General features: G+C 44.1%; 2 protein-coding genes across 2 annotated transcripts; both read right to left on the bottom strand.

The window, feature by feature from the left end:
* Positions 1-63,484: 63,484 nt before the first annotated feature.
* Efnb2 (ephrin B2) lies at positions 63,485-109,166 on the bottom strand. The gene is made up of 5 exons (XM_090341897.1): positions 108,379-109,166; positions 87,050-87,333; positions 69,195-69,287; positions 68,397-68,510; positions 63,485-67,100 (listed from the first exon to the last, which is right to left on the bottom strand). Exons 1-5 carry the CDS (start codon positions 108,498-108,500, stop codon positions 66,700-66,702), a joined length of 1,014 nt encoding a protein of 337 aa, XP_090198023.1. The 5' UTR covers positions 108,501-109,166; the 3' UTR covers positions 63,485-66,699.
* A 5,827-nt stretch (positions 109,167-114,993) lies between these two features.
* On the bottom strand, positions 114,994-129,204 carry Arglu1 (arginine and glutamate rich 1). Its single transcript, XM_090341896.1, has 4 exons — positions 128,809-129,204; positions 122,469-122,694; positions 120,068-120,151; positions 114,994-115,849 (listed from the first exon to the last, which is right to left on the bottom strand). The coding sequence occupies exons 1-4, from the start codon at positions 129,165-129,167 to the stop codon at positions 115,685-115,687; spliced, it is 834 nt and encodes a 277-aa protein (XP_090198022.1). The 5' UTR covers positions 129,168-129,204; the 3' UTR covers positions 114,994-115,684.
* Between the last annotated feature and the right edge of the window lie 14,975 nt (positions 129,205-144,179).

The following is a 144,179-nucleotide window of genomic DNA, read 5'->3' as shown; positions in this document are numbered from 1 at the left end:
TATGCTAGTGTCGTTTTGTTCTCTGCTTTCCTTACCCTGAACAAGTAAATCTTGACTGTCCATTCAGAAGAGTTTGCAATTTTATTTTTGAAGTGTCAAGGCACAGAACTGATGTTATATCCTATCAGGTAACAGCACCTGACATGCACCAAGCCTATGTGAAATCCCCATAAATGTGTTTACTACTGCAGATGAACAAGCTTGAGCTCTTGCTGTCTTGAAACGACTGAACTATATTTTTGTGATTACGGAATGTATTTAATTTACACAAACACACATTTTGTCGATGTGATAGAGGACTTTTATCTTCTCAAAGAGGTCAAGTGTTAAGTCAGAAACATCTTTCAAAGGAAATGTGATAAAAGTCATGTCAGACTCAAGCAAGTGATCTACTCCAGAACAAAGTATCCTATTTTCTCTCTTCAAAGCTTTCTCACAAGTAGGTATTAAACTGCATCTTAATGTTTAACACACAAATTTATTTTTCAAACCACTACTTTGAGAGCAAAGGCTGTGAATTCTGCAACATCCTTGTGTTCCTTTTATGATTTCACTCTACATAAAAACGACAGTGGCAGAGACGCCCAGTAGGATTTCCTCTGGGCAAGAGGCAAAACTAAACGCTTGAAGCTGTCCCACTGTGCACTAATCTCCAGGCTAATTTGTCAAATCTGCGGTTCGTTTATTTTCCTTTCTTTCCTTTGTAGAAGTTTATTGATAAGCCATTTTTGTGATTTTCCCAGGAATTAGATGCAGATCAATCTTGTTTACAATCCCCAACTTTTTTAGTAATTAGTCAGCCAGTGGGTTGTCTAGAGGAAGGAAAAATACTGGGACAAATTCTACTGAGCACCTCATTGTACACGGTTTGCTTCTGCTTGGGTTCCTGCATTGCTATGCTTTCAATGCCTATATATTCTTTTAATCTTAAGAATCTGGTGGACTTCAGAGTATCATATAAAGTGATGCCAACCTTTAATTTAGTTCACTTCTGTTGATTGTGTTCAGGGCCACTGATTCTAAAAGACATAAAACATCTGGGCCTGAAAGAGTCTTTTCATGAAGGTGGTGTTGACAGCACAGGAGGAAATCCCGACTCCACCACTCTCCTCTGAGAAATCAAAGTCAAAGCTGTCTTTGAAGGTCAAGGAGCCTGGGCTGAAAGGCTCTCAGCTTCGAACTATTCCCCGCCACTTGCTTTGACATGGCACGCGCTCCTGCGCTGGCAGCCAATGGGCCTTTTAAGGACCACTGTACCTTCTTTAAAAAGATGGGGGTACCATCCTTCTGGAGTGTTCTATGGATCTCACAGCCAACAAGCACTCTATCCATACTCTGTGGCAAAGCTCAGCTTTTTCACATGGAGTCAAGTTTAACTTCTAGGTCCAGTGGACAAGAGACTGCACCAAGACTGTTCCACTGGCACACTGCTTCTGTGACCCATCTACACTGAGCCAGGCGATCTGGTTCCAAAGTGTGTGTGTGTGTGTGTGTGTGTGTGTGTGTGTGTGTGTGTGTGTGTGTGTGTGTGTGTGTGTGTTTATACCCATATGCAAATTGTCTTACAAATCCAGAAAATCTATCCTAGGTATCACCTCAGCTGACCTCACTTTAGGAATGCTTCTGACACATCCCTGGTAGGAACCAGAGACAGCTACTGTAACAGGTTCTGAAGTTGCTTTGGCTAAAATCCACTGACTCCAAACTTGAGCCTATGAATTAAGTAAACAATAGAGGAGGAACATGAAACAACAAAAATGCATAGTTTCTCTGCCTCAGTTTCGTATCTGCCTTTCTAGTTGGCCATTCTCCATGGATCCCCTTTGCAATCACTTTGGAATTCAGGAATCCAGCACCTTTACAAACAGGGACAGAGAAAAGTCCTCAGGACAAGAGCATCTTCCATCCAGAAGGCCTCGTTTATCCTCACCAAGAAATAGCAGCCTCTCCGGGGTTCTAGGTATGTGCCACCATATCCAGCTATGGCTATACTGTAAACATTGAACTGCTAAAACATCTGTTCACAAAACAATCAAGTTTGGATTGTCCAATGGGTATTTTGGCTTATCTGTTTATATATATCACACTGGTAACACATCAGTATTACATTGCTAAAACTGTCAAAATAAAATATCTCGACCAACACCGATGAAACGAGAAATGCATTTTCTCACAGTTTGGGTGGCTGGATGTCAAGATCCAGGTATCTGAGGGATTGGGGGCTGCAAAGGCCTCTTCCCTTAGCCTGTGGTGGCTACCTCCTGGTCACCTCTGCTCTGGTCTTTTCTCTGTGTGACTACATCTTTTCCTCGTGTAAAAGTCGTATTGGATTAGTGCCCACACTAATAACTTCATTTTAATTTAATTACCTCTTTACATAATTGCGTGTTTCCAGATAGGGTTACACTCGAGGGCACCCAGTTTGAGACTTTCATAGGAAATTATGGGAACACAGTTCAGCACAGAGTGCCCAGGTAGATAGTCCTTTAGCTTTAAAATGGAGAAGTACAATCTGACTGTATTCATGGGTGTTCCCTGGGTCTTTTAAGAGTTTTCTCTCCTATATCTAACTCAACAGTAGTTTTTCACTATTGAGCTTTGGCAATTTTCCAAAGCCATCCCCTTGATTTCTCAGAAACAACAACTCCCTCCTCTCACTGCTGTGCTGGACATTCCATGAAGTCATGTCCTTACAACAGCAAGTAAAACTAGCTTACAACTCTGCTTCCTGGAAAGCTAAGGATGCTGGAAAGGCAAAAACCAAGTAACTTTCCAGTATCTCCACGTAGGGGATGGAGGCCATCTGTTTCTAGAGCAGATTTAGAGAGCTTTTCCAGTAGCAGAATCTGAGGCCTGGGCCTTTGAGATTCAGTGGGGACACATCACTGCCACACTTATCCTTCAGCGGAAGTTCTATGTTGAGACCCTAAGGTTCTCTTTCTTTCACCAATATGAAGATGTGTGGGAATCCCGCGCAGTGGCATGTGCTATCTTCTGGCCTCTGGCTGAGGGATTCTAGGCTCCAGAGGTAACCAGATATTCCTATCGGCAACAAGTCCCTGCTGCTTCAGAGATCTTCTCTGCCTGCTAGGAAGTCCAACCCTTTTTGTCCCCAGGAATCTTTGTCTCTCTTCTAAGTACAAAATTCAGTCTTTGAACATCTTGAGAAGTTTCTCCCTCTTCTCTGCCATTCCCATTTTTCCCAAATCACTCTTGCTGGGGTGAAACCAGACTATCTCATGCTGCTAACATTAGTGGTGAATGCATTGTCTTCATCAAGTTGTCATTCGCACGTCGGATGAAAATAAGCAAGCTGACAGAACTTTCTTCTCATGCTTTCTGCTGACTAAGATAACAAAAAATCACATTGCTCAAACAGAATGCCTAGATTCTTTTTCCAGTCAAGACTGAAAATGAGTTGGTTCTAGGTTTGTACTGCACAGAGACCAATGATGAGAATCACTTGAACATTTGTGTTTCCAAGAGTCTCGTATGGTTATGGTAAGGCCACTGGAAGACTAGTGAATGAACTTCGTGACTGAAGCACACATAGGTGTGCAACTCATGTGGAAGTCCAAAATCACAGTCATCCACTTCCAACTTCTGTCACGCTTGTTGTACCTCAGTCACAGCACTGCCTATGAAATGGATCCATTTTGAAAATTTGCAATCATTTCAATCTAAGACCCTGGACAACTGATATACCTATCTCAGTTGTGTGTTTCTTTGTTTTCCACCATGTAAGGATGGAACTCAGGGCTTTCTACAAGTCTGCCAAGCTCACTTATCACTGGGCTACTTTCAGCTATATATCTCAAATTTAACATAAACTGTGGATCCTCTCCAAATGTCTCTCTTGAATCAGCTTTTCCTTCTCTATGGTTATGCCATCCTTCCAGTAGGTTAGGTAAAATCAAAAGACATTGAAATCACGCATGAGTAACATACCTACTATCAATAAATCCAATTATTTCTTTTCTGTGCCACCCCCTCCTGGAAGTAAAACCTCACACACGCAGATCTCAGTTTATAACAGAGACATCTCCAGCCTTAGCCCTGTGCCTGCAAACATGCATGTCCCTGCTTCTCACCATGCAATCACATCAGTGGCTTCAATACTACCAAGAACTGAGTAGACCAGGACCCCACATGCTCCAGATTCTGCCTTCATAAGTCAGGAATTCAGGACAAGTCACTCCACTTTTCTGCCCCCTCTGCTTTGCTCAAGGTAAAGAGAGTTCTTTGGAAAACAGTCCAGGAGAGTATCCAATTCTGTGCTATGCAAAAATCTCATTTTTATTATGCCATGGACCTGAAGATAAATTTTTGTTTAGCACTGTGCTTTCCTGATAGATAAATGACTGGTGCATGGCTACTGACTGGGGCACAGTGCTAGTGGCAGAAGAAATAATTCACCAGATACAAGGATATGATTTCTCTGTTCCACAGAAACTCTCCAGAACCTCTTTAATTCTGCAGCTACCTCATCACAATACCTTGCAATTTTTATGTATTGTTCAACAACACAGTAACTCTTTTCAAAGAGTAAAGAAATTTGAGTTAAAACTTTTCCTTGCCTTAGAATATCCCCAAAAGCCAACAGGAGGCTTTAGCTGGAGACCAGGTATAAAGAAGTATGAAATAAATATAAGGTATAAGAATCTTTATGGGATATATAGTAATACAAACCCTTAGCCTAATTTTGATTATGTTCTAAAAACTAAGTGCCAATGATTGTATATAAAGATTCCCTTCTTGAACACTCATTTGTTAAACATGTCATTTGAAATATGATGTAAAAATCTATGTTAATAAATTCTTTAATAAAAAAATCTTTATGGGAGTCTTTTCAAACTCATGATAGCTCTAAAAATAAATTAAAACAGCACACCAAAGAATAAAAAGGAACAAAAATCACGGTTAATTAGTTATGTTCCCCCAAAAAACGAATTTGGACATTCTAACTACTGGGAAGTGTAAGCAGATGAAGCCTCACCCAAGCCCACGCTTATCTCTGTCACTATAGGAGGAGGATTTACTGTAACTTACAGCTGCACATTCTTGGCTCTACGGCCATATGTTTTATTATTCAACCAGATGTCGGCCATAAAACTGTTTTATCTATTCTGTGGTTTGCTTAGTACTAATAAAATAAACTTCAAATACCTAACTTAGTGGTTTGCACTTGAGCAAGCGTAGTTCTGCTGCCTGAAAAAGTTCTAAACTCAAAGTGCATTTGGAAAGACATAGCCCCGTGCCTAGAGATGTCACAAAGTCCCCTTGCAGTCTGAATGAATTGTGCTGTGCACTGACTTGGTTTCCTATTGATTTTTAAACTGATGGACCATCGCTTTCATTGACAGCTACTTTTGGCTTCCTCCAGACTGAAAAGGAAACAGCACTGTCTGTTCTCCGCTTGGAACCTGCATTATTGATATTCTTTAATCATTATGTGGGAGCATAAAGCATCTGTAATGTTACAATTATTATGGGTCCTTACTAGAATGTAGTTAGAAAAACAAAAATAGGCTAGGCAACACAGCAGGGCTGCCTGCAGCTCCATGATACCCAGTACAAAACACAAAAGGGAGGACGCACCCCAGGAGTGCTGGCTTGTTGGCTGTGGTTACACAAAAGGAATCTTTCTAAAGTTCTCCAAAGTGGAAATGTCATCTCTAGTGTTTTAACCCAATAGGAGCTAAGCAGCAGAGTCCGTGTTCGAAGAAGGACTTGTTCATTCTGACTCTTCTCGGCGGGCGCTTTACATCAAGTTCATACCAGTTTGAAGAAATCGAACAAGATGTCAAATGTCTTTTTAGGAAAAAAAAAAAAAAAAAGCTAACAAGATGCTGCCAGGCGTCTCAACTCTTCTGAGTACACGAATTTCAGAACTTTGATTTTTATTATTTATTTATATTTTTACAGAACAGCTGTGAGTTTTCATTTCCTCCACCTACAGACTGCTGGTCAGGGAAACAGATTAGGGGACCCAGGGTTAAGGGTTGGCTTCTCCCTAGGGGGCGAAAGAGGAGCAGGTGTGGTGGAGATGAAAAAGTTGAAGGGTTCTTTGCTGTCTGTCACTTCTGCCCCCACATCACCCAATGCTTAGCTGTGCACCGGCTCCTGGTTACGGCCACAGGCTCACTCAGATTTCACTTACCCAAAACAACATGGCAGGGCTAAGGGAAGTGAACTTGATCATTTGAATCCCCAGAAAACCCTAAGTGACACCCAACTTCTTCGCATTTCTGGAACCCCAAAGCATCTTGGGAGCCTTCACACAGCAGCTTTTGGCTGGTATGGTTTTCGCTCCACTGACAGATTTTCTTTCTGTCCATGGCAAATGTGAAAAAAGCAAACTTTTTCCTCTCAAAATAACAATATTGAGAACATCTGGTTTGTCATTCGTGGCGTTCGTTCTGCCATGCCATTAAGCTTAAACATCTGTCATTAAATCAAGTGATTGACAAAATGCTCTACGCGGAATTGCAATGCAGGATACTACATCATTACATATCTTTTTTTGGAAACAAATTGAAAACGAGTTAATTGTCTCTTCTTGAAGACAGTGTCTCCTAATCACCCAAGGTGTCTGTTTTCTTCTCCAAATGGGAATATGTAGTCAAATTATTCCAGTAATTTTCCATTTTTCTGTCCCACTGACTACTATATTTAATTACTCTAAATCATTCTCCACATAAAGACAATGATGTGCTTCTGAGAGCCATTCCAAGGATGCTGTTTAGTAAATGCATTTGTCTACTTAAAAGGCATTGAAAGCGCTCAGCAGATGTGCCTCCTCTGAGCTCACTCCAGGCCCCAGTGGAGACATGACTGTGAACCTTCTGATGGGGAGGACCAGTGTCCAGTGACCTGCCGTTCAGCTCCATGCCCCGTCCTCACATTTTCCAGGACAGGAGACCCAAGAAAACAGTGCCCACTGTACCTAGCTGTTTAAGCTGCACAGGAGACTCACTAAGCCCCCAAGACCTTTTAACAAACTTTCAGGAGATGTCAGGCTTGGCCTGCACAGAGGCTAACACCCCTGGCAACACCTACCCATGACCACACCTTACTTGTAGCCACCCCCAGCAGGGGAATCAGGTGGTGTGTAATGAACTGAATGTGGTCTGACAGCATCGAAGCTCTGCCTTGACATCTTCACCCAGAGATGATGTAAAGCGTTGTGCCCCGACAGCAAAGCAAGATTCCAATGTGCTCCTCCTGTCTGCCCCTACATGTAGGATTCTTTCTGCTATGATTTAAATAAAGGGAAGAATATCTATTATGTTTTAAGTCATAATTTTTAGTCTTTCTCTTTCTTTAAAAAAAAAAAAGAATATACTTCTTAGGAAATCTATTACATAAACCACGGGACGATTGCGGACTGAGGCTGTTCTAGGCAAAAACCCAAATCCCACCTGAAAAATGACTATGGGGAACAAAGCTAGGGATACGGCTCAACTATTAAGCACTGGTCTCGTAGTCTTGCCTTTAAACCCTCCTCCTGGCCCCTTCCCCCTCCAAAGAGAGAAATCTAGTACCTAGAAGGCAACCTCTTAGGCTTGTCTGAGACTGGAGCCCTCACACCCAGGCACTCCCTGGGGGTCGAGGCCTCATTCTTTAGCCAGTAAAGATTTCTGAACAACTCATTTTACCTTTAGGTCTTTACTCTCCACTCTCCCAATACTGGCCATAAACCATGTCTCACAGAGTTGTTGTGGAAATTGAATTCAATAATGCAGATAAGCAACATGGCAGGCAAGTATGCAATAAAAGGTAGCTGTTCCTGCGTTTGTGAACATCACTCTTCTAGGACTGGAGTCTTATTTTGTTTTCCATTCCAGTGGTTTAATGAAGTAGAGAATGGAGGGACCCTCCAGATAAAAGAGTGACAAACCAGGTCCTATGAATATGAACAGGTGTGACAGTAAAAGTACCTCAGCTAGTCCACTCAAAATTTGCATCAAAATACAGCTTGGTTAGGTAAGTGCTTTCATGTGAATAGCAGCCAGCCTGAGGGCATGCAACTGTAAAATATCAGCTCCTGGAGCAGAGGCGGGACAACTGCCCAGGGGAAGATCTCAAAAATAAAATAAAATAAGCAACAGAACTACATTTGAAACATTCACAATACAAATAAAACTTTTTGAGGATGAATTAGTGTTTTATAAAATACAAGCCTTGGGCACTGCTTTCTTCCAAGTAAGTTGTCAGGCCATATGGGTCCTAAAATGAGAATCCACACAGCCACTCCCTGCCCTCCATTTTCACCCATACCTCAACTGTTCCACACACTCCATCTTTCGGTAGTACGGTCTGTACTTGATGATAATATCCATAACATGATTGGAAATGAACCTCAGCCCAATAATGAAGAACATTAAAACATTTTACATTTTTTTTTACCAAGATTTACCTCTAATCCTAAATTGGGAGAATACTATTTAAGCATCTATAATGCCAAATTGTAAGAAAAGAAAAAGATTCCAATAATTACATTTAGATTTTCACACACACACACAATTAAATGGCTTTGTCGCTTGTAGTAAATACTGTGCTTCTAAAAGTTTTTTTAAGCCATAACATGCACAGAATCCTAAATATATAATTCATGTGTTATATTTGTATTCAATTCCTTCAGGTCCTCAGCTTAGATATAATGAGCCTAAATGTTCATGTATTACCCAATTAAACACTGACAGAAAAGTAACTTTTGGATTTTAAATTAAGCACTTCTGACTCGAAATTGTGTATTTCCCTAAGATAGGGATAGGAAAAATCTTATAAACCTTCTGAAATTGATGCTTTCAGTTTCAAATGATTCCAGTCCTCTGCTTTGTTTGTATTTCAGGATGAGGATCTTAGAAGCCCTGTGGGTTGGGCCCTGTGTGTTTGCCTTTGCTTGCAAAGAAAAGGCGCATGAAAGGAATTTTGTTTTCCCTAATAACTTCACACTATGCATAAACAGTTTAGTCAGGTGTTTGGTATTGCTTTTCAAGTCTCCCCTGTCTCAGTGAATGAGACACATAGTTTCCCACCTACTCTTCAGATTCTTGCGGAAGCTTAGTTTACAACCTATCATTTCTGATGTGAACCAGAAATGAAGAAGAAATTATGATACCAAAGTATATCATAGGATGGGTATCTGGAGCCATGCTCTGCTTTCAAATTCGCTGACAATTTTGAAGATACACACCTAAAGATCAAAAGAGTAAGTAGTTGCTGCTAGCTTCTGTTTAATTTAATAGATGTACAAACAGAGATGTTTATACCAGCAAATAAAATTTGTCCTGGGCATTATCCAATGTATATGGTAAAAATTAATAGCTTTTTTTCCCCTTTATTGTAATGTTTTCTGAATTCTCTAAAAGTATTCACTGGGAAAAGATTGCATAAGGTGGGTATCCAATACCTGATATGAAAGCAAATTGAGATTAGACTTGATGAGAAAAACCTACTTGCTGCAAGACTAGAGAAAGAGGAGAACCCAGTAAGGTCAGTAGTGTTATTTGGGCAGTGATTGATGAAAAGTGTGTTTTGGTTTTGGTTTCTGTGTTTTGGCCCTGATGTCCTTTATGTGTTTGTATTTTGGAGCAGGATTATAAATATATGTACATAGAATGTGAATTACCTTCACCCACGGGTCCATTATTCAAAGGTAGATGACAAAAGACACTTCAACATCCACATGTTACAGGAAAGAGTTAAGATAAAGGCATTATCCAGGCCACTTCTGACACTGGGTGGTAAGGAATGGGGGTGCTGGGTGACTGTTTTCTCTGTTTACTCCACAAGTAGACTGGCGGTTGACAGAGAGTTAGTTTCCAAGTCTCATGTCTCAGCAGGACCTCAAGCTCACACCTCCGGGCTTGTCCCCTCACACCATGGCACCGTCTTTGAGGGATGCAGAGCTATAGAATCCTTCTGTTCCACCACTCAGACTCAACCTCACAAAAGGACAGCTGAGTTCCCATGATCCTTCCACAGCCGACACCTCCATGACACCTATGTACCCTCTGCTCGACAAGGACGGTGGCCTCCTCTCCTCCCCCCCCCCCAACCACCCTATGTCCTCCCTCACAAAGCCAAAGTCTCCCTACCCTTCTCCTTAGGAAGTCTAGCAGCTGGACATGGCTGTCCATGCACTCCCTGGACTCTTCTAGAGGAGGGCAGGCTGCTCTCTGCCCTCCATACACACCCTGTGCCTCATTTTGTGCCCGCATGCCATTTCAACTTTTCCACTCTCTGCCATGCTCTCTTTCCACGTCACGGCTGCCCATGCTCACACAGCCAGAGTAAGAGCACTTGCTCCTCCTTTGCTCTGACTACCGGAGTCCTCCCGTGACATCCCTACCCATACTGTCCTTTCATCTGGCTCCAAACACAGAATGCAAGATGGGCAGGGACGCAAATGGCCCCTGCATTCCTGGGTTGAATTTAAATTTGGGGCTGTTGTGATAATAAGTGATAAACTACTCCATGTTTAGCTCTCAGAGAGATGCCTGGCACACAGGAAGGAAGATTTCAGTTCTTGGTCCTATCTGTGGTTATTTAATGTTTAAACCAGAGAAGTGACTAGTAATAAAGAGGAGAACAAACACAGGTCTGGAAAACTGAGGACAGTCCCCCACCCCCAATCAGGAAAACACCCTGACCAACTAAATACACAAGTCCTGAACGTCTCCAGGCAAAAGAAGACCAGCTGAAGCTACTTAGTTGGAGAATGGGCTCTGGGGGCCCGTTCTTCACCTTGGGAATCACCCCCAGGGCACAGGAATCACAGAGAGAGTATTTTTATGGAGGGGCTGCAAGGGCTTGCCCCCAGGGAACTGGAGCTCTCCTTTCTTCAAAGTGCATAAACAGGAAATTCAAGATGGGAAGTGGGGCGAAGGAACCTTAGTGGTCAGACCTCTCCTTCAGACTCTCTTTGCACTTCTGTAAGAGCACCACCTAAGGGGAGGCACTGCCGACACCCCACACCCAACACCCCACACCCACCCCTGACCACCTGCCTGCCACACCAGCTCTCACATGCCATCTCTTGTCTCTCTAAGCAGCATGCCAGCACACAGCCCGCAGGCCCAGCTGTTCGCAGACTCCAGAGACCACCCAACTGTCATTCCTGGAGCACTTTGAGTAGAAAGACCAAGGAACACAATTTTGGAAAAGATGTAGTTCACAGGTAAGTACTAGGAACCCTTTGTAATCAGGCAGACTCCTGGACACAAAATAGTCATTCTCTCTAAGCGAGTTTGTCCCTCTCTGGTTTGCAGAACATAATCCATTTTACAGTGCCTTTTTTAAATTCAAGAGTTTATAGATTTATGTGCTAATGAGCCTTGTTGTGAATCTTAATCAATATTTTCATGTCCAATATTTATCAAGAAATAGTATTATCACACTAAATACTTCATCTCATATGGCTTCATTTTGACTCTTGATTAAGAAATATTGGAACATTAACATTAGTCACAGCTGCTGCAGAGAGTCCTGGGTGTAAGGCACAGAAATCTCCCAGAAACCAAAGTCAAGGTTCCCTGGCACCACACAGCTCCCCCAAGTACGCTGTGTTGAAAGTACTGGGGGAGGGGGAGGAGAAGGGAAGTGGGACAGGGGACAACTCCCTCCCCAACTGTGAGAAAGTCATCACCCCAGCTTCTCAAGTCATCAAACATCACTCTTCCTTTCCAAGCAGAGAGCCCCAAGCCTACAAGTCTCCTGGGAAGGAAATACTGGCCTTGCCCAGTGGGGAAGAATTTCTCCCGTGACTCATAGATGAGCGGCCTCATGACAGTCCTAGGAAAGGGACCTTGCATAAATTAGTTTAGTCACCAATGTCCAAGCAGCCTTTCAAAAGGAACACTGGCAACATATGCCATCTAAGTCTCCAGATTTCCCACTGTTTCAGATGATACACTGAACTAGTATTGTTTGCGTCCATTTCTTTGCTCCTGTAATACCTCAGCAGATTGAGTCATTCCTGAAGCACACAAGCTTACTTCTCTCGGGGCTCTGGATGTGGAGAAGCTGAGATCTTTGTGTGAGAAGCTCAGAGGAGGAACCACCAGTGAAAGCCACCCTGCCACCATAGAAAGGTGTGAAGCATCACCTGAGGACAGGCTTGAGAGAGAGAAGGTTAAGGACAATCTCATTCTCTCCTGTGGAAACTCAGCCCTGCTGAGATAACACTCGTCCACTCCAACCTAATTGCTGTTTGAGGCCCCACTTCTCAGCGCTATTGGGTTGGAGAATCAAGATCACAGCCTAAGAACTCTGGGGGGACATTCACCCAAAAGGAATGCTTACCCTAAGAAGTAAAACGTAAGGATCCTTGGTTAGGTCACCTGTCAGCTCTCTTCGTGTAACTCTGGACAGGTATTTGGTGTACCCGTGGAGGACTGACTCCAGAAAGCTTTCCATGGTCAGTCTCTGGAGTCTGCATCACCCAAAGTCACATGGAAGAGCTTAGATCAGGAATTGACCCCATTAGAGATCCTCAGAATCCCCCCACTTTCCAGGGTATGTATGTCTCTGTCAATCTCTAGTCTGCCAACTTGGTATCCATGAATATCAATAATATCATTGCCCGGGCCGGGAGTTTGGCCTAGTGGTTAAAGTGCTTGCCTAGCATGCATGAAGACCTGGGTTCGATTCCTCAGTACCCCACATACATAGCAAAAAGCCAGAAGTGGTGCTGAGGCTCAAGTGGTAGAGCTCTAGCCTTGAGAAAGTCCAAGGACAGTGCTCAAGCCCTGAGCTCAAGCCCAGGACTGGCAAAAAAAAAAATAATAATAATATCATTGCCCTTGGGGAATTTTTAAAAAGAGTAAGTTACATATTTAGATGACAGATAGATGATAGAAAGAACGGGAAAGTCAGATGGAAGGAAGGAAGGAAGGAAGGAAGGAAGGAAGGAAGGAAGGAAGGAAGGAAGGAAGAGTTTTGCCTGACAATTCAGGGCACTTATTCAGTAGTATACTCAATAATTAGTTAAGTAAAAAATTAAAGCTATCCATATGCCCTATATGTCATCAATTGTAGAGCCCTAAGAAAGGGAATTTTTTTTCTTGGTATTAACTCAGTGGGAAAATATCTAGACAATATATCATAAACGTTTACTGGTAATAAATCTGTCCCAAGTCTGGAGGCTTTGAAACAGATTCTAAACTGTAGATACAATAAAAAAAAAATTTCAGTGCTGGGAATAACTCAGAGTCTTATGCGTTCTAGCCAAGTACTCCATTACTGAGCTATATCCTAATGGAACATGTGAAGTTTAATAAAATAGAAATAATAATTTCATTAAAGCATCGTTTTGCTGAAAAATCATTGCAAAGCTAGGTCCACAGATTGAGCAGGTTAGAAGGCGTGTAACACAGGCATGTACTAACTGTGGCCCTGAACAAATGACGCTACCTTTCTCAGCCTTGGTTTGGTCACTTATAAAATAGGGAAGATAATTGAAACTGGGTCAGAAGACTCTAGTGAGCAAATACATTGAAAAAGATTATGAAAGTTACTGGCATACAATAAGCTTTGAAGTTTTAGATATTCTTTTCCATGGAAATATCAAAGTTATAATAACTAATAGATTCACAACATTGGATGTTTTCTTTTCTTTGATAAGATTTTCCAAGATTTCACTAGGGAAAAAAGGACTTGAAGTGCCTAGGTGAAAATTCTAATGCATGGAGCACATAATCGCATTAGTTTAGCACAATGACTAAAGCTGTTTTCTGCAATAACGGCGCCTTCCCCAGACAAACTGATCAACCAACAAGAGCTGTGAGAAAGCAATCAGGGATCAAAAGTTGGAAGGAAACTGCCAAATAACCCATGGGAAGCTGTAAATGAGATTTCATAGGTCTAACAAAATTAAAGGTGTTGGTAATAGAATACAAAATCATTGGCTCACAGTGCAAAACTTGGCTTGACAATAAGGCATTGTAAGAGAACAGAGAATCATAAATCAGAGAAAAGCAAGCATTTTTATTTCATCTTAGATTTGGCTGTCAGGCATTTCTTCAGTTGCTAACTCTAGTTACCTGTTAAATTTAATTGAAATGTTTACATACAGATACAAAACTCTAGAATTTTTTTTTCAATTGTCATCTGGTCTCTACTCATTCAAAGTACATTGAACCAAAACACACAGACTCTTGTAGCAAGCAAAGAATTCCAATCTACACACGCACACACAGGAGAAATATTAGCCTTCAGCAATGGAAATTGCATGATGGCCTGTAGAAATAACAAACTTGTGTATGTTAGTAACTGCTCTAACAACCTGAGAGATAAACAAGTACTTTCCTCATCACCTTTCTTTCTTCAAGGAGAGAAATAGGAGCTAATTTTCACCTCAGTTCTGATATCTCCCAAATCTTTTGAAAATAACTTGTTTCCTACACAGCTCTCTATAAATACTAGTTTTAAGATGAAGGTAATTCAAGTTATATTTATAGTTTTCTATCTTACAAAAGTTCCTTTGATGTCTGCTACTTAAATATGAATCTCTTCTTATCAAATTTGGTGGGTGTTGTGATAGAAAGTATATCCCAGAAAATAAACTTTAGAGAATACATAATTGCGTTTCTTTGTTTTAATTCCTTGAGTAAACCAAAATGATTTCTAAGCTCTGTTCCAGAGACTTCAAACTGTCCATCCATGAATGTCTTGGAATATAACTCCTGAACCTATCTTCCTGGTTTTCACATATTTACTTCCAAGTTGACTACGCATTTCTCAGGATATTCCAAGGTCACCATTTCCATAGGAGGCCCTTCCGGAGTCCATGCTCCTCTGCCTTTTAAGGCTGAGGAAGGAGTTGGCATGGGATAGCTTGGCAGCAGAGATGGAGATGCAGGCCTGCCCAGCATGAGGAGGAGAATTATGGAGGAAGCCATATCAGGCAGTGTGTTTCCACTAAATGGATGTCTTGGGCTTGCCATCTTTCACTATAATTGCTGCTGAGATAACTGTCTGCGGAGATTAATCTATTTTAGGTTTAATGGATCAGTAGAAGCGATGGAAGGACTGGTACCACTCTTCCTCTTTGACTTTTCCACTCCTAAAGAACACATGGCTATGAAGCCATATAGACCCTATGCATGTTGATATTTTGCCCCCACCCCTAGCCTTAAAAAGCAATCACCTTCCAATGGCTTTGTGTATTAAAATATGTCACATTCTTTTTTTCAACTTAGTATAATGCCATCTTTGTTTTCCTATGAGAGCCTTTTCTAGTCAGGGGCATAATTTATATCACCCAATTGAATGGATACAATGCCAAGAAAAAGCAAAGGAAGTTCATATGCATTTATTCCATCTGCATAAGAGTTGGCCTTTATTGCAGACAGGGTATAATTTTCATGAACTTTCATTTGAAAGAACCTTGGCATTCAAAGACATAGTCTTTGTGGATTAATCAAAAGCCACTGTAAATGTCCTTAGCACACAGTTACTTGCGACCCTTCTACAGAACAGATGTGAACCATGCCTGCTGTGTGGTGAAAGGTCACTTGGCTTGTGAGGACCCCAACCAAGGCCTGCCTTCTACTACCCAACTTTGTGCTCTCCGCTTCTTGGTGTCTTATCTACAAGCAAATGCAACTGTTCCTTTGGGGGTGAACGGGTGCGGGGAATGGCATCAAAAGCCGGAGATGAAAGAGAAGAGGAAAAAGAAAGGAATGGCTTATAATTCTTCATGATTACTAAATAAATACAAATCACTGCATAAAGAGTGAAGACACAGTGCTAAATTATATTCTGTTTCAGTCTTCGTGGACCTTGCAATTTATGCAGAAGCAGAAAATATCAAGCAAAAAGCATCATCAGCTAAATACAGAATTAAATATTATTGCAAGTAGTAAGAAATCACAACTCCAATATTATTAGCAGGTGCCATCCACACCTCAGTTAGATGAAGCATAAAGAATTGCTTTTCTAAAGAAGGAACAGTTAGCTTGAGACCTTTGGGATGGACAGATTGAGTTTTTTTTGTTTTTGTTTTTTGCCAGTCCTGGGCTTGAGCTCAGGGCCTGAGCACTGTCCTTGGACTTTCTCAAGGCTAGAGCTCTACCACTTGAGCCTCAGCACCACTTCTGGCTTTTTTCTATGTATGTGGTACCGAGGGAATTGAACCCGGGTCTTCATGCATGCCAGGCAAGCACTTTAACCACTAAGGCCAAACTCCCAGCCCCAGATTGAGTTTTAACTGAGGTGAGAGTAATGTCTTGTGTCTCCATGTGTATGCTAGGGCTTGAACTCAGAGTCTGGGTGCTGGCTCCTTGCTATCAACTCTAGTGCTCTACCACTTGAGCCACTGCTCTAGTTCTGGCTTTTTTTGTGGTTAGCAGGAGTTAACAGAGACACTGACTTTCCCGCCATGGCTAGATTTGAATCTTAATCTGAGGAAGATTACAGATATGACCCACCAGCACTTGGTGGTATCATATCTTCTAGATAGAAACCCAACACACACAGAAATCATGAATTACCTTATTTGAAACTGCACACTAATGATGACAGTTATAAGGAAATTAACTTGACATCCTTAGAGCTGCCTCTAAAAGCTGGGAAATTTGAAGACACACCCAGATCTCTGTAGAGATCTACTACATGCTGGGTTAAGAGGCTTGATACAGAATTTTCCCTCTCAACCTCAGCAGCCTGAGCCCTAAAAGAATTTAGATTTCAGATGTCCAGCTTCTGAATAGTGATGTGGTGAATTTCTGTTGTGAAAGCCAGCTAGGGTATCAAGAAAGGAAACTACAGAGGGAATGTTTTAGGCTGGGTTGTGCACTTTAGGTTTTTGTTTTTATTAGAAGAACATTGGGGGTGACATGGTTCACATTCGTTTCAACAAGGTCCATCAAACTACCCCTTTGAGAAGAAGAGACCAGAACATTTCTTCCTTGAGAAGAAGAGAGAATAGGGAAGCAGCCACAGGAGTTCACATAGGAGGTGGCTGTGCTATAGCTAGTGTGATAGCAGTCAAACAGCAAGATGTGGCTTGAGCCAGGATCACCCTGGGCACAGAATCAGCTGGTCTCCACAAGGTACCAAGCAGATGGTAATGGGCTGTAGAAATAGCCGCTTCCTGGTTACAGACGTATTTACAGTGAGGTAAATGATGTTACGTTGTTCTGAAACGAAGCATAGAAGAGAAGGAATGTACTTCAAAATGGTGGATCCAAGAGCTTTAGGAATATTAAAATTGAGATCACTGTCAAGTAGGCAAACATCTCGATTTTGAGCTAAGAAAAGAGATCTGGTCTGAAAACATATTCAAAGGAGTTTCTGGGATAAAAATGACATTTATAACAGTAGGGAAAGACATAGGTAATGGAGAAGAGTGGGTAAAATGAGAATTTTGAGAATCCCCAATAGCCAGGCAGTTTCCTTTAGGGTTTGGTGATATCCTAGGCCACATATACAAACCTTTATATACACATAACCTTTCCTATGCACACATGTCTTTACTTCTGGTGCTGCCTTGTGACTGGCATGACGTTTGACACCTTTCTGGGACTCTTCTCATGAGATGTTAATAAGATCCCCTAAATTTGGGCAACTAAAGATATCCCTAGACATGGTTCAGTGTCCTATGTGGACCCTACTTGAAGATGGCTGTAAACAAGCAAAGTAAAAATATTAAAAAGAGCTAGTTAGGGAGACAGAATAGTAGAGGAGCATAGTGTATCAAAACCTGAGAAAATGATGAACAATTGACACACGAATCACTACAGAAAAGTCAAGGTGGTGCGACACCAGCCCAGAGCCTCAGCTTTGACAATGCGATCAGCAGTGATTTCAGCAAGAGGAATGTGGGTGACTCAACAGGAGCACAGACCAAGCTGAAGTAGACTGCAGTCATAATTAGTCAGATTTTCTTAGGACGAGTGCAGCTGTTTTGTTTAAGATGCGACATAACAGATGCTGTTGGCTGCACATTCTGTAAGTCCTCCTGGTGAATAGAACAGAATGCGTCGTACCCACCAGGAGAGGCAGTTGATGAAACCAACGAGGTGAACCTGCGCTGTCTTCAGAACCTGGTTTCCATGCGGGTACATGAGCCATGATGAGAGAAGACAGCTCAGGCACCTAGCCAATGGTTTCTTTTTGATAGAAGCAATCAGAAGAGAAGCCTCCTTCCTCGTTCAGATGTAGCCTTTGAAAATTCCTAGAGGATTTGGGCACTTAAAAGCAATTTGCTTATCCACTAGGTGAGAAGAATTTCCCTAAAAACAAACGCGAGACTGAAAACAAACAGCAAGAAAAAAAAAACTTAAGAAGAGTATGACTTCTTATGTAAATCTTCTAGATATCCAACCTGGAAGCCATCCATCCTCAGACGTCTTAGTGGGCCAAACTTAATTTCCTGCTTCCCTCTGTGTTCATTTGTTTATTTGTTTGCCTTTGTCATCACTCAGCATCTTCTGATTGTCCAAAAGCCACAGAATCACATGACTCTCTCTCTCTCTCTCTCTCTGATCTTCCGCTCTGGCGAAACTTGAGTGGAATTCAGAGTATTCCATTCCATAGTTTTCCAAAACAAAGCAGACCAGGGACTGCCACCTCTTGGCTTCTGGTTCATTGTCTTGCACAAATGGCCTCATGAAGTTCACTCTGACTTTCCCGGTCTTTAAGGTCTGCACGCTTGATCTGAGTATCACTTCTTCCAGGAACCACTGACTTCCATGATTCTCTCATGGAGAGAAACTACCTTGAACTGCAACTTTCTCCGGCAGTCTCGTATGCAGTCCTCCTTCCATATCATCTCTGCTGGACGCTGTTCTGCCTCCAAACTCTTAAACTCAGAAATGCTTCCTGCATTACGACCCCAGCGCTCTCACTTCTAGGAAGACTCCTCTTTGCTCTGGGTGACCTTGATGGACCCTCAACCGCCACCACCCAACTGCTGAGTCCCCCATTTGAGATAAAGTGATACCAGAAGCCCCAGAGAAATGGGAAATACAGCACATTGCTATATTTTCATGAATGTGGCCAGCCGATGGTGTTTTGTCCCAATCCTGGGTCTGTGTCACTTGGTGGGGGACAATAAGAATTTGCCAGGAGCAATTGTGGCCATACACAACTCTGCCATTCATTGACCTAATCTCTGGGCATTCACTGACTTTCTTCTCCATTTTCTGGTACAGCACGGGATGAGAAGTCAGGAGGCAGAGAGCTAGCACCCGTGTTTTCCTGACTTCCTGTCACCTGGATGCTCAGGTAATTCTCATAGGCACTTCCTCTTCGGAAATCAATGTCCTCTGCCTTTTCCAGCCTGGATCACTTCTGTGATCAGACAGAAATTGCATCTTTCTTCAACCAGAAAGCATAGTACATCGAACTCTTTGAGTACCTTCCAGTCTGCCTCAAGAAGGTAGGCAATTTTGTTCATTCGTTACTTTCTGCTACATCATCTGTCTTATTTTCCAAGGTTGACCACCCTCCCTGTATATTTTTGTGTGCTGAAATATATACAACACACACATAGCCATTTTAAATATTTCTAAGTGTACCATTCAGTGACCTTAGCAATTCCCCGTGTTGGCCAACCATCACCATCTTCCATCTCTAGAGCATTTCACCTTGGCACACAAAATCTGTGCTCCTGCTTTACTCCTGATGCATCTGTGATATCTTGCATGCCTCTCTGCACTGCTGTATTTTCCTTGTACTTTTTCATTCTAAATATACACTTATTTCCTCTCCTTCACCTTCAAAATTCTACCTGGATTTTCTTTTCCTACAAGGATTCCACCAGGGTTGCAAATCTCTCCCGTTTTCTCTCCCTCCAGTGGACAGAAGCCAGGCCTTTATCCCTAGCCCCTCTGGGCTGGGTGTGACATGTGCCACAAAGCAGCCTGTAAATAATACTTGTCACATCACCACAGCCCGGGAATACTTGCTGATTGCTCTGCTGAGACACTTGTATGAGTGTTTTTAAAGTCAATCTTATGCTGCCATGAGGAAGCTGAAGCTTAGGTCATTCAACCACAACTTAGGGAAGACAAACTTAGAGTTTTTACTCTGAGAGTTCTAACTCCAAAAATCTGACTACCCCCACCTCTTATTTCCTTTCTAATTCCAGATCGTTAAAGATATAAATTAGCACACTGTCCAATCTCCAAAGACTTTTGCAGGGAAGACGTGGAATTCCCACCCAGTGCTGGTACTTATTACTACTTTGTTCAATATTCAATGTAAGAAGTATTTGATGTCCTTGAAACACTTGGGCTCAGCTTCTGAACTAATATGAGAAGCTACACAGACCTGTGGAGTGGAGGTAACTAACTGAAAGGAAGCTACTATATTCTTTCACATGTCTGTAATCTCAGATACATGGTAGGCATTAAAAGGAGGATCTAAAGCTGGGTATGGTGGCTCACGCCTGTAATCCTAGCTACTCAGGAGGCTGAGATCTGAGGATCAAGATTCAAATCCAGCCTGGGCACAAAAGGACCTGAGAATCTTATCTCCAAGTAACCTCTAGAAAATGGTAAGTGGGGCTTGGCTCAGGGTAGAGAGGTAGCCTTGAGCTGAAAAGCTCAGGGACAGCGCCCAGGCTGAGTTCAAGCCCCATGACCCACAAAAAATGAATGAATGAATGAATGAATGAATGAATGAATAAATAAATAAATAAATAAATAAATAAATAAATAAATAAATGGAGGATCTAGGTCCAAGGCTGGCCCTAGGCAAAATGTGAGAGACCTGCCATGATCAAGAAATCTAATAACAACAGATGCAGGAGGGGATGTGGCCAGGAGGGATCACTACTACACTGTTGGTGGGAGTGAAAACTCATTCAACCACTATGGAAAGCAGTATGGCAGTTCCTCAAAAGACTAAACATAGAGCTCCCCTATGACCCAGCAATTCCACTACTTGGCATTTACCAAATCATCCAGAAACAAGGACATACTAAATCCACTAGCACAATGATGTTCATTGCAGCACTATTTACCATAACAAAGATATGGAACCAAACCAGATGCCCCTCAGTTGATGAGTGGATCAACAAGATGTGGTATTCATACACAATGGAATTCTATGCGGCTGTCAGAAAGAACGACATTTGTAAGGAAATGGAAAAACTTAGAAAAAATCATATTAAGTGAAGTAAGCCAGACTCAAAGGAACATAGGCTCAATGGTTTCCCTCATTTGTCATAATCAGTAGAAACCTTGGACTCTACTAGCCGAGATTTATAATAGAACAAAACCTAGATACATAAGGCCATATAGTATGACACTAAATGAAAGGACCTCCAGGATACAAAAACAAAAACCATATAATAAGTGGATAAATGCATATTTGGTTATTTGAAATAGGATAGGGAAGGAGATAAAACAAGATGAGGGGTGGGGTTGGGGGAAGGGAAATGGGGACCAAGACATGAGAAAGGGTATTAATGTTTGTGAAGTAATGCACCTTCTATCTGGTAAATATAATGTAACCCTTCTATTAATTATAAATTAAAAATATATGGAAAAAAGTGAGAGACCTTATTTTAAAAAATAAGTAAAGGAAAAGAGGGCTAGGGGCATGGCTCAAGCAGAGAACATATGCCTAGAAAATATAAGTTTCTCTCAAATGCTCATGTTAGGAAATTCTTATATTTTGTATTGTATTTATATTGTATTTGCTGCAATAAGTGAAATACTGCATGCTATGTCTTTTCCTCAAACATTCACTTGAAATATTTAGGATTTATGCTTTTTTGTAAATAAAATAGAACCTTGATACTGATCCCTTCGAATTCCACCAAGGACGGAATCTCACTCTTTCTGGATCATGTGTTCTACGTGAAAAACACACCGTCCTTATAAAATGCATTTAAAACTTGGGTGAATACCTCTGAGAATTGGCTGTGCTTCTTCAGCATTGGTTTAAAAGGTCTATAAATCTGTCTGTGGTCTGTCTACCTTAGCCTTCCAAGACTGGTCCATGTGGAGGCTAACTCGTAAAGGAGATGCTATGTGGACTTGAAGAGCACTCAAGATCCAACACCAGCTGTCCTTTGGTTTGCCCAAGGCTGGCGCTCTGGGACTCGCTGTGTAATATTGAAAGTATTGCACATTTAAACTAGTGGAGTCAGGCAGGCTGAAGCATCGATCCTTTTTTATTAGCCAAAGTAGATTTTCGTGTATCAGATTAGCTGAGATCTGCAAAGGATGACGATAATTTGTTCCCCAGGTGGAAGGGTGGAAAAGGTATTAAAATTCTTCTAGGTCTCCCCAGAGCCTACAGGAAAAGCACAACTCCTTACTGAGACAGACCCAGGCACTCTGAGAACTGGCTTCTGATTTCCTCTCCAGACTCCTCTGTCTGACTCGGCCACACTGAATTATTTGCGAGGACATTTCCTCTATTCCCTTTCTCTGGATAGCAGAATTCCCTTCCTTCGCCACATGTCCTGTATTTTCAGGAGGATAAGGAATGCTAGTGTGGCAACTAAACATATTGAAGCTCTCAACAGCTTCAGAGAAAAGAGCAATCCCTGCTTATGAGGAGCCTCGAGTGGGTCTGACACCTCTTTTCTGTTGGTAGTCACACCACCAAGAAGAAAGGCATCCATGCATGCAGGTGTGTGCCAGGCCATCCCATCCCTCAGGCAATCACTGGTGGCCCCACCATGTTTCAAGGAAGCTTGGAACAGAACAGGTGGACACAGGCCAATCTGACAATTGCCTCATCCTCAAGGTCATTCGACCCACCACAGTGCACTGTCAACATGTCTGACAGATGTCCTTCCTCCAGAGAATGGAAATGCTGCTACTATATTTTTTGTTTCTGTGCTAAGAGCTTCCAGCAGGTTCCCTGTCCCACTGCTGGTGCTTGATAAATGCTTGTTCAAATAAAGAAGAGATGAGTAGATAGATGGGTGGGCAGGGTACATGGATGGATGACTGCACAATGGATGGATGGACGGATGCATTATTGAACCTCGCCTTTATTGTACATACAGAGAATCTATTGGGCCTCTTAGTTTGAAAAATCTTGCTATGGTCTGGAAATTTTCAACCATGTGAACCTGGAGACCAAGGAGATGAGATCTTTCTCCATTCTTTGGGCCCCCAGAATGCTTCCCACACACAGGTTGAACACTGAGAAGTCAGTGACATATGGCAACAAGCTTTGCCTCACTTTCTCAGGGATGAGGTGACATAAAGACTCTTCAGAGATAGAACTCCAAGACTGCTTGGAAGGAGACAGAGTGTCGCCTGCTTAGTCACACAGGGTTGAGGAGTGACCTTAAGGAGTTAAGGTTATGAACCAGAAATCAGGGAACAGGCATCACTGTGCGAAGGACAGTGGAGTTTTGTCCAAGAAATACTAATGAAAAACATTTGTGTGTTTTTCTATAAGCTGTTTATTTCCATTGAAAGTTTGAAAACTACCAAAAGTTTGTTCTCAGTTCGTTCTTTCTTTTTTCTTTCTTTCTTTCTTTCTTTCTTTCTTTCTTTCTTTCTTTCTTTCTTTCTTTCTTTCTCCCTCTTCTCCCTCCCCTTCTCTCTTTGTTTGTATTTGTTCCATTACTGGTAGCTGAACTCAAGGCTCCTCACGTTCTCATTTGCCTTTTTGTTCAAGGCTAGGTTCTACCACTTGGGCCACATCTCTATTTTCATCTTTTCTTAATTCTTTTTTGGGAGGAGGCAGGTTCATTGGGCATAAGAATCTCTCCAATGGGTCTGCTTGAGGTGGTTCAAATCATCATCCCCAGATCTGAGCCTCCTGAGTAAAGATGACAGGCCTGAGGCCCCCAGCACGTGTCTCCTTCTCCTTTCTGGTTCTTTTCTTTTCTTTTGTCAGTTGTGGGGCTTGACCTCTGGGCCTGGGCACTGTCCCTCAGCGCTTCAACTCAAAGCTACCACTCTACCCCTTGAGTGACAGCACCAATCTTTCTCCTTTTTAAGCAAAACTTTTTGTTTAGAAGTTCAACACTTCAACCAATGAGCCAAACATTACAGTTAATGCAAACTGCCTCCTCTGCATTAAAACAATGTTTTGAAATGTCTCCATTTAGGCTTTTCTCAAGCTGGCAAAGGGAAGATGGCATAGCTGAGGAATAATAATTGACTTTCACCTACAACCATGCTCCTGTTTACAGAAGCGTAATTGTGGCTGCCAGAACCACTTTTCACATTTTCCAGGTACTAAAAAGACAGGCTGGATCAGAGGGGTCGCCCACCCTCGTGGCCCCAGCTCGGCTCTTCTTTTAAGAAAAGGCCACTCTTCAAGCTGTTGGTGGCATTGCTATAGACCCTGCTCTCCTCCACCCACCGCAGGGAAGCAGACCCCAACAGAGCAGCAAGCACCTTCTGCCCTCTATAGCAATGTATCAGTGCCCAGACAGGAAGCCCTGACTCACCTAACCTCCTCTGTAGAAAGCTGTGAAGAAATCAGTCTGGATGTTTCAATGGAGCCATAGGAGTGGAGGCTGTGAACTTAGGTGGAGTAGGCAGAAAAGATATCATTAAAACTATTCATTTGGAAGGGAGGAGGAGGAGGAGGAGGAGGAGGAGGAGGAGGAGGAGGAGGAGGAGGAGGAGGAAGAGGAGAGGAGGGGGGAGGGAGGGAGGAGGGAAGGAAGGAAGGAAGGAAGGGAGGGAGGGAGGGAGGAGAGGAGGAAGAGGAGGAGGAGAGAAGGAGAAGAGAAGGAGGGAGGGAGGGAGGGAGGGGAAGAAAGAAGAAAAGTCCTGTCCCTTTCATCCCAGAGGGCCTTGATCTCTTTGCTCCTCTGTATTTGGAAAATTCTCTTGAAATATCATTCAGGAAGTGCCACTCTAATGGGCAATAATGAGAAAGACTGGAGAATGAAAGACAATGACAAAATAAAAGCATGCTTTAAAAACGTAAGTTAATTAGCAGGATTGTGTTAGCACATGCTCAATTAAAATAAAACTTTTACCTGAACTGTCATCAAATTATCTCCCTTAAATGAAGCAACATTTTAAGAGTTACCATGTATTTATAAAAACAACATATGTGAAAAGTTAATATGTTAAAAAAATAAGATTGCAAGATGAATAAAGAGAAGTGGGAGAATGCAGTCAAGAATCCAGTGAATATCCTACAATATTAGGAAGAAAGAGGGAAGGGGGGGCATGGGTGAGAATGTTGACAGGGTGACATTGATCAAGGCGCATTGTATTCATAAATTACTATGTTAAATGAAAACTCCTCTGTACAACTACTTAAATAATAATAATCAAGATTGGCTCTGAAGTAGGCAGACTTATACCTAAACCCAAGAAAAGAACACCAATAAATTAATAAAGTCCATACTGGAAATAGATGCATATTTGCACTGTGGAAGTAATGAAGGTGTAATAAATAAATAGGAGATTAACCCTGATTTTGCTCTTAATGAATGGGATGCTTTTTCTTCTCTTTTCTCTTTGCTGGTCCTGGGGCTTGAACTCAGGGCCTGAGCACTGTCCCTGAGCCATTTTGTGCTCAAAGATAGCACTTTACCACCTAAGCCTCAATACCACTTCTGGCTTTTGGTGAGTAGTTTACTAGAGGAAAGAGTCACAAAATGTCCTAACCAGGCTGGCTTTGAACCATTATCCTCCTATCTCAGCTTCCCAAATAGCTAGGATTCCATCTGATTTTATCCTCCACCCCACCCCAATCCTGAATCAAGTCCTCTGTGCCCAGAGACAGCAAATGTGGGGAAGAGGGCAGAATGTACTACTGTGGGCAAGAGCAATCTGGGAATCTCAAGAGCAATCTGGGAATATTAGTGCAGAGTCATGTCAAGGTTGTGAAGTATTATTCTCTTAAGCCAAATAAACGCAAAGCAAAAGCAATTGCAACAATTAAAATCATAAATTGGGTCTTTCAATCATGACAGAGAAGAAAGTGAGCTTCTATCTTTACTGGAACCTGTTGAACAGGGAAAGAGAAGTTTTCATAAAAAGAACTTGAAGTTGACTTTGCAGAGTTTCAATGTCGTTTCTACTTTTGCAGGAATGTGGGTTCAGACTCAGAAGTGAGATGAGTAACAGTATAATTCTCTCACCCTGTTTTTCAATTAGAACTATTATTAGAAACTAAAATAAATCAAATATCTTGCCCAGAGTTGCCCTGTATCCTACAGAAAAAAAATGAAATTTCTTTTCCTCAAACTAACATGCTGTCACATAATCAATGTCTTTAATAACTGACTAAATTGGAATCATTTCCTTCCTAACATCAATAAGGTTATTCATCTGATTCTAATAAATGTAGCATTGAAGAAAATTTTATTGATTACTACCAAAAATGAAAGAAAAATCACTTTCATCTTGTTAAAAAAAATAAAAAAACAAATACAGAAAGCACATAGCCCATTTTAACTTTTGTAAGACTGTTTTGTTATTAGAAAATAGGTAGATTTTTGCATCTTTTAATGCTATAAAAATTTTATAGTTGATTCATGATCTAATGTGAAAAAGCTTCCACTATATTTACAGAAGTAATTTACCCTAAACCGAGTGCCAGTGGCTCACGCCTGTCATCCTATCTAGATAGGAGGCTGAGATCTGAAGATCATGGTTCAAAGTCAGCCCAGACACAAAAGTCAGTGAAACTCTTGTCTCCAACTAACCACCAGAAAACCAAAAGTGGAACTGTGGCTCAAAGTGGTAGCGCACTAACCGTGAGCTGAAGTGCTCAGGGATAATGCCCAGGCCCAAGAGTTCAAGCCCCATGGACAAAAAAAAAAAAAAGAAAGGAACTTACCCTATTGTTTTGAGGAGCGTATATAATTACATATTCACTCAAAACATAAATGAAATATATGCAACTTTCTTTTATATTATTAAAATCGTTTGTTGCTTAATTTAAATTATACTTGTATTTTTTACATCTTTAATCCTAACTATTCAGGAGGCTGAGATCTGAGCAGAGGATCACTGCCACACACAAACCAGGTAAGGTTATATGACCGCATTCTGCAGTAGCTTTTTCAAATAGCTTGAAATCTTGAGCAACATAAAATCTCTTCATTTTGACAGACAAAAAAAATTTTCCTGTGAGCAGGAAGTATCACACCACTGGAATTAAAATGTTTAACTCCTGGGCCAGGAGTTTGGCCTAGTAGTAGAGTGCTTGTCTAGCATGCACAAAGACCCAGGTTCGATTCCTTGGTACCACATATATAGAAAAAGCCAGAAGTGGTGCTGAGGCTCAAGTGGTAGAGCTCTAGCCTTGAGAAAGCCCAAGGACAGTGCTCAGGCCCTGAGCTCAAGCCCAGGACTGGCAAAAAAAAAATGTTTACCTACTGAAGCATGTTCTACATTTTGTGGAGTAAGTCATGATAGTAATTTTTAATTGGTAAGCAAAATAAGATAAGAAGCATCAAGAGAAGAATGCCATGCTGCATGACTCCAAAGTGGTCTTCCTGTGTAATCTGAGGGCTTTATCAGTGTGTAAACCAAGTGGCATCATCCCCACATTATATTCATAAACTTCTTTTTAGGATGCTACCACTACTTATAGATAATAAACATATTTTAGAAAACTAGAATGGCAGTTCAGAATGCATGTTGTAAACCCATCACATCAAAGACTTGTCTACACAGTGTTATTTTTTTAGAAAGGAAGCACCAAATACACGTGTAAAAATAAATTTTGCGAGCCTAGCTACTCAGGAGGCTGAGATCTGAAAATCGCAGTTCAAAGCCAGCCTGGGCACTAAAAAAAGTGAGACTTTTATCTCCAATTAACCATTTGAAAACTGGAAACTGGAAGTGGGACTGTGGCTCAAACGGTAGAGTGGTAGCCTTGATCTGAAGAGCTCAAGGACAACGCCCAGACCCAGAGTTCAAGTCCCACGACCCAATAAATAAATAAATTTTGCCATGACCAGGCTGTGAGATTCGATGAGGGGGTGTCCAGAATACTAACCTCATCTCACATCATCCTCACATGCGTACATTACCTTGGAGAGAAGAGCTGGAATCGGAAGGTCTCACGAGGCTTAGACAATGACATAAGAGAAATTGCAAAGATCACCCATGTGCTTTTCCAGGGGCAAATTATTTAAAACCTATTGAGGGATTTCAAGAATGAAAGATGGAGGAATGTCCGTTTTATGAAATTGCTATTAAAATGTAACCTAGCATTGAAGACAAGGTTAATTATTGGTTTTTAACCGAAGTATCATTCCACTTTAATATCAGCGTCTAGGTCTTAAATATTGAATCAAGTCACATTTTTCAGGGACAATTGCCTTTGAATGAAGAATGACAGGGATATGTCTCTGCTGACCCTCACAACTCCTGCAGAGTGACCCATGGCAACTCCGTTGCCATGACAACCAGGGAGCATGCACAAGAACAGGATAAGACCGTGAAATCTGATGTCATACTTTCATCAGCCATAAATTGCAAGTGATTTTCTAAAGTAGATTTGTTAAGTGTGTGATCTAAATTTTAAGTGAGTTGGAAGTGAATGGGAGCCTTTTATTAGGACTTGGAGTTCATGTATTTTGTAAACTTGTTAGTGCCTACTAACCGTGGCTGGTGAAGATAATAAGATGGCGCTCCTCTGACTCTTTCCTTCCACAACCCTCCCCACTGTGAGTGAAGACTCAGATTATTCGATTGTCTCTCTTAGGGTCGATGTGAGCGCAAAACCAAGTGGGAACTTAGAAATGTTTCTATTAGCTTGGTGATACAATGTCTATTAGTAGATTTCACAGATCATAGAAATTATTCAGTCACCATATTTCCAGGTATCTTCACATAACAGAGGACAGAGCTCAGTTTTTCCTCCTCATCTTCGAAAACAGATATCATTTCAGGGCCTCGCTCTAGAAAATCAAGACCCCCGCTGATCCAGCTGGGCACAGCAGTGCATGCCTACAATCTCAGCACTCAGGAGGCTGAGACAGGAGGATTACAAGTCAGAGCCCAAGCAGGTCTCCATAGCAAGACTCCAGTCCAAATAAATAATAACATAATAAATGAAAGAAAGAACTCCTACTGAGTTCTCTTGAATTCTGTTTGCAATGATTTTCATCCAACTTCAACTGCCTCTCCCATGTCATCCCCAACCTACGTTAAACTAGCAAGGGAGGAAGGTCATTCTTACTGGCTTGAGTTCATCAGAATTTTACAGTTAGACTGTAAGAAGAACCTGTCACAGGGTATACTTAAGACAAAACACATAGACTGGAATTGGGCTTTCCTCCGGGTCTCTGTGAGAACTTTTCCAATGAGGCTGAAATGAATGTGGTAATGACCATGTGAGATGCACTGTCCTGTCCCTTCCGTGCTGCTGACTGTGGTCTTGAAGCCAGTGCGTTATGGTCGCCTGAGGGCTCAGGACAGGTCGCAGGCTTTGCTCCTAAATGGGAATCATCATTTTTCTCCAAATGGGTAATGAAGGACACAAACAAACAGACCATAAGAAATTAATTTCTGTTTTCTAAGTTACCAAGGTTCAGGCACTATGTTATAGTACCACAAAGGATCTAAGAATATTTAACCTTAACTCATTCCCAAACCCTAACCACAGTATAAATATCAATCAAATCTACCTGTCTTTTAACACAAATTTGGAAGGAAGGAAAGAGGAAGGGAGGGAGGGAGGGAAGGAGGAGGGGGAGGGGGGAAGGGAGGGTGGGAGAAAAGGAAGGAAAAGGTTTTTTTCTACAGTATTATTTTGAATCAGTTCAAACTCACATATATATATATATGTCATGGGGCTTGAACTCCAGGCATAGGGTCTGTCCCTTCAGATCAAGACTACCACCCTACCCCTAGGCCTGGGTGCTTCATCTCAAGGTTTCTGCCCTCCCCTAGAGCCACAGCCCCACTTCCCATTTTCTAGAGATTAACTGGAGATAAGAGTCTCACTGCTTTGTAGTGCCTGGGCTGGCTTTGAACCAAGATTCTCAGATCTCAACCTCCTGAGTAGCTAGGATTACAGGTGTGAACCACCTCACCCGGCTAAAACCCCCTTATATTGAATGACCACTAGTGTCTCATTAGTGGATGGCACAGCAATGCTTTTACATCCCGGATATATTGAAGCCTCATTTTATAAATATGCACTGAACAGCCATCACCAGGCAGCTCACCCAGGGAGTGCTAACAACCGAGTTGAGTCAGGTCAGAAAATGACCTGCTAGGCTCTGGGCTCATGGGGATTCAACTTTGCTAGGCCAAGAGACATAGTCCAATGGTCATGTGTGTGTGTGTGTGTGTGTGTGTGTGTGTGTGTGTGTGTGCACGTATGTATACATGTGTGTGTGTGTGTGTGTGTGTGTGTGTGTGTGTGTGTGTGTGTGTAAACTGCAAAAATAAATACACATCCGAAGGCGGGTCAACTTGGTCTAGAGCATTAGAGAAAAAGATGTCCCTGGAGTTATTCGTTACACACAGGAAGAAGTAAATGGAGTCCGCCAGTCACGGTACTGGATTAAGGGTCACGGTTGCTGCGGGCGTGGGTTTGTCGTGTTCAGAGCAGGAGAAATATACCGGATTACAAAATAATCAGACACAGGTAATCAGACATTGAGAAGAATGGGAAAAGGAAGGAATGAGGGTGAAGAGAAGGCAGGAAGGTGACTCTGAACCTAGCTGTCCATTCTTCAGAGCAATAGAAACTCTCAGAAAGGTGTGAGGGTGGCTGAGTGGTTTGGGTGTTGAGAAGCTCTCTGGCCCTGATATGGATAAGGGGAGAAGTGTTCATGGTGCTGGCAGAGGAGAGGATAGGTGCTGTGACCCCAACATTTGGCAGTTGGAGGAAGAGACCAACTGTTCTCAATGCCAGGTTCAACAGAACTTACAGGCATTGGCTGTGGGGAGTTCAGGGCAGAACATCACATGACCATGATTTCTGGATTGTGGGATGAACAATGAACTTATTCAGTAAGACTGAATTGTTTGGGTGCACTGAGTTGGAAGAGTCCTCAAGACCCCCAAATGAAAGTCAAGTATCTCTCCGGCAGGACGGCAGACAAGCACGTCTTCTTCCCTTAGTTGGATACGACACAGACCAGAGGAAGTCGGGTGAGGCAGAAATGAAGGTTTGAATTTCTGAGCTAAAACCTAGTTTTACTCTCTTCATCTCTGTAAAACTTGCCTTTCTGGAACTTCTACAAACAAAGTGATTATCAACTACCAGAGCCAGCCGCCGTGAGGATGCCGGGAGCCTGAGGCTTGCACTGCTCCCACCCCATTGCTCATTGTGACCATGCTGTTGTCTTTATACCACGGTTTCCTGTTTTGCCTCTTGGCTTCATGAATGTCTGTATGCCATGATTGGAGTAAACGTTCATTAAAGATAAGACACTTCTTTGCCATCTACAAGGTCTAGGAAGATGTTCCACTTAGTAGACCCTCAATGAAGACCAATGGATCAAGTCAAAATATCATTCTCCAGCCAGGCGTGGTGGCTCACGCCTGTAATCCTAGCTACTCAGGAGACTGAGATCTGAGGATCAAGGTTCAAAGCCAGCCCAGGCACAAAAGGACCTGGGACTCTTATTTCCAATTAGCCTCTAGTACACAAGAAGTGGGGCCTGGCTCAAGGGTAAGGTGGTTAGCCTTGAGCTGAAGAGCTCAGGGACAATGCCCAGGCCAACTTCAAGCCCCATGACCCACCAGAAAAGGAAAAATCATTCTCCAAATGTCAGGAGAAATGGTTGTGATGATCAGCTTTCCACTGTGGAGACAAAATATCAGGAAATCCACCTTACAGAGAGAAGAGCTACCTGGGAGATGGTTTCAGGGTCTCCATTTGTGTTTGGCTGGTTCCCTTGCTTTGGCACTGAGAAGAGGCCATACGTTATAATGGGCAGGCAGGTTCTGAGGAGGCTGCTCACCTCAGGGAAGCCAGGGCCAGAGAGAAACGGAGAGCTACAGGGTGTGGGGAAAGACATGTTCTTCAATGGCTGATACCCAGTTACTTCATCCTAATAACCAGTTTAGCTGTGAGCTTCTCAATGTATTAATCCATTAATGAGATCAGCATTAATGGTCTAATCACCTCTGAACAGTTCCACTGGCCGGGCATCAACTCTCCAATGAATGACTTTCTAAGAAACATTCCACCTCCAAACCATAGCATGGCGGGATAATTCATTAATTCATGTGCTCCAATCACATTTGTAATCCTTTGTCGCTCTACGGAGAGAAATGTTCAGGCACTAGGTTACACGTGGCTGCAGCCAACAAGCATTGCACTGACTGTGAGCAGGGCATGGCAGGGAAGCCATCTCCCTGGCGTGGGCCGTGAATGCAGAGGCCAACTGAGGTCACAGCTGCCCTTGGGTCTGGGGTGCTATTTAGCCAAATACGATATAAACTGAACAGTCTCAGTCCTTCTGGCTTGGCACATTATAAACAACGGAAATGTGTTCCTGACGGTTCTGGAGGCTGAGACATCCGGCATCAAGGTAATGGAAGACTGGGTGCCTGTCGGCACTACCTCAGAGCCGCTGTCCTCTCACCAGAGCTCACAGGCTAAAGCACTGTGTCAGCTCTTCTCACTGTTCCGGGCACGAGACCCACTCCCCTCCCACAAGCCTCGCCCGCCTCCAGCTCCACCATTGTGTTGGGGAGAATTGCAACATACAAATTTGGTTTGCAAAAGACTCACATCTCTTCCTCAACTAGAAGGTTGGACGAAAACATGTTTCCCTTCTCAGCTCCTCCTGAGTTTCGAGTTCTGTTTCCCAAAGTTAGAGTGGCAGACTTGGCATATGCCGATTCCCATGCTAGCGGGAGAGGCATTTCAACTATTTGAGAGTGATGATTTTCAGAAAGACTTTCAGCACACAGGGTGGGCCAGACGGGAAGGGTCTTGTCCAAAGCTGCAGGGAACCCCAGGTGAGGCATGTACCCCACCCTGGTCCTGGCAGGTCTGAAAGATGTCGTATGATCATGTCATCCTCCTGCAATGGCCACTTCCAGTACCATCCGTGCCTCAGGCTGGGGAGAGGGGGAGTTCAGACCCTCTGTGAGGCACACAGGCTCGCAGGGGAGCCTCAACTTTGCAGCCTGCTTCAGAAGCAGGGTCTTGGGGGAGGTCTTGATACCAAGCATCCTCTGCTTCCACAACAGGACTTTCCAAAGTGTGTGCCTCTGCCTAAACACCAGAGCCTGGTGCTGCAGAAACCCCTTCACCACCATGACCCAAGACCCCGAGCACACCGCCCGCGTCCTCTCTGCTTAGTTCTTCCAACTTCTCCACAGCAGTGAACGTTTCGCTTAACACCTCAGGGCTGCTAGGAAAAATAACAGAAGTCTGTAAAATTTCCTCCAAGAGTAAAACCATTTCATAGTGCGTAATGATTTCAATAATCGTTAGGATTTTTTTTTAGCTCACTAAGGGAGTGATGTTTAACCAAAAATTCGGAGCTCGAGATAATTAAAGAATAATTAAACTCTTTTGCTCAGGGCATCTGAACATCAAGGTGAGACACACTCTGGGCAAGGTTAAATTGGACTGCTAGTTTACTCTGGAGAATGACAAGCTTGTTTTGCAAGGTGTAATAATTCTGTTGCCACAGACTGCAGAACTGAACCCTGCCATGATGAAATGGTAATTCACATCCATCATCGGCTGAGCAATTTTTCTTTCATGCTGGACGGTTGTTAAAACCAGAGTCTGTAATGGCCCAGGAATGTTTAATTCTTCTCTTGTGCGTGTTGTTATTTTTACGTTTTTGATTATTTTCTTAATCTGCTTTCCTGGCTTACTTATTTTATCAGCTGAAAAGCTGGGGAATATCCTTATGACTAAATACCTTGCTGTTTATTAGCTTACTTATTTTTTTAGCCAAACCCTACGGTAACAGTCTAATTTGATAATGTTCCATTAAACACATTAATAGGACATGGAAAAATGTAACAATTAAGGAATATTTTAGTAACTTTTAGTAAAATTCATCCTTCTAGCATAAAAGCATTCTGGCAGCTTTTCATTACATCCTGGACAAATACTTTATATTCATAAACTATCACTCCATCTAGGTACACGTTTTGAGAAAAAAAAGTCTAGAAGAACTTCTATATATCACCCTTGTGATAACAACATTAAAATTAAAACGATGACAACAACAATAACAACAAAAAACCCTAGAAGGAAGGGTAACTACTGCTATGGAATAGCTCTGTGAAAATGAAGACTCACTGACATAATTCTGACGTTTTCCTTATGGCCAGCAAACTATTAAATTTGCTTTAGCTTCTCCATAAAAGAAGAAACCGTGACATTAATGATGCCTAGCATAGCTATGCCTCGCTGTGGGTGTCGTCTTGATTGCACTGAGAACCACTTAGACAAGTGAGCACATCTCTGGGCGTTACCATCAGAATTCATCTGCCATGGATGTCAGCGGTGCCATCCCCATAGGCTCGGGGCCCTGATGGGACAAAGCAGAGATGAAGCAGCAAGTCGCTACTCCAGGCACTCTCTGTCTCTGCTTCCTAGCCACCATGATGTGAATTGTTCTGCTCAGACACCCCTCCTTGCCGGGATGGACCAAAGCCTCTGAAACAAGGGGGGCAAGATGAGTCCTTTCTCTTTACCTTGTTTCTCTCGGGAATGAAAACCTAGCCCGCAATGGCTACGCTGATCTCATCATGAGGCACAGCGAAGGAATCCTCCAGAGGTTATAGAATCAGTATGCAGTTATGCCTCACGTTTGAAACACATTTCTTCTAAAAACCAAAATTAATTTAAATGTCATTTCATATCTACTTGCCAGCATAAAGCTAGCAATCAAATGAGACCTCGTTATGTACACAGGATATAATAAAGTTTTCCTCCAAGAAAGGGAACATAAATGTCAGGAGGCAGGCCGCTATCTTTCCTATGGCAATAAAGAAAATAAGGACATTCGTAAGAATCATTCGTTAGTGATATGTCTCCATTTAGAAATGTTGCCATGAAGATATAGCCACGCTAAACCATCTTGAACAAGAACTTTAATGTCACCGCCGCAAATCAGTACTCCTTTCGTAAATTTCTAATTCATGAGACCTACAGGTATTTTTTTAATTGCCATTAATAAAAGGGCTACATTATAATCGCCAGGTAGACGGTACATTTCTTAACAATCATTGCTACCCCTTCTCATGTTTTTGTCTCCATTTCCCTCCTCTCATCTTGTTTTCCCCCCTTCCCTATCCTATTTCAAATAAACAGATAAACATATATACAATATATCAGATAACAAGGTCAGATGAGAAATAACATAGCACATTAAGAGCAACAGTCCGTTTTAAATGTGATGTTTGGAAACAGCAGTGGAAACCATGACTATCTGGGTTGTGATCTGAAAACAAATTCTGAGCAAGCCCCCAAAACAGTGCACTGCCTCCATGAATCTCACATAACCACGTGTACAAATGTCTTGAATTAAAGCAGTGAAAGCTTGAAACTAGATGTTCAGGTGCTTTAGAAAATGCCACATTTCTTTGTCTGAGACATCCTAGCAAGCTTATTAGAAAAGGAAACAAGCTCTTACTGACTACCAATCTCTGTACCTATCTATTCTTAAATCTTAATGTCAAGCTATTTCTCAGACTGCTATCCTCCATGACCAAAACTCACTGGGAGCAGAGGCTGACACGCTACCAGTGCTCAGTACAATATGGTGTGTTAGGACAAGATGTGTTGCTTTGCTCGGGGATTGCCGTTGCTTCCTTTGCTACCTCATTCGAAGTATTAAAGAAACGGGAAAAGGCAAAACCATGGAGGTAATGACCACTGGTGATTGCTAGGGTTTTCTGGGTAGAGGTGGAAGAAGAGCCTGTGGCACAGAGGGAGGGCAGTGAAGTCGATGTGAAGTGGGCATGGTGGCATGCCTTTACTCTCTTGTCCTATCCTGTTAGGTGTCCACCTGTCAGAACGCCGGGTGGCCAGGCTGGGCTCCTCGGGGGATCCCATTGCACCTTCTGGGTGAGCTTCTGGCAATGGCAGCAGACTCTGTGTGAGGGATAGAAAGTATATGAAACCTCAGTGCCTTCAGAGTCATTTTACTGGGAACCTGAGCCTGGCCTAATACTTAACACTAATTTTAACACCAAAAAAAATTACGTTTCTTAGATGAATTAAACACCTTTATATAAAAGGTTTTTCTTAAATCTGTTTTTCTATTTTTCAGGGGTGAAAGTGGACAGTTGGAAATTTGTTTTCCTTCCCATTCCATTTCTCTGTTAAATGATTTCAGAAACTTCTTTTTCTGAAAGCCAAATATCTTGAACTATGGAATTTTTTTGAGGCCTTCTTTCTTACTAACCAAATGTCCCTTGTTGGTGGTAAGAAGAGGGGTTATTTTCTACCAGGGAAAGTTGTCGCTGTATTCTAGTTCAACATATACAACATCCTTAGCCTTCTTCATTTTTAAAAACCTCTATTTCTATCCACTTCCACTTATATTCCTAAATAAGAGTCAAAAAGGAGGCCAGCAAAGGGGACATACCTGGCAGGCCCTGAACACTGCCTGCAACTGGAGTTGTAAACCAATAAAAACCCACGTGCCTTTCTCTTTGTATCTTTGCCTCCATGTGGCATTTTGCCTCTCTGCACAAGGGACCCTCATTAATTCAGACTCATCTTAATAATCTCACTATGACCATCTACAAAGACTGTATTTCCAAATGAGGCCACATTCACAGCTACCAGGAGTCATGACTTGAGCAGCTTACTGTCCTTACTGGAAGATTATCTCTAAACAAGTGTGGCAGCCATAGTAATGAAGCAGTGACCATAAGCAAGTGAGCATCGCCATGGTCAGAGCAGCCAAGTGCTGTGGAGTTTCTGGCTCAGAGCCACAGATAATAAGAAATAAAGGAATATATCTGCCCAGGTGGACTTTAGTAAAGTCACCTTTCTTCCGTAAGCTTACAATCCGCTCACTTAACATATTCATTCTAAACAAAATGATCTGATATCCATTCATATGAAAAGTCTGGAAACTTAGTGTTTTACCACAGCGATGTGAAGCTTGTAGTCAACTGAATCTGGGCAGGTATTTCAGGGATATACCAGACCCACAGTCTGCCACAGACACCATCATTCATGCTCTCCTAGGGGAGCTCAACTGTTGAAGCTCGTGAAGTCTGGAATGGCTACCAGAGGTCAGGCTGCCAAAACCCAAGGCAGAGAGGAGGTAAGGGGCAGCATCATGAGGCCTTGGTCCCGGAAGACATCCCTACACGTGCCCAATCCCATCTCACAGCCATCCCTGACAGCCTAGGATAGACTAGGAGACAGGGCTCTCTTTTCCCACATCTAGGGTAAAGAAGGAAGTAGATGGAGGGACAGTCAGCCAATGACAAAGTGATAAAGATGGATGAAAGGATGGATGAATGGATAGATGAGGGATGGATGGGTGTGTGGATGGATGGATGGATGGATGGATGGATGGATGATGGTGTGGATGATGGATGGATGCATGGATGGATGATGGATGGATGGATGCGTGGATGGATGGATGGATGGATAAATGAGGGATGGATGGGTGAGTGGATGGATGCATAGATGGATGATGGTGTGAATGATGGATGGATGCATGGATGGATGATGGCTAGATGATGATGATGGATGGATGGGTGGGTGGATGATGGATGGATGGATGGAGGATGGATGGAGGATGGAGGATGGAGAATGGGTGGATGATAGATAGATAGATAGATAGATAGATAGATAGATAGATAGATAGATGGAAGGATGATGGATAGATAATGGATGATGGATGGATGGATGGATAGATGGATGGATGGATGGATGGATGATGAATGGTATGGATGATGGATAGATGGATGAGTGGGTGGATGGATGGATGGATAGATAGATGAGGGATGATGGGTGAGTGGATTGATGGATGGATAGATGATGATGGATGGATGGATAGATGGATGGTTGATATATGGATAGATAGATGGGTGGGTGGATGGGTAGATGGATGATGGATAGATATTGGATGATGGGTGGGTGGATGGGTGGATAGATGGATAATATATTATGGATGGATGGGTGGATGATGGGTGGATGGATGGATGGATGGATGGATGGACAGATGAGAGGATGACTAGGCAGATGGACAGGATGGAGGGATGAACAGATGGATAGATAGACAGATGGAAAAGCAGATAATTAATTTCAAGGAGATGAATCTATAGCCCAGAAGGATTTCTGGAGTATAATTTGGAGATATTGTTCCTTCCTATCCTAAAATCTTAATTTTTGCTCTTGAGGCTTTCTGTTGATTGAATGAGGTGACCACCATTATTAGAAGTCAATTTTAAGTCAACTGACTGCAGGTGCTACCCAAATCCACAAAGCATGTGGTGGCAATGCTGGCACAAGTATTTCCTTAACTAAAATAGGCACCACAGGCCTAGTCACATGGATGCACAACCTGTCACCATGCCCCAAAAGCCATCACACAGCAGAGAGCGCTATGTACAAGGAGCCAGCTCACAGGGAGGGGCTGGGCGAATGTGTCCCATCTCTCTGTTTCTTTAAGCCAGGGAGGAAAGGAGACCCTGTAGTGAAAGACAGTATAAACAGGAAAATGAACTCTGATCAAACGCTGATCCTCCTCCACACTTACTGTTCCAGCCAAGAATCACAAGCCGGAAAATGACACAGGGAATGAATGGAAACTGAAAAGGGGGATGGAGTGTGACTCAGTGACATAATGCTATCATGGTAGGGCTGGTGGAGAATTCTGGAAGGAGTGACAGTCATCAGGATGCATTGTGCTCATAAACTGGTACCTTGAATTGAGACCCCCTTGTACAACTATCAAAGGATAAATAAATAAGCACATAAGCAAACGGCGCAGTGCTAGCTTAGCATGTGCAAGCACTTGGATTCCATTCTCAGCACCCCCCCCCCAAAAAAACAGCAACAACGCAGCTGATGTAGACAAAACCCAAAATGTGGGGCTGGTTGGGTCCTGAGGTAAGAGATGGTTCGGGTGGAAGAGATGTGCTCACTTACCAGGATGTGCTGGAAGATGCAGCATGGATCTATGGATTTAGTAAGAGACACTGAGAATGTTTCAGTAATGGTCTGGTTTGTAGGGGGACAAAGAAAACATGATCCTGGGAAACTTAAGGGTCAACAAAGGAAATTCATGCCCAGTCAGAATATATTCGGAGGCTTTCTGAACATGATTATCTTTAATTAAAAAAATTTAAAGCAAAATTAAATTCAATAGCGATTTCCAAGACATGCTAAGAGCATGCAGTTTAGCCTTTAGCCAGTGGGGAACCCAGGAAGAAAACGTGCTGTGGACAGCAGTGATGGTAATTAAATCACCATGGTTACCAGAGGAGCATGGTCAGAGAGGGTGGAGTGAGTCTGTTTCATAAGCAGTGAAGATAGCTCACAGTGCACAGGGTGGAGTCCTATTGAAGGAAGTAAAAGTCTCATTTGTTTTCTCAAATGTAAGCAATGGGGCAGGGGTGGGGGAAGCACTGAATTTTAAATTTTGAGATTGACCAGAAAGAGAAAAGGGGAAGTAAAGTCAAGTTAATTTTCTTTTTTAAAATTTTGCTTGACTTTTTGTTGCTGAGAGGGTGAGAAACTACTGAGATATTGTCTGGCCCTTCAGGAACCAGAGAAGCTGCCCATGGAGCAGTGAGGTGGAGAAGCATTGGCACGGTAGACACAGGCATGTGAAGCCGTCAGCTTGCATGTGCTGTGTGGCATCATACCAGCCAAAAGCACAGCTCTGAAGAGCCACACCGCTGGAGAGCGACACAATCTCCCCAGGGAGTCATGATTGCCAGGACTCGGCTGTGCTGAGTGGATGTTTGACTAAAGCAGATATGTTTGTCTGTAGACAGTAAAGGGAAAGAGGGTGGGGAGAAGGCAGAGGATTTAAATGTACCCCTTTCCCACCAGCAAGCCAGCAAGGAGTGGACACATCCAGATAATGTTCTTTTCCTCTTCTCTGGATTTCTTGTTATGAGCGTTACAACTTGTGGGTTGCAATAGTAATGTCAAATCCAAAAGGTTGGGCAGTGACGTTCATGGTTTGATTTCTTGCTGAGAAAAATGATCCTCAGGTGACACGCAGCCAGCAGATAGAAAGCAGAACTCTAGAGATGTATCAGTCTGACTGACTAGCCTCAACATGGGTGGGCGATGAAAGAAATGAGCAACACATAAGCCCTCGTTCGTCTCCTACTCGATCTATCAGGCTACCTGTGAAAGCACAGGAAGAAAGCGTCATCTCCCCAGCGAGGCCGGGGGACTCGAAGGGGGATGGTGTTCTCTTGGCCTGAGTCCCAGGATCTTCCTGGAACAAGCAACTGATGGTAAAGTTGGGGACCTGGTGTCACTTACACATTTGGAAGTGTGATGGGTGACAAAAGGGATGAAATCATTTGTTCATTTGGCCATGGGTAACATACCTGACAATGCGTGATGTATGATACTTCTGTCTCTAAGGGTAGCCTTGGGTTTGCGGGGCTGAACGTCATGCAATCTGAGAAAGACATACCAAGTGAGGGGATGAGGTCACCCTGAATGGCTGCCAGTCCTGAGCAGGGCTTGAAGCTAACGTTTCAGGCCAGGGAACACGAGGCAGGGGATGGATTCTGTACAATAGAGGGGAATGAGCTCGTGGCTGTCACCCAGGTGAACAGCTGGATCTACTTTGACAAACTTTAGGAGGAAGAGGCAATGCGAGAGGAGAAAAACGATCGCAAAACCATGTGAACAGCTGCAGTTACGTTTTGCTTTGTATATCGATTGAAAAAAAATAAGAAAGTCCAGGAAAGAACCCCCAGAACACTTGTAAGGTACTACTATTGAGAATCACAGATGCCAATGTTTCGTTACTGTTTCATTCTTAATGTTTTATACTTAATTTTCTATTGTCAATGTTTTACTGCTTATTTTTAAAAGAAAGGTAATAAAAACATTCTTTTATTAAAGACATTAACATTGATTTTTACATCATATTTCAAATGACATGTTTCACAAACTAGTATTCAAGAAGAGAATGTCTATATACAATCACTAGCACTTAGATTTTAGAACATAATCAAAATTAGGCTGAGGGTTTGTATGTCATAGATACATATTAATCTATGTAATAAAAGATTATGTCTATAGTCATATGTCTATGTAGTTTGTTTATATTTCCAATACCATGTCCATAGCAATAGGTACACAAATATTGAGCCCTTGCACTTGTGCTGTTTGAATTTAATAGCCACATATTAAGGATACCATGCGCCTTTTGTTCCTTAGGTCTTGACTTGTCTCACTCAACATGATTTGCTCTAGATTCATCCACTTCCCTGCAAATGCCATTATTTTATCTTGTCTGTTGGCTATGTAGAATTCCATTGTGTATATATACCACATTTTCTGTGTCCATTCATCTGCAGTAGGGCATCTGGATTGTTTCCATCACCTGGCTATTGTGAATAGTGCAGAGATGAACATAGCTGAGCAGGTGTCCTTATCATATCTTGGGTTATGATGTTCAGGGTGGGTATGGAGGGATCGTAGGGAAGGTCAATTTTCAGTTCTTTGAAAATCCTCCACGCTGCTTTCCAGAGTGGCTAAACTTGCTTACAATCCCACCCAGCAGTGCAGTAGGGTTCCTTTTTCTCCACAACCCTGCCAGCAACTGTCATTGTCTGAGTTCAAAATCTTGGCCATGCATTTCCTTTATGACCGTGGATGATGAACATTTTCTCATATGCTTTCCTGCCATTTTAATCTCTTCTTCTGAGAAGTCTCTCTTTAGTTCCCTTGCCCATTTAGTGATTGGTTTGTTGGGTTTGGGGAGGATTAGTTCCCTGTAGATACTGGATATTAAGCATTTGTCAGATGTATTATTGGTAAATATCTTTTCCCAGTTGGTTGGCTGTCTCTCTAATTTGTGGCTATGCTTTTAACTGTGCGGAACATTTTTATTTTTAGGTAGTCCCATTTATTGAGTATCTCTCCAATCTGTTGTGACCCTGGGATTCTGTTCAGGAATCTTTTACCTGTGCCTATGAGTTCCAGTGTCTCTCCTACTTTATCATGTAGCAGTTTCACGGTTTCCGGTCTGACGTTGAGGTCTTTGATCCACTTTGAGTTAATGCTTGTGCATGGCAAAAGGCTAAGGTCAATTTTTAGTTTTCTGCATGTGGCTGCCCAGTTTTGCCAGCACCAATAATTGAATAGACTGTTGTTCTACTGTATATCTTTGGATCCTTGTCAAATACAAGTTGCCTATAGGTATGTGGTTCTATTTCTGGGTCTTCTATTCTGTTCCACTGATCTTCTGGTCTGTTTTTGTGCCAGTACCAAGCAGTTTTTGTTACTATGGCTCTATAGTAGAGTTTGAAATCCGGTATTATAATACCACCTGCATTGCTCTTTTTGCCTAGAATTGTTTTGACTATTCTAGGTCTTTTCTTGATCCATATGAACCTTTGGATTGTACCTTCTATTTCAGTAAAGAATATCTTTGGGATTTTGATAGGATTGCATTGAATTTGTATATCAATTTTGGCAGTACAGCCATTTTCACTATATTGGTTCTCCCTACCCATGAGCATGGGATGTCTTTCCATTTCCTGGTGTCTTCTTTAATTTCTTTTGTTAGGCTTTTATAGTTTTCCTTAAATAATTCCTTCACATCTTTGGTTAAGTTAATTCCTAAGTATTTTATTCTTTGGGGGGCTTTTGCAAATGGGATCATTTTCTTGATTTGGCCTTCTATTTGAAAAGCATCTTTTGAGAAAAAGTAAACCACTCATATCTTCCCCGGTCTTAATTCCTTCTACTCATATTCAGCCATTCTGGGGATCTGCTGAATTCTCTGACCAGATTACACACACACACACACATACATACATACACATAGACACACACACACACACACACACACACACATCCCTGCGCGTGTGTGCATGCACGTGTACATTCGTGCACAATTCTGCATGTTGGTGTGTGAGATTCCATAGTAAGCCTTGTTCTCTATTTTTGTCCATATACACCCATCTTAACCATTTCAGTTATTGTGTTCTCATTTCGAATTATGAACACATACCTAGTTCCTGCATTTCTGTTGCTGCACATCATTCTAATTCGGTGTTATTGATACTTGATATTTCTCATCCATCCACCATGCCCAGATCAGCTCACTTGTTCACATATCCTGTTGCCCTACAGCCTGAGTTTTTTTTAGGATTTCTGCCTAGAACTGCACACCTGGAAGCTTACCACTACCAATTTTCTCCTGACTACAGTGCCAGAAAGAGAGCTGCTTATGCAGTTGGCCAAAACCTTACAGCGGTGTGACAGTTTAGACGGGTGGTTTTGTGAAGGAGGAGTCAGGCTGAGGGTGGCCTCCCTGAGTACACAGCAGCCACAGGAGCTGCTCAGGTTGTCTTTCTTGCAGAGACCATCAGTGAAGGAAACCTTTATATCTCATGTACTGAGGAAGATTAACAGAAAGTGATCTGTTACTTCTGAGTAGAAATGTAAGACCCAGTGTATGGTGAGCTGTACCAGTTAGTGATTTTCCAGGAAGAGGACAGTGCAGGGTAGATTGCAGACTGAAGGTAACCAGGAGCAGATTTACTGCAAAAGCAAACAAACAAGAACAGGGACAAGAAAAGAATGCGATGTTAGAATGCACTGAAATAGGTATGTTTGTCCCTACAACTTGACCTGGCTTATCCTAAGTGGGAGAAGCAGTAAAAGCTGCAGCTGTGGTGAAGTGGGGGGAATGAAGTGGAAAACGTCTGTGTTCGCACTGGAGGAAATGCTGGGAAGGTTGCTGTGTGCTTGTGGTACAGAAATGATACATTGCATCAATGCTTAACTCCTGGATGCAGAAATGCTACATCTTACCAAGGCTTAGCTTCTTCAGATGTTTGATGAATTGCTTCTGTGATTTCAATAATCACCATATGTAACAAATAAAAGCAGGAAAAACCTAGCATTCCAAAGGAGGAGAAAAATAAGAAATAATCTACATATTTGAACAACTTTTCTTCTTAAAATTCTTTGTCTTGTCTAGACAGATGTTTATGATTCTCTCATGTCAAAATGTTCTAATATATTTGTCTCCTCTTTTTTTTTTCATTCAAAAACTAAGATAGGAGGAAGAATCAAGATGGCAGAATAGGAACGGATTAACCTGAGCTCCAGATCAGACAGAGCAACGGGGCCTCTGGCAGGAAACTCCACTCCAAGAGACCCCACCAAACAAGCCAGAAATACTCTGGAAACAACTGGAAGGATTCTAGTTTGAGTATCCACAAGAGGAGAAACCAAAGCAGGGGCCCGACACACACAGGCTCCAGAGAGCCATCCCGACATTTTCCTTTCCTCTCCCCGCTCCTGGTGCCCCTCGACACCCGCAGACACCTCAACGTGGACAGCAGACAGCAGCAGCCGCGCACCTGGGGTCACGAAGCTGTATGTGGGAATCAGACAAGGCAGCACGGCAGCCACGCCACTTGCAGAGACAAAGCGACTCCAGGAGGCCACTGCCAAAGTCTTGCAGGACCCGGGCAGAACTCTGAGTGTTGGAGGACTCCAGAATCATGGATGAGGCTGCTGGCCCCAGAGCAGGCTCGGTGGGGCCACGTGTGCAGCCCATGCAGACCCACCTGTGCGCCCTGCGTCTGCGTCCATCCTAACTGGCTCTGCGCCCAGCTGGGCCCCCAGGCCTGCCTTGGCATTTCTGGGCAGGAAACGAGGGCTGCCTCCAGCATAGGGCAAGGGGTCTGCACCTGGCCAGACCCTAAAGCCTGCTCGATGTCCCTGTGCCGGGCCCAACCCGCCGCAGCAGCTCACCCTATAATCCTTGCACAGGACCCTGCCTGAGGCCCACTGCGCCGAGATTCAACCTCCAGAAATGGAAAGAGCTGCCATGTTCACAGACAGGTAGAACTAATATTGTGAAAATGCCCATACTGCCAAAAATTATGTATAGATTTAATGCAAGCCCCGTCAAAATCACATGGATGTTCTTTACAGAGATAAGAGAACACAATCCAAAAATTCATATGGAACAAAAGACCTCAGGTAGCCAAAGCAATTCTAGGCAAAGAAGAAAGAACTAAAGTGGATCCCCTGTACTAATGATAATCCAAAGTGGATCAAAGACCTCAACATCAGATGGGAAGCTTTGAAATTACTGAAAGAGGGAGTAGGATAAGAACTAGAATTCAGGCATAGACAGAAACTTTTGAAAGAGTCCCAGGATCACATCAGGTAAAAGAGAGATTTGACAAATGGGATTACAGTATTAAAAAGCTTCTACAGAGCTAAGGGCATAGTTACTACACTAGAAAGACAGCCAACAGATTGGGAGAAGATCTTTACCAGCAACAATCTGACAGAGACCTAAAATAAAAAAGGAGCTCAAGTAACTAAGCCGTTCCAATGCTAATGAATCAATCACTAAATGGGCAAATGAACTAAGGAGAGACCTGAAGAGGTAAGAAGAAACCTACAAGGAAATGCTTGCCAACTCTCTCCATAAAGCAAATGCAAATCAAAACATCTCTGCGAGTCTATATCTCACCCTAGTAAGGTTGGCCAACACTGAGAATTCAAACAACAAATGATGGGAGGGGTGGGGAAAGGACCCCTCTTATGCTGTTGGTGGGAATGTCAACTAGTGCAGCCACTCTGGACAGCTGTCTGGGAGTTCCTCAAATAACAAAACATAGATCTTCTCTACAACCCAGCTATACCACGCCAGAGCCTCTGCCCTGAGCATTGCAAGCCATGACACCCTGAAGATGCCTGCACACCCATGCTCACTGCTGTCCTATTCACAATAGCCAAGTTATGGAAACAGCCCAGATGCCTCACCATCGATGAGTGGAACAGAAGATGTGGTACTTATACACAGTGGAATTTTGCACAGCCATGATTATGCCATTTTCAGAGAAATGGATGAACCTAGAACAAATTGTGTGAAGTGAGGTAAGTCAATCTCAAAGAGATCAACAGTGCATGTTTTCTCTCATCTGTGGAAACCAGGTCTAAAATACACTAAGACATGATAAATTATACAGGATTTTTCTAAGCCTCCACACACAGTGAGACTGAAAGAGGAAGGTCTTAGGGAAAGAATACAATGGCGCAAAGCCTATGTGCCTCTGATTATGTAAAATATTTATCAAAATGAATTTCAGAAAATTGAAATAAGAGTTTTGTCTTATTTATTTATTTACGTTTGTGGGATAGGGGGAACACAGAAATGGATGGACAAAGGATGAATAAATGTGGCCATGATATTTAGTAGATACTATGTTGAAAATAAACGGCATAACTTGAGTGGAGTAGAAGGAAAAAACTGGGAGAGAGAAAGGAAAGGAAAACATTGACAGTAAAAAATGTACTTATTACTTGAGTTATGTAATGATCCTTCACCTTTATAATAACAATTTTTAAATGATAATTTTAAAAACCAGGACAGGGTTTTAAAACTTAGCATTGCATTTACTATCATTTGCAAAAGGATTACAAATTCTGGGGAAGTATTGAATAGGTAGACCTTTCCTCTTTAATTAATAACTCTGGGAACTAGGTCGGGAAGCTGAGTGTATATATGCACTGATACAGGTTCCTGCATGCTCGTATCTTCACTACAGTGTTTTCAACTCTGTGTTTTTTAAAACAAAAAACTGATTCTCTAACACCATGACATCTTTATTTTCCAAGTGTAGCTTCAAAATACCCTTCATTTATAAAACAGTAGAAAGAATAGTAATAGAAAATGGATTTTTATTTGTTTACTCTTTTAGTATAATATTTGGCAGAACACATAATTGAAAAACAAACACCAATAAAAAGGGCCAGAGTGCACAGCTTGGAGTTATTTCATAAAATATCCTCATTAGAACATGAGAAATTAGAAATATGGAAACACTGCACGGGCCATTTGCCCAAAATGATGAGTGGCAGTGTTCTACATGGAGAAGAAGATAAACTGCAAAGCTCATGAGAATGACAGCAAGGCAAGGCCTCTGAACATCACATTATTTTGCAGTAAATGCATAATACTGTAATTATACATTGTATGGAACCGAAAATGCAAAAAATATAAACCACAGTATTGTCTTTCCAGACCTTAGGACACACTTGGGCAAGCTGAACATAAGCATGTGGAAAGCCACCTAAAATGCATGCAAGCTGTACAGATAAAGGAGACTCAGGTGGAAGAGGAGGCCCAGGGGGGCTGAGGCTCCTTTGATGGCGTACAAGATCCAACCACGAGCAAGTACAGCTCAGACAGAGCTTCAGGGTTGGTTGCTTTGCTTGCTTGTCATCTAAAACAACAGCTCTGTAATTCAGAAATTGCAATCCTTCCAATTGTGACCACAGAGCTGACTACAGCACACAGACATGTTTTCTGCACTACCTTCTTGATCTACATGTTTTTATTAATGTGAGGTAAAATACCATCCATTGGAATGCTTATAATTCTGAAAACTCTGAGCAACCCTTCCCTAGGAAGGGAATTGGGATGGAGTTAACCAACATTTCTAGGAGACAGGGCCTGTACACCTGCCCTGACCATATCTTGAAACCACCTCAGCCCCTCCAGGCCCTGACTGAGCCCTTCCATAGCCCTAGTAGGCTCTGATCTCCACAGGCCATGATAAGAAAACCCTGTGGCAACTAGCTCCACTAAGAAACTGCCTGTGTACCGATGCCCACACAGGCACATGCGCAGGTGCACACACACCTGCTCCTGACACTCAGAAGATTCCCCTGTGCTCAATGTAGTTTCTCAATTGTCAAACGTCATCTACTCCACACCTGAGTCCTCACTGCAGTCCTGCTGTCTTCTCTGCTACTGCTGGCCTGGTCTTATCTCTGTGTGTATGTGTCCCTGCCATCTCAGCGTGATGCATGGCTCACCTCGGCCCAGAAGATGCCTTCAGCTCCTCGCTAGCCTCCAGCTTTCATCACTCTTCTTGGTGCTTTGATGAAAACAAACCACCTCCCCTCCAGTGCCTGTCCTCACCCGCTGCCCCCAGCAGGAACCTAGCAGGTCCAGCCTGCCAGAGCCTTGCTGCAGCGGAAGTTCACAGTGTCCTAGCTAGTTATTTTGTGTCTTGGTCCAATTTGCCTCTTTCCAATTAGTTCCTGAAACTAATATTCATAGGAAATGGACAGATATAGTAACATGGTTCATTAAGAAAGGCAAAGTATGAAACCAACTCGTGAAGAAAGGGTTAATAATTGTACCCCCCCACACACACACACACAAAGAAAGGAGGGGAAGTGAAGCCATAGTCTTTTCAATAGTTCTTCTAACATTTCTGAGCTTCATGGGAACCATGAGAGAAATCACTCTGGCAGAAAAGGGTGCATTGAGTGCAAATTAGATGGCTTCATTTTCAAATAAAAGTAGCCTCCCTTGGGGGAGGGAGAGGTGTGAATTCTGCCAATAAATGCTAAGTACATCGATGAATGCGATTTTTTTCCAATAATGATCTGTTTCTCTGAGGACCCTTTTGTCAAAGGAGAATTCAGGTTTAACATCAAACACACCATTTCCCATCCTAACATGGTACATGTCAACCTGCAGAGACGTGCCATGCCACCCCGGCAAGGAGCTAACGCTGTCCACTGTGTTGTCTTTGACAATATCTAATTTCACTCACTATAGTTAGCTGCTATCGCTTTCTAACTATAATTACCACTTAGCACCTGAAAATTGATACTTTGAAGGCCACGGAGAAGAGCTCTCCAAGGTTTGTCTCTGGCGACACTATTTTTCTTGACAGCCCCATTGTGTGAAATAGACTCATCATGGCATTACCCCCTACATCAGACGGCTGCGAGTCGCAGCTCCCTCCCTCCCTCCTGGCATGTCGGAGCCTGACAGCTCCCTCCCAGGTCTGTGAAATTCCATTATCTCCAGCATCCCCTCTGACCTGCCCTTTGCCTGGCTGCCATCTCCCCTCCGCAGGGGAGGCTGCCCTAAGCCCTTCCCATTTAGAAGCCTTTGAAAGTTGTTCTTTTAGAAGTCAAAAAGAGATTCCAAGCCCACGGGTTATGAACAGAGAACTGCTTTTAACTTGCCCCTAAATTATCTAAGTGGACAAACCTAGCAGCCTTGCACAATGGCTCCGCTGGGGGTTGGGCCATAGGACAGGGTCTTCCTTGACCGATTAGAATTGGGTCTCCAGGCAAAACCACCAGATTTTTCAGTAGCTTCAGGCACTTGTCAACAGCCAGGGTTCTCAGAATTGCCAAGCCTCCCTTGAGAAGTGGGAGCCCGTGCAGGTGCTGAGGCAGGTTGTCCTAACACCATCCAAAGAAGGCGTCATCCCTCAGGTGTGCGGTGAAACCCATCGGTGCACATGAAAGGTGTCCACTCCTTCCCTGAAACCTGAAACCTGCCTGGGAGAGATCGTTCAGCCTTTGGTGACAACCACGGCTTGCAAACAGCCGCACCTGGGAATCTTGACTGACAGGGAATGCCCTAGAAGGCAAAGCCAGGCCCTAGGGGGGACTGGCAGAATCTCAGGCTCCTGTTGTGGCACCAAAGAGCTCTGGAAACCTCCACACATCACTCAGGGTGACCTCTTCCAGTGTGCAGAGCATGCAAAGGCCTGGGGGCAGAGTGGATGTCATGGACTAATGGCATATTGGGGCAGGGGAGAAAAGGAGCAGACACTAAAGGTGGCAGTGATCTGGGTGAACCTGGCACAGCCCACATTCCCCTGGGGTTGCTCAGTTCTTCCCTAAGTACTTATGGACTGAAGAATTCAAAGCTGAAAACCCGCAGCCTCAACGATAAGGATTGTGAATGAACGGGTCTCCGGTGATTCCTTTCCTCCCTTGAGTGTGAAGAGGAGTCAGGGAGTTGTCTCGTCACCAAAGCAGCACATTTGTGACATTTTTAATATCACTAGAAAGTCCTCGTCCTTGTGATGATTTTCAGCTTACGAATGTTTGACTGTAGGAAGTACAGTAACGCCATCAAGGCATGCTGCTTCTCCGGCCCATTCCATGCCACGCAAGCCATCCTTTCTCTAAAAGAATGAATAGCAGAAAACATCCCTTGGCCCCCAGCAAAAAAAATGGATATTTTGACAACACATTGAAGTCTGGACCAAACACTAAAACTTTGTCACAGGCCACTGCGAATGGCTTGGGCAGTGTGTGTTGAGCATTTACAAGGTCCTGAAGTCTCTTCCTTGTGCCAGAAAAGAACAACCCAGGCCTCTGCATTCATATCCCCAAATCAAACGCATATCTCACTGCTGGGTGAGTAAGGAAGAGGCATGTGTCTTATTATATCACCAAAAACGTCAATATTTTGATAACTGTATGTCAAGATATTTGGATTCTTTCGATAATGATTTCGAGATAGTTGGCTTCCTGGTGTCTTGATGGGTTTAGCATGATGGATTTTAACAGGTTAGATTTGCAAGGTGTCTGTGGTTTCACCAGACTGCCGAAGGGGTCCCTGGCACAAGAAATTCATGTGAAGCCCCTTGGCTCTGCCTCTCTTCCATGCGGATGTCATAACTCCCAAACCAGGAAGCCTTTTCTCCCACAGTTGAGGCGGTGAGGATGGAGACGTGGGGAAGCTGTCTTGGTCTTGCTTGCCTGCTCACAGATCCCTGAATGGCAGTCACAAACCTGGACCCAAGTGCCACCTTATCACCTGACAGTGGACGGGCAGGTAGGGCCGCTCTCTGCCCTGGATCCAAGGAGTCACTTGTGGTATGGTAGATCCAGTCTGGAGAGCACAGAAGCCTTTTGGAGCCCTAGCAGGCCGCAGCAGAGCTCCAGTCACCAAGCCCTACCGCCCCGAATCCAACTAACACAGGGCTGATAACCCCAAACCCACACAGCGTGCACGAAACTCACCTTAGCAAAGGAGAAAGCAAATCCCACGTGAACACAACCAAAACAAATCAAAACCCAGTCCAACCTAAGGAAGATGTGAAATGTAAGCCAACACCAGCCCCATGCGAACGCAGTCAAGGGAAACCAAGACCCAATCGTCTAAGGGAGTGAGAGTCTTCTGGAGCCCACCAACTCCAAATCCAAGAACGCCATCCATCATCAAGGCCCACTGCCCATTCCCAGTCTCCTGACTGCAGTGCATTCCACGCGGGACTCGCCCTTCCCAGCAGCACCCATACTAAGACCGTTCTCTTCAGCCTTTCTGTCCCAGAGGGCATCGTAGTGTGGTTGGCAGAGCTCCATGTGGCTGCAGCCATGGAAGTCTAGCTGGCTGTGCCCACAGAGGCCCTCGCATCAATCCTGCCCTCACAGAGGGCAGGGCTGGTGCGGCAATGTTCGTTTCATTGGCTTAGAATAATCAACTGTTAGGAAATGTTGGCTGGAATGGATAAAGATGGTTATTAATGCAGCCCTCATGGGAGCTGCTCATTGACTCTTATGCACTGCAATTACAGTTTTTAAATAGCTGCCCTGGAAGGGGAAGTGAGAGGAAGCACACATGTTCATCCTCACTTAGGGGTTTTTAAAAATTAAGCAAGCCTTTGAAAATTCATTCCATAAAAGTACTGTGCATACGTGCACAGTAATGGTGGTAGGAAGCTCTGCAAAAAACTCACACGAACATGACTTTCTGTGCTCACAGACATCTAACCATTCAGACCATCCCATGAGGTTGCAGTTGCTAGTGTCTCCACTGTATGTGTGCAGGAGGAAACTGAGGCATGACTTAGAAGAGGGCACTTACCTCAAGGGAAGTTGGTTTTGTTTTGTTTTCTGAGCTGATCCTAGGCCTTGAACTCGGGGCTTGGGTATGGTCCCTGAGCCTTTTTTTGTACCACACTGGTGTTCAACCACTTGAGTCACAGCTCTTCTGCAATCCTCAGCTCTCAGCCTCCTGAACAGCTAGGGTTACAAATATGACCCACCAGCACCTGCTTTTACAAGGCAAATTTTAATAACATAAAACTAAACAGATGCAAGAATATTTTCTGACTCATTCTCTGCTCTGGTTGTCTTCATGTCCCTCCCACCACCACCACCACGACCCCCCAACACTGGAGACTCACCCAGGTTCTCTGCCAGTGTTTCAGATTTTCAGATTCTGGTTTTTGACTGATAGGAAGTTGGAGAAAGCTGTGAAATAACTGTAATGAGTCAGAAGTCCTCTATGCCTCTGTGCCTGTGGGGGGTGGGGGGCCTGGGTACTCACCCTTAGCTTTTTCACTCCAGGCTGGAACTCTATGACCTGAGCCATTCTTCTGAGTCTTTTGATAGTTAACCAGAGATGAGAGTCTCACAGACTTTCCTGCCCAAGGCTGGGTTTGAACTGCAATCTTCAGGTCTATCTCCTAGATAGCCAGTTGTACTAATGGGAGCTACTAGCAGCCAGCTCCGAATGCTTTTTTATAAAGCAGAGATTGAGTACAAAGCTATGCAAACTATATAGTTGTAAATTATATCACATATGTAGAGATAAACACTTCACAAAGCTTTTGCTTCAGGAAGAGAGAGAGAGAGAGACAGAGGGGGGGGGGACTATCTCACTGATAACAGGATGTAGTCAAAAGAATTCTCCTCATGGGGCCAGGAGTTTGGCCTAGTGGTAGAGTGCTTGCCTAGCATGCACGAAAACCCAGGTTCGATTCCTTGGTATCACATACATAAAAAAAATTTAAAAAAAGCTGAAGTGGTGCTGAGAGGCTCAAGTGGTAGAGCTGTAGCCTTGAGAAAGTCCAAGGACAGGGTTCAGGCCCTGAGCTCAAGCCCAGGACTGGCAAAAATAAAAAAAGAACTCTCCCCACACCTCCCACCCCTTCCACCCCTTCCCATCACAGCCTGTGCAGGACAGCTCTGTGGTTGGGTTCTGGCTGGGTTAACTGGATTTCCTGACCATGCAGGACTCCTCCTTTGTTCTTATCTCAGCAGAGGGATCTTATCATGTTGCTTCTGAGACTCAGTGACAGCTATCTGTCAGTTTCCTGCCTGCTGACAGCAATCAAAGCATATTTTCTTAGCATGAGTTAACCACAGACCCCAAGAAATGGAGCCATCCCTCCCTCACGCCTCCCTCCTCAGCCAGGCTGCCTGCTTCCTTCTCCCCTTAACCCTCCACACCAGCTCTGGGGTTGGCGCAGGCAAGCTGGCAGTGAGATGGAGCCGGTGTCTTCCCTGTCAGGAACCCTGCTCTGTCTCCTGTGAGTCGGAACCCTTCTCCCTGAAATGGAATCCTCATGCCTCTCCCTCCTGTAGCTTCAAGTTCCTACCATAGCAGCCAGCATAGCTTCACATCATCAGCTCCTTGCTGTATTGCAATGGCATCGTTAGGCTGAGTACATTTTTTTTTCTTTAAATACGGGTATTGGCTGGGATGAGTACAACACAAGTAGACGGAAGGGTTGCAAGTTCAAGGCCTGCGTCATCTACACAGTCGGACTCTGTCTCAAGACAAATCAAACCAAACCAGATTTAAATTTAATTGGATTTAATTTAATTCAACTTTATTTTAATTGACTATGTATATAGATTTGCTTGATGGGACTGGGCTTGAACTCGAGGCTGCCTACTTGCTAGGAAGGCACTTTACTGCTGAGTTACACTTTATCTATTTAAACTTAGTTTTTAACTAATGTATACAAACGTAAAAGTTGTTTATACTTACGGGACTGTACGTACTTAGTTGATGTTTTAATACATGTATGCACTGTAATGTTAACATTAAACATTTTGCTAATATCGATTTTTTTTGAACTTGTTTTTTTTAGCCAGTGTCAAAGTTTGAACTCAGGGCCTCTTGATTGCAGCTCTACCATTTGAATGACTTCTTTTTGCAGGTTGAGTGCAGAACTATGATTGTAAACATAAGTTACCAAAACTCAACTTGCTGGTACTTTGAAACATAATTCAAACAAAACTGTTTTTAAAAAAAAACTAATCTAATGACTTCTTCAAAGCAATGTGTAACAAGCAAGTCCTGGACGGGGGCTTCTAGTGTATGTGTGTAGACTTTGTGATGTTCTTCATCAGCACAGGTAGAACGAAGAAACACAAAGTAAGCCGTAAGATGAGGGAAGCCGGATGCCCGCCACACAGCGCCAAGCCTGCCTTTGGCTCCAGATAGACCCCGCTTCTTTCTCTGGACTTAGGAACTGGCAGAAAGTGTCCAAGGAAAAGCTAAGCAGGGTCAGGAGAGAGGATATTCAAGCATTACTCACGGTTTGAGCAACTGCTGTGGGCTGCAGGTTCTCTAAAGAGGGATGACACACCCCCACGAAGTTCAGCCCGGGCGACGCTTCCTCATCCCTGCCTCACAGAGCCGTCTCTCCATCTCCACACCTTCCTCATTGTCTGCCTGTAGTCTCTGTTCCCCTCTACCAGCCAGGCCCTCTCTGTCCAGCTGGTGCTGAGAATACTGGCAGACTGCGCGCGTCCTCCTGGTGATGGCCTCATTCATGGCCTCATGGGACAGCTGCACAGCAATCCCTTCTTTCACACCAAAACCATGTATGCTGTGGAGTTCATGGGGTATGCCCGAGATCACAGCAGAGGTCATAGAGTATACCTGAGGTCACAGCAGAGGTCACGGGATATGCTCCAAGATCACACTGGAGGAATCCTGGAATCTGGAAAGCAGATGGAGAGCTGCCTGCTGCCCAGCCTGGCTCTCACTCTCCGTGGTGCTCTACCTGCCACGTCCCAGAGGCCACCGCCAAGCCTATATGACCCTGCCAGCCACACTAGGCCCTGGCTCTCCCCAGGCTTACCCTTGGCCCCTCACTTCTCGGGTCTTGGGAGACAGTGGAGAGAGGGATCTTTTATCCCAGGAGAAAAGAGAACTTTCCCAATAAGTACATGCTCCTAGAAATAAGCAAAAGAAGCCATCATGGAGTTTCAACTTAACTCGTGAGTGAGGGAACCGGACAGGTGCAAAAGAGAGGTTAAAGGAGAAAAGGAAAGTCAAGTAGAGTCTGTTATCAGGACTATATAAATGAAGGTAACACAGAGCACCCAGCTTTGTCCACAATGGGGAAACAGAGCCAACTGAATGTCATCAGATGGAATGCATTCCCTTGTGCTTAGGTAGTGGTTTGCATTGCCATTCAATTCTGCCTCTAAATGCAATGCTTAGAGTATGTCCCAGCCAGCCTTCCCCTGATCTAGCTTGTAAACTCATGTTTGACACAATGCCAGATTTTCCACTGAAGCTCAAATTTCTTTCTATACCAGGAAAGAGGCACCATTCTGTCATGTCTGCAGAGTGGCTAATGGGGACTCTAGGAAAAGACTGGGTGTATTGGCGAGTGGTGTAGACCAAAGAATGCCTTGTGTCACACTTCTGGGGAGGCCAGAGATCCAAGGTCAAAGCACTTGGCATCCTGAGAGCAAGGGAGGGCCCATCCAGGCTTGTAGCTAGTGCCCCAGTGGGTACCAGGGCCTGCCTCTGTCCTCCTAGAGGAGGGAGCCGGTGGCCCAGGTTCATGTAGAAGGATACCAGTCATGTTGAGTTGGGGTTCATGCTTCCAGCTAGACCCTACTTACCTCAGTAAAAGAGCCGGTCCTTAAATAATCCTGGAGGAATCAACCCTTAGACGCCTGAATTCAGGAGGTCATCCCATGGCATTTGGATCTGAGGAATCTGATCACTCATTGAGCATACAGGGAAGACGGTCAGACACTCTACTGGCCAGGGAAAACAACGCTGCGGTGGCTGGGGTTGGAGCTAGAGGTCTGCCCCTTTGCACCCCATCCTTCTGGAACCTGGGGTTGGGTGCAGGGACCTCCAGCCCTGACATCACTTGCGTTTGGGGAAGTAGCTGCCAAAGGTAGAAAACAAGGATAGAGAATCCCGCAGGCATGCACTGTTTGTATACTGTCACATTGTTCGAGGTCCTGGGCCTTTTCCTTTATTTAACAATCCAGGAGCATCCAGGCCTTACTTGGGTCAGGGTCAGGAAATACATTAGTGTGAAATACAAAGTCCCATCACTAGTGAGTGCAGAGACGACATTCTTTCCTTACCCTGGAGGAAAAGAAATGAGAACTGCTCTCCCTTGTTGAAAGACAGGGAGCCATGCAGTGCTGGATAGAGCATGCAGGGCTGTTCATGTTACTGTCTGCATGGTCACTGAATAAAATATAGGAAGAAAAATGGTCTCCAAACCTGCGATTGCTTGTGGTGAAGAGCAGATCTGTCACGAGCTGGGTCTTGATTGAGGCCGGCTGTCTGAAGTACAGACACACCAGACACTTCAGGGCAGGGTCAGTGCTTACGTGCTGAGTCTATGTATGTCATTTCCACCAATCTACATGACATCCTCCTCTTTTCCTCAGGAAGAAACCAAGGTCCAGGCGGGTAAAGCAGCAGCTTTCTCAAAACTCAGAGCGAAAGCCACGCACTCATGTCTACACTTGCTAGGCAGGCACTCTGCCACTTAAGCCACATCCTTCGCCCTCTTGCTTCTGTTGCTTTAGAAATAGGTTCTCACTTCTGAGGCCACGTGAACCACGACTTCGATCCTCCTACTTGCATTTCCTGCAGAGCTAGGAAGACAGGCAGGAGCTTCTTCATGGAACTCTCTGTTGATTCAGATGAGCTTTCTGGGTTGGCCTGGCTCCATGATCCTCCTGACCTCAGCCTTGTGAAGCACTGCCATTGTAGATGTGAATCACCAAACCACGCTGCCACCCCCACATCGTCACTTTCGACTCCGATGACGTTTATAAAGGTTAGTCAGTCTTGCTCGGGAAACGCATGATTTATTGAAGTTGAGTTTTCTAAAGACAATGCCCCTGATTTTCTTTTATTTTTTCTCCCCCAGAAAAATATCAGTTCCTAGCAAGTCAACACAGAAATGTTTTTTTTTTCTTCTTTTGGCAACATATTGCCAAAAACATTTTGTAACGTTCAGCTTTGCCTTGGCTGTCCAGATGTCTGACTAGTTCTGGCTGTAGTTCCTGGGAACAGGAAAGATAAGGCTCATTTGCTTTCCTTTGCTTCCTTCCTCTTTCTCTCACACTGTGAATGTTCACAATTTTCTCTTTTCCCCAATGGGGATTTTGAGAAGGTGGGTGAGGCTTTTGGTTCCTCCAGCAGTCACATACAGAGGGGAGCAAGTGTCATCGCTGTCTGCTGTTTTCTTGTAGGTTCAACCCCTCTGTCTTGCCAGCTCCTCCAGGCGGGAAGAGCTCAGGGGTCTGGGCCCTATGGATCTGAGCTGCTGGCAGCTTCCTTGCAGTGTTGGCACTTTTCACAGCGAGGCCTTGTCGGGCCCTCAGCGTCCCTGGATTAGTACTCTAGAGGTTTACCATCCAGGGTGTCCAGAACTCACTCAGCCATCTCCCCGTGAGCAAGCCAGCAAGAAGGAGGCTTCTCCATTCATCCAGGCTGGACTGTTATGTGTGCAAGGGCTCTCTCCAACTGCAAAGCCACTCTAGGTCAGTCTCCGTGAAAGATGGAGCTCAACTCTTAGGACAGCTCACAGGGGGTGGAGAAAGCAAATACTCAACAAAGAGAGATCTCAATAGGTGTGGTCCATGCCAAGGCAAACTGCATCGTGGCGATGGTCTGAAGTTTCCCAACAGAGAGAAGCAGGACTCATTGTCTATGCCATGAGGATAATGCACCTTAGCCAATATCACCCATTCCGTTGTTCTTTTCCACCTCTCCCCTGAGCTGCCTGGCTCCATATTTACAAATGCATACTGAATGCATACTTGTTTACCCCGCTGCCTTTGACCTCCCTTCCCAACACTATGCATTTCCGCTTCCTGGTCTTCATCTTTTTAAACTGGAAGTTAGTTGTCAGAAGAGTTTACACCATTGCAAACCTCCTCTGGAGGCTTTTTTCTTAATTAAATTGATTTTTGTCAGGCCCGGTGGCTCACGCCTGTAATCCTAGTTACTCATGGAGGCTGAGATCTGATGATCTTGGATCAAAGCCAGTGTGGACAGGAAAATTAGTCTTTTATTTCCCATTAACCACCTGAAACCAGGCATGCAGCTGTGACCCAAAGTGGTAGAACACCAGTCTTGAGCCTGCAAAGCATAGGAACAGCACACAGGACCTGAGCAAGCCCCATGACTGACACAGAGGAAAAGGAAAAAGAAGTTTCTGCTTCCATGATAACTCTTTGGGTCTCCTGGAGCTCCAGTAGTGCAGAGTAGGACGCCTGGAGAGATGCTTGTGAAGAGGTGATGAGACAGCTCTTGCCCTCTATTTGTGCAGGCAGTTATCAACCTTTCCTCTCACTCAGTCCAGACCTCAGTCCCTGTGGGTCTCGTTCACACAGAGGAAGGTATAATGACACCATCACAGCAGAGGACACACAGCGCTGCTTGTATTAGCAAGCTAACTAAGGACACAGAGTTGCATGCAGGTGTCCTCTCTACTAGGTGCAAGAGTGTGCACCTCAATTTGCACTCGCAACCTCAGGCCCTGGGCTTCTCCAATCACCTCCATGCACCCAGTCCCGAGCAAGCAGCAGACGCAAGGATGCAACGACTCTTCTGTAGACAGAGCTGAGGCACAAAGAGGCAAAGCTGAGACTGGTGGTGGTTTCGAATATTTGAAATGTTTTTATATGTTTGACTTATTCCTAATTCCACAAACTGGCACCAAAGTGGAATCAAGTGTGTCAACACTTGCTACTCGAACAGAGATGGAAATTCGAGTACAGCAACAAGCAGAGGGAACGCTCCTGTGAGCATTCATCATTTCCATTGCATTCGCCTCTCATACATCATCGTCGGGTAGAGACTGCAACCACGGTGAAGTGGGGTGGGGAGCGACAAACCTCAAAAGAAAGAGGCAGCATCCCAGCCCCACAAATCAAAGTGGCCCGCGTGGCCATCTCAGAGCCAGTCCGCAGGAGATGGGAAGCCACATGCCTTTCGCCTGTTCTTGGAGGTTGGTGAGGACTCACCACCCTCACGAGCTTCCACACCAATGCTTCGAGTCCCCCACTTGCCAGAAGTTCCCTGCAGAAGAGAATCGTATGGTGTGCTGAGTGCTGTGGGCTGAGAGAATGAATAGCCAGGGTCGTGGACACTGTTCAGCCACAGTCTCCTCTGTGGAGACAGCGGTCAGAGCTTCTTCCAGTCAAGTGGTGCTTGTGACAAACCCACAAGTGACAATTACACGCGTGGAGCACCCCTCCCCTGAAGCTCCTGGGAAGTAGTGTGCTTCCTTCTCCACACTCAGGAGGAATAAATTCCTTGAAGTGTGATTAACAAAGTCATTATTTTATCTGAAGTATTTAAAGAGTTGGCCGCGAAGCTTGCCAGTCCCCTGCCCTTGCACAAGGAGGGGTGTGGGTTTGTGCAGGAGGAGCCTGGAGCAGCCAGGCTGAAAGGCTCAGGGCTCACGGAGCTTGCAGGTCACTTTGGCCCACAGCCCAGATCTTCAGACTTCATTTTTTCCCCTGCTGTTTTTAAGCTCAGTGCTAACTACTGTTAGCAGACAGAAAGCACTCTGCAATTCTTTCCTCGGAGCTTGCTACCAGAAAACTACCAATTATAGCCAAGAAGCGATCTTTCAAATACACATACACACTGTAATGTGGGCTGGAAACCAATTGGAAACTTTTTTTATTTGCCCTTTAAGGCCAGAAGCAGGCACTTAGGCAAACTCCTAAGACGTTTTGAAGCACAGAAGAACAGCTGTACTAAATTTAGCAACCTAACCAGCTACTTGACATATGTGTAATGAAAGATTTAAAAGCTAACTTAACCACTGAAACAGAAGACATAAATGGATGCAAAGAAGGCAACTAATAGACAAATACATTCAAAAAAAAAAGATTTTTCAAGGAATGCAAAGAGAGTGGTTATCAGCCTTGTTACTTCCTTCCATCCTAGCAGCTGAGATGACTAATTGGACTTCGGAAAAAGGTTTTCATTGCTGAAGTGTAGGTTGCCTAAGAGAAGACATCCTGCCTCTCATGTTGCAATTGCCAATATTTTGCACACTGCCTAGTGAATAAAAAAGAATACTAGGCACACACTGCATATGCCTGCAAAGTTGTGTATGTGTGTGTGTGTGTGTGTGTGTGTGTGTGTGTGTACCACACACATGCGTTCAGTCTACAGACATTTCTAGATTTGTACATAAACAGGAGTTGTCTTGAGCAGGATCATTTCTGGTGTTTTGGGCCAGAGCGACACAACATTCCTCTGAGAATGGCTGCAGCCATTACTGGCTTTACATTTGGTCCTGGCTTCGACCATCCTGTGAGTGTTTTCTGGCAGTGGAAACTGGAAATGGTGCTTTGAAGTTGTAGTTTTGCAAAATTAGATGCATGGTGTTGGGTTCAGGAGGCCTCTGTGAGTATCCACAAGAATCCACATGAGAGATGGCTGGTGTAGGCCAAAAAACAAGTCTTCAACTTGCCCAGAAGCCGGTCTATCCAACTAAGGTGTTGCAGCCTTGCAATTTAGATGGGGCTTCCTCAATGGACCAAGAAGGCTGCTCCACTGCTCGTGCAAAACCAAGAAATTTGGAGTGAGGTGGATAGACACATCCCTCATTTCCCCTGGCATCTTGAATCATATGCAGAAAAATTAGTAGATAAAGAAGCTACAAACTAATGTGTCTAGGGACCCACACTGAGCTCTCTCCCGTCAGCACTTACTCTCTTTGTTCACCACTCGATGGATCCTAGATCTACACATTAACTTCTACCACATTTTGGGGTCTTTCTTGATCATTGCATTATTGGAGCCTCTGCACAAAAAGTTATATACCTGAAGAAGTTTGTGGATTTTAAAGATTCCAGGCGATTTGAAGCCATTGTCTTCGATGGCAGATATCTCTTCTACTATTCTTGGACGCTTTTATTGAAAAAAAGATTAGAACTTAAATCAATGAAGAATAAGAATCCTGGATACAGATGTAGAGGGAAATAGAAGATATCATTAGAAAAGGAAGTCCTAAATCTCTCTCTCTAGCTCATTTTAAAACTCTCTTTTTTCCCTAAGAGAAACATGCCACTTGCTTCTTGGACATGTGAAGATAAAATGTTCTTACACCTTTAACAATAAGATACACACAAAACCCCTCATTCCTTTATGAAGAATGAATGATGCTTAGTTAACAAATAATAGCTCTATGCCCAAATGAAAGATGGTTTTCTGGGTACTAGCATGCAAACATGGAAACAGAATTAATCATCTCAAATCTACAGGACAGTGACAGACCAATATAGTTGGTGGAAGAAAATTCACTGCTCTCTCCATGCTGCACTCTAATGGAATAGCTTAGCAGCACGTCCTAAGGGGAACAAGAGATCGGGATGGGGCATTCCCTTGTCACACACGGACCCGAGGATTTCTCGAAGGGATCTCAAAACGTTTTTCATTGTCTACTTAACAAATGAGAGCACAGAGCTGAGAAGGGCACAGGCATTCTGCTCTCTGTGCAGTCGGTGTATTTGACACATTGTGAGTTTGTCCATCTTTTCTGGAAGTGGAGTCTGTACATGGCCAGGTCTGTGAGTTCGGGTGTGGGCTGCTGATACACGCAGAGTGTGGGAGTCAGGTGAATGGAGAGGGTTGGCTGGGGTGCCCTGGTGGTCCTCAGAAGTTTGCCCCTGGACACTGAGACACGTAGAAGTTTGCATAGGAAACTTTGGACAGGAATTCGCTGATGGTTTTGCCTTAAACCCTGTAAAAATCCAAAGGGACCTTCAGTATCTCAGATTCTAGCCCTTGCACTACGAGACAGTGGAAGCCCAGGACACAAAGGCTATCTTGAAAGGCCTCAGGGGAGTCGGAATGCACTGGAAGCCAGGTTCTACTCTCATTCCTGCTCTACCGACGCTTGATCACAGTGAATATAGTATTTTAGCATAACCTTATCAGGCCACTGGCGCACATCCCCACCAGTGAAGAGGGTTAGGAAATTTATTTTCTATCATAGCACTGAACATTTACCTTCGAGTCTATGGTGCAAGTATCACAAGCACAATTTCATGTTCACTGAACACAAGCCAAAATACACATCATCCGTTTGGGTGGGTGTCCTTAACATTGTATTGGCAATTGTGTCTCCTTGAACCCAGCAGAAAACCTTCTCAGGACCCAACACCTGCTCTATCTATACGTTAGAAAAATGACTTTTTCGCTAGTCTAGATTTTGTTTATTTTTTTCAATTCCTGACTCTTCTCTGGGCTGATACCAGCGGCTGAGAGTGACCTGGCCAGCCAATACTCAACACATGCTATTTTACTGATCATTTTCTCCCCTCCTTTCCATTATAAATCTTTACCACCATGTCTGAGCGGGGAGCCCATTTGCCCAGACAGTGGGCTTACCTTTCAAAGAGAGGGTGTTATCTGAATATACTCCCTAGGAGACACTCCACTAGCTGCGATTTCTTCTCTACAGTAGCCAAGAATAACACTGGACCTATCGTATTTCTTTCACAAACCTTGCATGACCCAAAAGGGAGAATGTGGTCTCAAAAGCAAGGAAGCAGCAATGACCTTGTGTTCTGTGTTCTGCAGGCCATAGCCAAAAAGCTTAGAAAGGCAACATTTTGGTGCTACTTTTCTTCTGCCCAACTGTAAGTGGTATTTGTACATGGGATTCAGTGGCAGAATAAAATGCTGGGGATAGAGCTGCTATTCTAGCAACAACCAAAATTGTGCCTCCGGGGTTGTTTTTGATTGTTTCGTTATTAATAACAGTATTCACTCAACAAACCCTGATCTCTGGGGTCCACACTGGCCTTTCATGGCTCTCTTCTGGGGGAGTGACTGCCCCTTGCTGGGGATGTGAGCTTACACAAGTTAGTTAGGCCTAGAGAATTCTCTGGCGTGTTCCTGACCTCAGAGGCCATTTGACTCTTCTGTGTTAAGATATCTTTCCTCAAGGCAAGGAGCCGAGGTGGTGTGGGCAGAGTGGAGGAGCCAGTGAGGTCCCCTCCCAACTCCCTGCGTCCCAGGGGCTCTATAGAGGTCAGACTCCTGGACATTTCTCCTAACCTTCCTCATGGCCTCTATGCCTAGGAGAGCAGCAGACACGAGGCTAGCACCTTGACTGGACTGAGGTTTGTCTCAATTACTCCAGTTTTACAACATGTGTCTTCATGATTGGCAGATTTTTTTACAACAAATATTTCTTCCTGCCTCCCCCTTTCCCTTAGGACTACCCTTCTGGGGGGGTGGGGGGTGGAAATGAAGCCATCTATAGGAAACTGCATTGCTTAAATGGAAATGAAATCAACTGGTCCTTCAGTGTGCAACGGGAGTCTATCTCTCTTGTCCTCCCATGGACATCTGTTTTCCTATTGTGCAATAGGGGTGTGTCTGGAGACCTTCCCTGATCAGAACAGCCAGGGTGTAAGAGAGCTAGGTTTTCATCACCTGCATGTCTGGATTTCAAAGAGCAGGTACAGCTTCCACTTGTTCGTGGAAGAAATTTCTGGATCTGGGGGACAAAAAGGAGGCAAATGAAAACAATTAAAAAAAAGAAAAAAAGAAGGAAAGCAAAAGGAAAACAAAACAGAAGAAAAGGAAAATACTTTAAGGCGCTTTTTCCATAGGAAAAAAATATTTTATTTTTTTAAGAATAAATTCAGTTTGAAACAGATGTGGAATGGGTGTGACTTCACAGGTCTCATTTTCTGGGGACTAACGGTAATGTGGAACTAAAGCAGATTTTAAAACCTATGACAGGCTATTAAAATAAAACAAAGAAAGAAAAAATATTTATAACTCAAGCATAATACTGTGTTACTTACAAATCGGACAACAAAATTTTAAATAAATATTCATGGTACATAATTACGGCACAAATATGCAGCAATTTGGCAACCTTTTATACCATCTTTTTTTTTTCCTCATTACAGTGCAAAGGGGAATGACACTGCCGTTAAACAAGCTGTAGCTAAATACATTGCAAAATTCAGATTTTATACAAAACATCTTGCTTAGACTTTATAAAAAACCAACATTGCTTTATGTACACAATCTGGGTAAGAAAAGCCATTTCTGTCTTGTTTTCATGTGTATTTTTTTTATTAAAAAGGTGAATAAGGCTACTGTAACACCCCGAATCCATAGACAGTAAAATCTGAACCTATTTACAGTATCTTTCATTTAAACATGATGGTAAGTTCCGAAGTCAAGTGACTGGGGACAAGATACAAGCAAGGCATTTACAGTAACTTTCCAAAGCTGAACCAACTCCAAAGAAGGGGACAGTTGGTAGATTGTCATTTTCTGCATCAGACACCAAACAGACGCACAGAACACTTTCCAACTGGTTACAGGTAACTGTTTTTTTATCATTTCATCTGATTTTTTTTTCAGTTGAGCATACAGCCAAAATGTAGCCCACTGAAGATGATGACACATATATTTGATTTCATTAAAATCATACTGGTTCTCATGTGGCCCCTCCCCTCCTCTCCCCTCCATCCTACAGATAACTTCCGATGGCTTTCAAGAGGACCTTGGACGAATGCACAGGAAGGAGAGGTGGGGTGATGGAATGAATGGCATATGCACTGGGGCCAGTCACCATGGCGATGCCCCACAGAACTATGATATCGATATATATAATATATATTGGAGATATATATTATACATATATGTACACACATATACCACACACACTCACGCACACGCACACTTTGGACCAACATCATTCTCAGGATCAGGAACTGGGGAATCCTAATAATTTCGGTGACAACTCACTTTTGCAGGTACTCAATGGAGGGCTGAGAACCTTCGAATGCTGTCGCTACGTTTTCTCTTTTCATTTTCTCCCTCCCAATTCAGAAAGCAAAGCGTTACCATAGTAACAGGAGTCTGTTGAAGATGTCTATTTTGCATAGCACATAAAAAGTGGGTTTCCTGTTTACTCTTTTTGTTTCTGGCAGGGCGGGGCAGGGGGAGGAGCGGAGGAAGGAGCCACAGTTAAGCTTGCAAGTGAACCCCCTCAGTGTGACCTGTGGATTCTACAGAACACTTCAGCCCAGAAGGCAAGGGAAAACCCGACACAGAAAATAATGCCGGAAACATCTTGTCAATGCTAAGTGCAGGATGCTGTCACATGGAGTTCCTGGGATTTGGGGCTTGATTTTTCCTAGTCTACAGTTCCACGAGATGTCTTCGGAGGACTTGGTCATTTTGATATTTGTTCTCATTATTGTGTTTTTTTGGAAGTGAGGTTGTATGTTCCAGAAGTACCTGTTTAATTCTTTTTTTTTTCTTCCTAAAGCACTAAGCATTGTGATTGCTTTAATTGCCACAAATGAATTTCACATCTTCTGGTGTGTACTGTGTGCAATCTTAAAATATATATTAGTAAAAAAAAATCTTTCATTTTATATCCCTTGTGTTCTATACACCTATTATAAATATGTCCTATCTTCCTTCTCCCCCTCGACATCATAATTGACTTCCGTCTTAAGGACTCTAAGAGGTTTGCCATGTGTGCTTTTCCTTGATTCCGAGCCCAGGCTGCAATCCCCTGTACCTCCCTGCAGCCCGGCCAACACCGCCATAAACCAAAGTGTCATAAGGCTCTATTTGGGGGGGGGGGGGGGAAGGAGGGCTGGGGAAATCTGACCTACCTTTTTTTTTTTTAAATTATTTTAAACCTATGAGAATTCTTTCATAATGGTCAGTGGTGATGGAATTACAGCCTGCATGACCTTTGGCTTTTCAACTTCTAGGTCAGATTTGGCTCTCTGCTATTCTCCTAAATGCTTTCCCTGTGTTTAATAAAATGTGATAAGTATAGCAGCTGAGTCTGCTTAAAACATCACCCGAAGCAGACCGACTCTCCTACAGCTCCAGAGCTGCGTCTTATTGCCAGTACCACCACAGTCCTGCCGGAATCCTCCTGGGGGCCTCCTGCTTTCTCCCTGGGCGCCCAGGCGGGTCCCCTTCTAACAAGGCCCCTTTGTTCCTGGCAGGAGAGGGGCGATTTTCCCTGCACAGTGCTGTCTGCTAAGTGACTTCCTCCCACCCGGGCTGCGGGCTGCGTGTGTTGTCTCCTAGTTTTTGCCTCTTCAGTCTCAGTAAAACCAAAGCGCTGTGCTTGCTGTCCCTCCATCCGTCTGTCTGTCAGTCTGTCCTCCCTGCCCTCTGGAGAGGCAGCCCCTTGGACTGGCCATGGCAGCGGGCCTTCCCTGCCCCTCTCCTCCACTCCCAGCGGGTCTGGCTGAGCATGGCCCACCCGGGGGGCTGCCCGCTAAAGCCTGGCCTGGTTCTAGAATGGTGACCCATTCATTCAGGCCCCCCTTCCCCCCCCCCGTGCAGACGGTCCCGTGGATGCAGACGTGAGGTGAGGGGGGATCTCAGGTGAGGGAACGAGTGAGACAGTGAGGACTACACGCTAGAGATCTTGGAAACCTTACTCAGCCCGAGGTCCAAGTGCCAAGTCCAGGGCACGCGATCTGAGGAGGGGAGGCCCCCCGGAGGCGCAGAGTGGAGGAGGGAGGCGCGGGAGGGCCCTCCCCGGGCTCTGGGGGGCGCAGGGGCAGCGCATGGCTTGCAGGAGGCCCCGGGCCCCCCGGGGTGGGCGCACGGGCCCAGATGGATCTCCCAGCAGTCTTCGGCTTTCGGGGAGGGTGGCCAGGGCCGAAATGCTACAGACTAGAAAGCTGTCCAGCTCGGGGACCTTCCAGGAGGTGCTGTCCGCTCCCTCTGGCTGCCGGGCTCTGCCAGTCCAGCCCCTGGGGCGCGTCCAAGGCGACAAGGCGCGGCCCCCCGCCGCGGGGGGACACGGGGTGGGGGCGAGCTCAGACCTTGTAGTAAATGTTGGCGGGGCTCTGAGGGGGCATCTCCTGCACGATGTACACCGGGTGCCCGTAGTCCCCGCTCACCTTCTCGTAGTGCGGGCAGAAGACGCTGTCGGCAGTCCTCAGCGGGATGATAATGTCACTGGGCTCGGAGCCGCCCCCGGTGCCACCGCCGCCGGCGCGCTTGGGCGGCGTGGCCAGCGTGCTGAGCGACAGCGTGGCCGTGTGCTGCGGCGAGTGCTTACGGTGCCGCCGCCGGTATTTGAGCAGCAGCACCACCAGCGTGATGATGATGACGATGAAGATGATGCATCCCGACGCGATCCCCGCGAATAAGGCCACTTCGGAACCCAGCAGATGGTTCCCCGAATGCCCGGCGCTGCTGCCCTCGGTGCTGGAACCTGTGCCAGGGCACAACACGAACCGTTAGCGCCGTGCGCTCCGTGTGCTCTGTGCGCTCTGCACGCTCTGCGCGCTCCGCGGCCGCGAGCCATGCTGTCCGCCCAGGCTCGCACCCCGGAGCTGGACAGCCGAGGGTCGGGAGGGACAGGGGGAGGGCACACTTGCTGACCACTCACTCCCGGGCAGGGGTTAGCCTTCCCTTTACAATCGTGTTTCCTGCCACTCTTCACCCGCCCGCCTTGCACGCAGGAGTCCTGCCTCCCCACGGCGCCAAAAGTGGAGGGGAAGACATGGAGCCTGGGAAAATGTTCAGCTCGTAACTAGTTTGTATTATTTGATTTACACTTAAAAATATATTTGGAAGGCAGCAGACACTCGCGCGGCGAACAGACTGCCAACCCAAATGTTAAGCACTGAAAAATTGCCTGGCATCGTTACATGATCCATTTATCAGTTTGTCACAAGAATTGGACACATCTTGTCACTGGGAGTTAGAAATAACAACTTCTCTCCTTGACTCTTGGAGACGGAGGATGACTGTGGTGGCTGAGTTCTCTCAGCCACAAAAAAAAAAAAAAAAAGGCACAGAGCCCTAAAAGCAAACTGGCTCCCTGGGCACCAAGGTGGACACCCAGCCATTCATTGATTCCCAGTCAGCAAAAAAGAAAGAAAGAAAGAAAGAAAGAAAGAAAGAAAGAAAGAAAGGAAGAAAGAAAGGAAGGAAGGAAGGTAGGTTCAAGAAAAAACAAGCCAGTCTTCTCTAGGATTCAACACTTGGGCTAGAAATCCCTTTAATATTGTATTTGACACAGAAAATGTGCACATTACCAAGGGCCACCTTGAAAAGCATACCCTCCCTGACACATGAGTTGAAAATGTTGCCATCTAAAATTCAGAAGAGGATCAGCGAGGCTCTTTGTGGATTAGACATAATTAGACGAGGGATTACAACATTAATTATATATACATTCACATCAGCTTAAAGCTGGTGTTGACAGTGTACTTGGTACAGTGTTGGCCGATGGGAACAGGGCTGCCTGCACCACCCGCGCTAGTAGCTGGCATGTCCTTCGGATATGCAGTTTTGCTTCTGAGCGCTAGGCCATCGTGGGAACGAACCTTTTGTCTTCCTGACCGTAATTAATGACTCAAGAACAGCAGACATTACTGGCATCTATAGCTACTAGTTCATCTCACCGGGGTCCAAGTCCTTCCACTCCCCACTGCTTTTGTAGGGGCACTCAGAATAGTGGTCCCCACAGACCCCCACGTGCACAGAGACTACACTGCTGTACCTGGATTTGGTTTGACAAAGGGACTTGTTGTTGAGCTTCTTCCATTTGTACCAGCTTCTAATTCTGGACGTCTCGTAGGATTGTTATTCCTGCTCGATCCAGCAGAACTGGCATCTATATGAAGAACAAATGATGAGTTACAGCACAGACAGCTAGCTTTAAGAGCTGCGCGTATATCTCAAGAGGCACGAATAGCAAGGAACATAAGATTCTTTATGCAAAGCACTGTGAAATACAAGAATATAATTTCCCTTTTAAAAAGAAGAACGGTGATTCTAGTTATTTCAGAGGTTTAGATTAAGAAGGCCGTCTGTAGCAGCTATAGGGATTCTTGCATTTGGCAGGCAAAGAATTGCAGATGACATTTCAATTTAACTGAGCGAGTTGATTGACTACGATACCAATTTCTAATTAGAAGAATAATTCTCTCTTTCTGCACGGTAGGTTATCTCTACGTGAAAAGGCACCATGAACGCAACTCTTCAGTAGTCAAGATTCGAAAATGAGCAAAACTGAAGGAACATGGTTTACATTCTGGCTATTCTGATTTTGGAACAAAGAGGTGTTTTGCTTCTTAAGAGAGAAATCTTATTCGTACAAGGCAATAGATCTTCTGCCTGGCTGCACCTAACTTTTAGAGAGATCTCAGGTATTGACTGGAGGAAAGCTAGCAGGGGCTCTTGGTGCTGAAGGGTCTGCTTGCAGAACTAAGGGAGGACCCGTGTTGGCACACGGGTGCCACGCTAGCTGAGGGAAAAGCAGATCACGAGGCGTCACGAGGCGGCAGGCGGTCTTTACCTTGTCCAACTTTCATGAGGATCTTCATGGCTCTTGTCTGGCACACCCCTCCCTCCTGGTTATCCAGGCCCTCCAAAGACCCATTTGATGTAGCTGATTAAAAATAAAATGGACAAAACAAAAAAATAAAGAAAAATCAGGAAATCAATAAAGCCAAGTTTACATGAACATGAAATGTCTGAAAACAATTCGAAAAACAAGAATTCACTCTTATGTCACACGTTTTCTAAAAGTATGGGATGCTAAAAGCCGAAAAGAAATAAGAAAAAGAAATAAAGAAAAATGGATCCTAGGGAACACTGTTCTATGTATGCGATCAAGTTCCAGAGATGAACGAGCTCCAGACGCGGTCCCCTCCCTTCGCTCGTGGCTGCTCAGGACTCGTCTACAGATAAGAGGTAAGGCATCTTCCAAAATATCTACTGATTCTCTTTTTTTTTTTTTTTGTAATTAGTAAAAGGGTTACATGATATTTGCCAGATAGAAGGTGCATTAATTCACATACATTGATACCCTTTCACATGTCTTGGTACCCATTTCCCTCCCCCCCCCACATTCCCCACTACTGATTCTTTAGGTAACTCGATCAGCTCAAAATACAGTGATCATCTCACGACACCTGCTTCCTCCACTGCAGATTTCCTGCTTCAAGAACGATTAGCACCTGTCACGCACCCAAGTTCTGTGAACACTAGTCAGAGAGCCTTCCCACACCCCTCTCCTTCTTCATCCAGACTGATATGTGCAGAAGAAGTATACTAAAATCCAAACTAGGTGCTGGTGGCTCGTGCCTAAAATCCTAGCTACTCAGAAGGCTGAGATCTGAGGATCCCAGCTCGAAGCCAGCCTACGCAGAAAACTCTTGTGGAATCTTTCCCATTCATTTGCTAGCAAAAAGCTGGAAGGAGAGATGTGGTTCACATGGTAGAGGACCAGCCTTGAGCAAAAGAAAAGCCAAGCAAGAGTGCAAGGTCCTGAGTTCATGCCCCAACACTGACACAAAAATATAGTCAAGTCTTCAAAGTCCTCTTGTGTAAATGAGTGTTCAAGTGTGGTCATGATCAATTTGAACCTGGTTAACTTTTTAACCTAAATGCTTGCTGTGGGAAAACCTTGCTGGGGCAAGGGTTCATATACATGTGCATGCATGTGTGAACACACACACACACACACACACACACACACACACACACACACACACACACACACTGTCTGAAAACTCTCAGCTTGTCTGTTCTCTCCTTATACCTACCTGGATTCCTCTTCCACTCAGGAAAGAGAGCGTGGGTATAGGGGCAGGGCTCTTTTACCACTGTAGAATTATGATTTTTTTAAGCAGATTATTTAAACACATAATTGTCTGCCTTTAGATCAGTGAGTTCTCTGCATAGCTTTGTAACTAGAGCTGCAAAGAGATGGGCTGCCAGGCCCTGTAATCAAGAACAGGCTTACAGTCACAGTTCAAGTTCAGGAGGGAAGTGAAGGTGGAAAATGCTGGACACAGAAGGTCAAGGGGCAAGAAACAGAAGTGTTTCATATACCTTGCTGCAGCTTCAGTCATCCACTTTGATTACCAAAGCGCCGTGTACTCACTCTGCACTTGGGAAAGGACTGCAAAAGGGGACAGGCGTCCTGCTAAATACTGATCTCAGAGGCATATTCCTTTAGCCCGCTCATTTTGCTTTCCAGGTACTTGGTGAGCACATAAGTTTTCTTCACAGCAGAAATACACATTCTATGGATAATTTCTCTACTCTCATAATTTTCTTTAAAAGCAAAGACCGAGGGGCCGGGAGTTTGGCCTAATGGTAGAGTGCTTGCCTAGCATGCACGAAGACCCGGGTTCGATTCCTCGGTACCACATATAGAAAAAAGCCAGAAGTGCTGAGGCTCAAGTGGTAGAGCTCTAGCCTTGAGAAAGTCCAAGGACAGTGCTCGGGCCCTGAGCTCAAGCCCAGGACTGGCAAAAAAAAAAGGGCAAAGACCAAGCCTTATGCCTGTGTGAGAGCTTGCTTTGTTTTCAGTCTCCTGACCACTTCTCCCCTGCTGAGGCTGACTCTTAGAATGACTTAGAAAACCTAGTGTCTGGTGCCATACTAACATTTTTTTGGAAGCAATTGGTTGTGAGAAGTGGATTGTTTCTGCTTGTAGACTGTAGAGAAAAGGTTAGATAGGCACAAACACCTAAAATCTATTGTGTATTTATATGAATCTAGAAAGAACCATATTTTTCTTACCAATTTATCTCTTCCAAATAAGTTGCTCTGTTATCTTTCATGTAAGAAAGGTAGAAAACTGATATAATTGTAAGACTAATTACAATTTAAAATTGTAATCAAAATAACTGAAATTAGAATGGAAAACTGATGTAACTTGTAATTTGTGAAAGTTACTGGGGGAAAAAAATTACCAATGTTAAAACAGCATCTCCCCTCCCCTTTAAAAAAAAAAAGACAAAGGAATGCTAAGAAGAAAAATAATGAATCAAATTTCCTGCTTTTATCTAGGTGCGTGCTGGTTCTGGTTGGGGCTTGAACTCAGAGCCTGATACTCTTGCTTAGCCTTTTTTTTTCACTCAAGGCTGGTGCTCTACCACTTGAACCACAGCTCCACTTTCCTTTTCCTCTTTTTCTCTTCAGTTGCATGTTTCCACCTCCCCTGAGGCTCCAATGGCCCAGTTTAGGGAGAGGGAAAACAAAAACTTTTCAGTTTATTATGTGTGCCATTTAAGAGCTCTTTTGAAATATGAAAAACAAAACCAAGAGCTGTATTCCCAAAGCCTTAAATAGCTACCTAAATCAACATCACAGAGAAACCCTGCTCTCAGCAGTCACCACTGAGATTTCTGAAGGTAATCTTTGCAAGTCTAACAAAACTCACAATGATTCCCATTTTGCATTTGATACAAATAAAACTTTCTGTCCTGAAAACTAACTTCCTTGTCCTCAGGGGAAGTGTGTTTTTATTCAGTGGTCCTGGACCGGTCTGGTCTGAGCTAGACCCAAATGTCCTGCACTGGAAGGTCCCTTCTATTCTGGAAGTGAGTTCTGAAATACAACCACAGGACTCTGATTTTGCTCCCTTCCCCTCCCCCCAGCAATCATGCACCTACAGCTTTAAAATGTTTAACAGCCGAGTCTGAAAAATAATAAGAAAATTGCTAATGCTTGGGAATAAAATCTATTTCCATTTCAGGAGACAATTTTGCAATTATTTTTTATTGTTCATTTGAATGTCCTGGGAATTTTTAACCTAAAGAAAGAATAAAAATAAATAGTTACCTCATTATACTTAGTTTTTTCTTTGTGTCTCCCTATCAACACTATCTAATGTAGCCACAATCATTGTATTATTAAGTGGATAAGATTGCACTGAATCATTGAGAGACAGGAAAAACAGCATTGTTATACTTAAGCTCTTAGTGCCTTAGACATTACCCTTCCCTCTCCCCTACCATGTGGGGGTCTGGGGAGAAGAGACTGTATAAGATTAAAAATTACTAGAAAACTTTCTCCATCTGGTATGAAGATAGACTTAATAAAGACGCAGGACATTTTACAATCTGTTCTTAAAAGTTTTGGCTTCAAGGGTCTAATTGCATGGAGTGAAGATACAGAAATCTGATATTATTCCCCCCAGGGCCTGGTTCCAGTGCACAGGGCTCCCAGCTCAAGCAGGAATGGCACACCTGTGACCCCAGGACCCAGGAAGCAGAGGCAGGAGTCAACAGAGACTGTGTTTTCAAAACAAAAACGGGAATAAAAATAAAGCAAAAGATAAGCCAAATCAAAACAAAAAGTACCCTAAGTTTGCATGCCCCCCCCCCATCCTTTATTCCCTGGGCATAGTAACAAAGAGTCATCTGAGAAGCAGCAAAGGAAAAGAAAAGAGGAGGCGGAGGAGGGGAGAAGAGATGAAGGGGAGGAAAAAAGGGGAGGGGAATGGGAGAGGAGGGAAAACTAATGGGTAATGACACAGATCTTAAGAATAGGAATAGTCATGCCAGGCATGGTGGCTCACGCCTGTCTTCCTAGCTACTCGGGAGGCTGAGATCTGAGGATCAAGGTTCAAGGTCAGACTGGGCATTGAAGTCTGTGAGACTCTTATCTCCAGTTAACCACCAGAAAACTGGAAGTGGCTCAAAAGATAGGGTGGTAGCCTTGAGCAGAAGAGCTCAAGGACAATGCCCAGGCCCAGAGTTCAAATCCCATGATTCACACACACACACACAAAAAAGGAATAGTTCCATTTTTCCAATTCCTCATGTGGAAGAAATGATAGTTGCATGCTAACACATCCTCATTTGGTCATGGCTGCTCTGGGACCCAGAAAACTGAACAAGCGTCAGCCCTGGGCACTGTCGATGCTGCATTCATCAAGACAGCAAGAATGAATGCTCATCAGAGGGGAAATCGACTTCTGATTCTGGACCCATCAGATCTTATTCACAAGGAGAATGGGACTGGAGGTAGCAAAAAGGGAAATATATGTATATATCCTGTATCACAAAGGCGTCCCTATAAGGGACACTGTCTAAAGCTTCTTCTGTGATGAAATGCATAGCAAAGTACAGCAGCCTGGAAGAGGCCATGTGAAACCATCTTAGTAGTTTGCTCGTTGGACTGTAACACAGATGTTGGTTAGATAGGCAACTTGATGGAAATAAATGTTTATGTCAACTAATCAAAGAAGCCCACCAAAGATAACATAAACATTCAGGGTCAGAAAGCTGGAGGGTAGTAAGAATAAAATCCTTCTCTTTCCATAAAGCTACACATGACCAAGTATACTTGTCCTATCCTCCAACTATAGTTTTCGAGACTGTTCCATCCATTCCACACTCTATCTTCATCTCATGTTGGCCAGAATTCCTCTGCACCATCTCTAACATGCTCAGCACAGACTTCTGAAGAACCAGCAGGAACTCTATTGGCCAGCAATCGCAAAGCTAACCAAAAGCGCAATCCAGTGAGAATCACACAAAGTAAAGCTGATAATTTAAATATGCAAAAATTACGGAGGCTGACAAAAAACAGTTCATTATTAAATGTCAGTAGACAACCCAGAAGGCTGAGACCTACCTACTTATCCTGGCATCGATTCTGATTTGAAATGGTCGGTGCCAATTCAGACTGTATATGATAGAATCAGGGTTCCGTCTGTGGAATCAGATATGTACTTTCCTACTTTGCATAGCACAGAGTCCTCGTAGCATACAAACTCAGAAGGAGAAAATCCTCAGCTTGGAAATATGTACCAAAACCAAACCAAATGCCTGGTCTAAAGAGTTTTCGTAGAAAGGAGGATATGCTTAGGAGAGGAACACAAAGGTCCAATGCCTATGTGCATCCGCTCATATAAAATAATATTTACAAAATGAACTCCAGGAAATGGAAATAAGAGTTTCCCCCTCTTTGATAAAGAAAGGTAAATGGTGAAGTGTCTACAAGGACATGTATATAGTGTACTCAAAAGAAAAAGGAAAAACAATCACTCTTCCTTTTTGTTTTCCACCGTGGTTCTGCTGTGGAAAAGGGGTGTGTGTGTGTGTGTGTGTGCATGCATATTCACGTGTATTGGGGGAAGACACAAACATGACTTTCTGAAGGGTTTGTTGTCAGTTTGGGTGCTATCAAATCTCAGCATCACAGACCCTACTCTCAAATTTGCCTGATTTTAGAGCAAAAACGTAACAACCTCCTTTTAAAATAAAATCTTACTCAAAGAAAGAACAGTACAAAGAAAAGGGGGCCTGGAGTGTGGCCTAGCAGTAGAATGTTTGCCTCGCATGCATGAAGACCTGGGTTTGATTCCTTGGTACCACATAGATAGAAAAATCCAGAAGTGGTACCATGGCTCAAGTGTAGAGCTCTAGCCTTGAGAAAGCCCAAGGACAGTGGTTAGAACCTGAGTTCAAGCCCTGGGACTGGCAAAAAAAAAAAAATACAAAAAAGAATAACCACCAAAATTTAAACAAAAGAGGCCTCTCTGCTCCTTGATGAAATAGCTTGTACCTTTCATATCTGACTCTTTTGCCAGTAGGAAGCTGTTTACGGCTAAAAGACTATGTAAACCATCATTGGACAGGATGTGTGCATTTCTCATCCAAACCGTGCTGCAGTGTGCGAGGAAGAAGCACCTGAATTAACACCTCATTACCACCAGTGTATGTTTTGCCAGGGCCAACCTAACACCAGCGTCGTGCTGATCTCTGCCTCCAAGGCTCCAGGACCACCCGGGGAAGTCACCAGGCCTGGTGACTGCTTACAAATGTCTTAAGCAATACATCAGAAATACAGTGGTAGTAGCTGGTGTAGCTTCCGTGATTTCTACACAACACAATGGATTGTTTTCTCCACTAGGCATTAAGAAATGACGGAAGAGGCTATGTATCAAGTACAGCAACAGTTCTTGGGGGAAAAAAATGGTTTACTTCCTCAGTTTTGAATGCCTTTTGTGAACAATAATAGCATATCCCATCAATGCTTTTTAAAAATGTAATGACACGAGGTGCCAGTGGCTCATATCGATAATCCTAGCTACTCAGAAGGCTGAGATCTGAGGATTGTGGTTCAAAGCTAGCCAGGGCAGAAAAGTCTGTGAGACTCTTATCTCCATTTAAGCACAGAAAAGAAAAGAAAAGAAAAGAAAAGAAAAGAGCAGAGCCAGAAGCAGTAGAGCACTAGCCTTGAGCAAAGAGTCCAGGAACAATACCCAGGTCCTGAGTTTCAAGCCCAGGACTGGCACATACATACAAAAATGCAATGACTTTGAAACTTGTTTTAATGACATGTGTTATTTGTCCACTGTCATCTGGGAAGGGACCTGAGGATGTTACACAAGCAGGGAGCCAGAGCCTGAGAGTGGAAGAGACCCAGACTGGGATGGGACTATCTACCATCATAAATAGCATGTGTAGGGGAGGGGGAAGGGCAGCGGGAGAATAACATGGCAGGGATAACAGTGGTAAGAAGCAATGTAACTGTGGCCCCTCTACATCACCTGTCAATACAATAAAATTTAAAAAATAAAGAAAATATAGCTGGGACAAAAACAAAACACCACATGTGCAGCCTAAACTCTATTATTCCTCACCCCAAATGCTTTTAACCATTAAAAACTGCACAAAGATCACGCAATGGCAATGCACGAGGATGGTAAGATCATGGCTACCTTGACAATACAGTCCTAAAATATTACAGTACACCTACTGGGAGCAAGGTAAGCAGTGCATCTCTCTCTATCTCCCTCTCTCCCTCTCCCTCTCCCTCTCCCTCTCCCTCTCTCTCTCTCTCACTCTCACTCTCACTCTCCCTCTCTCCCTCTCTCCCCCTGATTGTTGATCATCTTAGGTGTGTGGAGGTATAAGGGCCTTTTGTGCATGCAGACATGTACATATTTATAAAGAGAGCAAACCCCAGCTCAGCACCCCTTTTGAAATGCTTGGAACCAAAAGAATTTCTGATCTTGAAGTTCTTCAAAACTCTGGAACGACTGTACAGAGTTGTCATTGCCAGCACAGATGTCACATCATTTTAGGTTTCAAGTTTTCAAACCAGACCAGTCTCCATCCAGTACCCTGACACTTTGCTGGGAAACCAAACAGTGCTGGCACGAAGTCATCCCTGTTGCTTGTTTCTAGTCTGAGAAGGGCTTAAACACCTGAATTTATTTATGGAGTGGTTTACGTTCAAAATATTGCTTGCAACAACTTGGTGTCTTGGCTTTTAATGAATTCTGTGGAACGGAAATGTATTGCTTTCTAGGTCTCAGAGTTTTATTGCTAAAGTTATGATGATTTATGCAGGAAAAATTTCTCATTAGTTAGAAAGAAAATCCAACATGGTTCCATTTATTTAAAAAAGCTTTTCTTCTCATATACATTGAGGGAGTTTTCCTATTGTCACCGTTACTCAAATTTAATATAGGGAGAACCTGTCCATCAACACTAAAACAATAATTAACTTTATGCAGGACAGTCCACCTTAATATGAGATAAAATCCATAAAATGAGGAATTGTGTTTAAAAATAAGTGGTCAGATGACTGTTTCAATAGTAGTGACTAAACACATGAAAAAAATAAAGAAGAATGAAGTCTTAGTTCTAAAGATAAAACAGAATTCCCTATTGTCTCCGTTGGCTTAACTTCAGCATCCAGATTTTTAAAACTCAAACAAAAACCACAACGAGGGCTAATGAAAATCTTCTGAGCCGGGGGCTGCAAGCGTTCCAGGAAACCAATTTTCTTCTCCAGCTTTTCAGTCTTGATCCCTAAGATACCTTTGCAGAACTACAGGAATGTCTAGCTAGGAAAGGTCAGAGGATCAGGCTCCTGGAGGAAGGGAGGATTCGACCCACAGGCTCTGGCTCCTTCACCTGTCACTAACCGCAAGCAATGACAGTAATGACCCGGACTTCCCAGGACTGAAGTGGGGATCATCCACTCTTGCTGGTGGACTCCCATGATGAAGGGAATGTCTGGAATACAACTGCAGACGAGGGACAGTTCAGAAGGACATGGTGACCACGTAGAGACCAGTAACAGCCTCAATAAAGTGGCTCTGTCTACATTTGGCCTACTGCGAACCTTGTTCCATATATATCCTGTATTCTCAGAATCCAGGGCCATTTCCTACAAGTTTGCTTCATAAAAGAATACCTCCATCTCCTGGCTTAACACCAGCAACAAGTGGGCTACTTTATTTCACTGATGTAAACAGAGACCAGATCTGTCTTTTAACAAAACACAACCTGGATATCCCTAACAGGATTAATTATGCTTCTACGAGAGGTGGAACCGCTCCATCAATCCCGCCATTCAACCATCTAATAAAACAGTAGCCCTTGCACTTAACTAAGAAAATCTGGTCTCTTGTTGTGCAACTTGTATATCTGACAGATTTTTATTTGAAGAACTTGACTCATGAATTTCTGTTGCTAATGTTATAAAAATGCAATACAACATTTGCTAAAGAAGTGGAATTAATAGGCCTAAAAAGAACAAGGAAATTCAGAATATCTATCAAATTCTACTATAACTACCCATTTCCAATCGCTTCCTTCTTTCTAACTACGCTGCAGGCTTGGCTACACTGCTCAGGCTAGTGTTAACTTCAGGGACTCCAGAGATTCTCCTGCCTCTGTCTCCCGTGTAGCTGAAAAAAGAGGACAACCCCTTGTTGGGTTTTCTTAATTTCTGCACTACAATAAAACTGGCTCTATCTTCTGTCTTTCTAGTCTTCAAAGTGAGATAAAAGTTTGTGAGGAGCTGGCCGCAGGGTGGCTCACGCCTGTCCTCCTAGCTACTCAGGAGGCTGAGATCTGAGGATCAAGGCTCAAAAGCCAACCGACACAAAAGGAACCCAGATTCTTATCTCCAATTAACCTCTAGAAAACAGGAAGTGGGCTTGGCTCAAGGGTAGTTTGTCAGGGGCTACAACACTTTCCTAAGAGATCAAAACACTCAGACTGAGATTTTAGAATTTTGGAAACAAAGGAATGACTTTTAAGGGCTATATAAACCAATCTTCTCAAAGTAATCTGATTTTTATATCTGTCTAGGCTTCTTGACTTTTTTTTTAAGTGTTTCACTTTGTTTTAAATTTTTTATCTACATGATGAATATTTAAAAGCGTTGAGAAAGAAAACTGTCCTCTTCTCTGCTTGTACTAGAGGTCTCCAGAATAGTTCAATTATTTATAAATTGATGTGAACCTCTGAGAAGCTATAAATACGGGGGCTAGAGATATTAAGATTCATTTTATGAATAAAGGCAGCTTTATTCTGAGCAACTCCTAAACAAACTTTCTCCTCTAGAGAACTGTCCTTCATTTCTCTCCCATTCTTACATGTCCTTTGTAGACATGGCTCTCAGTCTTCCTCTCTTTCTCAACAAGTCTGACCTCTGTGGGAATCACAGTCACCTTTTTGTGGTTTTGCAGACCGCAGGAACAGTTCCTGCAGGACTGAGTCTGGCAGGTAAACCATCATCACTGCCTAGGCAATGCCACCAAATGCAAACACTGAACAGCTCATCTTATCCATCCTGTGAGTGACAGAACGCCCCAGTGGTCATGATGTCATCAGACCTCATGGCCACAGATTCCTTAGCAATGCAGAAACTGCGTCGTTATTCCTACAGTGTAAAGAGTGACGTTTTCTTCTGAGGGATCCCCCACTCTCACCCCACCGCCCGCTGCCCCTGCACTACACACATTCTGGACAAAAAGCCTTCATACAGCCATACAGCCAGAGAACAGAGCTCACGTTATGCTAACAACTGCTTCTGAGGACCAGGCGAATGGATTGATGTGCTTTCTCAGCTTGACTCAGAGATACGCTCTGATACGTTTGTTCTCTGGAAGACTATTTTATATGGCATTAGGATGCTGATGGAATGACCTGTAAAAACGAAGCCATATTCTGGGGCCTAGGGAAGGAAAGCAAAGTGGGAGCCATGACATCTCACACAGAACCAGCCAGCAAAGCTTGGACAATTAATTCTCTGAGCAAGCCACACGCAAGGGCATGCTTCCTGGCAAAGTGAGCAATGGGTGAAAGACCTTCAGTCAACTCCAACGTGACTGAGGGGAAAGATCTTATGATTATGTCATGCAGCAATTACCAAAACTTGTGACCTCGCTGCAGTCTCGTTGCACAGCCAGACATCAAATCAAGGATCCTCCAGCTCCAGCCCAGCCCGGGCTGGTCTTCAGCTTTCAACGTCTGTCCCGCTCTACAACAAACTTGTGCTAAGTTGGTGGTCAACACAGAAATCAGCACGTAAAGTATCTCACCCAGGAAACTCACATCCGCCCTCTGAGCCAGGGCTATCATTAGCCCCATTTCGCAGAGGAAGAGGCTGAGGGATAATTACACGTTGAGTTTCTTGTGAATTGATACTCAAGAAAGAGCTCTGGGCGGTAGACCTGAACTCTAGAGGTTCTATCCTACCTTATCTCTAAAGCTGTGCGATTTCGGGGCCGGGAGTTTGGCCTAGTGGTAGAGTGCTTGCCTAGCATGCACGAAGACCCAGGTTCGATTCCTCGGTACCACATACATAGAAAAAAGCCAGAAGTGGTGCAGAGGCTCAAGTGGTAGAGCTCTAGCCTTGAGAAAGTCCAAGGACAGTGCTCAGGCCCTGAGCTCAAGCCCAGGACTGGCAAAAAAACAAAAACAAAATAAAGCTGTGTGATTTCATCCTCCGAGCATCCTATGGCATACATCTATATACTATTTGTTAAGATTCTGATCAACATGCCATTCCAAAAATAGTGCAGAGAAAAAAACAACAGTGTGTCGAAATGCTTCAACTCAGAAGTTATGCAAGGTATAGGACAAAAATTCTTGCCCAAGTTAGGACAGATAAAAGTGTGATGTTGTACACATAGTGTCCTCTCTCTCTCTCTCTCTCTCTCTCTCTCTCTCTCTCTCTCTCTCTCTCTCTCTCTCTATATATATATATATATATATATATCAAATCTGTATTACATAGCATCATTTTTACTTTGCCTTTAGGAAATAGTTTGTAATCAATTAGCTTTAATAACTGCTGCTCCCCTTTCTTTGTACTTTCCATTCGTGAATATCTCTAAAGTAATCTCAGTTTGGAAAATGTTCTGGAACTTCACCACTCAATCTACACTTTGAAACAAAAGTATTAAATAATGTATCCTAGAATGTGATGCAATAAGTCAAATGTGTCAAAAAAAACATGATTCGGATTTTAGCCTGTGCATTACAAAGTGGTCAGTCTTTCATTTGCAAATGAATTTGGAATGTAATCTACCTCTTTTCGCTTGTTTACTTCTGTTTATATTTGTTTATTAGTATGATTAATGTAATAGAAAATGTAATATGAGTGGATTCACAAAACTATTGTCATATACGTATTGGATTTTTTTCCCCACCTAACAGGAAGCATCTGATCTCTGATCTTCTCCCAGAAAAATATCAAGCTATCAAGCTTAGAATCAGGATAAAATTTTTAAGTCAAAGTTTAAAAAAAAAACGTGCAATGTTGTTATGTCTCTGGCCTGCATATATTTAACTGTGAACTGTGGCATTTACATTTATTACACATAAATAATTCAATACAATAAATTGCACAAAACTTTATGGATAATATGCATTCTTAAAAGCCACCTACAAAGCCAGGTGACCGTGGCTTACATCTGTAATCCTAGCTACTAAGAAGGCTGAGGGCTGAGGATTGCAGATCAAAGACAGTTTGGGCAGGAAAGTCTAGGAGTCTCTTAGCTCAAAAACAAAAAAAAAAAAACCTACCAAAAGGCCAAAGTTGAGATGTAGTCAAGTGGTAGAATATTAGCCCTGCATACAAAAGCTCAGGGAGCCAGCGTGGTGGCTCACATCTGTAATCCTAGCTACTCAGGAGGCTGAGATCTGAGAATCAAGGTTCAAAGCCAGGCACAAAAGGACCTATGACTCTTATCTCCAATTCACCTCTAGAAAATGGGAAATGGGGCTTGGCTCAAGGGTAGGGGCAGTAGCCTTGAGCTGAAGAGCTCAGGGACGGCACTCAGGCAGAGATCAAGCCCTATGACCCACAAAAAAAAAAAAAAAAAGCTAAGGGAAAGTGCCCAGGACCTGAGTTCAAGCCCTAGGACCGGAAAACACACACACACACACACACACACACACACACACACACACACACTCCCCAAAGATAATTTGAAAGCTTCCAGAACTCTCCTAGGGAAAGAAATTATACTATATTCTGTATATGTTGTTATAGCTTGACACACTTACTCCACAGAAATAAGTCAATTAAAAACAGGAAAGAGGAAAATAAACATACATACATATGCCCAACCAAACCAAGGAATGGCCTCAATTTGGCTCCTTTAAAAACAAAAACAAAAACAAAAACAAAAAAACCTGTTTCATTATATTAGTAAAAGTATTTTTATTTTGTGATTTTGCTCAGAAAAAAAAATTAGATGCCTTAAAAATACAGGAAAGCCATCTATGGAGCCTTCCAGTTTCACATGATATCCAAAAAAATGCATGGGATAACCACATTAATAAGCTGCCTGTGGTATGCTGGTTCCTCTAGACTCACTCAAGGTTCAAGAAGGCAGACTAGACATTGTAATTATGCCTCCAGAAGGGACACTGTGAGTGCCTCAGGGTGTGTGTGTGTGTGTGTGTGTGTGTGTGCGAGTGTGACAGAATTTTCATAAAGCACTCTTTAGAAACGATAAGTCTCAGACTCATTTCAATGCTTGGGTATGGATTTAGGGTAAAGTAATACCTAATTCTCGTAGAACTGAATTGGAAGATATTGCCTAGAGCTCTGCTGTAGTCCCTGGTTACCCAAAACGGATCCCCACAGCGATATTGATTTCTCGTCCTTCCAGGCTCACGTGTCTCCTCTCCGTGAGATTTGGGAAGGTTTCACGCTCAAGTTGGATAAGAGGCTGTAGCACATTCTCAGGCCGCTGAAACTAAGACCAAACATGCGGAATGTGCTGATTCCTTCAGCTTCGATTTGTCACCTTTGAACTAAGATTAGAAACCCTCCCAGAAAACTTCAGATGCCAGCCAGTCTCACGACAGCAGTTACCTCCCTTCAAGAGCCTGGGACATCGGAACACATGACTATTCTCCAAGCAGTTAAAATAATTTCACAATTAGATAAAAATGACTACAGGTTAGATGAAATAAAGACTACATTTTTAAGAAAATTGAGGGTGTGCAGCACAGTAATGGAAGATCAGACCAAATAGTCATAACCTTCCCATCTTTGGATAATTTAATGATTGGGAGATTTTATTATGCAAATTAAGCCCAAGGCTAATTACTGAAATAGGTCACTGGAAAAAGTCAATTCCAAACACGAAGAAACCCCATATATATCATTGTGCCACGTGTCACAGCAAATCATCATCTATGAGCAGAATTAATGAGGGTGTATATCATTTTGTCATGTCATTTCTTCAGGGAATTCACTAGTAATACAGGTAGGTTTAAAAAAATACAGCTCTAATTAAATATTAATGTTTACATTAAGTCCCAAACTGTGATGTGTATATTTGAAAGGGGGCAACCACCAGTGAAGCAGAAAGTCTGAACAGAATGCAGAGCAGAGCCTGTCTGCACTAAGCAGAAGCACACCAGCCAGAGAGCCAACCAGAAAATGGCTGGGACCCAGAGGAGTGCTCCATCATTAGTCTGAACAACATCAACGATAAAAGTATTTTCTAGAGAAGGAAATTAAAGTGACTTTCTCAGTAAGCTCCGGCAGCAGCAGAACCGAGACAGAGGACTCTAGGCTCCTGGCCTAATTCTCCACAGCACTGCTCATCTGGGATACAGCCCATCACCAGAGCCACGCACGTGGCAGGAGCAGGGGTGGGGGGTGGAGATAGTGTCTTCTACACAGACTGTCCCTTTGTGGGTGGGAATCAAGCAATATTCCAAACAACACTGCCTTTACCTTCCAGAGCACGCAACTGGCACGCAGGAAGAACTATGGCCTGATTCTCTCCATGGTAAAGGTGTCAATAAGCAAACATTAAGATTTAAAAGTCCAGGAGCCGAGAGTTTGGCCTAGTGGTAGAGTGCTTGCCTAGCATGCACGAAGGCCCAGGTTCGATTCCTCGGTACCACATACATAGAAAAAAAGCTAGAAGTGGTGCTGTGTCTCAAGTGGTAGAGCTCTAGCCTTGAGAAAGCCCAAGGACAGTGCTCAGGCCTTGAGTTTAAGGCCCAGAACTGGAAAAAAGGAAGAAAAAGATTTAAAAGTCCAAGCTGGCTGCTGGTGGCTCACGTCTGCGACCTTAGCTACTCAGAAGGCTAAGATTGAAGATCCTGGTTAGAAGCCAGCCAGGGAAGAAAAGTCCATAGACTCTTATCTCCAGCTAATCAACAAAAAGTTGTAAGTGGAGGCGTGGCTGCAGTGATAGAGCACTAGCCTTCAAGTGGAAAACTCCAAGCAAGAGGAGGAAGCCTGAGTTCAGTCTCCAGTACTGGCAATAAAAGAAAACAAAAGGAAAACCTCAAATGTAAGTGTACAACACACGTCGTCTACTCCCTGGAAACTCAAATACCAACATCACTTACTGCCTCAACAATCACTGAGTATTTCCCATCATGCCACCTAGCTCTATGTTATGAATGTTCTGATATAAAAATTGCTGCCTTCAAATACTTGTCTCTCCTTCTGAAACACACAGAACAGAATGTGACTGTGACTATGTGTCTGTGCTCATCCATTTAACAGGGAAATCCATGACTTAAAAACCCCTTTTAGCCAGGCTCTAGGGACCTGTGATTCTAGCTGCCTGGAAGGCTGAGATCTGAGGATCATGGTGCAAAGCCAGCTCGGCCTGAAAAGTTCCTGTGAGACTCTTACCTCCAATGAACCACGAAAAACCAGAAGGGGCGCTGTGGCTCAAGTGGTAGAGAACTATCCTTGAGTACAAAGAGGCTCAGGGACAACATGCCCAGGCCTTGCGTTCAAGTCCCGCAACTGACAAAAATAAAAATAAGAATCCCTTGTTTGGGTATTTGGGGATTCTTGGAACAGCAATATAAAGTCAACATTAATTTTTTTAACATATTTTAAAATGCGTCCATTTCAGTTCCCATTTCCTTTCCAGGGAAACCTGTGATTCAACAAGCTTTGTTGCAGGGTAGGTGAGAAATTGGCTTCTACCTCTTCCCATGTGTCTTTAGTGTCCTCCTCTGGCCTGGCATAGCAAAGCCTTTCAACTCCGTTCAGTGGTCACTGGACTTCAGTAAAGTATAGGTCCTGGGCCACAGCTAGCTCTGGGTAGAAACTCAACAGGTACCATCTGAACACTGTCTCACCGTTTCCAAACTGGAAACCCTAGTCTGTTTTAAGACAAAGTATTATTTTTGGAGACAGGATCTCACTATGTAGTCCAAGCTAGTCCAGAATTTGTAAATCTTTCTGCCTCATCCTCTCCAGTCCAGGTCTGACGGCATGTGTCAGCACACCCCACTCTAATTAACATTCTTTCATCTCAGGTCACCCTACACTTTTGCACTGTAAATCCAAACTCCAAAGAAAGTTCTGCAAGCCAGAGTAGCTTAACTACCAATAATGAACCTGTTAATGTTCATCTCCTTTTTCCCCAGGAGATAGAGAATGTCATCGTTCTGTAGATTAGTATTATCATTTTAAATCAAACTCTGCTTGCAAGTACAGTTCTCTCATGAGTGACAGAAAGTCGTGATTACATGCTTACTGCATTAAGCAAAGCATTGTCAGTAAATTGCTGATGTATTTATTCACTTTTCCTGTATTTTATTTCACATGAAAGGTTTGACTTTTGGTCTTTACTGAAACACACTTATGCTCAGTGGAGTTATGGAAATTACAATGTTTCTTTTAGAATTTACAAAACCATCTTTATGAAGTCAGCAACAAAAGTAAGAGGAAGACTGGCTAGGTGTGCTGGCTTTGTGCAGACCTCCATGAGGCAGACCAGTCTGCAGACATGGGCTCAGCAACAGGGGCAGTAGCCATCTGAATAAGTCTGTTGGAGCTTAGTCCTAATTCTTGGGAAGGACTGGACTAGATGTGAGCACCCACTGAAAAAGTCTTTAAAAAACCTTGGAAGGCTATCATAAGGTTAAAGTTTCCATTTATTTGAGCCTGTAACTTCTTCAGATTTTTAGAGTTTTCCTTATTGTTTGGTACACTTCACCATCCCATCTGCTTTGTTTCATCTCAGAATGCGTGTTTTCATTTTATGATAATTATTCCATTAAATACATAATTTACCATTTTTTTCTTTTTCTTTGTTGTTCTTGGAAAGCTACTCTCTGTGTATCAAGTTAGCTTTAAAAATATGTTCTCCATCTCTGTGGCATTTCACAGCCTCAGACAAGATAATTACACGTCTACGACCTTTGTTTTAATTACTAAAGTGGTAGAAATACATATCATGGATCCCAAGGTAAGCATTCACTGAGTTACTGGTTCAGTAAACTGAAGAGAAGCTGTTTAGTGATAGAGAAGCCCAGCCAGGTGAGGCTGTTCTCTCAGGAGATAGAGTCTATGGAAAGACACGGAAAATTCAACCCTCAGAAAGGGTACATCTTTAAAACAAAACCAAAAAAATAAGATCTTGCTGCTTAAATCATGCCAACAGCTCTCTTGGTTTCCAAGATTCTGCTGTAGCAAAACCCAGTTGAGGACAGTTCTGGCTTGGTGATAGCATGTGATGTGCATATAGTAGGTATGGTTAGGACATACACACAGCTAGGCCTTCTCACATTTGGGTCTTACATAAGACCCAAAGGACATATGTCTGCTAATTCTGAAATAGGCATCTGTGTGTGTGTGTGTGTGTGTGTGTGTGTGTGCGCGCGTGTGTGTGAAATCTGGATTGAACGCGACGTGTATAAGGTGCTTTGTCCGTAATCCCTATCCTTCCATGTTAAGCTCCATCTCTCAGGACAATTAGCTTTATGAGGAAAGGGTACCATTGTGCCATGTGGCTCACTACTCAATCCCTGACACTCATGCTCAGTCCCTGGAAACAGAAAAAACTAAATGACAGAGTGAATGGATGGACAGATGAAGAGAAACGACATTGCACAGATTTACCTGTCAATGGTTTTTGTCTGCAGAAACGCTAAGTATTTTCACATAACCATTCATTTCAATACTGTAAGAATTCTAGGAGTTTTTCCCTTTTGTTTATATTCAATTAATTCCCAGGTTCAATTAAAGTTTCTTTGAAAAACAAAGATTCTCACCAAACACTTTATCATGATAATTTTAAGGAGACAAAAATTGATACAAACCTATTTAGCTTATTCTAATTACTACAAAACAAAAGAATAGAATGATACTTACATATAATGTAGTAGTCTTTGTTCTTCTGAAATTCTAGACCCCAGAGGTTTGGGCTGAATTCTTGAAACTTGATGGTAAATTTCACATCCTGGTCTGGTCTGGCACAGTTGAGCAGAGGGGTATTTTCCTTCTTAATAGTACATCGATCTGCTTGGTCTTTATCAACCATATAAACTTTATAATATTCATATTGGCCAACAGTTTTAGAGTCCACTTTGGGGCAAATAATGTCCAATTTGTCTCCTATCTGTGGGTATAGTACCAGTCCTTGTCCAGGTAGAAATCTAGAAGCATAAAAGAAAATCCAGTGAGTTGATAAAACTTCATATCCTTAATGAGAATTATCTCAAGCCACAGCTTTCTTTTTTATTGATCTGTACTGGTATTTGTCCACAACCTTTTTGTAGAGATAATCACGGGACACATGAATTTGGGAATTAGACTTAACAAGCAACAACAAAAACCAAACCAGGCCAAGCAGTGTCCTCCTTCCTTTGAGCTTCAGGGTCAGATGGCCTCCCACCTCCACTCTATTTTCCTCACTGGTAAGATCCCAGCACTCCCGTATGACCTGACAGTCCACTCTCCTCCACCTTGACAGGTGAGTCAGACCTTTCCACCTGTGTACCTCCCAACCGCTGGCAGCTTTGGCTTATGGAGCATGCCATAAAGAGGGTTTCATCAATTCCAGGCAACACTGCAGGCACTGAGACTGTTGTTCTGTTACTTTCCTTTTGCTGTTGATGTTAATTAACCGACAAGTTTCATCAGGACTGTTTCAAATTACTTATCATAATTAGTCAGTCGCTGATCAAACAATGGGTTTTTTATTCCCTTGAACAAAAGAAATGTCTTACAAACCCATAAAAGATAACTAGAAATAATTAGTCCCCAGTATTGATTCAGCTGCAGACTGGAGAGTACCTCCTTGCAAGGACAACAATTTCCACCTCTGCTCTACAAATCTCACCTCCCCCCCCCCCCCACCCGAGTGCTTGAGATGTATTTGCTCCAATTAATTCGTAACAGCAAGTCTTTTGAATTAAGACAACTGATACAATATACCCTGAATGTTAACAGTTCAAAGCTTCTCTCCTTCCCTTTCTTTCTTGCTAGCCATGCTTGCTGAAAGATTCTTCCTAATGTGGAGATTCTTCTTGAAACTGAAACAAGAGCTTCCTAAAGAACATCCTTCTCCCAGAGCTAATGCTTATGACACATGCAGAAATCCCAGGTCAAGAAAGTAGCCAAACCCACCGGCTCATGATAATATTAAAGCCTAAGAAGAAAGCCTGTCCTCTGAGTCCTTCCAAGTCAAGCTGTGTTTAGCCAAGGAAGCCCACCAGCCAGGAGGACCAAAAGACCAGGAAGCAATGATGGAGATAAAGCATGGATAGAGGGCATTTGACTCTCAAATCTGCATGGAGGTAACATAATTAATGCTAATCAAAGGCATTTAATTTCTGAAAATTTCCTGAAATGTGGTTACACAGATGAAGAAGCACAAACCCCAATACTGTTGTAGATTCGTCATTAATAACCCCATACATTCTATGGCAGGAAAGAATTTGTGCTGTAAATGTTTGTTTTCATCAAGCTATCTTCTTCTTTCTTTTTTTTTTTATTTTGGCCAGTTGTGGGGCTTGAACTCAGGGCCTGAGTACTGTCCTTGGACTTTTTCTCAAGGCCAGAGCTCTACCACTTGAGCCACAGTACAACTTCCAGTTGTTTTTTGTTGTTGTTGTTGTTGTTTTTTCTATGTATGTGGTACTGAGGAATCAAACTAGGTCCTTCATGTACGCTAGGAAAGCACTCTACCACTAGGCCAAATTCCTGGCCCCTATCAAGCCATCTTCTTAGGAATGTGTTACTTGACAACCCCATAGTTAGGACTGGCATCCATGCCTTAAAAAAAGGGGGGGCCCACTGTAGGATGATATGACATTTATTGCACACACACAAAAAAGTGGTAAACTGGACTCAATCTTACTGGAAAACAGAACTCAAAATGAGTTATTTTTCTAGTAGTTTCAAACATCCTTGTATGCACTGAAGAAGTCTCTAGAACATCTGACAAAAGATCAAGGGTGAGAGAGCCTCCCTGTGACCTTTCGGCCATTTCCACAGATCTGTGCAGACATTTCTAAAACCCAAACCCCAGTGCTAAAAGGCTCCCCAGGGATCCCTGAATATCAATGACTTCTCTCTAAGCTTCTCTTCTTTGTGGATAAACTCCACAGGTTGTAGTGAATGACTGAATAAGGATGATTGTGGATAAGGCTTTGAGATGTTACCCCTGATCTTTCCTCCCAGGATTCCGATGTGCTCTGTGGGTTAAAAACCAGAGGTAGGCTGCCAGGTAGCAGGTACCAATGAAATTCCATCAGCACTCAAATATTCACCTTCTGTGCCACTCTGCGTTTCACATACCTATCCTTGACTTAATTTTAGAAATATTTGAGTGCTTGCAAAATCCAGGGCCTGTCTGCTCCAAACATTTTCTATCCTACATCAGCCATTTTCATAGCTGGCACAAAGGGCCACTGTGTAAGTGAAAACAAGTGTCCCCCCTGTGAGTTCCCAAATTACTGCTCTCGGGTGTGTGCCTCTGGCTCTGGTGTCAGGCCAATCAACTTCACCAGAGATCAGGACAGTTCTAACACCAAATGCACCATGACCACTGCTGTCCATCCAGCCAGGAGAGAATATCGCGCCCAAACTGGGCATCTGCACAGGTCTCTGGACTCCTCCAGTCACCTGCGATCTGACTCCCCACGCCCTTTCATCATTCCATGTGCTTCTGGGATCTGTGTCCTGCCCCACAAGCACTCACTCGCAGGTGTCCTCCACCCAGGCCAATCATTCCACAGGACACTGCTCACTGTCCAGGTGTGCACCGAGTCATAGCTCCCACTGGCACAGACCAAGGAAGGCCAAGAACACAGGACACCTGGGCCACCTGGCTTCCAGGATTGGGTCTGTGAGACAGCACTTTCAGAAGGATAAAGCAACATAACAACAAACCTCAAATGAACTATCCCCTCCTTGAAGTCAGGGTGTGCATTCCAGTTCTGCAAAGGCTTGTCAGGGCCAGAGATGGGGGCGCATGAGGAGGAAAGCAGGCAGGGAGGGAATCTCAGATGTTAACATACATACTGCTGCTCAAACCTCAAGAGATTCCAATTCATCTTTTAGAACACATTGTGACAAAAATGTGAGGAAAGAATGCAATCTTTGGCCCTCAAAAAAAATTATTTCAAGAGCTTCTTTTAGAAAAAAAAAATCACATCTTCCTTGAAATCCACACAAAGAACTCACTGTAGAAGTAGAGTCCCTGTTTCACATCTCTTTGGAAAGGACAGGCACATCAGTCATGTCAGTGGCTGAGACTATGATTTCTCAACAGACACAGAGTCGGCTGAGCTGAGAACCACCCCAGGTCTCCGAGACCTGTTTCGTGTTCATCCAGCAACAGAGAACAGACCACCACTCCTGAGAGCTCTCCCACTGGGCAAAGCCCACAGGGCAGCAAATAGAAGCGTGAGTGCAGTGGCCTGGGTAACCTACTTGGGCCCAGGTAGGTGTTCTAGTGAAAGAAAGGATGATGGCGCAGCCCAGGTCACACAGAATTTTTAATCGAATTCCCTCAAGGAAGGCAGGTTCCAAAAGTGTGCTGGATTCAGTACAGAGAACCCAAAGGCTGCCTTATGGTAGAGGCTCAAGAGAAAATGTATTTGTTTAAAAAAAAAAAAAAGAAGAAGAAGAAGAACCTGGAAGCTAACATTACTAACATTCACACACTTGAGTCAAATTAAGTACCGTCAGCTATATGCAAGACACAGGTGGGATAAAGAAATCGACAGAACACTTGACAGGGGAAGGGTGCAGCCCGGAGAGTGCAGTCAGCCTCCCCTACAACCTCCTTAGGCATTGTTGTTTTTAATCCTTTTTACTGAGGAAGAATGTAGAAGCAGCAGCAGCCATCCACAATCCCTCCTTAGCTATAAAACAGGGAAGCAGCTGACATTCCCGGAGTGACTGATGACAGAACCTTACCGGCTCTGAGCTCTTGCTGGTGGTTGACGCACTGGTCCAGGGCACAGACCGTGGTCTTCATCTGAGCATTGCTCACGCCCAGCACACAGGCCAGGTGAGGACGCTGGTGAGTCCCTTTCCCAGCACACCTCAGTTCTCACTGCACTACTTTACAGTCTAAAGCTAAAGTTTTGTGGATCAGTCAACAATACCTCCCCCCCTCCGCTCCTCTCCCTTCTTCACCAGGGGGGAAGCTATCTGTGCATTGTATCAGGAGGCCAAGAACTAAAAGGTGAGGAAGGAATAAGCTGACCACTGGAATTTGTATTTCACATGTAATATGACAGACCAACTTTAGACAATATATGCAAATAGCAGAGTATATGTAAATAGCAAATGAAGTATTTCTATATACCTTTTTTTTTTTCCAGTCCTGGGGCTTAAACTCAGGGCCTGAGCACTATCCTTGGACTTTCTCAAGGTTAGAGCTCTACCACTTAAGCCTCAGCACCACTTCTGGCTTTTTTTTTTTTTTTTTTTTTTTGCCAGTCCTGGGCTTGAGCTCAGGGCCTGAGCACTGTCCTTGGACTTTCTCAAGGCTAGAGCTCTACCACTTGAGCCTCAGCACCATTTCTGGCTTTTTTCTGTGTATGTGGTACAGAGGAATTGAACCCGGGTCCTCGTGCATGCTAGGCAAGCACTCTACCACTAGGCCAAACTCCCGGCCCCACTTCTGGCTTTTTTTCTATGTATGTGGTACTGAGGAATTGAACCCAGGTATTTGTGCAAGCCAGGCAAGCACTAGTCCAAACTCCTGGCCCCCTTAATACCATTTTTAAAGGGCACATAATGAGTGCTAGATTATAGTCAAATTACTCCTATATTTGAAGTTGGGGGAGTTATATTTGAGTTTCATTTGGATGGAGATTGTTTAGAAACCTAACAACCAAAACATAGATATATGTGTAGTAATATCGAAGGCATAATAGCTATGTGTGCAATGAGCAGTCTAGATACATGTCTCTGCCCTGGATATTTTGTGATAGTCAATAATACACTTGTCATAAATTGACTTTTAAAATGTGATTTAAAAAAACACGGTTAACCGGCTAATTTTAAATCATTATGTGACTATTTATGACAGATGGTTTGTTATATTGAGATAAGATTTATCTTTTAACCAAAAACAGCACAGTGGAACAGCCCATAGTTACAATCCAACTAGACAGAGAAGGGACTTCATGTGAACTGTGCAAAAGAAGGGGTGCCATGTCACAGTCTGCTAATTTTTCATCTTACACAAAAGGCAGTGACACCAAAAGTGTGTCAGGACCAAGGTAGGTGAGAGAATGGGAATGGGGCTAGCCTTTGACTCTCTGGGTCAGCTCTGTGCCCAGCTATCTTCCCATGAGGGGACAGCACACCTGGTACCCCACTATCAGAGCTTCCTGGGTTTTGCAAGCTTTCCTGGGGACTCTCCTTGGGAAGGAGTAAGGAGTGTGAGCAGAAAAAGGCAAAATTCCTCTGGATTTTCCCAGTGAATCATTTCCAAGCAAGACAATGGACAGCATGATTTTGAATCAGATAATGCAGACTACAGAATGCAGAAAGAAAAAAATGCAATCCCTCATGCCCGAAGCAAAATGACTTGATAGTAGGATCCGTTTTCCATTTAGAATTACCTACCAAAACGAATTCATGTTTCAAAAAGTCCTGTGCCAAACTGGAGTCCACTATTTCCACAAGCAATTCTTTGGATAACTCTAATAACCTAAATTAAACATTAATATTTAGTCATCTAAATTAGATCTCTAAACCATTTACATCAGACATTTCAACTTCATATTCCTAATTGTTAAAAAAAAAACTTTTATTGCCATTATGCGACACAATATTCTTTAACGTTAATGACTAGAACATAGCCAAATTAATGAGACACAGCGCAAACTCCAAACCCCCATGTGAATTCCAGGCTGATTTAAAACACTGTCAGCATGCTCAGAAAGCAGAAGAACCTAGCGGCCTGTGCTGCAGAGGCTTCCACATGCAATTTTCCTGGGCCAGACTGACTGGGTGGGGATGCCTGGTCTAGATGCTTCCCACGGTGTTGCGTGCCTGGGGCACAACAGGGGACAGGAAGTGCCCAGTTCCTCCCGGACTTCACCCAGTGTAACAGGTGGACTCATGGGAGAGCTGTACAAGAGATGCTGAGAGACCCCCCCCCTCCACAGCACACTCTTGTGACCCTCTTCACCAGTTCCTCTTCTCCTTGCCCAGACCCCACCCTAGACCCTTTAGCACAGAGGTCCCGGAGCTCCATCTGTGATTAGATCCAGATGACTGAGAAGCCACTGGTGTGGACACAGTCCAAATACCAGGTGAAGAAGAGACCCCCCTGGTAGGCCTCCCACACAAGTGAACACACCTGAATACACCAGATGATTGAAACCCATTCAAGAGTCACCCCTCAGACAAGAGCAAGCTAACATGGCCCTAAGTGCGTGGAAAATTACCAAGCTGACACAGAACAAAGAGATGAGAACAAAAAGATACAGACAGGATTGACCAGTTTCTGTGTCCAAAGAACTGTGTCAGGCAAAGAAAGCCCCTCCAGACACGCTGACAATGCTTCTTGGAGATGCTGTGAGAGCTGCTAGTTAAACAGTGTCAACTCAGACTCAGGGCCGGAGATACCTAATCCCATTCACACACAGGAAAACACCCATTTAAATAAAATATGTCTTGGTGCTGCATTATTAGGGCAGACATCAGGCACTTGAGAAATACAGTCACAGTACTCAGCATGTAGCAAGACAATGCAAATTCTGTCACAGCTGCTGTTGCGTATGAAAATGAAATATCGACAGGCTGGAGTGGAGTGATGAGGGAAAGACAGTGGAGCCATGGCTCAATGATAAGAGTGCTACCACACAGGCCCTGAGTTCAAGCCCCAGGATGGGTATACACATATGGGCATGCATGCACGCGCACGCGCACACACACAAAATAATCACTGTATAGTTCAATCACACGCTCAGTAATGATATTCAGTCAACAGACAGGCCTAGTGATGCCATAGCCACCCGAGTTTACATAGGTGATGTTACCATAACATGTACGTCCTGGTCACTCACTAGGCAAGGCAGGAAAGTATGTGATCACTGTATATAGATGGCTTATTTCAGATGGAGACAGACACAGACAAGCTAGGCCTGTTGGCTCACACCTGTAATTCGAGCTCCCACAGAAGGGTGAGATCTGAGGATCAAATTCCAGTCAGCCTAGGCAGAAAAATCCGTGGGATTCTTAAATACAATTAGCCAGCAAAAAGTCAGAAGTAGAAGTGTGGCTGAAGTGGGAGGGTACCATCCGCAAACAGGAGTCCAGGGACAGACCCTGGGCTCCAGCGCCAATGTGGGGGACGGTGGGGACAAGGGGGTATCAGAGGACCCAGCCTATGCAGTTTGGGTGGGTTGTATGTAGAGGGTCCTTCAGCTTCTCCCTTATTTTAGCTCCAAGCTTCTCTAGATGAGCCCAACCCTTGAGCATCAACTCTTCCCCCTACTTGGACCCTGGAGGTCTGCATGGAGTCAGAAGAGCACTCAATACAGCGGATCAGGACGTGATGGCGTGGCTCAAGTGGCAGAACACCAACCAACCTTAAGTAAAATGGGCAAATGAGTGCTTGAGGCCCTGAGTTCGAGCCCTAATGCCAGCACAGACAAACAGAAAATCAGTACTCATTTCTGGAATGTTCTGTGCCCGGAGGAAGACAAACCTTTCTGCAGATCAGTCTGAGCCACAAGCCATAAATGGCACATTTTATAAACAAGCAGGTTATTCATACTGCACAGCTCCCATTTAATGCTGGAGTGTGGCTACTTTCAGAAACTATACTCAAGAAATGCCCCAGCCAGGCACGGTGGCTCACACCTGTAATCCTAGCTACTTAGGAGGCTGACATCTGAGGACCAAGGTTCAAGGCCAGCCCTGACACAAAAAGACCTGAGACTCGTATCTCCAATGAACCTCTAGAAAACGGGAAGTGGGGCTTAGCTCCAGGGTAGGGTGGTAGCCTTGAGCTGAAGAGCTCAGGGACAGTGCTCAGGCCAAGTTTAAGCCCCATGACCCCCCCCCCCCACACACACATACACACACACACACAAAAGCCCCAAACAGGAGAATGTGCTGTAAAAAGAGTAAAAGTAGCACAAGAATAACTGCCAGGATCTTCCTGCTCTAAGAAATGCTTGGGAAAGATTTTCCTCCTGGCGGATAGCACTTTACTGCCCCCTCTTGCAGTTGAACATCAGAGCAAGTTTCCAGGCAGACTTGCTCTGAAACCAGAGAAATAGAGGGGTTCAGATATGGGGTGTCAGATTCATATAGAACTAGGTTACCAGAAACCAGTGCTCAGAGTAACAAGTAATTACCTTGAAACTTCCACACCACTATCTTCGTGCTGCCTTCAAACCTCCAAGAAATCAAGTAGTAATTGGAGGCTTTAATTGACACTTTCTGCTTTAATTCGAATGTGTATGTGTGCTGGAACAATCGCTGTTTTCGCAGGTGCTCTTCTTTCACAGCTTTCTAAAACAAATACCATCTGCAACTTGAACCCCATTTATTCAAGGAGAAGAATGGGGGCCTAAAAGCAGGCTTTCACAATTGGGGACCATTAAAGTGTTATAAATGTGAGAGCAAGGAGGGAGGTATACATTTCAGACTTCACACCAACCACCAGCAAAACCTTTTCAAGCTCGGAAAGATGAGAAGCACAGACATTCAGATGCCCACAGGCTCGCAAACCAGCTCAGCAACTCTCCCAGGTGAGGTCTTGGGACACACTTGCAAACACTAAATAAATAAATAAATTCTAGTCTAAAACAGAAATGTATTTTCCAAACAATATTCTTCAGTGACAGAGCTAGAAGATCCCACTTCTAGACCCAATGCCCTCAACTTGCATTTGAAAATGTGTGCAAAGGTGGATACTTTAATCATTTAATCTTACCCATTCTCCTCTGTCATTCTACAATGACCAAGGAGTGAAAGCATCTTACATTTCACGGCTCACAGCACTGCACAATGGAATGAAAGCTGACACCTTTTGATGCGAATCTTGTGTTTCATGATTTAATGCTCAAAAACACTGGTGGCTAAAGGAAATTTTATTTTGAAACACTCAAAGTTAATATTCTCATAGTTTAAAGATTTTTTTTTACAGGAAACTAACAGAGACTGATTTTTTTTAACCTATGGTATAATTTTCATGCATGCCTGCCACAACTGAAGAAGAAACGTCACCTCCTACTACTTATTTGTTCCACAGGCATCCATCCAGTCTGTGGTGCACAGATACTATTGTCATTTCACAAATTAACAGAGACTAGTTAAATCTCCACAGTGAAATTGGAAGGCAAAATCAACACCCAACCTCAAAACAAAAAAGCATGTCTTCGTTTACAAAATTGATCTAGCATGCCTCCACCCAACCTACCCCACCCCAGCTGTCACCTACCAATACTGGAGCAACCAAGGGAAAACTAGGGCCTGAACAAGTGAAGCTGGGCCCTCAGTGGGAACACGAAAAAGGGAATGCTCTCAAAGGCCAAGCTGTCACATTGGCTCCACAACCACATTAGCCTCCATGAGAGATAGAAACTAGGATTTCATAATCCTCAGAGACAAGAGACATTGCAGCTTCTTTCCCAACCACAATTTGTTTGCACCTGTACAGTCTTGTTCCCAACTGTGCTTTTAGCAAGAGTCTATAAAGGAAGGTGGAACTCATGTTATTTATAGGTAAGGCACTAGAGAGAAAAATGGCTCTCACAGAGAAAGGAATTCAAAGGGCACTTCCAGCTGGCTCTGTTGTTTTAGATAGAAGTGTTCAGATCCATTTGCTCATTTCCCCGAGTGGGAAAGTCACAGAGATGAAAGCCATACAGAAGTCTGATAGGGATCAGCCTGGCATTCTAAAACACCCGAAGAAGACAGCTGAGAGTCCAGTCATGGACCAACCCCCTCTGGTTATCAGAACTTTCCCATCAGTCCTCTCTCTCCTCCATTTCCATCACCATGCATGCTCTGTTTGCTAATTTCAAAGAATTCTGTCTGTTTCTTCAAGCCATCTTGCATGTCTTACTAAGACAGAGCTTCTCCCTTTGGTGAGGAAATGGGCAGCCAGCAGACGTCTTCCTTCTGCAGGCCTGGGTCCTCGACTCACAGAAGGGCATACGTCATGTGCATGCTCCAAGTAAGGCATGAATTAAGGAGCACGTCACACAGGACAGGAGATAAGACTCTCCGTTCTGGCTCCATGGGAGCTGGGATTCTCCTTGCCAGGAAAGTATAAGAAGCCTACTAACGCAATTTACAAGGCGGTGTGCAAATGCCTTCGAGGCCCCTAAAGGGCTGTCTCCCAGACACTTCCTCCTTCTGGGGCTCCAGAGTGGGGTTCAGGCACAGGCCTGAGTGGGTGTGGGACATGACGCATGGCTTTGCAATAGCTGCTGGTAGAGAAGAGAATCTAAACAGGCTACGAAACTGCTACCAGGAGTGGAGACAAAATGAGACTGGGCTACTGACTTCAAAGAGATCACAGGGACTCTTGTAAAAGTGTGAGCAAACAGCACTCCATTGTCACTGGGCCCAAAAATCCCAGCAGCCTGGAGCCATCTTGACCAAAATACAGAAACACACCTGAAGTTCAAGCCTGTGAGTGGATTCCAACAGTCTAAGTAAGTAAATGTAAGTGAGCATACAAGCAGGAGATAGGAGGCTGTGCTGGGGCCCCCGGAGTTCTGAAGGGCAGAAACTCCAGGTCAGCAGCTTGATGAGCACAGGAGAAACGTGGTGGACACGCGAACCACAAGGTGCCAGGGTGGAGTGAAGAGAACCCCAGGCTCACCAATATGCACGGCCCGGCTTCCTTAAACAAACCGCTCCAAACTCGCAGAACATCAAGAGCCAGATGGGCTGTACTGAAAGACTCCACAGGCAGCAAGCCAGACTCCCCGTTTGCTGTAGAAATAGGCCTGGACTTGATTTGAGTCTTCTCAGCTCTGACAAGCTGGAAGCTGGCACAGATCCCAAAATCCAAAATAAAATGGCATTTAATTGTGACGAGACTCTAAAAAAGATGTCATACTATCTCCTCAGCTTGACATACTCAGCATTTCACCAAATGCAACTCTCTTCAAAGAATCTGACCCCCTCCCTTTCCCCCTTCCTTCCAGACAGGATTGATCAGTTATTAAAATAATAGTTCGAGGGACCATGCTCAATAAATGCAAGGTGTTATAAAATCTCCCAAGTCATCCTTCCAATGGGCTGGTCATTCTGTTTCCAGTGGCATGAGTCCACTGTCCCAGACCCACTTAGGACTGCCTAGCCAGCATGAGACATGAGCCCTGAGTTGAAGGCGTCATACCCAGCTTTCTTTTTATCCATCTGTATGTTCTGCTTTGAGCAACCAGCTAGTTAGCCAACAGCCAACGCTTCTCCCCTAACAACAAAAAAATGGAGAGTAGACAATTCAAGAGGATTAGAGCCTGGCACCAGAGTTTTTGGGTCCAAATCTACTTAGCCACTTAAGACCTTGAGTAAGTTCACTGGCCAACTGTCCCTCAGTTTCTCCCACTCTACTGAGGGGATCATAAGAGGAGTTCTCTTGTGTGGTACTATTAAGCTTTATGAGTATTTGTCCAGCCGTGAGAACAGCAGCTGGCACTGCTGTGACATAAAATAGGGTCCGCCAGGACAGGAGGTTCCTAAATGAGAAATACTGAGTCATACTAATGTTAAAATCCATACACCACCCATCCCTACAGGTGGAATTCATGCAATCACTCAACAAGCCAATCTCTAATTGACCCTTGACTAAAATACACAGAATGGACTCAAAAGCTCTACTCTTGGTAAATAGTGGAGTGCTGAACAAGAGTGTCAAAGGTTATAAGTGTTCTCTGAATGGGCACAAAAGTAGGAAGGCAGTAACTTGGGAGTAGACAAGAAACACAAAGTGCTTTCTTTATAGAGCTAAAGTAAGCAAGATAAAATTTAAATAACATCAGTGTTACAAAAGTTTGACTACTAACAGAGTCTTTTCATTTTTTCCCTTTGCACATAGCAAATCATACCATAGCCTGCCCCACAGTAGATATTCAATTAATTTTTATTAACAGTAACTGACATTTATTGGTTTCTTTTTCCAAGCAGAGAGCTAGGCTCTTATTTAATCTCAACCACAATTTTATTACTCTTTTATTTAACATTATTTTAGTCTTGTCCCTACTTAAGAAGCGGGACCAGTGGGGGAGATTCTTGTCCCAAAGTCACATCAGTAACAAAACAGTGAATCTGGGATTGATTCCCAGGCAAATTTCAAAGTGAGAGCTCATGAACACACTGCAATCAGCTCTACCCCGTCCTCGATAAATGGAACTGCCTAATCTATTTGTTACCACACTCACATTGAAGAGCAGGGATACAGGTAAGCCTCACACTGAAAAGAAAGCTGACTTGGATGGTTTAGCTGTTTCACAGGTCCTATTTGTGCCACTTGTGGGATTTGTAGTTGTACCAAATCCGACATGTGAAATAAAGGGGAACATTTATAGGTAGACACTTTATAGACAGACTCCCCTGGGCTGAAATAGCATTCTGTTTCTTGGTGACTATTTTCTTCATTCACAGCTGTGACTCTGCTTAGATATGCCACTGTCTTTCAAGACTCAAGTTTCCCGTGTCTGGACAACTTCCTTGAACTCTGCCCACCGGGGCTGCCCATCTGCCCCTGTTCCTGTGTATCCCCCCACTACACCCTACCAGCCATGTCTCCTGAATCTCAAGAGGAGAACATTCCATCTAGTACACTCAAAGTCTACTAACAAAGAGTTCATAAATGCTTATCGACATGGCTGGTCTATGCCCTTTAAGCCCCCTCAAGCAAATGGGGCCGGGGTGGGGAAACAGATTTTCCCAGAGCTCCAGAAACAGGCTTTCAAAGCAGAATGTGCCAGTGTTGCATTGTTTTCCTAAAAAGGTCAGTAGAGCAATGGATTTCCAAGTTGGGTCTTCTAACAGAAGCCAGGGCAGCAATGGCATCACCTGGGAGCTCTCTAGAACTATAAACTTCCCAGCTCCTCCTCTGATCTCCAGACCCAGAAATTCCTTTCACAAGCCCTGAAGGGGATTTAGGTGCCCTAAAGTTCAGGAGCCATCTCAGAGGGTGGATCTCAAGGAGCAGATAAATAGGGTTAAGAAACAGCACACATCAACATAAATGTGGGCGGTGCTCTCAATCCTGGGAATCCTTACTGGATGTTTGTGCTGCCCAATAGTGAGAGAGGAGTGTTGAGAGGAGGCAGTGCAGTGTCTTACTTTCAGATGGGGGAAGGGGGGTTCTCTGGGGGTATGACTAGAAAACCTGGCCTGTATTCTGTCCTCTTTACTGCCTTACTTCTGAGGAAAGGTTCTTTACAGTACTTTATAAGAATGATCCGTTTTCCCACAGGAAGAGGGGCTTCAACTTTGCTTTAATCTCAAAGGTACTTGAGATATGCTTGTGGTAAATCAAAATGGATACTTTTATCTTCTTTTGCAGCTGGCTGTATTTAGAGCGGGCATAATCTGCTGTGCCCCATTCACTCATTATACAATTCTGACTCAGGGCAAATATTTTGGAAAGACGCAGTGGGCCAGTTTTAGTGATGGAAAGAATGAGCCTGACATACAGAGCATTTTTGCAGGAGGCAGAAGCACACTGTGCATGAGGGCCGTCAGGTGTAACAAGAGCATCTGGAAGAGGTCATCTCAAAGACGCTGCTGGCTTTGAAGGTCAGGAATCTGTGCAATGCACGTAGATGAGGCAAGAAGCCAGCCAGCCAGCAGAAAGCTGCCCCTGAACACACACATCAGCCGAGCCTCAGGCCTGTCTGAGGCTCACTCCTTTCTCTCCAACACAGATACTGTGTCTGAAAAATCTGCATAGTGCTCAGTTTTGCTAGCAAGTGCTACAAGAGTGATACAAGCACTATTATTAAAACTGGATGCAACTGAGCTTCACTGGAGAAAACCAAGTGGACTGTTAATCATTCTGTACAGAATGTACGTATAGTCCTGAAGACGTGGTGCAAGTGTGGCCAACAACCAACGGCTCATTCACACCACTGCCTCTAAGTTTGCTTGGCCATTTGCTTACCCACACAATGCCTTGGAGAGCTGAGGGCAGCACACCCCATGCCATTTGTACCAACTAGTCTTTTGTATGTTGTTTAGAGAATCAAGGCAGACACAACTGGGTTTGCTTTAATGGAACTTTTGCCTGCATTCATTTGTTATTGTTGTTTTGTTTTTGTTTTTTAAGTTTGAAATCAGTCAGCATGCACCCACTGGGACAAAATGTCTAGGGGTTACACACTTGAATTTATACATGAAAAGGGAACTCTTTTAATGGCGTAGATTCCCTTTGCAGACTCCCTGCTGGGACAACAGACCGGTCCCTGCTAACACTCAGTGTGCGTGGGAAACCTTCCACAGGCTTTACCACTCTTTACCCGCAGCGTCCGCACGTCGTAGTTCTGAGCCAGGTAGGATGCAAAGCTCACCCTGGATGGGTTTCATGAACAAATAGCAGAGCTTTCTAAGCATCATTTCTTTAATCACTTTAACCCCATTCCTAATAGAAAGCTGGGGGCCAGGGCAATTCAGCTTCTTCTTTTGTCACTGCCTGCCATAAATATGCACCAGTCTGCCTCTGAAAAGCTGGAGGAGGCGGCAAGCTTGCTGGACATTTTATCATGCTCTGTTCCCCGTTAACAAGCAAATACTTTAGTTGAATGGGCCATTAGCAATCATTGTCAAATGGAGAATGCAAGGTGCTAGGATGTGACCAGCTTGTCAATTAGGGGTGTCCCTTCTTTGATGAAGCTAGACAAACGCACGGGATCTTTTGATAGAGATTACTGAAATGAGAAAGGACGGGGAGGTCTGTGAGCAATATTTTTAAACGTTTCTAGTCCATGAAAGCTACTTAGTAATGACGGTAGTAATTCTCACTGAGATGTGAAAATGAAGAGATAACAAGTGCACCATATTCACAACCCCCAAAGTATGGTCGAGTCTCAGCTGAGAAATGGGTCTAAAGACGAAATTTAAGATGTAGCGATGATCTTCACCAGCCATCCATGGAAACAGAAACTTTCCAAGACCTTGTGGAACCGTTACAGAAAGAGCAGGGTCCCTCGTGTAGAATGCCTCGAAACCCACGCCATAAGAAAGACACTTGGGGGTGTGCAGCCTTCAGGGTTTCCAGTGTCTCAGAGTTTCCTGAAGAAATGCTGAGACTTCTGCAGTGCCAGATTGGAGATAATGAAGTCAATCTTTCCTTCCTCGTGGCTTGGCCTGGTTTCGGTGTCACTCTGCCTGGAACCGGCCACAGACTCCAGTGAAGGAAAAAGTGTGGAGGGCAAACACACAAGTCTAGCTTATTGACAAAGCTGTTCGGGACAGACAGGGCAACAAGAGCCAGCAACACCGCACTTCTGCTTGTTTTCCACTTCAGCGCTGGGCCATACTGTCTTTTCTGTAGTCCTACAATGTACACCAGGCAGCCCAAACTATGACGACTCACATTTAGGGTTCAGTTACCATGTAGGCAGAGTCTGTTGGTATCTTTGCTATATTAAATTTATTTGACTCTAAACTCCATTTTCCCCTTCCCCTTTTAAATTCATCCTGGGTGGGAAAGACAAAAGTCACAAAAGAGGCCATGGAAGGCACAATAAGCCGTGTTGACCTTGGCAGCTGCCATGCTGTGGAAGATGCCATGGGGTCTGAGAGAGCCCTGGAATCAAAAGGCTTCTGTGTTATTTTCAGAGAGCTCAGGCCATACCTATCTAACCCTCCCCGCCCTGGGCCTGCTCAGCAGGTCTCTGCCTGCAGTCCACATAGACCCCAAGTGCAGTTAATCCCACAGAAGGGTTGCTGCTTGTCAGGCCAGGAGTTAAGCAGGAAAAGCTTCAGGCCTAAGGAGGCCTATGTGGGACGGCAGTGATCTGAAGCTTTAATCAGCCCCAATCTCAATCTGTGAAAAAGGCCGTCAATGAAACGCACCTAGGCCATATTATCCTCCACCAATGAGCAAGAACTGAGCAGCTTTTCTTTGCTGCTTCAGCTACCCCAGACCACAAGTGGCGCTTTCATACTTTCTAATCCCAGTTTCCCAGTCTGTGTGGTTCTCACATAATACCCAACAGCCTGGAGCAAGGGCTTCAGCCTGCGGCACCCCTTTCAGAGACGTGTCATTTCTAACATCAAGCTAATCTATATGTTGCCATGGCTCCCCCCTTTATCTGCCTTTACATCTTATGAACTGCATGGCTTTACCACATTATTTTTATCTGAAAGACAGAAAATGGTGGTGTTATTGCCATACAATCAGATTACTGCTGCTAGTTTCTCTATGTCCTCTTACCATACTTCAATCAAAGGGGATCAGTTTCTTTATGTGCTGCCCTTGATTTACATTACATCTGTAAAGACCTAGTCTGGATTGTAATCCCCTTATTAACTATGGTCAGGGTTGATTTGCCTAAAAATAAAAGCAAATTGTGTCAGACCCTTTCACTTTGTTTTTGATTCGGAACTACAAAATGGATTACTAAAGAAATCTTCAGAGTTCACACGGCTAGTGTAGTGCTGAATTTGAAATGAGAGTTAAACAAGTTAAACAGGGGGGGCACGTCAACGCTTTACATTTTCCATCACCGGAGAAGGGCTGAATGGCTTACGTCTTTGTATTCTTTGGCTTTAGAGAGACAATGAAGCCACAGGAGTTTTTCCAAGCTGTTCGGAACATGTCCTATTTGCTCTCTTTCCTTCTTTGCTATTCTTATTCCTTCCCCAGCCCCCATTCTTATTCTCCCCTAAAAAGAAAGAGGGGGTTAGCTCTTCCCTAAAGAGCTAATTCCTCCCTAGAAGCTTGCGGCTCTTTGGGCTCCGCATATTTTAATCAAAATATTTTAAACAGTTGAACACTCCTCTTTCAAAGAGGCTCCACAAAGGGTGAGTTCACCAGCCAATCTATGTAGACACCGAAGTGACCTGAAAAACAGGTTCTCTTGGTGAGCAGCAAAGGGAGGCAGACTTAGCCAGTGAGAGGGCTCCTTCCATCCTCTTTTGAAGAAGTGCGCTTATTTTTGTTCAATTTGTGGTGAAATCTTTAATCGGACAATAAAGTTCACATAAGATGTCTAGAAAACACCTCTCTTAAACAACCTTATTTTTTTTTTCCTGAGGGGGGCGCGAGGGGTAGGGTTTACAATCCTCATTTCCCTTCTCCCCACCCGCCCCTCCCAATCCTGTGACGCAAGGCTGGAGTCACACTGAAGTCTCCAACACTTTTCCCTTAGGGGAGCACTCCATCCCATCCCTCCGAGTCAGGTGTCACAGGAAGCTCCAGCCACCAACCTGACTACCTCAAAGAAGACGGGAGAGCCAGGATTTAGTTGTTCCAAGCAGCCATGTTGGTTTGAAGGCAACTTATCATGCAGCTCCATCCATCAGAGGATTCACCCCACTTCGTGTGCGGAGAAGAGGTTTTAGAGCAATTGATATAAATAAACAGTTGTTCTTCAGCTGGCTTTACCGGAAGCTATCCCACCATGGTGGTGTCTGGGCAGGTTCACCTGCTTTTCCTACTGTAGCTGGCTTGGAAGGAGAATCGGTTAGGATCCTCAAGAGTCATTTGCATTTTTTCTCATCAGTAGGACAAATGTCAACAGCTACGCTTTGTGATAGATTAGAAGGGAGTGCTTAACAAATCATCTTAACCTCCAGCTCTTGTTTCTGAAGCTCCACGCTGTAATTGTTGAGGTTAAGAAGTGCAGTCCCGAGACACATGATTCCCAAATAAATTCTCATCTCAAAAAGCTACCGGGCCAGGCGTGAGGTGAGCTATCACTTCAGCTCCTCTCTGTGCTCCCTCTGCCAGGCTCAGTTGTCTGGGAGAACTGCGACAGTCCATTCCCTACAGTTTATCAGCCTGACAAAATGTGGGGAATGTGGATGCAAAAGCAGGAACAATTCCACCCCTGGTGCTTTGTGCTTTCTTTCTCTCTATATTAAAACCGACAAGATTAACCCAAATGCAAACTGTGAGCATAGTTCAAGAGCTATTCAATCAGTGCTGAATGTGCATTTGTTTACCTACAAAAATAAGAATTTCAGACACAATGGAAGGCAGGCTGGCATATATATGTTATTGAATGGGCTGTTTAAACAGTCCTACCCATTGTAGTTTATTTTATCAATCTGACAGGCCGGCCTTTGTCCTGAGCCTGGCTGGAGAGAGGCCTAAGTACTAGAGGTTATCTGAATATTACCCCATCATTCTTTTGTATCAAGTCAATCAATATTAGGAATTCAGTATTATGTAGGGAAAAAAGCAAAATACTTTGTTAAGTAACTAGTATGTGATGCACAGAATAGAAACCCAGGCCCTGGTGGAAAAAAAAAAAATCAACAAAGTCAGCAAAATCTACTCTAGCATACTATAGAGGTACAGATGTTCTCACAGTCAAGTGTAATGATTGTTTTCTTTAAATCAACTATTTTATTTTGGCAAACGCAGCATACTTCAGGGATAAAAAGTTGTATTAAAGTGTTAATTAAAAACGGAAACTAGGCTTTGCTACTGTCCTCTGAAATCATCTATTTGGTACCGGAACCTATCTATGGATCCCATACAAATAATCTAACAGGGCAGCCACTAATCTTTCAGTACACGGGACTTGATTATTAAATAAACTCCCAGAGATGGACATACGGACAATGTGATTAACGTAGTAACAGAGACGCCACATTTACAAAGGATTTTTCTGGGCCCTGCATGCACATAGCTGCTGCTTGCTCCTGTGTGACCCACCTGCTAAAAGAGCTGACCCTCAAATGACACAAATCTAATTACTGGTGGTGGCTTTATAACAAAGGAATTGTTCCCCCCACAGTTCACACAAAGTGACGTGAAATGTCAATGTATTTGATCACATTCTGCCACATCGACTGCAACTTTTGCCTGTAAATAAGTGTGCAACTTTCCCAAGTACAACAATCCCCCCCCCACACACACACACATCCTCCAGCCTGGCAAATCCATACTCAAACTCGGGGGGGGGGGGGGGGTTTAAAAGGCTCTTCTGTGCCAGTCCTTTAGGCAGAAATCCTGAGCTCAGCTGCACTCCTGTAAAACAGACCATCTCCTGAGCTTGTGTCCCCTTGGCCTGACAAATCACCGTGAGGATTCAGAAGGCATTTGACTGTTGGGAACAGAGAACAGCCTTCCCCCAGTACAGCTCTGAAAAGCAGTGGGCTCTGTCCATGGATAAATATCACTCATCTCCTAGGCCTCTCTCCCCTAACACATTACAAAACGAAAATATTACTGCCTGAGCCTTAGATGGAAATATTGCTCTCCTTTTTGGTTTGGGTTTGGTTTCTTCAATCCAAGGAGCTGTTTCTACCAGCCTCTCCAAGGCCCACAAAGATAAGAAGGACGCAAAGAGACATCCATCCAGTGAGCGCAACACGGGGAGAGATTCCTGGGAATCGCTTCCAACTTGTTTTACACCGAAGCATCGGATCCCGCAAGGAAACACAGATCGAGCCGCCTGCGCGGAAGGCGCGGGGTGGAAGGGAGCCGTGGGCGAGCGGGCGGGCGGGCGGCCGGGGGAGGGGCGCGGCCGCCCTGGCGCGCGCGGCGCGTAGGGAAGGGTGACCTCTGTAGGCACCGCGCGCTGGCGCAGCCGACGCCGCCTCGCCAACCGGGCCTGGCCAGGCCGGGACGCGCGGCGCCGCAGCTCAGGCGAGGGCGCACGGGTCCCCGCCAGGCGCCGGGCCGCCCCACCGGGTGCCTCGCTGGTCGGTAACCCCGGTAATGAGGCCTCAGTCAGCACAGCGGGTGCCACGCTGCCTATGAAAATAGGGGTGCGGAGATCGGAGATGGGGAGGGAGGCGGCGTTGGGTAAGTTGACAATACGATCCATGTCTGGAAGTGCCCGTGAAGGATCTCACACACACACACACAAATAACCAATTCCTGCTCCAGCAGACTTAATCCTGGGACGGGGGCGGGGGGCCTTTCCACGGGCCGTGTCTGCTTCGCTTGTGGGTGAAACGCGTAGCTCACCACGTTTCCGTCTTTCATTAAGACGTGATTTCTAAGTCGACCCCCCTCTCCCCGGTGCCTTCCACACCGCGCGCCGCTGGCCAGCCTCGAATCCGGCCGCGCCTCCGGCTTCGGACCGCAGACGTTTTACTCCAGAAGCAGCCCGTGTCCCCCCAACCCCAAGTTTCTCCAATTCCAAGACGGCGGCGGCGGAAGGCGCGCTTGTGACCGTGGTTATAAAAGTGGGCTCCGGGAGTGAGGACACCGGCGGCCCCGAGCGCACCCGTGCCTGGGGAAGGGATGGACTGCACGTTCTGAACTCACCTCCTGAGGCCTGGCCCTCTCCTCTCGGCCGATCCCCTCCGACCAGAACCCCCCCCCCCCGAGGATGCAGGCTTCCCGAGCCCCGCGGGCTGGGCCCCCGCGCTTCTGCAGAAGGCGTTCTGAACCTGAACGCGGTCGCCGGGACGGCGCGAGCTGAGGGGTGGCTCTTTCCCGAAAGAAAGCGCCCACGGGCAGAGGCCCTCGGGGCGGGGAGTGGGGGGGAACCTACGGCCTACCTCGGGTGCGGAGGCGACGGCTGGCCGCCCGAGTTCCCCAGCGGAGCCGGAGGGCCGCGGGGCGCCGGGCGCGCCCGGGGCTTCCAGCCCCCGGGGCTGCGCTACGCTGCGCCGGCCCCGCGGTCCCCGGGCCCGACCGCGCGCGCCGTGCGCTCCCCGCGATCGCAGCATCCCCGGCCGACCTCCGCAGACGGCCGGGGGCCGCGCGTCGCTCAGCTCCGTGTCGGGCCCCGGTCGCTCGTCCTCGGGGATCGAGCGAGGGTCGAGGGATCGCCGCCAGACTCCTCCGGGACGACCGAGACGAGGGGGCGGGGGGGGGGGCCTGGAGCGTTTGCGGGAGGCATCGCCGGGAGAGCCCCCCCACAGTTGGCCGCGGGCGCCGGCGCCGGCAAAACCAGGCCAGCCTCGGTCCACTGAAACGCGGCGGGAGGGAAGCGCGGGGGGGACCGGAGCCCCGCGTCCCAGCGACCGGCTCCCGACCCCGCCGCCGACCCCTCCTGCCCCCCCCGACGGCGGCGCGGCGCACCCCGCGGCGGGACCCGGCGATCCCGGAAGCCACTTACTTGGAGTTCGAGGAATTCCAATAGATTGGCTCTAAAACTATCGACCTGGAAATGGCAGTTCTGCACAAAACCATCAAAACTCCCCAGCAGTACTTCCACACCGAGTCCCTCCTCGCAGCCATGGCCGAGCCGCTCCCGGCTGCGCGCTCTCCGGATGGGCGCCGAAGAACCGGACGCGGCGGGTCGGGGGGCTCCCGAGTCCTCCGGGGCTGGACGGGAGGAGCAGGCGGAGGGCGCGGGGCGGGCGGCTCCGGACGCGCCGAGCAGCTCCGGCGGTGGCTCTGCCAGGTGCGTGGCCCTCCAAGGCCCTCAGGGCGCCGGGTGGGGTCGGGCGTGCGGGCGCGGCGGACTCGGGGCTCCGGGGCGCCGCGCCGGACGCAGTTCGGACGGACGGCTCCCGTGCGGCTCCAGGGTGCCGGGCCAGCCGCTACGGGCCGGCGGGCGGGCGGGCGGGCGGGCGCAGGGAGGCGGGGAGGGCTCGGGGGCCGGGACAAAGGCCCGCAAGCGGAGACGCCTCGGCGCGGGGCGGCGGGCGCAGCGCCCGGAGCGGGGCCGCGTCTGACTATAGATCCAGGGTAGCCGGCGGCGGCCTCAACGCGCGGGCGCCGCGTCGGCGCGGTTCCATGTCCCGGAGCGAGGAGCGGAAAGGGGCGCCTTGGGGCGCGCAGGAGCCTCCTGGGGTCCGCGGAGCAAGTAGGAGGGGACCGGGCCCCGCGGGCGCCGGACGCGCGCGGGCCTTTGTGTGCGGGGAGGGCTCGGGACCCGCGGCGCGCAGCTCCCCGCTCCGGCCGGCACCGCCGTCCCCGCCGAGGAGAGTCAGCGCGGCCGGCGCGCTGTCAGAGCGCTATAAACGCGGGGCCCCGCCCCACGGCGCGCAGCCCATTGGCCCGCCGCGAGTGAGCCGAGCGCCGATTGGACGGCCGACCCGTCCGTTCTCCGCCCGGCCCCCACACCGGGTGTCGCCAGGCGGGGCCCCGGTGACAGGTGAGCCCCGCCCCCCCGCCCCGAGCGCCGTGCCGCCGCGGGCTGCGGGCGAGGAACGATCGGGCGGGGACCCCGTGCGCCGGGCAAGGGGCAGACCCTGAGCTGGGGCGGTCTTGGAGCACACAGGGGGCCGCGACGGGACACCGGGGGCCACGCCTGCGGGCGGCCCGACGGGTCGCCGCGCCTTCGACGCCGGACGAGCGTCCCAACTTCCAGATAACCAGGAGGGCGCAGTCCAGGCCCCAGGAGCCCCTCGGGTTTTAGTGGGAAGGGAATATTTCCGGGGGGCAACACCCGCACCCCACTTACCTCTACACCCTCCCATCCCACCCCTACCCGCCCCTCCCGGTACCCCATCCCTGCGCACTCCACCCCTGTCCACCCCGTACCCCACAACCCTCCCAGACCCACCCGCACCCCTCTCTCAACCCCACACACCCCGCGCCCCACCCCTACCTCCCCTAAGACGCCTGCATCCCGCCCCCGGCTTGCGCGGTCCGAGGAGAAGCTCGTTCTCGGTGGGGACCAGAGGGTCGGCTCTGGCTGACCCGGGCCAGCGGGAAGGACTGGCGGGCACTGACCGGGGCGCGGGACCCCCCGCCTCTCCGGTCCACCGCGCCACCCCTCCCCTCGGTGGCCGAGGTGCGAGTTGGAGGCGACGCCCGTGGCGTCCGAGCTCGGTCGGCTCGCTCGGGAGGCCGCGGAGACCCCGGCGGGGGAGACCCCGGCGGGGCGGCAGGCGCACAGGCTCCGGGAGGCGGCGATGGCCTCCCCGCCCGTGGCTTCCGCGAGCCGGCAGCGCCCACTAGCGGCCGGCCGTGCCGGCGTCCCCGGAAACGTCCTGGCGTCCTCGGGCGGCGGCGGCGGCGGCGGGCCGTCTCCGGGGCCGGGTCGGCCGGGTTCCAGCAGGCGCTCCCACCCCGCGCATGCTCCACTGCCCCGGGCCCGCCTCCGGTGGAAACCTCAGCACGGGTTACTGTGAAGTCCTGAGATCAAAAGCACCCGGGTGCTCGCCAAGCATGCACGGAAGCCCTGGGCTCCAGAAAAAGCTGCAAGTGGCACTGTGGCTCAGGGGGTCGAGCGCAGTGCTCGGGCCCCGAGTTCAAGCCCCAGGACTGGCAAGTAAAGAATGTGGAGGCGAGAAGTACCAAACCCACTCATATTCTTTCCTCCTAGCAGAGAAAAATAATCACAAATCGCTTTCAATATGAGGATATGAATTATGTTCCACGCTGGGATCTGGATTGAGTGGCAGACGCCCCCCTCCCCCGACTCCCACAAGTGCTATGAGAACTACACACACACACACACACAAAAATGGACTAGATTTTAAATGTCCAAAAATATGTTGAGAGGTAATGCGTAGAGTTCATTGGAACCTAAATATAAAGAACTGAGTATCTTCATGTTTCACATTTGGTGAACATACTGTGGGATTTAAATGCGGTGACCCCTCTGCCCTTACATCCGCTCCAAACAAGCTGGAGGAAAGGCAGGAAATTTGCATTGTCTGAAAATAGCCCAGCTTCCAAAAATACCATGATTTCAGTAAATCAGATATTCTGACATCCAAGATGTTTTACCTTGGGGAAAATGTGGATATACGTTTAAACACTGCCTCCCTTTAAAAAAAGAAAAATAATTCATTTAAAGAACCCTACACAAATTCCTGTGTGGTTTTTTTTTTTTTTTTGAGGTATGTGGGAATACATCATTTTCAGTAGTTAGGTTTGCTGCAGATGCTAAGTGGAAAGCATCTGCAATCATAAACAAGATGAGAAAAGTCAACTTGTTCATTCCGCAATTTGGGGAATTAAGACATAATCTTGAACCACTTGCAAGAATCTCTTTATTCTGGCAAGCAAAAATGTCCCAAGAGCAGGGACTAAGTTCTAAATCACCACAAACCAGGAACAAATCACAACAGACATATAGCTTTGTATTTATACTTTACAACTGAATTCTTGGTCATGTTTAAGAATCTGTAAACTTTACCAGGATGCAGTTAACTTCATTCCGCAAAGGTTTTATTTCAGCAGTCCTGAGGAAGTTATTTCACTATATTGTAGATGGAAGGTCAAATTTAAGTCAAAAGATATCAACTCTTTAGATGATATAATTAAAGCTAATATAAAATTCAGATGAAACTGCAAGACAACAAATAAAGCTGAACAATTCATTTCTTTAAAAAGGGGAATTTCTGCCAAACAAAATACACTTTAACAATCATGTTCCTATTCTTTGAATTCCCAAGTTTGTTTTGATCCTTAGAGGTTTCTTAAACATTCCTGAGTACACATACTCCATCAACTCTGGGACCTACTTCAAAACATACAACATAATTTCAGTAAAAACAGCTTACAGAAAAGTAACAGCCAAAATGTATTTGATATTATGCTGCTGGCTAAACTAGGTATTTGTCTGTAAGCTTCAGGAAACAATTTCAGTTAGTTTTAGAGCTCTTCAGAAAGTATCTTACACAACTTACCAGGAAAGGGGAGATCTTTCACAAGTATCAAATAAAATCCTGTCGAGACTTCCTCCCCATCCACGTTTCTACAGCTCATAATTCTATATATTGAAGCATTTTACTTCAGAACCTTCCTATCTGACAGGAAAAGTATTTCACTAGTCTGCCTCTATGTCAGGTCATCTTTCCCTCTAGGTAGCATCTTTCAGAATACTCCTTTTGGAACCTGAACATCCTGTATTCCACTGGTGCCTCCTCAGTCTCTAGGTACAGCCCACTACCATTAATAGCATTACTAATAAAGAACAGCATACCTGAAAGAATACAGGAATGACTCCAAATAGCTTAGATATCTGGCCAAAAAAAAAAAAAAAAAGTCCTTTTCTTACTTGCAAAGCCAAGCCTAATGCTGACAGCAGTATTAACAGCAAGCTATGCAGTTTGTATTTCTATCATTATACTGCAACTTCTCTCTTCAGAATTCCTGCTTTATGGACTGATTTGATTGGCAATCTGATTGTTGTAAATATACAAGGCAAATCACTGACAAGGGAAATCATTACCCTAAATGGTAATGAATCCCTGCTGTGCCCGCGAAGGCTTTATACCCCTCCCTCCCCAACTTAGAACCAGTAGTTACATACTTTAGTTGTCCTTAATCCATAGTAAACACCTTAGAACCACCTAAATATATATCAATGAATAAATGCACTTAAATTTAAGTGTTTGGCAATCAACATTCGTACCAATCGTACAAATATCTTGACACCACATGCACACTTAAGCAGTATCACTTTAGTTATTTCAGATTGGGGGAGAGGGAGGACTTGCCATATCTTCTGATCAACCACTGGTTTGGGAAAATGACTATTAAAGTTTAAGGTCCAATGAAGTATATTTCTTAAGTTAAATTAATGAGAGCTAAAAGGACCTATCAGTGGTTTGCAGGACATTCTCTTATCTGTGTTAAAATGACCATGCTTACTTATCAAGGTTTCAAGGAAATATTCTGTGGGCATAAGTAATACAGGGACCCTAAAGTTTGTATTTCTCTGAAATTCTCCCTTCTCAGTATTTCCTAGGTCCATTCTACTCACATAACTAGAGATAAATAATATGGATTGTGTAATACAATCTAATCATCAGACAATGCAAATCAGTTACAAAACAGAAGATATACTGTATTATCAAATGTGAACAAACTACATTATTGGTCATGGACAACTGAATTCCAAGTAGAACTATACAAAAACAACTACAAAATAACAAAAGGACTCAAAGCAATACTCATGGTAGCATTAAGATTAGCCTATCCTCAGCATTTCTCATGGCCAGTAATGTAAAACAGATAATTACATAAAACCATGTATCCTGGACTGAAAGCCAGAAGCTAAAAGCTAATAAGAAGCTTGGAGAATACTTAAGGGACAAGCAGAGTCCTTCCTCCATATAAAATACAGAAATACATATAAACAAAACTAGTCAGGAGTCTGTGCTTACTGTACTTTGGGGAAATGCATGAAAAACCATGAAGGCAGTGTTGCTTTGCAACCATGAAGGAAAGAATATAAGTGCCCAGAGTGCTGCACACCAGCATAAGTAGAGACCCCGTCTGATTTGCTACTCTTAAGGAAAAATGGACTAGTTCAACTTGTAAGTCCCTTCCCCTATTTGGAACATTGAAGAGTCCTGACACCAGGCTAATTGAAAGGTTTAGTTTATGCAATCAACAATTTTGCAAATTCCACAATAGAAATCGCAATTAACTACATGTCTTAAATGGGTCATAAAAATAAACAGTCATTGGCTAATTCTATGTGGCATCAAGAATACCCTAAGAAAATGAACTTCAAATGAAAGTGTATTTATAAATTAGGGAATATGTTCATGTTTACTACTGTTAGGGAGAAAAGTTGTAACTTATAAAATGTATACAAAGGCAGGGGAAACAAATGAAAAAACAATCTACTACATTGCTGCAGCACAGAAGACTGGGAGTCTACTAACAATTCCATCCATTCCTGTGGCCTAGCAGAAAACAGTAGTGAAGGTCTCTACAGTCTTCCCACAGCAAGCAGATACTGCAGTGTCATTAAACAACACATCATGACTTGACACGTGACAGTTAATTCTTTTTTAAATTAAAAAGCTTACATAAGCCAATTTCAAGTCCAGGCTACGTTCTTTAGATACACTGGCATAGTAAAAACAATTTTTAAATAAATACGAATATACAACTTAGGAACAATAAATCTGCATCCAAGTTACAGTAAATTGTAAAAATAATGAATTCTTACAGCTACCCAATATATAAACGATGCACATCCAATCTTAATTCTCCAGGGAAACAAGTCTGATTAGAGTAAGCAGTTATGTTATTTATGACACAAGTTCTCACTACAAGTCATACCTATTTAAAATGGTATCTTTAAAGATATTGAAACTGATTTTATTATTCTTTACCATACTGAAGACCTCAAAACAAAAGCAGTAACAGTTTTCTTAGCATGCACACACAAAATAATCTACTATTTGGTCATTTCACTCAGGTTTCCAGAGTGATTTCAAAACTACCAGGGAATATTTTTTCTACTATGACATGTTTACGTACCACAGGTAGCGTTTTTTATAACTGTATTACTGTCTTAAACATTTTAATACCAATAGACTTACAAGGATGAGGCAGATCTTAGTGTATAAAATGGTAAAGTCATCTGTATAATTTCACATGCATAAAAGGTGATGATTTTTAAATGTTTTGGCCCCTCCAAATAAACATGCAAGGATAATTTGACTGGTTTAGCCTTTTAGAACATAAAAAAGTGAGATTCTGATGGACCCTTTGAAAATGAAAAGTAATCTAATACTCTATAATCTGTATGTGAATTTTTCAGTCTATATAAGTATAATTTGTGGTTAATACCTTATTCCTAAATCAGAGGCACAAGCTTAAGGAATCTTAAAGGAAACACTTGATGTAATTTTTCTTGTTACTTGTAAAAAATAGCCATTAAGTATGAATTCATAAGTATAAAGTACATATATGCCCTACGTATAAACGAGAATATAGTATAATGCTAAGACTTCTAATTAACCATCAAAAAGGAAACCACCCACTTTTAGGACTTAACAGAACTTTAAAAAAAAATTACTTAAGCATATGAATTTAAGACTTTACTTTATTCAGCAAAATCATTTATTTACACAATGGGGAATGCTGGTTTGATTTTGTCAGTGACGTAAACACGAGCTGAACAGAGGCAATACTGACTGTCCACATGAATTCTGGGTACCAGAGCTGTCCAATGGTTTCCTTACCTGCATCAGGAACGTCAAGGGCGCCAGCATCACAAGGACACTGGCGTAACAATACACTGCACAGGTCCACTCACACCCTGGGATTTCCAATGCAATCACCAACCTTTCCTTTTCTTATAAATGTATAAAAAAACAAAAAGTCAGCACACCCAGCATTATGGATGGAGTAAACAGAGTATAACTCTGAAGTCAGTGGCCAGTAAAAACCTTATCAGACCATTTTATAGTTAACAAAGTGATCTGCTCTTTTTCAGACCACCAAAGTAGAACCTAAACAAGTGAAAAATATAGCACTGTTTACAATACAGCAATGATCTGATAAGGATTTGACTCTTAATCAAAGTTCAGGGAGAAGGAGGAAGAGGAGGGGGGGAATAAAAGGGATTGCAGAGCATAGCCCCTATTAGAACAAGCTAACTTTTCAGATTTTCCAAATTAAAAAAAGAAAAAGAAAAAAAAAAAAAAACACTTCAACATGAAGCTACAATACAAAGTTTTTCCATTTTTCTTTGTAAAAAGTTCAGAGTTTGTGATTCAATCCTGGGTTTTTAATGAGAAGGACAGTTTTGGCCTGGACTTCCCCTTGCCCAGGATAATTTTTTGTTCTTCTTTTTGTTGTCGTTGCCGTTCTTGCTCTAGTTTCATCCTTTCCTCATGAATCTTTCTTTGTTCTTCAACAATTCTTAATTGTTCTTCAGCCTGCAAGTTAAAATAAAAATCTGTAAATTTCTATGATTTCATTACCTTTAAATATTGTATCTTAAAACTAGATCATAAAGGGAACAACTGATAATCTGTATAATACAAACAGATTTCTCACCTAGTTTTCATTTCAGACAGTAAATAGTAGAGGGAGAAGAATTAAGTAAATGAGAAAATACCTGTACTTCTGTATTGGGTAGTGGTCCTGGGTCCTGGGGGGCTTGAACCCCAGGTCTAGGCACTGTCCCAGAGCATCTTTTTGCTCAAGGCTAGTACTCTACCATCTGAACCACAGTGCCATTTTCCTGCCTTTTCCTGAGTAGTTAGTTTAATGGTTATCTAAGTTTCAGGGACTTTCCTGCCCTGGCTGGCTTTCAAACATAATCCTCAGATCTTAGCTTTCAGAGCAGCTAGGATTATATGCACAAGCCACCAGGGCCCCAGCTCTGTACTTCATTTTTATGAAAGTAGTTCCTTTTAAATTCCTTCAATCTCAAGCATCCGAATGCCTTCTTGCATTCTACAGATTTCCTCACTTTACCAAGAGAGTAATTCAAGCCATTCTGTTCTCAGTGACTTATCCATCCATCAATCATGCCTCCCAAATGGAATCAACTAAAGATTGCTTTGAATGTCCTATCTAGAGATGGAGAGAGGAGAGGACAAGTATAGTGCAGAGCTCTCTCAACAAAAACTCAACTTCTAATGTGAAAAGCATGAATACTGTGAATATGTGCACATTTCTACGTTCATGAACTATAAAAGGATGAATAAATATAAAACTAAACACTGCATAGCTGTTAGGAAAAAAGAAAAAAAAAAGGAAGCAACCAGGGGAAAGCCTTTGTCCTGAAAGGAAGGCTTGAAAATATCAAGTATATGTAAGTGAAATGACATAGTAGTAAACAGTAAAGTAACAACCATCAGATAAGAGTGCATTATGTTTTTGCAATCAGGGGAGAATAAAAATGATCTTTATGTTCAGATTTTCCTGAGGATGCTTTCCAGGAAAAATACATAAATATATATGAATATGCCTTCTAGAGATGGGATAGAGAATAGATGAGAAAAAGCAGAGGCATTTTCTTTAGAAAAAACTGATTGCTCTATTCGTATCTCAAATCTCATTTCCCATCAGTTAATCTTGTAACCCTCACATCATTTTCTAACTTCAACATTAATTTTATTATATATGTATGTTTGTATGCACACACACACACACACACACGCCAGTCTTAAGGCTTAAACTCAGGCTTGGGCACTGTCTTTGAGCTTTCTCATGGCAAGTACTCTACCACTTGACCCACAGCACCACTTCTCGTACCAAGGATTCGTATCCTGGGCTTCGTGCATGATAGGCAAACATTCTACACTGGGCCACACTCTGGGCCACGTTAACTCAATTCTGACAAGTGCTTTACAGGAAAACTATTTGGGTTGGATTTGGGATATTAATTAGAATCATTCAGAACTAGAGACACCTCTGTATTACTGTCACTTTCCTTTTTCATATAGTAAAACCACACCAAAAAAAAATCTGTACTACCAGATGCAGCTCTTTGAATTTTTTTTCTTTTTTTTTTGCCAGTCCTGGAGCTTGAACTCAGGGCTTGGGCACTGTCCTTGAACTTTCTTAAGGTTAATACTCTTCCACTTGAATCACAGCACCACTTTCAGCTTTTTCTGTGTATGTGGTACCAGGGAAATCGAACCCAGGCCTTCCTGCATCCTAGCCAAACACTCTACCACACTAGGCCACACTCGCAGCCCTCAATGTTTTTTTTTAATGCCAGTCCTGGGCCTTGAATTCAGGGCCTGAGCACTGACCTTGGGCTTTCTCAAGGCCAGAGCTCTACCATTTGAGACACAGCACCACTTCTGGCTTTTTTCTATGTATATGGTACTGAAGAATCGAATCTGGGTCTTTGTGCATGCTAGGCAAGCACTCCAACACTAGGCCAAACTCCTGGCCCCTCTTTTTTTTTTTTAGTATAACTGTAGGGGTAATGAATAGAGAAGTTACATTTACATTCGTCAGGTACTCTTTCAATTTTCTATACCCTAACTGTTATCTTCCTTACAGTCCCCCACCCCTTTTCTGTGGTCTTGGTCTTTTTCACTGCTTTTTACATACTGAGGTTTCCCTCACAGACATGTGTACCAGTGCTCCTGATTCTTCTTCTTCTCTTATTACTATGAGACCTTCCCTCCTGGCTTCCTCTTTATCTATGTATCTCTCACCAAGTTTATCAATTCTCTACTTTCTGAGAACTGAATAATTAATTAATACCATCTCCTGATCCTTTAGTGCCACTATATTCCAATATACTCGCCAATGTCTAAAAATTGTTAAATGGATGCCTCACCTATACTATCATAAGGCTGTGAAAATAGGTTACTTGTCACCATTCACGAACAAGTCCTTCACTTACACCACTTACCTGGTGCTTGACGCTCATCTGAAATCACAGACATGTCCATTTGGTGTAATCAGGGCCCTCCCCAAGGTTGACAGGCACCACTTCCAGTTTTCCGGTAGTTAACTGAAGGTAACAGTCTCATGGCTGGCTTTGATCCTCAGATCTCAGCCTCCTGAGTAGCTGGCTTCTATGTTTAGTTTTATGGAACCTCCATACTACTTTCCAGAGTGGTTGAACAAGTTTATAATCCCACCAACAGTGGATTAGGGCTCCACACCCGGCTATCTACCACATTTTTAAAAAGGTGTCCCAACTTCCCCTTTTAAAAAAGTATGAGTCAGGCTGGACGAGGTGGCTCACACCTGTAATCCTAGCTACTCTGGAGGCTGAGATCTGAGGATCACAGTTCAAAAGCCAGCCTGGGCACTAACGTCCCATGAGACCCTTATCTCCAATTAACCACCAAAAACCTGGAAGTGGCACTGTAGCTCAGTAGCTACTGTAGAGCAGTAGCCTTGTGCTGAAGAGCTCAGGTATAGTGCCCAGGCCCAGAGTTCAAGTTCCCCTATAACCCGCCAAAAAAAAAAGTACTGAAGTTTGAATTCTGATATTTGAAGTACTGATGTTTACCAAGAATTCGCTGTACTATGCTGTTCACCATCATATCTCCAGTGTTATCTTTTATGAAAAATGCAGTATCTTTTAAGAACAGAGCAGGATCTAGAATCAACTCTCCTATTATTTTTAATGGGATCCACTGTTGATTGATCCACTGCATTGTTCTAACTGTATGTATACTGTTTTTACTAACATTTAAAAAATAAAGTAAAAATATAAGCCAAATAAAAAAATAAATCTTGCTCTCCCTTGCATAACAATGTGACTTAGCAAGGAATACTTTTCTGTCAGCACATTCTACTCTACTCACAAACCAAGAGTCCTGTGTCTTTTTAGTCCGTGGCTCTAAGTACCGAAAAACAATTACACCACACATATCCTTGGTAAACTTCCTTCCATCTCAGATACTTTCATTTTGTACAAAAATCGATTCCCTTATGATGACTATTTTCTTCCATTTTGAAGCATTTCTCTACAAGCTGTTCTTACGCTGTCTTTTTTATGGTAACTTAAAAAGTGTTCTACATCCTTTACATCTCTTTATCATATACTTTAAGTCTGTGTTCCTAGTTAAAGGTGAACATGTTCAAGCTGGGTGACTGATAACTAGAATAAAATGTAATACTGTTTTGATTAATTCCAACTTTCTGTTGCTGCTGATAAATGTTTAGGTATAGATGAAATATGAGCGAGGTTAGGACAAAATTGGTGATTTAACTTCCCTAGGAAACCTGTTTATTTTTTGTTTTGCTTTGTTTTTGTTTCTGCCAGTCCTAGGCTTGAACTCAGGGCTTGAGCACTGTCCTTGGACTTTCTCAAGGCTAGAGCTCTACCACTTGAGCCTCAGCACCACTTCCGGCTTTTTTTCCCCTATGTATGTGGTACCGAGGAATCGAACCCAGGACTTCTTAGTGCGTGCTAGGCAAGCACTCTACCACTAGGCCAAACTCCCAGTCCCTAGGAAACCTGTTTTAAAACCATTGCAAATATTGGAATTCTCTGCATATCGGAGGTGAAAATCTTATGAGTCAACTCTTTCCACCCTTGTTTCAAATCAAAAACCCTTAGTAGGTAGGTAGATCTTATTCTCTCCTCTAACCCTACTCCCCGCCCCCGCAAATATAAAGCACAAAACCATTCCACAAAATATGGGATAAAAATAGAACAAAAAACTCACCAGTTTGGCTTGTGCTTCTGCAATTTTTCGGTTATTCTCTTCTAGTATTCGTTCTAGCTCCTCACGCTTTGCCCGTTCTTCCTCCTAAAGGGGAGGACATGTTAAGATGTTAGAAAAACAAAGTGTTTACTTTATTGATAAATATTTACTAATCTTCCTCTGAACTTTTGATCTGACTTACAGGGTAGCTTTATAGCCACCTTCCATCTGACAAATGATAAACTGCGCAGTCACTAAAATTGGTTTCTAGCACTAACTTTACATCATCCCTCCCAGTCCAAACAGCAACCGACTAAACCCTCCCTAATGATAAGTTTCCTGGCCATTATTACTAGTACTTTAATATCACACAAATCAACAAGGACAACTACAAAACTGGATAGTATTTACCAAATTAAAAAATAATATATAAAATATAAATAAAGTGAATATTTGTCTCACCAATTATGTATACCTACGTATTCTTTACCTATACTCCTTTAATCAGCATTAAAAGTTGAATATTTACTGTCTTGTCCAGTGTCCTGCAGAGTGTGCTCCTCGGCTGCCATACGCGCCAGCTTCCTCTTTAAAATGATTTGTACTGTTAGCTTGGCATACCTGCATCAGCAGCTCAACCATTTATAAAGAAACAACATACAAGGAAGGCTGAGCTGAGGAATGCAGATGTTTATGGTAAGAAGGAACAAAAAATGTAATTCATCATTCCTAAGGCAAACAATTAATAAGAAAAATACATTTACTGTTAGTGAAAAATACAAATGGTAATCCATACTTCATGGAACTAAGGGCTTCTTCCATGGGGCAAATGGACTTAACATTCAGATGTTGACAATTTCTAAAGGCAGCTTATATATTGTCCTCTACAGTCTGAACTGAAATTCAGGAATCCGGGGGATGCACAGTCAGGAAATAAAATTCTGTCATCTTTTATTCTTGGAGAATTTAATGAAATTCTATAATGCAAAACTATATGATTGTTTGGGCAGTGTTCGGATCACAGCATACATAGTCAAATGATTTTAATAATTGGAAAGACTGTCAAGAGGATTGTGTCCGTGTAAAAAAAACAAAAATGTTAATATGAAACAAAAAGTAAATGAAGAGAAAAAAATCTTACTATGATTAATAACTCGCTACAAGATAGCACAGTTACTCCAAAAAAATCCTCATTAAAAGCACTGTTATAAAAAAATTATGTGTATACATATATATATACATATATATATATTTTCAACTTTTACAGTGTCTGTGAAATCAACTATAAATATAGGCATGTCTACCTAGTTAAAGTCAGGACAAGGGAAGATGCATTTTACAAGCAAAGTTTACTAGAAAGCAGAGATTTAGTACAATGTCGGCTTGTCCCCAGTAATGTCAGGATGAGAAGTGACAATGAGCCATGTGCTGCTTCAAGTCAAACATGTTAGGTAAGAGAAACAGAACTGCAGGACTTCCTATTGCCACACCAATGGTAATCACATTCACTACGCAAACTCTGTGGAGGGGCACTTAGTGCGGTCAAGTAATTTGCCTTGAGTGTTTCAGTAACTTTCACCAAGTGATAGGATCCTGGAGTAATCAGTGCAAACAAGCCATAAAGCTTCAGTAGCAAATTACTGTCTCACAGAAAGACATTTTCAACTTCTGCTCCAGCTGCTGATAAAACAAATCATGTGTTTAGCTCGACTCCAGACAAGGACAACCTGTTCCTTCATAACTCTCTAGAGAAAAAAAGGAGTTGTTAGTAGACACTAAAAAAGTGGATGAATCTGGACATTTTTTCCTAAAAAAGATTCTTTGAAACACATTAAGAAAATGGAGGGCCTTAAGATCAGACAGATTGCTAGAATTAGTCCACTGTGTCCAAGGATTTAGGAAGGGGTGAGAGATAAAAGGAGGAAAAAGAGGGGTGAGGAAAACCCTATTTATCAAAAGCAGGGATTGTCACTCCATGTTTGGCCCTGCTCTTTTCCTCTGACTGCAGGCAGAAAGCCTCCCACAGTCTAGGTGAGAGTGACAAACAGAAAAGAATACACAGTCACAGGTGGAGTTGTTTGTAAACCTTTCCCCTTTACCACTCCCTGTCTCCCCCAACTCTCCCAAAAAAGAATGTAAGTCCTGCAGCCATGGCAAAAGTTTCAAACACTTCTCAAATATGTAGGCCAGTTCCATTGAAATCAAAGAGTTTCCTCAAGTTTTATAAAAAGTAACTTTTATGTATCAGTCAGCACTACTGAATAGACTAAAAAATTAACTTTCTTTGCAGCAATGTAAGTTTAGATGAGAAAGGAATTAGATAAGTCTGTATTCCATCTCTTTCTGAACTGAGCAAGAGGCACACCCAACACTGAAAGTTTTGCCATGGACTGTCTCTACTGTCCCAACGACCGAGCGTTACCTCTCTGGCTCTCTGTGCTGCTAGTTCAGCTTGTCTCTGTCGCTCGAGCTCTTCGAGCAACTGCTTTTCCATGATGCGCTTGGCTTCCTCCACCCTTCGGAGGACTTCTCGCTCAATCTCATCTTTCCGTTTTTCCAATTCTTCCTCTACCCTTTTCGCCACCAATTCTTCCACTCTTCTAGCGGTTTCTTCCTCGATGAGTTTTTCTTCTATTTCCTGCTGCCGGCTAATAAACAAAGTAGAAATAGCTTAAAATATTTTAAAATATCTTAAGGAAAACAGAACTAGTTTTAAGGTTATCAAACTACTGAGCCATATTTTATGTATTAATAATTAGAATTCATTTTCACATTATCTCAAAGAAACTACTTACCAATACAGAAATTCAAGGAAATATAAAATACTGCCAGGCATGGTGGCTCGTAATCCTAGCTACTCAGGAGGCTGAGATCTGAGGATCAAGGTTCAAAGCCAGCCCAGGCACAAAAGGACCTGAGATGCTTATCTCCAATTCACCTCTAGAAAACGGGAAATGGGGCTTGGCTCCAGGGTAGGGTGATAGCCTTGAGTTAAGGAGCTCAGTAACATGGTCCAGGTTCAGGGGTAGGGCAGTAGCTTTGAGTTGAGGAGCTCAGGGACAGCACCCAGGCCGAGTTCAAGCACCATGACCCACCAAAAAGGAAAAAAAAAATATATATGTGTGTATGTATGTGTGTGTATGTATATATATGTAAATATATATATAAAATCTTTCTACCACATTGTAAATATAGAAAAACTGCTATATACCAAGAACCTAGTTTTCACTCAGAAACTAAATCTGAAACAAAAACCTTTTGTTATGAAGTTTATAATGAAGACAGTTTTAAAATCAAATTTGCTTATTCGTCAATCAACCCACTCTATGGGTTTAGCTACAGAAAAGTCTATTATGTCAAACAATCTATTATATCTTGACAATTCTAATATACTGAATTCATGTCCCCTTTCTTAGTAAAGACAGAATACAGACATGAAGAGATTCAGATGGCTGGTGTAATAGAACTGTGCAGCTGTCACTGAAAATAGACAATTTATAATGTGAAATTTCTATCTCCTGGGTCTTTCTGATTTTTTTGGTTGGTCATGGGACTTGAACTCTGGACCTGGGTGATGCACCTCAGCTCTTCAGCAAGTGCTACCACTTCCAGTTTGTAGGTAATAGTCTTGACACTTCAGTGCTCACACTGGCTTTGAACCGTGATCCTCAGATTTCAGCCTCCCAAGTAGCTAGGATTACAGGTATAAGTCACCACACCCAGCTTGTTTTTGTTTTGTTTTGTTGATTTTTAATTAAGGCTTCTCTAGAGATGAGAAAGTAGAACAGTGACAATACATTTTATTATTGAAAAGTTCAATGAAGCATATGACTACTGACTTATTTAAATATTTTGATGTTAAATCTATTTGCTTAAAGTAAATTTTTGTGCTGAAACTATTGATATTCATCAAGGTATTTTCTTGGAAATCTTTCAGGTTTTCTATCAGTGATACCCACTAGTCACGTGGCTAGTACAGGTGTCTCAAATATTTTCACTTCATTAGGTGTTGATGGATAGTATTTTGGATAAGCTAAGTCTAATTGTTTTTCTTTAATTCAGCTACAGGAAATTCTAAATTGCATATATTGTTCACAATGTATTTTTTCTAGTGCACAACATGCTGACAGTAATTTGTGCTGAATTTATGAACTCAAGAGGCTCTTACAAAGTACTGAACTTCAAAAGCACCCTCTTATTAATACTTAAACATTTTCACAATCTAACAAATTAAAACAGAATCTGTAACTTTTATCTTTTGCCAACTCTTCTGACACAGACACACACACACAAAGAGTCAATCTCTGGGTGGCTCAACTCCTCACCTATTCCCACCCATTGCTCTTTTTCCTCCTGTGCTGCGATAGCATACTAATAGCAATGGATCAACAATGAAATCCATTTTGGTTTCTACATCTTTCTTCCAAGCAGGCAGTAACGAGAGAATGTTGATTTTTTGTTTCCTCAAGGTCCTAGATGTTTAGAACAAACAAGTTTTGTTTTGCTTTGTTTTTTAAGTGGTATGAAAGACTTAACTAATCCCCTTTCCCTTTTCAACCTCCAATCATACAGGATTTGGATTTCAGTAGCCTTTCTTTTACCTCAGCAGTTCAAAGAAAGATGTATCTTCAAAACTAAATATAAACTATCAAAAGCATCTATGGAAATTCAACCAATTTCTATGAAGATAAAGGACTCACAATTTTGGAATATGGATGGGTATTTGAGGAGTAATAATTCACTTCTGCGCATGTCAACTTTTCATGTTTATTTAAAACATACACTACACATAATTGTATCAGCTGATACAATATATATTAAGTCAATACATGTAAAGAAGCCTAAAATAGAAAACTTAATCATACAATGATCAGCATTAGATAGAAAAGTATACCTATATTCTCAAGTATAATGTATAATGCAATATTCCTGAGAATAATGTAAAATAAAACCAAGTTAAATGTTCCATACAATGTCAGAAATAGGATAAGATCCTATATTTGTCACCAGGAGAAAAGTTCTCAATTAATCAGTGACTCTGGAAAAATCAAGAGACCTGATACCCATTCAAGGTTTTGTCAAGGACAATGGCTACCATTTCTAAAGATTTGATCAGAAAGGAGAACGCCAGCAAGGTAAATTCAGCCTATCACAGGCACAGCCAAAGCAGCATGGCAGTCAGCTGCATGTCCTCTACTCCCAGGATACCCCACCTTGCAAGGGGCCCAGGATACTGGTACAAGGGCTAAATAAGAACCTCAAGTTTTTAACTGGGAATGACATAAGACAATGGTCTCCATTTTTCTGGGTTGAAAAGTCATAATAAACCTAAAACTTTTGTGCAAACTCAATTCGACTATACTTCCAGGAACTGCTTGATCATTATCAGTCATTAAATTTTAGTATTAGCAAGTACTAAATACTATGTCAAGAGTTTGACACAGCTTCATCTGAATTAGCCATTGTTCTGGTGAGGTGGGAATTAATCCTTTCATTTTTAATGAAGTTAAATCTAAAAGTTTTAAAATTAATGGGCTCAAGTCTATATATTGTTGAGCTGTGGTTAAGAACCTTGATTGACACCAAAGCTAATGACCTCAAACACTTTATTACCCTATCGTGTGCAAAAACTGAGGCAAAGATAGACACAATATAAGTAGTAAAGAACGTAAGTAGTTAAGAACTGGCAAAGGTTCCCTCCACTTTGTTAGGTCCATGCGCTTTGTTTCAAAGTACCCAGCTCAAAAACAGTTCCACATACTGTATTTGTTCATAAAACTCTTTTCCTTTCCTTAAAATGCAGTCAGAGACAGTTATATCTGCTTGTAATCTCAACTACTTAGCAGAAAGGAAGATCAAAAATAAGGGGCCACCCTCCCCAAGGGTAGATAGAGCCTATTTCACAATCAACCCAGGAGTCTTTGAACCAACTACTTTCCTCTCTTCATATTCTTCCATCTACTACATGGAATGGGTTATTCCACCAACTACTGACTCAAGTGAAGCCTGCTTCTGGGCCTTAGCACCCACTAGCCTTAACATCAGTATATCCTAAAATAGCACCCACAGCGAAAGTGCCAAGAACTCCTTTTGTTCTTCCTCCTCCCGACCTCCTCCTACTGACAAAGGGTCTTGAATTTTTGCACAAGTTAAATATTTGGTGCATAAAGTGTAATAATCATATTGCTATAAACACAAGAGCCATGAACACTTTCCTTACATTCCACATCCAACTTTATGTGTTCTAAATGGCTCTTAATTCTGTTCCTCTTTTTCAAGTACTGCCCCAGACTCAGCTTACTTTTAATTCAGTCCCCACCCAGTATAAGCCTATTTAAATACAAGAAGGGTGGGGCTGCCATTCCTGTTTCTACTATGAGAATCAAAATTCCTTCAGGTAGAATACAAGATCCTCTTCCAACTCCCAGCCTCCACCTGCACCTCAAGTTACTCTCTACCTTTCATCCAGAACTCCATGCTGTGGTCCATTTATCTCCATCATTCAACTTACCACCATTTCCTTTCTAGATCTTTATTTGGGAATGGGTACACTCTTTTGGTCCACACATATTTTTATACCTAGACTAAGTAGTCTTATCTTATATCTTCATTCCTTAAAGCAACCAAATACTTACCCACCCAGGATGCTTTCTTTATACAGCCTTAACACTAGCACTGAATTTTTGAATATTACCTGTGTTTTAGACAGAGCTAGGTCTGAAAAGGGGCCAATCATCTTCCTATTAATTGGACCTAGCACTTATTAAATGCTCAATAAATACTAGCTCAATAAAGAAACAGACTTGTCAAGTTACAACTCCCCTCAACCATTTCAATGCCCAGTGTTTTTAGTGTTTCTAAGGCCTCAGACCCCACAAACCATAGTTTTGCCTTGCCTTTCTGCTTCTCAACATAATGCAGTTTGTTTCTCTTCATGTAAAATGGCATATCTGTGGTTGCTCTCTAGATCTCTGCTGTTCACTTGTAACTTACTGGCAGCTTTTTAAATTATTCCTTTTGCTTTTCCTACACATCTTTTACTCTCCAGTGTAAGGCAAGTCATATTCTTCACAGCACTGTTTGGGTTTCCCATGGCACAGGTTACCTCAGTGGTGTCTTGAAGCTCTATGTATATGTTCTACTGAGAGTTTTTCGAGAACTACTGTTTTACAGGTACAGGAGTCTTGTTCAAGGTGCAAATGCTGAAATCTATACATAAAGGTTTATGAAACAATTGGTTTACCTTTGTTTTCATAGTCATATCACTAATGCTGACATTGCCACTACTGACAATTCTCACTATGGCAAAACTGAAAAACTTGAGTGTTTCATAGATAAATTGACAGTAAAACAGCTGCAGCCAGCACCTCTGTAATCAAGGTGTGCTAGAAAATCTACACTGCACAAAACCCCTAAACTAGTTCCACATCCATTAATTCCTTTCAGGAAGACCACCTATCCATTCCTGCTCAGGCTTCATGGCACTTTCTAAACGTCAATGAAGTGAACTGCACTGACATGACTTAAAATATGGAGTTAGTCTATCTATAACTACTTTTCGATATATGGATTTTTGGAAGTTGAAAATCCAAAGTATCATGGTTAAAACAACTTTACTTAGGCAGCTGAAATCTGAGGATCAAGGTTCAAAGCCAGCCCGGGCACAAAAGGACCTGAGACTCTTTTATCTCCAATTAAACTCTACAAAACAAGAAGTGGGGCTTGGCTCAAAGGTAGGGTGGTAGCCTTGAGCGGAAGAGCTCAGGAATAGCACCCAGGCTGAGTTCAAGCCCCCAGTCAGACAGTCAGACAGTCAGACAGACAGACAAACAGACAGACACACACACACACACACACACACACACACACAAAATCCTATGTAGAAAACCCAAGTTCATTCACCTGCATTGTGCACACCTACAATGAGATGCAAAGGCCCCCTGTAAGGTGACTCAAACCATGTGATGAGCTCCCAACAGAACAAGTGAGTACCCTTCCTGGAACTGACTTTTCCCTACGCGGGAACACTCAATTGCATGAAGTGTGGGGGGGCATCTATCTGGGGGCTCAGGACAAGCTTCCCTAGCTAGCTACTAAGGAATGCTGAGATCTGAGGACTTCAGTTTCAAGCTAGCCCAGGCATACCAGTCCCAGAGCCTCTTTCTTCATCAACGAAAAGCAGGAAGTGGCGTGGGGGGGGGGGGAAGCACGTGGTGGAGCACTTACTAGCCCTGGGCAAAAAAAAAAAAACAGTTCAGCGCAACTCTCAGTATCCACAGCCACCCCCTCAAAAAATCTGCATACAAGCAAGACCAAAGCCAAGTATTCGTCCTTCTATCGTTCATACTTCATTATCTCCTAAATCACCAGAACGACAAATGGCAAAGGGGAAGGAAAGAGGATTCCACAGGCTTCGTGCGGGGGGGAAGGGGGGAGGAGGATAAGAAAATATTTTTTTAAATAAGATTAAAAAAAATAAAACGAGATTTCTTTCTTCCCGTGATGAGTCCAATGCACACACTTTAGGGGGTGCCCATCCCGAGGTGTGACGTCGGCAAGCGCACGGGGGAGGGGGCACCTCCGGGGGGGAGGGGGCCCCACCGGGGGGGAGGGGGCGGCGCGTCCGTCCCACCCGGGCCCGCAGCCGGCCCCGCACCCCCGCGCCGCGCGCACCTCCCGGGCCGGGCTCGCGACTCCACCCCGTACACGCTTCCGTTCTCGCGCCAAAACCGCTCCCTCCCTGCTCCCGCCGCCCCGCTCACATCTTCCGCTGCCGCTCGAACTCGGCCTTCTTCTCCTCCTCCTCGCGCTTCTGCTTCTCGTCCAGGCTGCTGCGCTTGCTCACCGTGCGCCCGAAGATGTCGATGCGGTCGGGCGGGGACGAGGCGCGCTCCCGCTCCCGCTCCCGCTCGCGCTCGCGCCGGGACGCGGCCGTGGTGGCCGAGCGCGAGCGCGAGCGCGACTCCCGCCGCCGGGTGCGCTTGCTCTCCCGGGACTTGGAGCGCTTCCGCACGCGCTCCTTGTCCCGAGACCGCGAACGGGAGCGGCTGCGCTTCTTGTTGTGTTTGCTGCTCTTGGCATGCTTGGAACGGGATGAACTCCGGCTCCGGGACCGACCCATCTCCCCCGACGCGAGCCGCGCCTCGCCAACCGCCGGCCTGGCCCGCGAGGCCGCCTCCGCCCGCCGCCGCCGCCGCGCGCTCGACGTCGGAGGAGGCACGAAGGCTGCCGCCCGGCCGCCCGCTGACCGTCTGCCGCTCCTCGGGGACGCGGGGGAGCCGCCGCCGCCGGGAAACCGCCCTCGACGGGAAGGCCGCGACGCGAGGAGTGTCTAAGATGGCAGCCGCGGCAGCACCGGCCGCCCTTCCCACAAGGCCCCGCGCGGAGCGTGCCGAGGCGTGGCCACGCCCCCCGGCGGGCGTGGCCACGCCCCTCCGCGCGCGGCCCCGCCCTCCCGACGCTGCTGCCGAAGGCGGGGCGGGCGGCCGCCGAGCGCGCTCGGCTCCCTCCGCCGCCTTCCGAGCGCGCTCGGCTCCCTCCGCCTCCTACCGAGCGCGCTCGGCTCCCTCCGCCTTCCCGGGGGACCGCCGCACGGAGCTCGGCTTTTCCCGCCACTCGGGCCGGGAAGCCTGCGGGGGGGTTGGTGCACGGACTTGGAAATCAGCTGCATTTCGGGGTGACCCGGGCTGGGGGCGTGGCGGGCCCCCCCCCCGGGACTCCCAGCCCGGGGGTCGAGCGTTGCAGACCCCCCCAACCCCGGAGGCCTGCGGAGCCTGGCGGGAGGCCGGCGGGAGCCCGGGGACAGCTCTGGGCTGTGCTCCCTGTTTGTGGCGGGGCCTGGGGCCTGAACCCGGGGCGTGGGCCCCAGCTCCTCCTCCTCCAGGGGTTGGCGGGTGGGCCGAGGATGGGACTTTTCCTGCCTGGGTTGGCTTTGAACCGTGATCCTTGGCCTTCTGGAGGGGCTAGGATGGTGGACCTGCGCAGCCACACCTCCACTCCCGGCTTTTCTTTTATTTTTTTTCTGGGAGATCCAGAGGAGTGAGCCTGATCTGGGGTGGGGGGGGGGGGGGGTGTCACTCAGCTAGGATGTGGCAGAGCAGGATGTGTTCCTAGATCCAGGATGCCAAGTCCTTGCCCAGAGCCAACAATCTGACCCAGGAAAGATGTATCCCTATGAAGTGCACCCCAAGAGGCAACATTGTCGTTTGCCTGACGATAAAGAATCTCGAAGATCCGGTGCCTCCACACTGTTTCCATTTTACTTGGATTAGGGATGCAGAAGTCAAAGCAGGAACTCCTTTGAACCAGCCACAAAAGATCCAGGACAAATCTTAGCAAGTGACCAAACCTTTTTTTTTTTTAATTTTTTATTTAATTAATGAAACACATTGACACTGTGATATTTACAGGCATATGGGGAATGTACTTTGATCAAATGCACTGTTACTCTCTTGTTAACTCTTCTGAACTCCTTCCATCCTTTGGTTTTGGGGAGAGGAGGTGGGTTTTTTAAAAACCTATCTTCAAGTAGTTGCACAAAGGAGTTTCAACACCACATATCAGCTTCTGAGCAATACAACATGATCACTGTCACCCCCTTTCATCATTCTCCCCATTGCTCACAACCCTCCCCCCTTCCTTCAGTCCTGGCAGTTTCATTTTCACATATATACACTGAATATCATGGCTGCATGTCCCCACCCTTCCTCCCTTTGGAACAGAATTTTTTATTGGTGTCATGGTGCTGTTTTTAAACATGCATATTATTACTTAGAGCATACTCCCCCTTCCATCACTGCCTCCTTTGCTCTTTTCCCTCCTGCTGGCTTCCACCCCAAGTCACCCTTTTACAATTGTGTCATGTTTATATCATCTTAGTATGCTTTGTTATCTTTGTGATTATTACTATGTAGGTGTAGATTGTACAACCTTTCACATTTGTCTTTCTTGAGATGGCTTATCTTGCTCACCATGACAGTCCCCAGTCCTGTACATTTTCCCGAAAATGACCTAAGTTGCAAAATCTTAAGGATAAACTTTGGCTGAAAGACAGGATAGCTCCTGAGTAAGTGGAAAATAAGGTTGGATTTTCTCTCCCGTTGTTTTGGAAGACACGCCAGTTCTCCCCCAAGGCAAATGACAAGATTAGCACAGTTTCCAGCAGAGACACAAATTATCTTTGGGATATGTATATTAGGACTGATTACATTATTGTAACTTTTTTTATGGAAGCCTCTCAATTGTGAATTATCGAGAAAGGGTGAAAAAGAAGAGTAATGTCATAGTCCTAGTCCATTTAGGCTGGTGAAGGGAAATACCCCAAATTGGATTTGTTATAAAATAAAAATTATTTTTCACATGTAAGTCCAAAATCAAGTTTCTACAAGACGTGCTTGTGCTTCAACGCCTTAGGAGAGAAGCCAAGTGTTGTGTGGAGGGAAGAGACCTAGGCCCAAGGGGTGTTCATGGTAACTCCTTTTCTGATCACCCTGTTCCTCTAGCCCAACGCCAATCAGTCCCCACCTGAGCTATTAGATTCCACCTCGGGAATCTTGAATGAAGAGGTGCACACATTTAAACCAGGGAACTTAGGTGGTTCCCACTTAGCTACTCTGGAGGCTCAGAATCCAGGTTCTTAAAGGGGAAGTCTGAGACTCTTATCTCCAATTACCACCAGCAAACCAGAAGTGGAGCTGTGGTTGGAATGGTAGAGTGCTAGCCTTGAGCTGAAAAATCTCAGGGACAGTACCCAGATGGAGTTCAAGCTGTACAACCAAAAAAACATTTTTAGAAAGAGGTCAAAAGGAGCTTGTTTACCCCACCTACCACGAGAGAACATAGAAGGCTCTGTCTGTAAAGCAGACACAGTTTTTCTGCTGAGCCTTAGTCTTGGACTTGCAGTTTTCAGAACTGCAAGGTGGTTTATAAATTACCCTATTTAAGGTATTTTGTTACAGTAACCTGCAAGGACTAAGGCCTGGATCCCATTCACTCACGTTCTCTTTCCATGACTTAATCACCTACCCACCCAACACAGTTCTGGTTAGATATGAACATATGCACTGAGCAAGCATTCAGAGCGTGGCAAATAGTAAACATGTGCTCTAATAAATGAAGGGAACAAGATCCATAAGCACAAAAATCATTAAATGGTGGGAACAGAAGGCTAGATAGTTGTTGTGATTCAGAAACATTCAATTAAAATAACATCTAACATAGAATATATCAAATTTCCTTCAAAATTATAGAATAATTTCTGTCAATTCAACATCAGTCTGTATATTTTTACATATCAGTATCTGTATACCTGTAGTTGCACATACACATGTATGCATATACATATACATACACATATGTATAGATACACATATATAGGATGGATTATGATAAGTCCTTATATCCATCTATTTACATAGCTGAAATTATGTCTATCTTATATGTAGACAGCTATTTCTAACTTGTGATCTACTTGTAACTTGTGACATGCTAGCTGCCAAAACTTATTACCACATGCTCAACGTTAACAGGTCTGGAGTCCCCAAATCCCGAAATCTGGGGTTCTTTGAAGGTGCTGTGGCAGAATCCGATACACCTACCCCTCTCCATTTTCAAGGAATCTGCCTCTTCTTCCTATTATATTCAGTGGATCTCATTGTTTGTTTTTTCTATTTGCTCAAGGCAAGTCATGTGCTACTTTGAGCCACAGTTCTACTTCCAGTTTTCTGTTAGATAACTGGAGATAAGAGTCTAATGGACTTTCCTGCCTGGGTTGGCTTTGAACCATGATCTTTGCATCTCAGCCTCCTGAGTAGCTAGGATTACAGGCGTGAGCCATCAGGGTCTGGCTGTTTTTATTTTTTCTTTCTTTCTCTCTTTTTTTTTTTTTTTTTTTTGTTGTTGTTGGTGGTGGTGGTGGTGGTTGTAGTGGTCATGGGACTTGAACTCTAGGCCAGGGCACTGTCCCTGAGCTCTTCAGCTCAAGGTTACCACCTTAACCCTGAGCCACAGCGCCCCTTCCGGTTTTCTGGAAGTAAGAGTCTCATGGACTTTAGTGCCTGAGCTGGCTTTGAACCCTGATCCTCCGATCTCAGCCTCCTAAGTAGCTAGGATTACAGGCTTTGGCCGTTTTTTCCTCCCTATTATTCAGTGCTAGGTAGCAATAGAACTCACGCATGCTAAATGAGAGCCCTGTCATTCTGCCTGTTCCTGTAACAGCACGGGGGATTGAGAGGAGGCTTTATCGTAGGCTCCAGCACCAATGCCTTGTATTGACATCTGGAAAGGTTCCTTTCCCAAGGCAGATTATATCTAAGGCTTCAGTCCAGCAGAATTTGTGAAGGAAGGGGCGATTTGAGACCACATTTTATACTTCTTTCTCCCTAACATCTGACGCCTATTCCTTTGGCAGGCTATGTCTTTGAAAGAATTTTTCGTATTTGTAATTTAAGAAATGTTAATTGCTTGTTTAATGACCCTCGGGAACAAGTGGGCCCCTCAGGGAGATTGCCACCTGAACCCACACCTGGCCACGGGGGCGGGGCGGTGGGGAGGGCACAAAGTACAACATTCAGAATGAAGCAGTCATAGAATGGGCTGTCTGGCTTCCCCTAACAACCTGAAAACATGAGTTCTTTTTCAATTTCTTTACCGAATTCAGAAATACAGACTGTTCCATATTTTGATATAGGGCTTACAGGGGGACTTGGGAAATCTCACAACCAAGAACAAAGGAGGAGATGCTGATCAGGACTCACTCTGTGACATCAAAAGAGTGACTCCTGGACACACCCCAGGGTCTTGCTGGCACACAGCCCCCAACAGCCTGCAAAAGGGACCATCCAAGGCCCAGAATTCCCCCAGCTGACATGTGAGTGGAATGGATGGAGTGGCAGCTCAGTCTCTGGATGTCAATGACACATCAACCCAGTTTTCCAGCAGAGAGTACCCTCTAGTCCTGTCCGCAGTCCTTGTTTGGTTTTCTTCTGAAAGCCTGGCATGCTATGCTCATTCCTATATACAGGATTCTGATATTTTCAGCTGGAACGAGACATCCAAGTCTGATGAAGATCAACATACTAAAGCCGGGTCATGGAACATGAACATACGTTTTTCCTGAAGCATCTCTTTAAACCAGAGTTGACCAGAAGCTCCTGCCCTGAGAGTTGTCCCATCTTAAGCGAAAATATATCTTCCTCTTCCAGCACTTTTATGATCAAATGAGTCATTGTGCCAACTGTCTTATTCCTAGGATACTTGTCTCAATAATCCTTTGGGCCCTCTGGGGAGGCCAGAGGGAGAAAGCTGCCCACTAGGCTGCAGCCCAGTGAGAGGCTGAAGCTGAACGCAGAGCAGTAGCTGTGCGAGCTGTTTACTGCCACAGAATTGACCTCTGAATTCCTGGTTCCTGTTACTGTGCTTCACTGGACCTGCTCTGCTTCACTTTGGTTGTTTTTCTTAGAAGCTTCATTTCTCTGCTGATATCAAATGTCTGTTTTGAATATCTCATCGACTACTATTGCCACTGATGCCCTTAGCAGTTGTGTTGTACTTATTTAAAATTCTTGATAATCCCCAAAATCTCTGCCATACTTGAGTCTAATGAACACGTGCTTATTTTCTTTGGATTTTTTTTTCTTGCCTTATGTCATGGCTTCTAGTTTCTTGCTAAAAAGCAGACATTATTAGGCCAAAGGAGCAGAAACAGGTAGGCCTTAGAGATACAGTTTTGTGTTTATCAGTTTGAGGTTCATATTTTCTGTACTTGCAGTTGTCAGGTGCTCTGATGTCCTGTTACACTCTCCTTCTCTTTGTTTTTGTCTCTATTTAGGTTTCCCTAGAAACTCCTCCTAATAGAGAGTCTGGATTTATAGATCTTGTGTCTATATTCCCACTGTAACACTGGAATGTTGACTTGCTAGTAAGGTTTAGGGTTTGAGTTTTGACTTAGAGAGTCATTTTTACAATCTTTTTGTTGTTATTGTTTTCTTTCTTTTTTTTTGCCAGTCCTGGAGCTTGAATTCTGGGCCTGGATATTTTGAGCTCAAGGTTAGCCCTCTACCACTAGAGTCTCAGCTTCACAACTTCCTGAGTAGCTAAGATTACAGGTGTGAGCCCAGCAGCACCTGGCTCAGTTCTCAGTGTCCATGTGAACCCAGACCCCTGGGCCCTGTCTTAACAAGGTTTCTAAAATATCTTTCTTCCCTCCTGTAAGACAGGAAACTTTCTAGAGATGGGTAATTTCCTTTCTCTTCTTCTCTTGTGGGTTTATTATGGAGAATGTGCTGTGTACATTTTGAAACAGTCACTTTTTTCCCCATCTCCTGTCTTCGCCATGAAAACCTGGAGGTAAAAACAGAGCAAAGGTGGCCTTCTCTCATTTAAACTGGGCCCCAGAATTTCTACTTATGAATTAGTCTTCCTTCAGCTTCCAGCAATTCCTCCAGATGAATACTAATATTATTAAGATAGAATAATTTTAAATATGTGGTGTTTTTAAATTATTAAAATCATGTGTAAATTGTTAAATTATTTTTCAGTTAAATATATTAGTTTTCATATCAGTAACAAAAAAAAATCACACATTATTAGTCTTTTGACTCGCCTGTTTCTCTCAGCTAACATCTTCTTTCTAAGAGAAGTATATAAGAACTATCTGCACCACTTGCCTGTGAATTTCTCTTCTCAGTCTGGTCAGAGCAATCATTCCTTAAATAAAAGGAAAGCTGAGATATTTAGAAGAGTAGTAAACATTCATGTCTTCCTATGAGCCTGGGGCTTGTTAGCTTGTTCCTCGTTTGAAGAGGATATTTGGTTAAACAAAGGCCTAGATCTCCTGACTTGTTAGTTTCACTGATAGGTATTAAACAAAACATACTTAGCTGTTTTGCTTGTGTCTGTGACGTTTCGGAGCAGAGGGGATTAACATTTAAGGGCAAATCAGTGTGCCCACCAGCTGTGCTCTCTGCACCTCAACCCTTACTGTGCCCCAAAGGAACAAGCGATTTTGAGAATTGCACATTGTGCTTGGCTGGTGCAAATGTAAGCATCTCTGACCAGAAGATGTACCTGCAGCTCACCGCCCTTGGTAGAGGGCTACACCCGAGAGGGAATGGGCTTGTTTATGTATCACAACCAGTCACTATTTTTTTTTTAAAAAAAAAAGCTCTAGCCTTGAGAAAGTCCAAGGACAGTGCTCAGGCCCTGAGCTCAAGCCCAGGACTGGCAAAAAAAAAAAAAAAAGCTACCATTATTTGTATGAAACTAAGTTTATTGAGCAAAGGGGCTTTATTGTGTTATTGGAATGTACTTTGATCAATGACACACCCTCTATTGCTCTGAGTACCTCCCTCCTTATCACCCTCCCTTTTCTCTCCCTCTTTTAACAGTCTTTAGTGCCTCATATTCTAGTATTGTCACTTGTCACTACTTAAACTCAGGCTTTTCAGACCACCACAGGAAGGCCAGAGAAATGACCACAAATGAGTTTTTTTTCTCTAAAAATGTATGTGGAACTTGTAACCTCTGGGGCCTGTGAATATGACTTTACATGGAAATAAATTCTTTGGAGAAGTGAAGTCACACCTGCAACATGGAAGGCAAGGAGAGGACAGCATGTGAAAATGGAGGCAGAAACAGGAGCCATGCAGATAGAACTTGCAAATGAACAGATTCTGGCCACCACCAAAATCTGGGAAAGGCCAGGAGAGATGCTGTCCCGGAGCCTCCTGAGACAGTACAAGGCACCCACAGTCAATCTACACCCAAAGTAGAAGCAATGCATATACATGTTAAACCTGCAAGTTTGCACAGTCAATCTACACCCAAAGTAGAAGCAATGCATAAACATGTTAAACCTGCAAGTTTGGCGCGATGTGTTCTATCAGCTCTAGGAAGCCAATCAACAACTCCACATCTCAGAATGTGTCTGTGTTCCAGGCCTACCAACGGTTAGGCCAGCTCAGCGGCGATGGAGAGCACATCACATCAATGCAAACCCTGTCCTCATCTGGCTGTAGGTTGGGCACAGGAGCCTAAAAAACAAAAACAAAATAGCAATGTGTATTGTGCCCACCAGCTTTCCATGGCTACAGCAAACACCCAAAGGGATCCATGTAGAGAGAGAACTGCCCAGCCCGTAGTCAGCTGGCTGTCTCCCTTGCTCTGGAAAAGGCAATGGGAGAAGATGTGGCAAAACAAAAACTGCCCCCTTTGTAGCCAGTCAGTGAGTGAGAGGAAGAGGAAGGGGCTACAGTCCTTCAGTCCCTTTTGAGAGTATACCCCCAGTAACATGAAGACCTCCTCTTAGGCTCTGCCTTCTGAAGGATGTATCACCTCCCTGTGGCATCCAGCTAGGGTCCAAGACTTCAACACCTGTCATAGCACTTCCTAGCATAGAAGCCCAGGGGCAGTTTTTGTTTTGCCACATCTTCCCCACCACAAATCAAAATAACTTGTAGGCAGGGATGGGAGGAGAAAATGGGGGAAAGTGAAGGAAGGGTGACACTGTCCAAAAAAAGAAATGTATGTATTACCTGACTTATAAAATGGTAACCCCGCTGAACAATGCCATAATAAAAATAAAACTATTTTAAAATGCAAATATGAAAAGTATTTTACATACCTAGAAGAGAATTCCCTGGGTAAATGCCAAGTAATGGAATTGCTGGGTCATAGGGGAGCTCTGCGTTTAGTCTTTTGAGGAACAGCCATACTGCTTTCCATAGTGGTTGAAGTTTGCACTCCCACCAACAGTGTAGTAGTGATCCCTCCTGGCCACATCCCCTGCAGCACTGTTATTAGTTTTCTTGATCCTGGCCATTCTAATTGGAATGAGGTGGAATCTTAGAGTTGTTTTGATTTGCATTTCTTTTATGACCAGAGATATTGAGCATTTCTTCATGTGTCTATAGGCCATTCTTATTTCTTCTTCAGAGAAGACTCTCTTTAAGTCTGTGGCCCATCTTTTAATAGGATGGTTGTTTCTTTGAAGATCTTCTCCAACTCTGTGGGCTATTTAACTTGCTTGCTATGTCCTTTGCCATACAAAAGCTCTGCAGTTTAATGCAGTCCCATTTGTCCAAACTTTCTTTAATTTGTTGTGTTTCTGGGTCTTTATTAAGAAAGTTTTGTCCTGTGCCAAGGAGACCTAGTGTATTTCCTATTCCTTCTTGTAAAGTTTTCAGGGTATCTGCTTTTACCTCAAGGTCTTTGATCCATTTGGAGTTAATTCTGGTGCAGGGTGACAGAAGGATCCAGCTTCAGTTTTCTGCAGGTGCTTAACCAGTTCTTACAGCACCACTTGAAGAAGCTGTCTTTCTTCCATTCTATTTTTTTAGCTCCCTTATCAAAGGTTAGGTGGCCATAGGTCTATGGGTTGATATCTGGGTCCTCAGTTCTATTCCATTGGTCCTCGGGCCTGTTCTTGTGTCAATACCAAGCTGTTATGGTTACTAGAGCTCTGTAATAGAGTCTAAAGTTTGGTATTGAAATTCCTCCTATGCTGTTCTTTCTGCTAAGAAGTGTTTTTGCTATACGGGGTCTTTTATTATTCCATATGAAATTTTGGATTCCCTCTTCTATTTCTTTAAAGAATGACATTGGGATGTTGATGGGTATTGCATTGAATTTGTTGATAGCCCTTGGCAAGATTGTCATTTTCACAATGTTGATTCTTCCAATCCAGGAGCATGGGAGGTTTTTCCACTTCCTCAGTTCTGCTTTAAATTCCTTTTTCAGGTTTTTAAAGTTTTCATCAAAAAGGTCCTTTCCATTCTTAGTTAATTCCTAAGTACTTTATTTTCTTTGATGTCAACAACGAGAGGAATCAGGCAACAATCAGGAAAGCAGCTCTTTTACTGATTCCTCTCGTTGTTGACTATAGGAAAGCCACTGATTTTTGAATGTTAATATTTTTTTTTGCCAGTCCTGGGCTTGAGCTCAGGGCCTGAGCACTGTCCTTGGACTTTCTCAAGGCTAGAGCTCTACCACTTGAGCCTTAGCACCACTTCCAGCTTTTTCTATATATGTGGTACCAAGGAATCGAACCCGGGTCTTCGTGCATGCTAGGCAAGCACTTTAACCACTAGGCCAAATTCCTGGCCCCTTGAATGTTAATTTTATACCCTGCTACCTTGCCAAAGTTTTGAATCAGCTCAAGCAGCTTGGGAGTGGAGTCTGTAGGATTCTTTAAATACAGGTTCATGTCATTTGCAAAGAGGGAGAGTTTCACTTCCTCTTTCCCTGTTTGGATCCCCTTTTACGCTTGCTTCTTGCCTTATTGCTTTGGCTAGGAATTCTAATACTATGTTAAAGAGGAATGGAGAGAGTGGGCATCCTTGTCTGTTCGTGATTTTAGAGGGAATGGCTTTAGCTTTAAGCCATTGAGTATAGTGCCAGCTGGAGCCGTAGAGCCAGTGGTTTATGAGGGTTCATTCCCTTGGCTATCTCACCCTTCATGGCAGTATGGCGTGCAGGTGGGGAGGTGAGCGAGCAAGCAGCTGGAGTGAACTGAAGACTGGTGGTGGCAGCTGTCTGCAGAGTGGGATACTTCCCACTCTCCACGGCCCCTATAGCAGCCTGGGAGAGCCGCTTTGTGTCTGGGAACTGAAGCTCTAATGCGGCTCCTGCATTAGAGGCCCGGAGTTCTTCAGCAACACCCTGAACCACCGTGTCACTGCACCAAGACGCTAGGAGTCTCTCCAAGTCCCAGCCAGGTCTGCCTGCTGCAACCTGTGGAGTTGCTGCCAAGGCTGGTTTTCCAGGTCCTAGACTCAGCCTCGACCCCAGGTAAGTCGCTGTTGTGTGCGGGTCAGGCAGGGTCTCCGGTGGGTGGCTGGGGAGTGGTGGCCGTGGCTGCACTGTGGACTCCTCGCTTTGGGTGCCAATAATTAATTTAGCTCCACTGTGATTTTCCCCCTCTTGTCGATTGCTTTAATTTGAATCGTCGTGGTTGGTGCCAGGCTCTGAGTGTTTCTGGTTGGTCTGGTGGTCTCTCTAAAAGTGAGTCCTATGCTCAGACCATCCGGTCGCTGCTCCGACGTCTTCATCTTCTCTCCGGTACTGGTACTTTTGCCCTGAAAAAATCTTCTCCACAAAAAGGATTGCACATTATGTGTGATTAATTACCAAAGTATTTACTTCAAAAAGTGCCGTGCTAAGCAGGTGCTTATCATCTTCTCATAATCTTAGGATATTTAACAGGGAAAAACTTCTTGAGGACCAGGAGCGTGGCCTAGCGGTAGAGTGCTCGCCTAGCATTCACGAAGCTGTGGGTTCAATTCCTCAGTCCCACATACATAGAAAAAGCCAGAGGTGGTGCTGTGGTTCAAGTGGTAGAGCACTAGCCTTGAGAAAGCCCAAGGACAGTGCCCACGCCGTGAGTTCAAGCCCCAGGACTGGAAAAAAAGACCAAACATAAAGCTTCTTGAGACTGCTCTACATAGGTTTCTCAAAAGAATCTGCGCGCTAGGAATTGAAATTCAGAAGCAGGCTTCTTTCTCTTTTCAATTTATCTACAGTATTTTGGCTTTAGTTGTTCTTCAGTGAAGACAAAATAGACAACAAATGTATTTTTCTTTAAGCTTCATGTGGAATTCTATAGTAGAAGGAAAATTCACTCATTTCTGTTCTTACTGCTGCATAACAAATATCCCCAAAGACTGTGACATGCAAGAATCTTTTTATTATGCTTGAAAGTTCTGTGTGTTAAGAACTGAGGCAATTTCCAGTGGGAATGGCTTCTTTGATTAGGATCTTGGGAGTCAGGTGTGATGACCCAAACGGTTAAAAACAATACAGTGTGATTCAATCGCCAGGAGCTGTTGTTTTAGGAGGTCTGCCTTCTCACCTTCCTTTGTTGATGGCTGTTGCCTCAAATTCCAGCTGGGTTTGAGAGTTGAATCGGTCACACATTCAGCCTCTTCCCATGGCCTTGCCCTCTGTACAAGGTCATGTGCCTGATTTTAGCCAGATTCCAGAGCTTTCTCCAAAGACTCCTAGTTTGCTCCCTCTGACAACTCATTGTGGATGATCATATCAACTTTGCAGCTGATACTTAAGATCTTTAGGTAATGAGCTCTTCTAATCTTGTTGTTGGATTTTGCTTGGTTTGGGGTATGCTTTGCTTTGTTTTTTTTCTTTTTTTTTCTTTTCTTCGTTTTTGGTCAGAGTTTTTCCTCTGTAGATCATGCCACCTTCAAATTTACAGTCTTCTTGACTCAGACTCACACACACTGACATTAAAGGCATGAGCTGGCACACCTGGCTGTGAGGTAGTTTAGAGGGGACTGAGGATGAGAAAGATGTATCTTTGCGGCCAACGTCTGAGAGAAAAATGGCCAAGGCTAGTATTCTGAGTGTGAAAGGAAAATGTGACCAAAACATGGCACGCACACCCCATTTACTTGGCAATAAAGGATAGATACATCCACTATTAACACAAGGGTGGTAGAACTAAAGAATCAAGATTACATGTGTGATCTAGGCGGCTGGACATGGCCCCAGAACTTCCTCTCAGGTAAATGCTGGTTGCAAAATTCAGTCTAGAATCTCTAACATTTCAATTGGCACAGCCAAAAGAGGAAAGTAAATCATAGCTCTGCAAAGGACCCGTGGAGTCTGCCCAGTGTACCCTTCATTTTGCACTTGAGGAAATTGAGGGCTATAGAGGTACAACATCTTATTCAAAATCAAACAGAGCCCCACTATGGAGATACATACCTGTAATTCTAGCACTCAGGTGGTTAAGGCAAGATTATAAATCTGAGGCCAGTCTGATGCACATAGCCAGACCCTCTCGTATAAGACAAAAATCCAGCAGAAACTTCTCTGTAGAAGTCAGCACTGTTTTCTTTCTTCAAAGAAGAAAGCGTGCACCCATTTGTAAATGGGTGAATTGGAAGCTTGGTCCCAGCCAGCAGCAGTCTTAAGAGGTGGGGAAGCTTTCAGGAGGGTGGGCCTTCTAGGGGGAGGTTAGACTGTAGGAGGCAAGTCCTGGAGTCTGGTGCATCCTCCTACTATATTGGCATCCCAGTCATAAGGGTGATAACACAGTACATGAGACTAACATGTGATGTAGGAGGCGGGGTGGACAGGCCCTTGCCTCAGCTTCCCTCCACACTGCCCTGCGCAGGAGTAGCAAGGCTGTTCAGATATAAGAATGCTAAGTGTTGTTGTTGTTGTTGTTCCCCTCTCCTTAGCCCCAGATGGGTAAATATTGTTGGACTCAAGACAATCATTGTTGCTGTGTTTTCTCGCTATGATTGGTGTAAGTGAACATGTGATGCAATTCAGACCAATGAGAAGCCAGGGAAATTATTCTTGAAATTTCACTCTAGAGAAGAGACCCAAGGGGGGAAAAAATGTTTGTCTTTTTAAATTATAAAATGATGATGCTTGGCCATTCTGCAGTTTGACCACAAGTTCTGTACGATGAATTTTAGGATAAAAATTAGTATGCAGCAGAAGGGAGAAAGACCATCAGCGCGTGACTTCCATGTCATTAGCAAGACACTGACTTAACTATTGTGCCTTTTCCTCCTGATCACTAGTGTGGGATGACTGATACAGGCACGTACGGGGATGAGCTGTGAAGAACTCTGCTTTGGGACTCTGGTTTCTTGAAGCCAGAATTTGCTTAGCACCATGTGAAAGACACAAGTGTCCAAGGTCGGGAAACCAGCTTTCCTAACAGCAAAAATTAAGGCCAAGCCTGTTTCTGACTAATCTCAAGATGTGATTAAAACAACAACAACAAGAAACAATCTGTAAAGAGCACTTTGGGGACAATTGAGAACCCTTGCAAAGGAACTGGATGTGGAAGAATATTTTTTTTTGAAAAAGTAATTTTGTTTGTCCCTGATAATTATGAGTGTATAAAAAAAGAATGAGGCAATTTGGGAAGGGAAGGGAGGGAAACAAGATGACTCGGAGGGGCGGTGGGGAGGGAAAGGGGAACAAAACCATGAGAAGGGGTATCAAGGTTCAAGAAGCAATGCAGGGGCCGGGAGTTTGGCCTAGTGGTTAAAGTGCTTGCCTAGCATGCATGAAGACCCGGGTTCGATTCCTTGGCACCACATACATAGAAAAAAAAGCTGGAAGTGGTGCTGAGGCTCAAGTGGTACAGCTCTAGCCTTGAGAAAGTCCAAGGACAGTGCTCAGGCCCTGAGCTCAAGCCCAGGACTGGCAAAAAAAAAAAAAAAAAAAAAAAAAGAAGCAATGCAACCCTTACCTGATGAATGTAACTGTGATCCCTCTATACATTATCTCGACAATAAAATAGACTAAAAAAAGAAGAAAATGAGGCGAGATTTTAATGATGGAATTTGAGGTGTTGAGAGGTAAAAATTCATGATATGTGTAATTACAGATCTAATGACACAAATATGGACCCCATACCTAGTACAAGGTTAACAGTAATTACCTCTGAGGAATGGGTACATTTACTCCGAGCCAGGACTGCCTTCCACACAATGTGTCAAACTTCCTGAGATGAAAAGGTCACACCGTGATCAGCGTGTGGGCTCGGTGTGTGGGCTCGGGTGATGTCAGTGGTTTTGACAAAAGCAGCCCTGAAGAGTAACCCAGGGAACTGTAATCATGACCCACACGGCACAAGTGGTATTGCTGGCAAAGCGAGGGGGACTAATGACGGATTCCCAGTTGCCTGCTCTTCAAGACAGCTGACTTTTAAAGACACCTGAAAGCAGGTCACTCGAAGCAAACAAAACTGGAGGGGGGGAGGGGGAGCTGTTATTCAGGTTTGCCCTCAGTTCCAACCTCTCTTCACCGACTGACTCATCCAAATGTCACCTAATTAGAAAGAAAAGAAAGTGCATGGAATGCACATCTGGTCTAAATTAATAAGTTTTCAAGAAGACCAGCTTTCATGCAAAATCCACCTGAGACCCTTCTAGGTATAGCCTTGTCTGTCCTTCTAGGTTCTAGGGTTCTCTCTGAAATAAAGCATTTGTGGGAAACAGGGGAACAGAACCCTAAGCTCTGGGGCTGGAGGGACAATTGCTGCCTGTTCTTAGCCCAGGTGGTCCACCGTGCATTTACCAAGGCAGGATTCCTGTCTAAGGGACAAGAGAAGCCTCCAGGGGAAGGCAGTAGCCACTAAGGCCAGACTCGCACC

Source organism: Megascapheus bottae, chromosome 11, assembly GCF_031878675.1.
Source record: "Megascapheus bottae isolate mThoBot1 chromosome 11, mThoBot2.hap1, whole genome shotgun sequence".
Lineage (NCBI taxonomy): Eukaryota > Metazoa > Chordata > Mammalia > Rodentia > Geomyidae > Megascapheus > Megascapheus bottae.
The sequence above is the reverse complement of the archived record's forward strand: the minus strand, read 5'-3'. Positions and strand labels throughout refer to the sequence as shown.

What these genes read in the sequence shown, in the direction of transcription:
- Efnb2 (XM_090341897.1), bottom strand. Translation starts at nt 108,500, where the DNA reads ATGGCTGCGAGGAGGGACTCGGTGTGGAAGTACTGCTGGGGAGTTTTG. An exon ending in TGGAATTCCTCGAACTCCAA is followed by an intron (nt 87,334 to 108,378) that starts GTAAGTGGCTTC and finishes TTATGCTTCTAG; the next exon opens with ATTTCTACCTGGACAAGGAC. An exon ending in CTTTGTCAAACCAAATCCAG is followed by an intron (nt 67,101 to 68,396) that starts GTACAGCAGTGT and finishes GCCCTGGCACAG; the next exon opens with GTTCCAGCACCGAGGGCAGC.
- Arglu1 (XM_090341896.1), bottom strand. Translation starts at nt 129,167, where the DNA reads ATGGGTCGGTCCCGGAGCCGGAGTTCATCCCGTTCCAAGCATGCCAAG. An exon ending in TTCGAGCGGCAGCGGAAGAT is followed by an intron (nt 122,695 to 128,808) that starts GTGAGCGGGGCG and finishes TTTGTTTATTAG; the next exon opens with CCGGCAGCAGGAAATAGAAG. An exon ending in CAGAAGCACAAGCCAAACTG is followed by an intron (nt 115,850 to 120,067) that starts GTGAGTTTTTTG and finishes TTTAACTTGCAG; the next exon opens with GCTGAAGAACAATTAAGAAT.